Source organism: Taudactylus pleione, unplaced genomic scaffold (assembly GCF_031769625.1).
Source record: "Taudactylus pleione unplaced genomic scaffold, aTauple2 ptg000689l, whole genome shotgun sequence".
Lineage (NCBI taxonomy): Eukaryota > Metazoa > Chordata > Amphibia > Anura > Myobatrachidae > Taudactylus > Taudactylus pleione.
In genome coordinates, this window is record NW_028285091.1 from 1,309,980 (window position 1) to 1,454,158 (window position 144,179).

Here is a 144,179-nt window from a genome sequence, read left to right on the forward strand (position 1 = left end):
TCTCCCCAGATGATATATCAGAATCAGATAACTGGGTGGATTGGGAAGATAACACAGCACATTTAGTAGGCTTAGTAGGTAAAGGCTTCTCTTTTTGGAGCATTTGCTGAAAAACCGTAGAGGTATTAGCTAAGCTCTGTACTGAGGTAGACAGTACATCTACCCATGGGGGAGGCAAAGGATTTGCAGGGAGTACCTGCTGTGGCCATCCAACCAGGGGAGCTACCTGCTATGTGGTCCGAAAGTTTTGCCAGCACCTGTGAAAATTAATTAATACAAATACCGTCCTGAATGAGGTCCTCTGTGGCTAAGCCCACTGAGCAGGACTACAAGAGTAGGAGCACCAGTATCAGGCTGCTTGTTATTCTTTCCTCTGCCAGCCATAGTATGATAGAGTGCAGTGAACACCCTGCAGTATGTGTAATATGGCACAGTGTAGTGTGCAACCTCTCTATATAGTATGTGATTGTACCTCACATCTCCTATATAATTGTGAGGACTATGAACCCCTTATACCTTAGTATGTCTTAGTAGTAGAATAAAGGGAAAGGTATAAGCCGACAGTATAGAAAGTAGAGATTAGCTCTAGCATAAGTCACATACTGACACAGAAATACATTACATGTCTGCAATGGGCACTAAAATCAACTACACAGACCGCAGTGGCTGGTAGGATATAACGCTGTATGACCTGGCCTGTGGGAGAGGTCTACAGGGAGACTGAACCCAGCGATCCCGGAGACTTGCTTGCATAAAATGGCTGCCACACGTCTCTGAGGGGGCGGAGGGTGAGGGAGGAGCAGCCAAGCAACACCAGGACCGCAGTGGAATGGCGCCCTGGACTGGGGGAGGGGCTGTAGGGAGAGCGCCATCTCCCCTTGCTGACGTTAACCACTGCGTCCCCTGGCCTCTACATCTGCCCTGCGCCAGTGTATTATATGCCCCGGTGGTCTAGTGGGGTCATGGGCTGCACCAGTGCCCACATCAGCGCCTCTGGCCAGTCTCCAGAGACCGGAGGTAAGACTGCTCTAAAATGTGGGTCCCCGCGAACGGGGTTCTGCCTTACCTGTCCCCTGAATTCCGGACTGGGGGCCGGGGAGCCTGCTAGTTAGTCCATCTCGGAGCCCTGCCAGGAGTACCTAGCACAGTCTTGGTGTCACGGCGCCACGGAGGGGAGATGGGGCAGCAGCACAGAAACGTCCGGAGCTGCTCTTGCGTGTATAGTAAAAATAGAACATAAATTAAATCATAAAATTAAAGCTTGGTCTGCTTCATGCAGCCCCGTTATAATGGTGATCCAGCTCCTGCCGGACACCAACGAAACTGAAGTGCCCTCAGGCTGTGGGCAGAGTATAGGGGGAAGGACCGAAGCATCCTGGAATTGAAAAAGCTTTGCTGTTGGTGTCCGGTCCCCCATGTCCCACCTACACCCCAATGTCTCCCTGTGGAGCCCTATGGCCCCTGAAGAAGAAGCAGATTTACAATAAAGTAACATTTAGAAGTTTGTACAGCAAAATACGTAAAATCACACAGCATGCATTATACTTCCCAGCATTCTGCCGTCAGATAGTTTCTAGGAGCACTTGCATGCAAACCTTGACATAGAAGACCCATTTGCCCAACTTACATAAAGGTTTTATAGTTGGCTATTTTGTTTTTTTATGTGAACTTGTATTGAGCAATTTATCATCTTTCCCATAACATCAGAGCTACCTGCATTTGATGTTGGTTAAGCTGCGGAATTCTTTAACCCTTGAGGTGACAGAATTAAGTGACCTGGATGCTTCTAACTATATCATCTTCAAAACCAAGAACCAGTTTGTCCTGCCCACAGTCAAATAATTGTACCAAATTCTGAAACAGGTCAATCTCCAGACTACAAATGACCAACCTAACCTGAGCAAACTAGCTTCAAAAAAGGAAGGACAACCACTTTAGTACCCATGTATTAGTTTTGTAAATGCTTGCATATTTTCTAATCGTGGTGGCGTTCCACCAGGGACGGACTGGGGCTGCTAAGCAGAAAAAGGGCATGGCCTCGCCACAAAAAGGGCGGGCGAGCAGAGCGCCGGGGGACGGAGCTGCTCGGCTGGGGTTTCACGCCGGACTAGCCCATCTGGCCATTGGCCCTTCTGGCATTTGCCAGAATTAACAGATGGGCAGTCCAGCCCTGCACTCCACAAACATTCTGGGCTTGACATGTAGCCTCCAAAGAGAAAAATTTAGGACACTTTACAACCACGCCTCCACATATTTGCAAAAAGGTGAGAGAATTTCCTGCTCTCCCTGGTGCGCACACATTAGGAGTCTATGGGTAATTTCACGAGGTCTTAATGGGATTTTTTTTCCAGCCTAACTACGTAACGCTATATTGCAATACAGGTAAATAAGTATTTTGCATATGATATAAGGAAATTAAATGAGTGTGGTATATTAGGTCGACATGAGAATGACACGGTGGAAATGTTGACATGAGGCAGGTCAACATACTTAGCATGTTGACAGTGATCATATCAAAATTCATTATGTCTACACGGATGGCCCACCGATGACTTACCTGGTTCCAGCGGCAGTGGTGTCTTTTTCTGTATCCACCAGTTCTTGCTGTGATCTGGAGTGAACCTTAAATCACCACCATGCAACCTAAACCTGAGCGGTAACATTCAGAGAAAGTCCAAATGTCACATGGTGACATTTTGGATGTCGACATTCTGAGGATGTCGACCTAATGCCTGTCGATATGTTGAATCATGTTGACATTCTAGTGTCGACCTTATGATGGTAAATGTCACCCATGTGACTGCATACCTAATAAAATGATTACAAGCCGTCATTATCTCCGTATGCTCATTTACTAATGCAAACAAAGAGGAAACACCGAAACGAGGGGCAGATTGGTAAAGAACAGATTGTTTAAAACAAAACAACAAAATTAAGCTATGAAGATGGATGTAGAGCAGGGGCATTTACCATGCACCCCTCATGCTGCTGTGGAACTACACATCCCAGCATGCCTTGAAACAATTTTAGTGTGCCTTAATAGCAAAACTGTTGCAAGGCATGCTGGAATGTGTAGTTCCACAGCAGCTGGAGGGCCATATGGTGAATACCCCTGATGTAGTGCCTTCTAAAGGTGATGTATTAGGCGTCTGATATTCATTGTTCAAACCATGAAATACACAGATGTGCAGAATAGGCCCGATTCTCACTCGGACACAAGTCCAAATGCGGACGGATCCCACAGAGATATGCAATCTGTGCATGTGCCGTACTAAGCAGCTGCAGCCCGTGCTTGCAGCCGAACGGATATTGGAAGTGCGGGCGGATTGATAGGTCTGCTGACGGATCACTTTCTGTGAAATGGGTGTCTGGGCGGCAACCGCACCATCGAACCTACTCATTTCTCTCTCTCTCCTGTTCCAGATTACCCTCAAATATACCCATTCATATCTCTCTCCTCTGTTCCCAATTACCATCCTATCTACCCATTCCTCTCTCTCTCTCCTGCTCCCGATTACCCTCCATTATACCAATTCCTCTCTCTTCTGTGTTCCCAATTACCCTCTTATCTACGCATTGCTCTCTCTCTCCTGTTCCATATTACCCTCCAATATACCCATTCCTCTCTCTCCTGTTTCAGATCACCTTCCCATCTATCCATTCCTCTCTCCTGTTCCTGATTACCATCCTATCTACCCATTCCTCTCTCCTGTTCCCGATAACCCTCCGAACTACCCATTCCGCATTCTCTCCCGTTCCCGATTACCTTCCTATCTACCCATTCCTCTCTCTCATGTTCCTGATTACCCTCCCATCTACCCATTCCTCTCTCTCTCTTATGTTCCTGATTACCCTCCCATCTACCCATTCCTCTCTCTCTCTTATGTTCCCAATTACCCTCCTATCTACCCATTCCTCACTCTCTCCTGTTCCCAATTACCCTATCTACCCAATCTGCTCTCTTATGTTCCCAATTACCCTATCTACCCAATCTGCTCTCTTATGTTCCCAATTACCCTCCTATCTACCCATTCCTCTTCTTTACCGCTCCTCTCCCTGATCCATCTCTTTGTCACATGAATCTCTCCTCTCTGGCTATCCTCCCTTTGCTCACACTCGTCGCTCATTTCACCTCTCACCCTGTACTACTCGCTCACTCTATCTCCCTCATCAGCCACATGCTTACCAACATCTGTGCTCAGCACTATATACACGTTCTTATTTACACTATGATCTTACTATTCCAATTAGTTCCTTTCTTGACATCTTACTTAATCTGTTCTTACTCATCTTTTCAGCTTCTCCAACTTTAGCTTCCCCACATCAGTCATCCCATTATTTTTATTTTCTGCCTGCACCAATACACTTCTACCCCCATGTAAATGTATGTCTTTGTCCCCTACCTTCTGCACAACAGCCAAAATGCCCTTCTGCCACATGCAGTTGCCCCGCTTCCTACATAATTCCCCTGCTATGTCCCACTTGTACCTTCCCTCTATTTAGATACCTTCACAGTGTCCCATGCAGACTTCTTTCACTTGCCCATTTCCCTATCTGTTTCTGTCTCCCCAATATGTTCTGTCCCAGATCTACTTACTCCAGTTGCCCTCTTCCAAATTAAATTATCTCCCTGAACTTTGAACACATTTAATATTTCAAAAATGTTTTAATTCAATTTCCTATTTCCCACTTATTCTTTCCATACACGAGCACATGCCCCTTCCACCCTGTTCTCCTGCCTTGTCCGTCCCTACACGCTCTCCCTATCCCCAGTACTTGGCTGCAGTGATCTGGCTCGGATCACTACTGAATAGGAGGAGGAGGAGGAGAGCAGCTCCGGGCTCATCCACCGTGTTTGCCAACTGTTTCACTGTGCAGCCCAGGCCCCCTTGAACTTAGATGGTGCACGTCATCAGACTCAACCAGAGCCGGCAGGCTGCCTATCATACAAAAGTGGGGGCGGAACAACGACAAAAAAAAAAAAAAGTTGGCCCATTAGGAATCTTCCCGAATAGCCCTATGGCCAATCCACCCCTGGGCATAGACACGCTGGTACTTTATTACCCGCATGTCTGCAGGCTTCTAAGGCCAGACAGAAAAGTGGATACAGAATATCCAACCCAGAACCAATCCTAATATGTACAGGGCTGCAACAACTTTTTAGCTCATCAAAGCAGAATGTAAACAGCAGCTCTGATCACTGCAGCGTGCCGGTGTGAAGTGGGAAGGGTTTAGCCAAAACGTAATGCCATGAGGCTAATGTCAATTTACTCAGGATAGATTATTTGGTCCCACATACATCTATATGGAGCAACATTCCTAATCCACCTTGACCAACCCTCCAATCTTTTCGGAAACGATACATAGATACCAAAAACAAAGGACGTTCTTTATCAAACATAAAAACACTTTCAAACGTTCAAGAGCCTTTTTAAATAATTGTATATTCTAAATCTCCAATATACAAATAACCATCGTACACAGTAATTTTGAAACATACTTTCCCTCACTGGGCTAAATTATTTTAAATTCATGACTGTTAATATGTTTATAAAGCAATTGTTTAAGTCTAAAACATTTCCCACATTTAGGACATGAATGTGGATAGTCTTTTGCATGAGTCATTTGATGTTTTTTAAGCTTTGCGTTTTGGGTAAAGGATTTCCCACAAACAGGACACGAAAATGGCTTCACTCCCGTGTGGATCACCTGATGTTCCAAGACTGCCGACTTAAGGCTAAAACCTTTCCCACAAATAGGACATACGTATGGTTTCTCTTCTGTATGGACTACGAGATGTGTATTGAGATGAGTTTTCTGCTTAAAACGTTTCCCACAAACGGAGCAGGAAAACGGCTTCTCTCCTGTGTGATTCCTTTGATGTAGGGTGAGATACGCCTTGTGAATAAAGTTCTTCCCACAAATGGAGCATGAAAACGGCTTCTCCCCAGTGTGATTCCTCTGATGAATGACGAGCTGAAACTTCCTGGTAAAACATTTCCCGCAAACGGAGCAGGAAAACGGCTTCTCTCCCGTGTGGCTCCTCTGATGCGTTAAGAGACTAGGCTTCTTAGTAAAACACTTTCCGCATCCACAGCAACAATGCGGCTTCTCTGCTGAAGGGACCTGCAAATGTTTAGCAAAATCGGATGTATCCATAAAACGTTTCCCACACACAGAGCATGTTACGGATTCTTCGCCAGTTCCACGCTTAGAACACAAGATCGATTTCGTCTGTGTCTGATTTCTTGGGTAATTATTTTTGATGGTGTTTTCATCTTCTTCACTACATTCATTCTTAATATGACAGAGTCCATATTGTGTATGATACCTTGTTGTATCAAAGTCTGTGGTTGGAAGGTTTCCACCTTTGCATGAGATCCATTCATTCTTAATATGAGTAGACGTATACTGTGTAGGATATGTGGGTGTATACATGTCAGTGAGTGTGAGGTTCCCTCCATCACATGAGACTGATTCCTCCTTACTATGAGTAGATGTATACTGTGTATGACCTGTGGGTGTATATATGTCAGGGTGTGTGGGGGTTCCTCCATCACATGAGACTGATTCCTCCTTACTATGAGTAGATGTATACTGTGTATGACCTGTGGGTGTATACATGTCAGTGAGTGTGAGGTTCCCTCCATCACATGAGACTGATTCCTCCTTACTATGAGTAGATGTATACTGTGTATGACCTGTGGGTGTATATATGTCAGGGTGTGTGGGGGTTCCTCCATCACATGAGACTGATTCCTCCTTACTATGAGTAGGTGTATACTGTGTAGAATATGTGGGTGTATATATGTCAGTGTGTATGAGGTTTCCTCCATCACATGAGACTGATTCCTCCTTACCATGAGTAGATGAATACTGTATATGATCTGTGAAGGGAGAAATGGTGGTGAGGTTGCCTTCTTTAGAAGAATATGATTTCTCAATGAGATTTTCTAGACTTCTGACCATATTATATTCAGCTGCTGATGAGTACTTTGAACTCTGAATATTTATAATACTGTGATCTTCATCTATACAAGAAGAAATATGGGTGGAAAGTCCTCCAGCTGTACTTCCGGTTTCAGAAACATCTACTGGGAAGAAACAGTTTATAGTTAAAATGTAATAATGCAATATGTATTTAACCATTTTTTTTAATACCTGTTTTTAAGATTCCACTTATTTTGAAAATGCATTACCATAAGGAGATTTATGTTCTTACCTGGTTAAATCCTTTTATTCGAGATCCATAGACCATGGGTATAGGCTGGAGCAGGAGAAGTCCGGGCACCAACTATTTAATCTTCTTCTCACAGCAGCCCCAGCCTCTCCCCCCACTCTATACCCTGCCCCAGGCAAGCCAAGTAAGTTATCAAGCCCAAGGGAGGATCGAGAAAGAGGAGAAAACACCCAGAAAATGCTAGAAGGAAGACTGGAAGCAGAGTAAAAACCCTGCAAGCCCAGTGCGTCAGGGTGGGCGGCCAGTGTCCCCTATGGATCTCGAAGAAAAGGATTTAATCAGGTCAGAACATAAATCTCCTGTTCTTCCTCTTCACTCCATAGGGGATGTAGGCATAGACCATGGGACGTCCCAAAGCTATCCCCCATGGGAGGGGAGGCGCCGGAGCTGCCCTGAGGACCCTACAGGCAAAAGCCTCGTCTGCGGTAGTGAAGGTGTCAAATGAACAGAACTGGAGGAAAGAATGGGCGGAGGACCACAGGGCTGCACTACAAAGCTGCCCAGCTGAGGCACCTTTGGCGAGCCACCCAAGAAGTACTCACCAATCTGGTGAAATGAGCAGTCACCAAAGACGGGAGAGAGATCCGCCATAGCAGAAGCCTGACAGATAACAAAACTGAGCCAATTGGCCAAAGTCCGCGTTGTAGCTGGCCAGCCCCGTTTGTGGAATTTGCAGAGGACAAAAATATTTTTAAAAAATTAACCGGCTTCCAGGGATCCCAGGTCCTATCCTCAGAGATCCGGACGGCCCGCTTAAAGTTCGAAGAGACCTCTTCAGTAAAACAATCAGGTACCTGAAACACAGGGACCACAATGTCCTGGGTGATGTGAAACCGAGAGACTACCATAGGAAGGTAGCCTAAGCAAGTCCGAAGAACGGCCCGGTCCAAGTGAAAAATCAGCAGTGGGGTGAGACAGGACAACGCGCCCAAGTGAGACACCCACTGGGGCAACGCCATAGCCAGCAGGAAGACAGTCTACCACATAAGCCAGCGAATATCTACAGATTCCAAAGGCTCAAAGGGTGATGACTGAAGAGTATGAAGCACCTAAGACAAGGTCCCAGGAACCAAGGAACAAAACGCCATACATGGAGAACACCATGAAGGAAAATTTGCACATGATAAAGCCTTGCAGAGGAGGGATGACGGCCAAACAGCATAGTACAACCTGGAGAACCCCTTATCACTCAACAGGGATGTCTCAAGAGCCACCCCATTAAAGCAAGTCAGGCCAGATGGAAGCATGGGCTCTAAGACAGAAGATCTAGCCGGAGAGGAAGACGCAGCGGAGCGTCGATAGAAGATCTGGGCACCAAGCTCGCCGTAGCCAAGAGGGAGCAACCAGAATTACCGTGCCACCCTCCCACTGCAACTTGCGGAGGACTCATTGAATCCATGAGATCGAAAGGAATACATACAAATGATTAAAACTGCCGCCAGACCGCTAAGGCATCCACCGAAAGGGCGGAGGAATATGTGGTACGCGTGTGCTCCTAAGGGTGTGTGTGTGGGAGAAAGGGGAGGTGGAAAAAAACAGGGGGGGGGATTGGGGATAGGAAGGGAGTGGAAATGTGGGGCTGTTGGGGAAATGGAAGTGTGGGTATGTGGCTGTTGTATAGATAATGTTTGTGGGTGTACGTGGGTGAATACAAATGAGGCAGACAATAAGTGTAGGATCCAACCTTTTATTGGGTAAGGCACAATGCTTCCCTAGGTAGTTCCGTTATATGGTGTGGGGATTAGCAGATAAGTATTGTGATCCTCGGTTGGGGAGTGGGTGTACCCTTTCAGGGGGCTCCTTTCCGTGCGGTCCTTACTCCTGCACGTTCCCCTGCTGGACCTTTGGTCTACAGTCTTACTGAACTGGGATGTGGGGTGTGAATAAAGTCCAGTACTTAGTGCAGTAGCGGGGTCCCGCTCTGTCTCTGGGATCTTTGTACCTACCGGTAGGTGTGGATTGTCCTGTGGTTCTTTGCAGCTTTGGCTGTGACCCCAGGTGTTAGCCGGATGTTACGCGACACCTCCGCGAGCCCGCGGGGTGCCTGGCAGCCGTGCGCCCGTCGACGTTCTTTGGTGGTGTGTTGCGATGCGGAGGGCTGCGTGGTGGGGTTGATCCGCAGTCACGTGGAGTCAATAGGTGGTATGGGTACAGTGATGAGGCTGGTGGGAGGGACCCAGGGTCTGCCTTGCGGCGTGGTACTGGATCCTCTGCAGCCTTTCTTTGTGGTGTGGTAATGAGTACAATGGTCAGAGTTCTGGTGGTTGGTGGGGGGTGCTGATTCAACAACGCGTTTCGGCACTGGTGCCTTCTTCAAGGAGGTGTGTGACCGAAAGGGCTCCCGGATCCCTGACACGGTAGCAGTACTTCGATAGCTTGTGGTCGTGCCGAGATACCAAAAAAGGCGATGTCCGGCAACCCCCATCGAAGAACTAGGATCCGAAAAGCTTCTTGATGAAACACTCATTCGCCTGGGTGGACGCCCTGGTGGCCGAAGAAGTCTGCTTCCCAGTTCTGGACCCTGTGAGGAATCCCACAGGGGGCAGCTCTTGTCCTGTACTTTTCGAATGTGGTAACGAGAGCCCAGGATCTGTATGAAAAAGTGTATTGACACTCCGCGATAACTTAAGAGCTTGCAAATCCTGGCCTGTAGGTCCCAAAGCTTTTCCGGTGGGAGGAAGATCGACTGAACTGTACATCTCCTGCAACGGAGTCAAAGGAGGATTTCTTCCCATTGATGAGCCCTCCGTGGAGAGAACTATTGAGAGACTGATGTGTTACCGGAGAGGGTCCAGGGACCAGGCAAGGATCAGAAGGTCTTCTAGAGAAGGTAGAATCCTGATACCGCTTCGGCGTAAATGAGCTGCCATGACCTTTGCGAAAACCCAAGGGGCCGTGGAAAGACCAAATAGCAATGCCGGAAATTGGAAATGTCCCTCCCGGACCGCAAACCAGAGTAAACTCTCGTGACTGAGCCGGATAAGAACATGCATATAGGCATCCTGGAATCAAAGGAGGCCCCGAAATCCCCCGAATCCGAATTTGGGGACCCACAAGTATGAGGGTTTACAGGTTGAGGAATGGCCGGAAAGAACAGTCGGCTTCTGAACCAAGAAGTTGTTGGCATAAGAGCCCCTGCCTCTCTGAGACGGGGGAACTGGATCAAGTACTCTGGAGGCCAGAAGGGAGCGAATAAACTCCCTCAGTGTTTCGGCTTTGTCTGGACCCACCGGAAAGCCTGTGGAAAAAATTGGTTCGGAGGCTGCTCCTGAAAGGTAGGGCGCAGCCCAGGGAGACAACTGATCCTCAGGCGTCCGTCATGGTGACCATCCAGGTGTCAGAAACAGCAGAGGCCCACTTCACAACTGGTAGACCAGGGCTGTTTAGCTCAGGGCTTGGAACCCTTGGAAGAGTAACCCTGAGACCTTGAAAAGGTTGGCCTTTGGCCTTTCCTCTGGACGAAAGGAGCGAAAATGAGAAGTTTGCGACCTAAGGGCTGCCACAGAAGGGAGGAAGGCCATCTTGGACACAGTCATCGTGGCTACAATATTGACCAAATCAGGACACCAGAGAATGCCTCCTGAATACGGAAGAGCCTCTATGGCCTTCCTAAAGTCTGAGTCAACGTGCCAATAGCAGAGCCAGAGGGCTCGCCTAGCAGCTACTGAGGATGCCGACACCATGTAGGTTAGGACACCAGTATCTATTGTTTGCCCTCCTAGATAAGAGGCCGCCTTCTGATGTACTCCACTTACGTACTCCTATGGAGACCAGAGCTGAGGCCCTCCTGAAGAGCATCTCTGATGGCTTTAGCCACCTAAGCGGAAGCCAGGACTGGACGTGTGATAACACCTGCTGAATAGAAGTCCCTTTTGAGGAAAATTCTAATGTCCTGTCCGTTGGATCCTTAAAGGATGCCATATTTGGACAAGGAAGGGTAGTGTTTTTGACTAGGCAGACCATGTGAGCATCCACCTGAGGAGGAGATTCCCATTTTGCCTGGTCCGCAGCAGGTAGAGGATTGAAGGAGGCAATGCACTTAGAAACCTGGAAGCGCCTATTAGGGTGAGCCCACGCCTCCACTAGAAGGTCCACTAGCTGCGTAGAAGACGGGAATTCTCCCAAAACCATCTTCTGATGATTGAAGAACAGAGTGCTAGCCTTAGGGGTCTGCGCTGCATCTTTGATGCGGAGGACAGCTTTCACCGCCTTAAACAGGGGTGCTACATCTATAGGTTAACCTATGGGATAGAAGAAGGTCTCAGCATCTGAAATATTGGACATAATGTCCTAGTGAGCTGAGGTAACCCCAGAGTCCAAATCATAACGGGACAGGGGCGTAGAACTCTCTCAATTGGAGGGTCTGCGCCTAAAGTGCGGTCCCTGTCCAGCATCTGCTGGAAAGATGCAGACACCTGCGCTAAATACGAGAAGAACTGCATCCATGGCAAGTCTAAGGCAGTTTACTGTGAGGTACCCTGAGATGGTGTAACTGAGGGCCGCTGGGCCCCTGTAGAGATACTAGTAGGGGGAGCGGGCCCTTGGGTTACCAGTATGTTAGCCAACTGCAACATTACCTGTGATGGAGTGAGGGAGTAGAGTGTAGAGGAGAAGTGATTGGGAGAGGATATGTAATGATGGAGTGAGGGAGTAGAGTATGCAGTAGAGGAGAAATGATTGGAGGACAATATGGGGTTGGGTACAAGATCCAGACGGTCAGAATCCCGACAGATTTTTGTAAGTATTATAACCCTCCCCCTAACCGGCCCCTCCCACAGCCCAACCCTAACCCTCCCCTTCCTCCGCTAACCCTAACCCTCCCTCCCACAGCCTAACCCTAACCCTCCCTTTAAGGGCCTAACCCTAATCCTCCCCGTAACTCTAAGTCTCACCCTGACCCAAATACTTACCTCTGCAATCTGTCGGGATTCTGACTGTCGGGATGCTGACTACATCCCATGATATGTAATGATGGAGAAGAGTGTGTAGTAGAGAAGAAATGATTGGGGAATGATATGTAATGATGGAGTAGAGTGTGTAGTAGAGGAGAAATGATTGGGGAATGATATGTAATGATGGAGTAGAGTGGGTAGTAGAGGAGAAATGATTGGGGAATGATATGTAATGATGGAGTGAGGGAGTAGAGTGTGTAGTAGAGGAGAAATGATTGGGGGATGATATGTAATGATGGAGTGAGGGAGTAGAGTGTGCAGTAGAGGAGAAATGATTGGGGAATGATATATAATGATGGAGTAGAGGAGAAATGATTGGGGAATTATATGTAATGATGGAGTAGAGGAGAAATGATTGGGGAATGATATGTAATGATGGAGTAGAGTGTGCAGTAGAGGAGAAATGATTGGGGAATGATATATAATGATGGAGTAGAGGAGAAATGATTGGGGAATGATATGTAATGATGGAGTAGAGGAGAAATGATTGGGGAATGATATGTAATGATGGAGTAGTGTGTGCAGTAGAGGAGAAATGATTGGGGAATAATATGTAATGATGGAGTAGAGAAGAAATGATTGGGGAATGATATGTAATGATGGAGTAGAGTGGGTAGTAGAGGAGAAATGATTGGGGAATGATATGTAATGATGGAGTGAGGGAGTAGAGTGGGTAGTAGAGGAGAAATGATTGGGGAATAATATGTAATGATGGAGTAGAGAAGAAATGATTGGGGAATGATATGTAATGATGGAGTGAGGGAGTAGAGTGGGTAGTAGAGGAGAAATGATTGGGGAATGATATGTAATGATGGAGTGAGGGAGTAGAGTATGCAGTAGAGGAGAAATGATTGGGGAATGATATGTAATGATGGAGTAGAGTGTGCAGTAGAGGAGAAATGATTGGGGAATGATATGTAATGATGGAGTAGAGGAGAAATGATTGGGGAATGATATGTAATGATGGAGTAGAGAAGAAATGATTGGGGAATGATATGTAATGATGGAGTGTGTAGTAGAGGAGAAATTATTGGGGAATGATATGTAATGATGGAGTGAGGGAGTAGAGTGGATAGTAGAGGATAAATGATAGGGGAATGATATGTAATGATGGAGTGAGGGAGTAGAGTGGGTAGTAGAGGAGAAATGATTGGGGAATGATATGTAATGATGGAGTAGAGTGTGTAGTAGAGGAGAAATGATTGGGGAATGATATGTAATGATGGAGTAGAGTGTGTAGTAAAGGAGAAATGATTGGGGAATGATATGTAATGATGGAGTAGAGTGTGTAGTAGAGGAGAAATTATTGGGGAATGATATGTAATGATGGAGTAGAGTGTGTAGTAGAGGAGAAATGATTGGGGAATGATATGTAATGATGGAGTGAGGGAATAGAGTGTGTAGTAGAGGAGAAATGATTGGGGAATGATATGTAATGATGGAGTAGAGGAGAAATGATTGGGGAATAATATGTAATGATGGAGTAGAGAAGAAATGATTGGGGAATGATATGTAATGATGGAGTGAGGGAATAGAGTGTGTAGTAGAGTAGAAATGATTGGGGAATGATATGAAATGATGGAGTAGAGTGTTCAGTAGAGGAGAAATGATTGGGGAATGATATGTAATGATGGAGTAGAGGAGAAATGATTGGGGAATGATATGTAATGATGGAGTAGAGGAGAAATGATTGGGGAATGATATGTAATGATGGAGTGAGGGAGTAGAGTGGGTAGTAGAGGAGAAATGATTGGGGAATGATATGTAATGATGGAGTAGAGTGTGTAGTAAAGGAGAAATGATTGGGGAATGATATGTAATGATGGAGTGAGGGAGTAGAGTGTGTAGTAGAGGAGAAATGATTGGGGAATGATATGTAATGATGGAGTAGAGGACAAATTATTGGGGAATGATATGTAATGATGGAGTACAGTGTTCAGTAGAGGAGAAATGATTGGGAAATGATATGTAATGATGGAGTGAGGGAGTAGAGTGGGTAGTAGAGGAGAAATGATTGGGGAATGATATGTAATGATGGAGTAGAGTGTGTAGTAGAGGAGAAATGATTGGGGAATGATATGTAATGAGGGAGTGAGGGAATAGAGTGTGCAGTAGAAGAGAAATGATTGGGGAATGATATGTAATGATGGAGTAGAGGAGAAATGATTGGGGAATAATATGTAATGATGGAGTAGAGTGTGTAGTAAAGGAGAAATGATTGGGGAATGATATGTAATGATGGAGTAGAGTGTGTAGTAAAGGAGAAATGATTGGGGAATGATATGTAATGATGGAGTAGAGAAGAAATGATTGGGGAATGATATGTAATGATGGAGTGAGGGAGTAGAGTGGGTAGTAGAGGAGAAATGATTGGGGAATGATATGTAATGATGGAGTAGAGTGTGTAGTAAAGGAGAAATGATTGGGGAATGATATGTAATGATGGAGTGAGGGAGTAGAGTGTGTAGTAGAGGAGAAATGATTGGGGAATGATATGTAATGATGGAGTAGAGGACAAATTATTGGGGAATGATATGTAATGATGGAGTACAGTGTTCAGTAGAGGAGAAATGATTGGGAAATGATATGTAATGATGGAGTGAGGGAGTAGAGTGGGTAGTAGAGGAGAAATGATTGGGGAATGATATGTCATGATGGAGTAGAGGAGAAATTATTGGGGAATGATATGTAATGATGGAGTGAGGGAGTAGAGTGGGTAGTAGAGGAGAAATGATTGGGGAATGATATGTAATGATGGAGTAGAGGGGAAATTATTGTGGAATGATATGTAATGATGGAGTGAGGGAGTAGAGTGGGTAGTAGAGGAGAAATGATTGGGGAATGATATGTAATGATGGAGTAGAGGAGAAATGATTGGGGAATGATATGTAATGATGGAGTGAGGGAATAGAGTGTGTAGTAGAGGAGAAATGATTGGGGAATGATATGTAATGATGGAGTAGAGGAGAAATGACTGGGGAATGATATGTAATGATGGAGTGAGGGAATAGAGTGTGTAGTAGAGGAGAAATGATTGGGGAATGATATGTAATGATGGAGTAGAGTGTGTAGTAGAGTAGAAATGATTGGGGAATGATATGTAATGATGGAGCAGAGTGTGCAGTAGAGGAGAAATGATTGGGGAATGATATGTAATGATGGAGTAGAGTGTGCAGTAGAGGAGAAATGATTGGGGAATGATAAGTAATGATGGAGTAGAGTGTGTAGTAGAGGAGAAATGATTGGGTGATGATATGTAATGATGGAGTGAGGGAATAGAATGTGTAGTAAAGGAGAAATGATTGGGGAATGATATGTAATGATGGAGTAGAGTGTGTAGTAGAGGAAAAATGATTGGGGAATGATATGTAATGATGGAGTAGAGTGTGCAGTAGAGGAGAAATGATTGGGGAATGATATGTAATGATGGAGTAGAGGAGAAATGATTGGGGAATGATATGTAATGATGGAGTGAGAGAGTAGAGTGGGTAGTAGAGGAGAAATGATTGGGGAATGATATGTAATGATGGAGTAGAGGAGAAATGATTGGGGAATGATATGTAATGATGGAGTGAGGGAGTAGAGTGGGTAGTAGAGGAGAAATGATTGGGGAATGATATGTAATGATGGAGTAGAGGAGAAATGATTGGGGAATGATATGTAATGATGGAGTAGAGGAGAAATGATTGGGGAATGATATGTAATGATGGAGTGTGTAGTAGAGGAGAAATGATTGGGGAATGATATGTAATGATGTAGTGTGTAGTAGAGGAGAAATGATTGGGGAATGATATGTAATGATGGAGTGTGTAGTAGAGGAGAAATGATTGGGGAATGATATGTAATGATGGAGCAGAGTGTGCAGTAGAGGAGAAATGATTGGGGAATGATATGTAATGATGGAGTAGAGTGTGCAGTAGAGGAGAAATGATTGGGGAATGATATGTAATGATGGAGTAGAGGAGAAATGATTGGGGAATGATATGTAATGTTGGAGTGAGGGAGTAGAGTGGGTAGTAGAGGAGAAATGATTGGGGAATGATATGTAATGATGGAGTAGAGGAGAAATGATTGGGGAATGATATGTAATGTTGGAGTAGAGGAGAAATGATTGGGGAATGATATGTAATGATGGAGTAGAGGAGAAATGATTGGGGAATGATATGTAATGATGGAGTAGAGGAGAAATGATTGGGGAATGATATGTAATGATGGAGTGTGTAGTAGAGGAGAAATGATTGGGGAATGATATGTAATGATGGAGTAGAGGAGAAATGATTGGGGAATGATATGTAATGATGGAGTAGAGGAGAAATGATTGGGGAATGATATGTAATGATGGAGTGAGGGAGTAGAGAGGGTAGTAGAGGAGAAATGATTGGGGAATGATATGTAATGATGGAGTAGAGGGGGTAGTAGAGGAGAAATGATTGGGGAATGATATGTAATGATGGAGTAGAGTGGGTAGTAGAGGAGAAATGATTGGGGAATGATATGTAATGATGGAGTGAGGGAGTAGAGTGGGTAGTAGAGGAGAAATGATTGGGGAATGATATGTAATGATGGAGTAGAGGAGAAATGATTGGGGAATGATATGTAATGATGGAGTAGAGGAGAAATGATTGGGGAATGATATGTAATGATGGAGTAGAGGAGAAATGATTGGGGAATGATATGTAATGATGGAGTGTGTAGTAGAGGAGAAATGATTGGGGAATGATATGTAATGATGGAGTAGAGGAGAAATGATTGGGGAATGATATGTAATGATGGAGTAGAGGAGAAATGATTGGGGAATGATATGTAATGATGGAGTGTGTAGTAGAGGAGAAATGATTGGGGAATGATATGTAATGATGGAGTAGAGGAGAAATGATTGGGGAATGATATGTAATGATGGAGTAGAGGAGAAATGATTGGGGAATGATATGTAATGATGGAGTGTGTAGTAGAGGAGAAATGATTGGGGAATGATATGTAATGATGGAGTGTGTAGTAGAGGAGAAATGATTGGGGAATGATATGTAATGATGTAGTAGAGGAGAAATGATTGGTTAATGATATGTAATGATGGAGTGAGGGAGTAGAGTGGGTAGTAGAGGAGAAATGATTGGGGAATGATATGTAATGATGGAGTGATGGAGAAGAGTGTGTAGTAGAGAAGAAATGATTGGGGAATGATATGTAATGATGGAGTAGAGTGTGTAGTAGAGGAGAAATGATTGGGGAATGATATGTAATGATGGAGTAGAGGAGAAATGATTGGGGAATGATATGTAATGATGGAGTAGAGGAGAAATGATTGGGGAATGATATATAATGATGGAGTAGAGGAGAAATGATTGGGGAATGATATGTAATGATGGAGTGAGGGAGTAGAGAGGGTAGTAGAGGAGAAATGATTGGGGAATGATATGTAATGATGGAGTAGAGTGGGTAGTAGAGGAGAAATGATTGGGGAATGATATGTAATGATGGAGTAGAGTGGGTAGTAGAGGAGAAATGATTGGGGAATGATATGTAATGATGGAGTGAGGGAGTAGAGTGGGTAGTAGAGGAGAAATGATTGGGGAATGATATGTAATGATGGAGTGAGGGAATAGAGTGTGTAGTAAAGGAGAAATGATTGGGGAATGATATGTAATGATGGAGTGAGGGAGTAGAGAGGGTAGTAGAGGAGAAATGATTGGGGAATGATATGTAATGATGGAGTAGAGGGGGTAGTAGAGGAGAAATGATTGGGGAATGATATGTAATGATGGAGTAGAGTGGGTAGTAGAGGAGAAATGATTGGGGAATGATATGTAATGATGGAGTGAGGGAGTAGAGTGGGTAGTAGAGGAGAAATGATTGGGGAATGATATGTAATGATGGAGTAGAGTGGGTAGTAGAGGAGAAATGATTGGGGAATGATATGTAATGATGGAGTAGAGTGTGTAGTAGAGGAGAAATGATTGGGTGATGATATGTAATGATGGAGTGAGGGAATAGAATGTGTAGTAAAGGAGAAATGATTGGGGAATGATATGTAATGATGGAGTAGAGGAGAAATGATTGGGGAATGATATGTAATGATGGAGTGAGGGAGTAGAGTGGGTAGTAGAGGAGAAATGATTGGGGAATGATATGTAATGATGGAGAAGAGTGTGTAGTAGAGGAGACATGATTGGGGGATGATATGTAATGATGGAGTGAGGGAGTAGAGTGTGTAGTAGAGGAGAAATGATTGGGGAATGATATGTAATGATGGAGTGAAGGAATAGAGTGTGTAGTAGAGGAGAAATGATTGGTGAATGATATGTAATGATGGAGTGAGGGAATAGAGTGGGTAGTAGAGGAGAAATGATTGGGGAATGATATGTAATGATGGAGTAGAGGAGAAATGATTGGGGAATGATATGTAATGATGGAGTAGAGGAGAAATGATTGGGGAATGATATGTAATGATGGAGTGTGTAGTAGAGGAGAAATGATTGGGGAATGATATGTAATGATGGAGTAGAGGAGAAATGATTGGGGAATGATATGTAATGATGGAGTGAGGGAGTAGAGTGGGTAGTAGAGGAGAAATGATTGGGGAATGATATGTAATGATGGAGTAGAGTGTGTAGTAAAGGAGAAATGATTGGGGAATGATATGTAATGATGGAGTAGAGGAGAAATGATTGGGGAATGATATGTAATGATGGAGTAGAGGATAAATTATTGGGGAATGATATGTAATGATGGAGTGAGGGAGTAGAGTGGGTAGTAGAGGAGAAATGATTGGGGAATGATATGTAATGATGGAGTAGAGTGGGTAGTAGAGGAGAAATTATTGGGGAATGTTATGTAATGATGGAGAAGAGTGTGTAGTAGAGGAGAAATTATTGGGGAATGATATGTAATGATGGAGTGAGGGAGTAGAGTGTGTAGTAGAGGAGAAATGATTGGGGAATGATATGTAATGATGGAGTGAGGGAGTAGAGTGTGTAGTAGAGGAGAAATGATTGGGGAATGATATGTAATGATGGAGTGAGGGAGTAGAGTGGGTAGTAGAGGAGAAATGATTGGGGGTTGCTATGTAACGATTGAGCAAGACGTTAAAGTCTACAGTAAAGCAGAATCTCTATGGAAATTAGATGTAATGATAAGTAAGGAGAACGTTATGGGCATTCTTTTAAGCACCCAATACATATAGATTATTTTTGTTTGGAATAAACCCTTTTGAAAGGCGCTGTCTGTTGTGTCACTTCTATTACTACAGTATTACATAAGATGAGGCCCTACAGTATGTACCCCATAAACATTATAAAAGAACTATGGGATGGCAAAAGTTATGGGGTACTTATTGTTGCAAGAGCAGGGCGCCAAACGCAGTTGTACACTCACTCGGCATCCCCTCTTGCCAGTACTGTAATATTTTTATGTATTTGTCATATAGATTGTACTGTATTATTGATACAATTGCCTTAAATGTTTCCAAGTGGGATTCTCTAACATACCCCCAAAAGAGCTACCATCACCTGTGACTTCACGGGACTACAGAACTTTAACTGACAACATTGTAACAAAAGTGATGGTCAGCTCATGTACCATTCTATGCAGAAATGTCTACTAAGGGTTAGTCTATTTGCAATCTGGCAACTAAACATTAGGAACAAATAAATGAATGAAACCTAACATTATTAGTAGATTGAGAAATTTGCTATATAAATAAACATTAGACAATTAAACCTCATCTTACCTAATGATTTGAGGTGTTGGCTATTTTCAGTTATCACATCCTTGTACAGATCCTTGTGTCCTTCTACATACTCCCACTCCTCCATGGAGAGATAGACAGTGACATCCTGACACCTTATAGGAACCTGACACACACAATGATACAGTCATCACCCAGACACAGCCCCGGTGTTACTGTATAATGTCCCATTCCCAGCAGTCACCTCTCCAGTCATCACCCAGACACAGCCCCTGGTGTTACTGTATAATGTCCCATTCCCAGCAGTCACCTCTCCAGTCATCATCCAGACACATCCCCTTTTGTTACTGTATAATGTCCCATTCCCAGCAGTCACCTCTCCAGTCAGCAGCTGAATGATCTTGTTGGTGAGTTCCAGGATCTTCTGCTCATTGTCTCTCTCATGTATCAGTGAGTGAGGTGGAGGCACCGAGATGGGGCTCTGGGTCCTGCTCCATCCTCCTGACACACGGGGACGGCTAGTAGATGTCAGAGGCTCACCAGATGTCTTCTTCATAACTGTGTAGTCCTGTATTGAAAAAACAAAAACAAATATGAATGACTAAAAAGATCACATAGTGACGTTCTGCAATTGTTTGATGTGAATGGGGTAAAAGTGATGTCATTGTGACATTCCCTGAATCCCTCACTTCTCCAGTCAGCAGATAGATGATTTCCAGAGTAAAACTTAATATCCTCCCAGTCATGTGCTCTCTGCCATTACCCATCCTCAGCGAGTCATTGGGATCATCCATGCAGGACTACCTAACCAAGGCACAGCTTTCTCCTTCATGCGACGTCACGCTTGGTCCTAGAAAAAGACAATACATTAGCCAAGAACATAGCAGTAAAGACCAAGTTGCTCAATTCTGATTGGGAGGGTTAAAGTGAAGGATTATTAAGGTTTGAAAAACTTCAAAAGATACAGTCAAAAGATACAGTCCTAGCTTCAAGATTCAATACTGCTGCACACTACTAGGGGACAAACACTGTATAAACAGAAGTAGGCTGAAGGGATATAGAGAAGCAATGGGAAGGGATGGCACCAGAGTGTGACCCAAACATTCATCACTTAAGCTGCCCATCCACTAGGCGATTAAACCTAGCGATGGAGCGATAACGACGGTCGTTATCGCTCCATCGTTTGGTAATCACCCGCAAATCGGGCAGTAAAAGGTTAAAAAACGACCAGCAATGCGCGAGCCCGCTGGTCGTTTTTAACATCAATCATCGCCCGAACATGACGGTCAACCTGACGACTGCCGTCAGGTTGCCATGTTCGGGGATGATTGATCTGCATACAATGAACGTCTGGACGTTCAGTGTATGCAATTCACCCCGCGGGAGACAACGGCATCGTAATCGTGCTGTCGTCCCCCGCATCGTTATATGGATGGGCAGCATTAGAGTGTATCTGTTTTAATACAGTCTTATGTATTTTTGTATGTGCAGATTTTTAAATAATTAATAAAACAAGAGATATGGTAAGAACTTACCTTTGTTATCTCTGTTTCTACGAAGTCCATAGGGTCCACAGGGTTGACCTTGGGGTATAGGTTGGGAACCAAATCCGGGCACCACGCAGTTAAAGCTTTTAGCTCCCAGGATGCACTTGGGTCCACTCTCCCTATAACCCCACCCCCAGCCAGAGGCACCTCAGTTTGTAAGTAGCCAAAGGCCGGAGGAGGAGAAAAAAAGAGAGAAAACTGGAACACTCGATAACCATACTCACAGAAATGGGAGACGGAAAACCGGTGACCAGTCACACAGCCCATTTGAAGCCAGGTGCGTCAGGGCGGGCGCCCTGTGGACCCTATGGACTTCATAGAAACAGAGATAACAAAGGTAAGTTCTTACCATATCTCTTGTTTTCTACTTCAGGGTCCATAGGGGGTCCACAGGGTTGACCTTGGGGATGTCCCAAAGCAGTTCAACCAAGGGAGGGGACGCTCCTGTGCTGAGAGGAGAATCCACCGCCAAAAAGGAAGCATCCTGAGAGGCAAAGGAAAACAATGCCTAGAACCTTAAAAAGGTGTGGACAGAAGACCACGTGGCCACCTAGCAAGGCAAAGCAGCCAAGGCGCCACAGCGAGCCACCCACGAGGGTTACATGGCCCGAGAAAAAACAAGCAGCAACCACAGAAAGGCCTACCCATGGGTAGGCCCATGAAGAAGACATACGAGGCCGTCCAGCCAACATATGGCCATAGGCCGGCCATCCTTTCCTGTTAAAACCAGAAATCTCAGACCACCAATAAGGAGTCCGATTTCCGTCAGGAACTTGAATGGATCACATAAATCCACAGAGGCCGGACCACAGTCAATGAGGCCACACCAGCCGAGAGGACTGGGGACTGAATGGCCGCACCATAAGTTCCAGAATAATATGGAACCTGAAAATCACTAAGAAGAAACACAGGGTGAGAGCAACTCACACCCTGACAAGATGCCCTCCAGAAGAGGGAGCCACATGAGAACGTTCCCAATTCCGACACTCACCTGGTTGATATAAACTCCCTGATAGAAAGAGAGAAAGCCAAAGCAATAGACCATGTAATGGCTATCACAACCAGCGGTTCCATTAACTTTCCCCGGAGTTAACAAAGAACCACTCCTAACTCCCAAGGAGTCCCTAGGGAGGACAAATGGAGGCATAATCCAGAAAACACTCCAAAGGATGAACTGGATATCAGAGCAGAGCAATTCCATAACCTAATCATACTGACAGTGTAGAGATCTGCACTGTCAGGAAGGCCAGGCCGAGGGTGAAACCCAAGCCAGCCGGAAGGAATGCCAGAATATCTGGAAATCCTGGACACCAGAGGATTGTATCGATAGGTATAATACCATAAGAATGATGGCTGCCACAGTTTGCGGTAGGTCCCAGCAAAAGCTGATCCATGTGCTCCAATCATTCCAACGATGACAAAGCCATGGAAGCCGTAAGACCACTGTAGGGACGTAGTCAAAGACAAACGACCCAGGTCCAAGGCAAACCCCAGGACCCTGAGACAACAGGTCTGGGTAGTGAAGCATCAGGAATGGAGTATCGATGGAGAGACTCCGAAAAACCAAGTACCCCTGACATCTGGGGCAATCAGGAGCCACCAGCAGGAAAGCATCTCTGTCTCGATTGAAACACTTCCCTCGAGGAATAATGGAGACTGGAGAACACAGGTACGCAAATTGGAAGAACCCCTTCACCGACAAAGAGTCACTGAAGGTTGCTTCAGAATCCCCAGAGTTGGACTGTAACACCATAGTGTGATAGAGTCAGAAGGCCATGAGTGTCACCTCAGGAGGGCGCCCCCCCCTGCTCACCAGGAGATGAAACCTCTCTTGGGGAAGAGACTAGTCCCCGGGATGCACGTCGTAACGGCTGAGGACTCCCGCTTCCCAATGGAGAGCACCTGAAATGAACACTGTCGAGATGGTCGGGAGGAGACCCTCAGACAATGTCCGAATGTATGACATACCTGACATTGCCACCCAACGAACAGTATTGCTAAAAAGGAAGCTACTGTTCTGACCCTGTCGGACTGAACTTTTTCAGGTTCACCGGGAAACAAGGGCTATGCCAGAGTGAAGGCCCAAGACAGGCTAAAGTTCCAACAAGTTAATTGACAGGGTGGAATCGACAGACATCCAATTGCACTGAAATGGATGCGAACCAGACACTGTCCTTAGCAAAGAATACCCTGGACGAGATGGTCATAGTCACCCGAAAAGGGACAGACTTGCCTCCGGGGAGAGCAGCATCATTTGAACAGTGATCAGACAGAAAAAAACTTGTTCCATCTGGAGATAAGCCAATTATGGAAAGGCCTGGAATGGAACTAAGCCCATTCCACCCTTCCAAAGGCAGACACTGAATAGTGGACCATGCCTCCCAGAGTGCAAAGACATATGTCGACTGCGCAGACATCCATGTACTCCTAATGGAAGAGTGGAGATGCCGTCTTACGCCAGAAGAATTCTCAGATTCTGAGAATCCAGCAGGGCTCCTAGGTGAAGAATACCCAGAGAGGGATGCAGGGAGGACTTTTTCCCCATTGATTAAACTTCTGCACCCTGAAGAAGCCACAGTCAACCTGACCCGGCTGTAAAGTACCCCGGTGATCCTGCTAAGAGCAGGAGGCCATCCAGGTACAGGAGCATTGGGATATACTGAACAGAAGAACTGTCAGAAAATCCAAAACGCTGGTAAACCCCTGTGGGGCTGAGAACAGTCCCAACAGGCAGAGCCCAAAAACCGTAAGTGCTGTGATACAGCAAACCTCAGTCCATGCTGAGGCAAGGTCTCTGTAAGTGCCCGTAGGCACGCGTCCTGTATATCCAGTGAAACCAGGAAGTCCCCAGGTTCCAAACATAGTATGATGGAGCATAGGGATTGCCTCCTGAGCCCAAGTAGCTTTAGGAACTGGTTCAGGGAATTGAGACAGAGAATAGGCCAAAGAGGACCATTCAGCCACCGCACCAGAAAGAAAGCAGAACAACCAGTCCCTCGCTGAGAAAGTGGGGATGGCCCAATTAGCTCCGCTTACCCCAACAACTGTATAGCTTTCTGGATTCGTAAGGCCCTGTTCGGGTCCGAATAAGGGCCTGCGTACCATCACATGGAAATAGGCCGCCTGAGCAAAGAGAGGGCGTACCCTCCTACCCACGTAGCCGCGGCAACTAGACACTAGTACCGGGCGAACTGAGAAAATCGCCATCTCCCAGTGGTAGGCCTGTCTCGTCATGCTGACGATATATCCGTAGGTTCAGAAGCAGGATCGGCTGGCAGTCCAGGCCTGCTCGGTTGAAGAAACAGTCCTTTAGGCTGACCCAGAGGACAAAAAGACTTAATAGACTTAGTCTGAGGGCCTGTAGTGGGCATAGCTAAAGACGGGAAATTTGTACTGCCACTGTCAAGGTCAGGACCCAACAAGATCTACCCTATAGATGGTATCTGCACCTCTGCATTCCCAGAGCGCAGCCATAGGGTATTACGGAGGATACAGTCGCAGCCGGAACTCTGAAAGTTAGGAGACCAGTATCCAATATAGGCATGTCCATCTATGACAACTGCATATATTACATGAGCGACCAAATACATTTGATCCCCAGACGTGTTGGTGGGGAAAAAACATTACAAATGCATCAGCTCAGTATGCAATAGTATTAACCAACCATGCTATAGCCATGGTAGGATGGGTAACAACCCCTGAAAGCGAGTATACTGATTTCAGGCAGAGTTACCACCTACGGATCAGAAGAATCTGACCACGCAGGAATGGGATGCATAGTAACGTCTGTAATCTGACGAGTAACACGCCCATCCACCCCATGAGGGGCTCGTGATGACCCTCAGGGAATTTGGGACAGGAGGCCAAACACTGTTGTAATACCTCATAACTGACAACAGCCAGAGTCCCGCCATGCGATCCCCCCGCTAGTCAGCAACAGGGAACCAGAAGGCACGCAATACTGAGGGTGTATGATACAGGTGCAGGTCAACATTCACTCTAACCAGAATGGACCTGCCACCAGCCCAAAGCAGGGATAATAATACTTGAAATAGGCTTCCCCCCGTGTAAGAGGGAAAGAGCCCAAAACAGTATCCAGTTCACGCAGAGCCAACTGGGAAGTAACCACAGGGCGTCAACCACGCCAATTTGCGTTTCGTAGAAAACGACATCCACCCAGGGTGGCCGTGGGAATCCCTGCAAGGGGAATGACAGACTATGGTGGCACCAGGGGGATTTCATATACTGCGAAAACCCCCTGCAGGGAGCGATAGTCTGTGTCACAGGGGAAGAGTGCAAGAAACTGCGAGATACCCTGAGATGAAAAGGGCAGTATGGTGAAGTAACCCCAAGTGAGGTACAACAATGGGGCCCACCCGGCGATCCGCAATTGAGAGGATCCCGAGAAAACAAACCTCCCAAGGGGGTCGTGAAAGGGGCCGGCACCAGATGACGCCACACACAGAACCCTTTATGAAACAAATCCTCCGCACTAACACCTGCAGCACATGACTTGCAGGATAGCAAAAATGGGTGCAGTATAACGCTCTATCTCCTGGTCAAACATATCTGACCAATCTTGGCGGAAATATCAAGCAGTGCTATACTGGTCCTGACTGATGCTAAAATTAGCCGCAGGGACCCATTTTCAGCGTATGCAACACACAGTTCCAACGAAAATGTGGCAACGTGCAGCACGCAACAGTATGTGACAAACCTCACAAATATCAACGAGTATATAAATGTGAGGTCTCAGAACCACCCTAAGTACAGCTGTATTAGGGCAGATAAGGAAAAGGGATAGATATACACTGACAGGTGAGAGAATTAAATACAGACAGTCAGCACTAGCATAAGTCACATACCATGCAGATATATACATATATACATAAACATGTCATATAATATACTGCACTATTACACTGCATTCAACTTACCCAGATTCAGTGTCTGGGAAGGCTACAGCGCTGTGTACATTGACCTGATGGTGAGGTACGCAGGGGGACTGGACTCACTGCCATCTCCGGAGCTCTGCTGCTGCACCACAAGAAAATGGCCGCTGGAGACCTCAGAAGAAGCGTGGCCCGCGGAGGAAGCAGCTCAGCGACGCCAGACTATACATACTGAAAGGCGCGCTGAGCTGAGGGGAGGAGCCGCTGTAACAGGGAAAGCTTCCTCCCCTGGCCGGCTATTAACCTCCCGGGACGCCGGCTCCCAGCGCCGATCAGTAAGTCCCTGGTGGTCTAGTGGACACCCGGGGTATGGGGGGCCCGCCGCCACTGCCGGCGCCTCCGGTCTGTCCCCGGAGACCGGAGGCACAGGACTGCATATTAAATGCGCGGATAAGCGGTGATCCGCGACCTTACCTGCTCCCCGTAGATCCGGCAGCAGTCCTGGGCGCCCGCAGAGTCCGGCTAGTACTTAGAAAAAATAAAGCTTAGGGGCAGCTAATCAGCTCCCCACTGCACTAACGGTGACCCGACTCCGGCCGGGCACAACTTAAACTGAGGTGCCTCTGGCTGGGGGTGGGGTTATAGGGAGAGTGGACCCAAGTGCATCCTGGGAGCTAAAAGCTTTAACTGCGTGGTGCCCGGATTTGGTTCCCAACCTATACCCCAAGGTCAACCCTGTGGACCCCCTATGGACCCTGAAGTAGAAAAAGGGATTTTACATAATGAAGGGATGCATTTATTTATTTTTTTTAAAGAAAAGGCATATATGTTTTGTCCTATTGTAGCGCTGTAGTTTTCTCTATTAATTATTTCTCTAATTATTGTCCCTTTGCTCAGTCCATCAAATACAGAACCCACCTACCATGGTTGTCCCTGTCTTTCGCCCAACAACTGACAGCATAGGCTGGTATTCATGTGCCCTTAATGACAGTTAGCTAATACCTGCAGTAACATAGTATATAAGAGGTTAGGAGGCAGAAGTCCAAGCTTTCATTAATAAGAAGCAGAAAAGGATATAGACCAGGAGGTTGCCAAACTCGGTCCTCAAGGCACCCTAACAGTTCAGCTTTAAGGATATCCATGTTTGTTCATAGAAGGTATATTCAAAATGACTGAGGTACTAATTAAGTCACCTGTGCTTAAGTATGGATATCCTGAAAAAGTGGACTGTTAGGGTGCCTTGAGGACTGAGCTTGGGAACCACTGGACTATACACAATAAAATATATCTATATTACAGGTCTAGTAGGTGACATGGATGGTGATACTGGGTGACACAGTGTGTGGGATATAGTTACAGGTAATAATACAGTATATCTATAGGACAGGACTAGTAGGTGACACAGGGTGTGGGATATAGTTACAGGTAATAATACAGTATTTCTATAGGACAGGACTAGTAGGTGACATGGATGGTGACACAGGGTGTGGGATATAGTTACAGGTAATAATACAGTATATCTATAGGACAGGACTAGTAGGTGACATGGATGGTGACAGAGGGTGTGGGATATAGTTACAGGTAATAATACAATATATCTATAGGACAGGACTAGTAGGTGACATGGATGGTGACACAGGGTGTGGGATATAGTTACAGGTAATAATACACTATATATATATATATATATATATATATATATATATATATATATATATAGGACAGGACTAGTAGGTGACATGGATGGTGACACAGGGTGTGGGACATAGTTACAGGTAATAATACAATATATCTATAGGACAGGACTAGTAGGTGACATGGATGGTGACAGAGGGTGTGGGATATAGTTACAGGTAATAATACAGTATATCTATAGGACAGGACTAGTAAGTGACATGGATGGTGACACAGGGTGTAGGATATAGTTACAGGTAATAACACAGTATATATCTATAGGACAGGACTAGTAGGTGACATGGATGGTGACACAAGGTGTGGGATATAGTTACAGGTAATAATACAGTATATCTATAGGACAGGACTAGTAGGTGACATGGATGGTGACACAGGGTGTGGGATATAGTTATAGGTAATAATACAGTATATCTATAGGACAGGACTAGTAGGTGACATGGATGGTGACACAGGGTGTGGGATATAGTTACAGGTAATAATACAATATATCTATAGGACAGGACTAGTAGGTGACATGGATGGTGACACAGGGTGTGGGATATAGTTACAGGTAATAATACAGTATATCTATAGGACAGGACTAGTAGGTGACATGGATGGTGACACAGGGTGTGGGATATAGTTATAGGTAATAATACAGTATATCTATAGGACAGGACTAGTAGGTGACATGGATGGTGACACAGGGTGTGGGATATAGTTACAGGTAATAATACAATATATCTATAGGACAGGACTAGTAGGTGACAAGGATGGTGACACAGGGTGTGGGATAACAAGAGATATGGTAAGAACTTACCTTTGTTATCTCTGTTTCTACGAAGTCCATAGGGTCCACAGGGTTGACCTTGGGGTATAGCTGGATCTGGATCCATGGGCACCACGCAGTTAAAGCTTTGCTGCTCCCAGGATGCACTTGGGTCCGTCCTCCTCTATACCCCGCCCCCGGCCACAGGCACCTCAGTTGGTAAGCAGCTAAGGCCGGAGGAGGAGACTAAACAGAGAGAAGGAAGACTGGAACACACAAGAAACCATACTCACAGAAATGGGAGACGGAAAACCGGTGACCAGCCACACAGCCCATTTGAAGCCAGGTGCGTCAGGGCGGGCGCCCTGTGGACCCTATGGACTTCGTAGAAACAGAGATAACAAAGGTAAGTTCTTACCATATCTCTTGTTTTCTACTTCAGGGTCCATAGGGGGTCCACGGGGTTGACCTTGGGGATGTCCCAAAGCAGTTCAACTAAGGGCGGGGACGCTCCTGTGCTGAAAGGAGTACCTGGCGCACCAAAGGATGCATCCTGAGAGGCGAAGGTGTCAAACGCATAGAACCTCAAAAACGTTTGAATTGAAGACCAAGTGGCCGCCTTACACAGTTGAACAGCGGAGGCGCCATGTCTAGCAGCCCAAGAGGGACCCACAGAACGAGTAGAATGAGCCTTAACAGAGGCTGGCACAGGTAGACCCTCCTGTGTATAAGCCTCACAAATAACGGAACGAAGCCAACGGGCTAACGTTTGCTTGTTGGCAGGCCAACCCCTCTTGTGAAAACTGAAGAGGACAAACAAAGAATCCGACTTCCTAACCGAAGCAGTCCGATCCACATAGATTCTAAGTGCCCGGACTACATCTAAGGAAGCCTCACCAGCTGAAAGATCAGGTGACTGAAAAGCTGGCACAACAAGTTCCTGATTAATGTGGAACTTCGAGACCACTTTGGGCAAAAACTCAGGACGAATGCGGAGCACCGCTCTGTCCTGATGAAAAATCAGAAAAGGGGGGCGACAGGAAAGCGCCCCCAACTCTGACACCCTCCTGGCAGAAGCAATTGCTAGGAGAAAAACGTTCTTGAACGTCAGCCACTTGAGGTCCACCACCTCAAGAGGCTCAAAAGGATGACCCTGCAAGACCCGTAGCACCACCGCCAAGTCCCAAGGAGCCACAGGAGGCACGAAGGGAGGCTGTATCCTGAGAACACCCTGGAAAAAGGTGTGAACATCCGGTAGTGTAGCAATCCGTCGCTGAAACCACACGGACAAAGCAGACACATGAACCTTCAGAGAGGCCAGGCGTAAGCCGAGGTCCAAACCTGATTGAAGGAACTCCAAGATTCTGGAAACCCGGAACACCTGAGGATCATAGTTTCTGGATTCACACCACTGAAAGTAAGTGCGCCACACCCTGTGGTAAATCCGTGCGGAGGCAGGCTTGCATGCCCTAAGCATGGTACCAATGACTGAACTGGAGAAACCCCTAGACCTCAAGACGGCTGTCTCAAGAGCCACGCCGTCAAAGACAGCTGACCCAGATCCGGGTAAAGGCAGGGCCTTTGAGACAACAGGTCCCGACGCTGAGGAAGAAGGTACGGAGCGTCGATGGAGAGACACCTCAGATCGGAGTACCAAGGACGTCTGGGCCACGCCGGAGCAACCAGCACGTGCGTGCCGCCGTCCTGCTTGAATTTCTGCAGAACCCGAGGAAGTAAGGATATCGGAGGAAACAGATACGCCAGGTGAAACGTCCATTTCACCGACAGCGCGTCTACCAGACTGGCGCCTGCGTCTCTTGTCCTTGACCCGTAAACGGGCAACTTGTGATTGTGACGGGAGGCCATCAAGTCCAGCTCCGGCAGCCCCCACCTGTCCACGAGTAGCTGAAACACCTCTGGGTGAAGCGACCATTCCCCGGGATGCACGTCGTGACGGCTGAGGAAGTCCGCCTCCCAATTGAGGACTCCGGGAATGAAGACTGCCGAGATCGCTGGAATGTGACACTCCGCCCAAGCAAGGATGCGAGAAACCTCCGACATTGCTGCCCGACTTCGAGTTCCTCCTTGGTGGTTGATATACGCCACCGTGGTGGCGTTGTCGGACTGCACCTGAACCGCCCGTCCGTAAAGAGCGGGACCGGACGACTGCAGGGCCCGATAAACCGCCCGCAGTTCCTGAATGTTGATGGGAAGAAGAGCTTCTTCCGCAGACCAACGACCCTGAAGTGACAACGAGCCGGTCACTGCCCCCCAACCCCGAAGACTGGCATCCGTCGTGAGCAGGACCCAGTCCGGGATCCAAAAGGGGCGCCCCTCGACCAGATGAGCTGTCTGAAGCCACCAAGCCAAAGACTGCCGAACCTCCGGGGCCAACACCAGCAACTGAGAGCGGATCCGGTGAGGTAACCCGTTCCATTCCGATAGAATCAGCCCCTGCAGAGGCCGGGAATGGAACTGGGCAAATTCCACCATGTCGAATGTTGACACCATGGAGCCCAAAACCCCCATAGCCGAATGGACCGACAGGCGGCAACTGCTCAGGCAACTGTGTATCCTCAGCTGCAGGGAGGAGACCTTCTCCGGGGTTAGGAAGATCCTTTGCTGACGAGAATCCAGCAGGGCTCCCAAATGAACCATCCGCTGAGATGGAATCAGGGAGGACTTTTTCCAATTTATCAGCCACCCGTGCGCTTGCAGGCAAGCGACCGTCAAGTGGAGATGATGAAGCAGTACCTCCGGGGAACTCGCCAGCAACAGGAGGTCGTCCAGATACGGTAGTAGCCGTACATTCTGGTTCCGAAGATATGCGGCCATGACCGCCATAATCTTCGTGAACACCCTCGGTGCCGTGGAGAGACCAAAGGGTAGCGCCCGGAACTGGTAATGGTGTTGAAGGATAGCGAACCTCAGATACCGCTGGTGCGAAGGTGCTATCGGAACATGGAGGTAGGCGTCCTGGATATCCAGGGACACCATGTAATCCCCCGGTTCCATCGCCAGAATGATGGAACGTAATGTTTCCATCCTGAACTTGGGAACTCTGAGGAATTTGTTCAGAGACTTCAAGTTGAGAATAGGGCGATGAGAACCATTGGGTTTCCGCACCAGAAACAGAGAAGAATAGAACCCCGTCCCTCGTTGTAATTGAGGAACGGGAACAATGACCCCTGCTGTCAGCAAGGACTCTATAGCTTCCTGAATCTGTAAAGACTTGGTCGTATCCTGAGAAGGACTCCTGCAGAAAAACTGGTGGGGCGGTCTGTGCCGAAAAGACAGGGCGTACCCCTGGGAGACCACTTCTCGAACCCAGGCATCCGTGGTGGTATTGTGCCAGCACTGGGCAAATAGAAGAAGTCGGCCTCCCACTCTGGGGTCCCCCAGAGGAGGGCCCGTCCCATCAGGCAGAAGGTTTATCTTCCTGCTTGGAAGAAGGGCGCCTGGCACTCCAGGGCTGCTTCTTGGGCTTAGAAGCGGCCTTGGTTGTCGACTGCCTCGGGAAGGACTGACCTTTTGCCTTGCCCTGAACCCGAAAGGACAGAAAAGCAGAGCTCCGTACCTTGGTAGAAGCAGAAGCCGAAGGGAGGAAGGCTGATTTAGACTTAGCCAGAGTGTCCACAATTTTGTCCAAGTCTGGACCAAAAAGCAACTCCCCATTAAAAGGTAAGGCCTCCAGTCCCTTTTTAGAGTCAGCGTCAGCTATCCAAGACCTCAGCCACAAGGACCGACGCGCCGACACAGCTGCAGCCGACACCCGAGAGGTTAGCAGGCTTGCGTCTAACGATGCTTCCCCAATGTAGGAAGCCGCATCCCTCATTTGACCTATCAACGCTCTCTGGATCTCCGGAGCATCTTCCGGAAAGGTATCCTCCAAAGCATTGGCCCAGCTCTCGATGGCCTTAGCCACCCAAGAGATGGCCATGGACGGACGGGCCACCGCCCCCGAGAGAGAGTAGATAGACTTCAAACAAGTCTCCACCTTCCTGTCCGTGGGATCCTTCAGGGAGGAGATCGACGGCAAAGGCAGCGTAGCGCTTTTAATTAAGCGGGTAACGTGGGAATCCACCACTGGAGGAGTTTCCCACTTCCTGCAATGAGCCTCCGGAAACGGATAGTTCGAAGCCAACCGCTTCTGCGGTTGGAACCTCTTGCTGGGCAACTGCCAGGCCCCTGCCATATGATCCGTCAATTGATCGGACAGGGGAAAAACCGTCGAAGCTACCTTGGCCTTTTTAAAATTTGGGTATTTTGACCTGGGGGCGGGCACATCCTCCTCAATGTGAAGGATGGCCCGCACCGCCCTAACCAATGCCGGCACATTAATGGAAGACTTAGCCTCCACCTCCTGGGCCCCGGCATCCGAGTCAGAGTCTTCAAGGATCTCCCCGTCATCCGAAGACACGTCCGTGTCCGTGAACTGAGCCGCCAGTGAAGCCGGAACGGAACGCTTGGACGCCCGTGGGGGCAAATCACTGTGCAACATATGTTGAAAAGCCGATGACGAAGCCGCCAGACTCTGAACAGAGCTGGAGAGGACGTCCACCCAAGGCGGGGGTACTGCCTGAGGATACCCCTGAAAAGGTACCATCGACTGCTGCGGCACCGTGGGGGATTGCACGTATACCAGCAAACCCGCATAAGGACCCACAGTCTGAGACCCGGGAGGAGACTGCACCAGACGAGTCACACCCGGGGAACGGGGCATGGTAGGCTGGGGCAACGCCCTAGAAGGGGCCGCAGTCGGGACCGCAAGTCGGTCCGCGATTGACGCCAGCACTTGCGTAAACATTGCCCACGGAGGATCCTGCGCCACCGGGGGTTTAGAGGGTCCAGGTACCAACTGGCACCGCCCGCACAGACCGTCCTGAGACAAATCTGCCCCGTCAACCCCTGCTGAACAGCGTCGGCAGGACAATAACACAGGAGCCTCGGAGCGCTCATTCCCCTCATCAGACATGACACAAACTTTTTTGCAAAAAAAGTGTCTCACCGAAACAAGGTAAGGCGTATAACACCCACGCACTCCCAAGTATGCAACCCAAACAGCCCACAATATGGTACTGAGGAGCACACCGCAGTATGTGACGGACCTCACAAATACGTAGATTTATATAAGTGAGGTACACAGAAAGAACACCCCTCCCCCACTCACCTGCGGGCCGTAGGAGAAGGAAAGGGATAGGTAAAAAGCTGACAGTAAGTAGAAAATAAGCACAGACAGCAGCACTAGCAATAGTCACATACCATGCAGAGAAGTTATACTCACTGCACCTTCCGCTACAATCAACCTCCCAGATTCAGTGTCTGGGAGGGCTATAGCGCTGCGAACACTGTCCTTTGCAGGGGGAGAGGTACGCAGGGGGACTGGTCCACTGGAAGCCTGCCTGGGAGCTCTGCGATGCTGCCTGGGGAAGATGGCCGCCGGAGAGCTCTGAGGAGGAGTGGCCAGGAGATAACAGCCCAGCGACGCCAGCACACATGAGAGAAGGCGCGCTGGGCTGAGGGGAGGAGCGCTGAAGCAGGGAAGGCTGCCTCCCCTGCTAGTACTAAACCCCCGGGGAAGCCGGTTCCCCGCCGGTACTTACACCCCGGGGGCCAGCGGACACGCGGAGTATTCCTGAAGAGGGGGAGCCCGCCGCCGCTACTAGCGCCGCCGGTCTGTCCCCAGAGACCGGCGGCATGAAGACTGCATTTTCCCCGCGTGCAGCGCTGACAGCGCTGCACGCGGCTTACCTGGCCCCTTCAGTCCGGCAGCAGTCCTTGGGTGGTCCCGGAGCCACGCTAGTACTGACTCCGGGGTCCCGCTGCGATCCCCGGATCAGTACCGGCGTCGCAGCACCAGAGGGGCTGTTGGAGCGGCAGCATAGACGTCCAGATGGACAGTCTGATGCTGTCGCTCTGAAGACAGTAAAAATAAAATAATAAAATCTGAGGTGCCTGTGGCCGGGGGCGGGGTATAGAGGAGGACGGACCCAAGTGCATCCTGGGAGCAGCAAAGCTTTAACTGCGTGGTGCCCATGGATCCAGATCCAGCTATACCCCAAGGTCAACCCTGTGGACCCCCTATGGACCCTGAAGTAGAAATCGTTACAGGTAATAATACAATATATCTATAGGACAGGACTAGTAGGTGACATGGATGGTGACACAGGGTGTGTGATAAAGTTACAGGTAATATACAATTTATCTATAGGACAGGACTAGTAGGTGACATGGATGGTGACACAGGGTGTGGGATATAGTTAAAGGTAATAATACAATATATCTATAGGACAGGACTAGTAGGTGACATGGATGGTGACACAGGGTGTAGGATATAGTTACAGGTAATAATACAGTATATCTATAGGACAGGACTAGTAGGTGACATGGATGGTGACAGAGGGTGTGGGATATAGTTACAGGTAATAATACACTATATATATAGGACAGGACTAGTAGGTGACATGGATGGTGACACAGGGTGTGGGATATAGTTACAGGTAATAATACAGTATATCTATAGGACAGGACTAGTAGGTGACATGGAGGGTGACACAGGGTGTAGGATATAGTTACAGGTAATAATACAGTATATCTATAGGACAGGACTAGTAGGTGACATGGATGGTGACACAGGGTGTGGGATATAGTTACAGGTAATAATACAATATATCTATAGGACAGGACTAGTAGGTGACATGGATGGTGACACAGGGTGTAGGATATAGTTACAGGTAATAATACAGTATATCTATAGGACAGGACTAGTAGGTGACAAGGATGGTGACACAGGGTGTAGGATATAGTTACAGGTAATAATACAGTATATCTATAGGACAGGACAAGTAGGTGACATGGATGGTGACTCAGGGTGTGGGATATAGTTACAGGTAATAATACAGTATATCTATAGGACAGGACTAGTAGATGACATGGATGGTGACACTGGGTGTGGGATATAGTTACAAGTAATATACAATATATCTAAAGGACAGGACTAGTAGGTGACATGGATGGTGACACAGGGTATGGGATAAAGTTACAGGTAATAATACAGTATATCTATAGGACAGGACTAGTAGGTGACAAGGATGGTGACACAGGGTGTAGGATATAGTTACAGGTAATAATACAGTATATCTATAGGACAGGACTAGTAGGTGACATGGATGGTGACACAGGGTGTAGGATATAGTTACAGGTAATAATACAGTATATCTATAGGACAGGACAAGTAGGTGACATGGATGGTGACACAGGGTGTAGGATATAGTTACAGGTAATAATACAGTATATCTATAGGACAGGACAAGTAGGTGACATGGATGGTGACTCAGGGTGTGGGATATAGTTACAGGTAATATACAATATATCTAAAGGACAGGACTAGTAGGTGACATGGATGGTGACACAGGGTATGGGATAAAGTTACAGGTAATAATACAGTATATCTATAGGACAGGACTAGTAGGTGACATGGATGGTGACACAGGGTGTGGGATATAGTTACAGGTAATAATACACATATATATATATATATAGGACAGGACTAGTAGGTGACATGGATGGTGACACAGGGTGTAGGATATAGTTACAGGTAATAACACAGTATATATCTATAGGACAGGACTAGTAGGTGACATGGATGGTGACACAGGGTGTAGGATATAGTTACAGGTAATAATACAGTATATCTATAGGACAGGACTAGTAGGTGACATGGATGGTGACACAGGGTGTAGGATATAGTTACAGGTAATAATACAATATATCTATAGGACAGGACTAGTAGGTGACATGGATGGTGACACAGGGTGTGGGATATAGTTACAGGTAATAATACAGTATATCTATAGGACAGGACTAGTAGGTGACATGGATGGTGACACAGGGTGTAGGATATAGTTACAGGTAATAATACAGTATATCTATAGGACAGGACTAGTAGGTGACAAGGATGGTGACACAGGGTGTAGGATATAGTTACAGGTAATAATACAGTATATCTATAGGACAGGACTAGTAGGTGACATGGATGGTGACACAGGGTGTAGGATATAGTTACAGGTAATAATACAGTATATCTATAGGACAGGACTAGTAGGTGACATGGATGGTGACACAGGGTGTGGGATATAGTTACAGGTAATAATACAATATATCTATAGGACAGGACTAGTAGGTGACATGGATGGTGACACAGGGTGTAGGATATAGTTACAGGTAATAATACAGTATATCTATAGGACAGGACTAGTAGGTGACATGGATGGTGACACAGGGTGTGGGATATAGTTACAGGTAATAATACAATATATCTATAGGACAGGAAGGGGTGAGCTGCACCTCGAAACGTTGACCCATTAAATCCCTCCGTTGAGGTTATTCTTGTTATGAGACTCCGAGTGCCGCCTGTTTCTTGGGCTATTATTAATTGGGGGTACTGACCTCCTTGGAGGGCACCGAAGCAAGTTAGGGCTATATGCCCCATCACACAGAGTGCAGGAGTGCTGGGGCATTGTATTGGATATATATATATATATATATAATAAATGGCATAAAGCTTGGCACTCCTCCTCAGTCAGTGATTTTCGGGTGCCCTCCGCAAGTAACAAAAAACTATAATGTAGAAAGTGATAGCAGCGGCACTCCTTAGTAATAAATCAATAAACAGATGAAGTTCTAAACTTCTTTACTTCAACGTTTCAATCTTTTGGATTTTCGTCAGGAAGAAAATCCAAAAGATTGAAACGTTGAAGTAAAGAAGTTTAGAACTTCATCTGTTTATTGATTTATTACTAAGGAGTGCCGCTGCTATCACTTTCTACATTATATATATATATATATATATATATATATATATATATATATATATATAGTAAAATGATGACACTTTTCCAGCTTGCAACAGTATCTGCTTGTACCATGTAATACTATATGTTGGCTATTTTCTAAGTAATTGCATGACATTATTGCAGGCAATTGATGTGTCTAGTTAGTACCTGTTGTCATTCAAAGAAAGCGAATGGATGACTGGTTGTTACAGGTTTTTTAATATTTAACTATTACACTTCAGTAAATAACCTCTTCTATGTCCTAAAGGATAGGACTTCTTGCTGTCATTGAAATTAAGTGTAAATAAATGGTCACACCTCCCTAGGACACAAAAGTCTGCTCCACCTGTATTATGGGGGAAAAATGACAAAACACAGACATATAATAGATGCAATTACCGGTTACAGCTGTAGTGATGCTTTCTCCCTGCTCCCAGTCCCCACTAGAGCTGTCTGACCTGGAAGATGTATTCGTGAATAGAGAAGATTCCCTCCTCCTGCCTGTGTGTAACTTCCGCCAATCATATTACTCGCTGTCCGGGTTTTGCGTCTCAGGCCTCTTTAGTATGCTCTGTTCTCTTATACCTGCAGTGCCCTCTAGTGGTTACTGCAGGCATGCGCTGGCACTTCGGACGCTGAGAATGGAATGTGAGATCCCAGAATTTGCCTTTAGTAGTAAATAAGTCTTCCGCTGTTAGATGTCAGGAGCTGTGTCCTATGTTTTACTTTACCCATGCACATTTCACACAGAGCTATTATTGTTTACACGTGTGTGTGTATATATATATATATATATATATATATATATATATATATAGATATATACATATACATACACACACATATACTCCAAAAATATACTAGTAGGTTAATTGGCTCCCAACACAAATTAACCCTAGTGTGTGTATGTGTGTGAGCATGTGATAGGGAACATAGATTGTAAGCTCCACTGGGGCAGGGACTGATGTGAATGGGCAAATATTATCTGTAAAGCGCTGCGGAATATGTGTGCGCTATATAAATAACTGGTAGTAATAATAATACACAGTATGTATATACTTCCTGATTGTCTGCTGTGATGAGCTACTTCTGTATTTTGGTCTTGATAATGACCCTTCGAGGCCGATACGTCGACTGTCTTGTGTGATATTGGTGACCTAATAAATACAATATTTGGACTTTGTCTGGCGAGTGCCCTCATTTGGCTGATCTTGGCCATACCCTTGATATATAAATACATACACAGCAGGGCTGTAACTAGGCTGGAGCGACCTGTGCCATGGCACAGGGCACTGCAGGGGGCGCTGTTTGGTCCTGTCAATTTTTCCTGTTTATTATCATTCTCACTTCCTCTTCTTTTATCCCCAGCATCTCCTGGCCTCACCTATCTCTTCCCTGGCCCTTCCCCACGAGGCCATGGCCCTTTTTCAAGTGTACTAGCTTATGTCCCTATTTAAAAAATGGGGGGGGGGGGGTACCAATGCTCTTTCTGGCACAGGGCACCAAAAAGTCTAGTTAGAGCTCTGATACACAGTATGGTATGTAGTCAGGAAACCGGCTGTCAAAATGCCAACCACCGGCTTCCCGACTGTGGAATCCCGGCATGGGACTAATGATAGGCATCTAAATACCAACGCCTATCATCAGCCCCACGCCGAAATCCCGACGCCCGGCATACCGAACGTAGGTAAGCCGGGCGTCGGGATCTTTTAGCCGCACGGCTTAGGTTTAGGCACTAGGGGGTAGGATAGAGTTAGGCACCCCTAAGGGAGGGTTGTGAAGGGGGAGGGGAGGGTTAGAATACTTACCAGGCACCATCGGGATCTTCATCTGCCGGACTTCCGGCGTCGGTATTTCATAACGATCCCCATAGTATGTATATATATATATATTCCCAGATATTTATATAGAGCACATATATTCTGCAGTGCTTTACAGAGGATACTTGTCCATTCGCATCAGTCCCTGCCCCAGTGGAGCTTACATACATACACACTAGGGTTAATTATATCTATATATACATACATACACTCTGACGTGCCAAAAGTCATGGTATGTGGCATCACCGTAGTGATGTCTTGGAAATGCCTAGACCTGCGTCAGTTGTAAACTGACATCTCATTTGTCAGTTTGAACATTGGCTAGGCTGCTCACGCCACGGAGATGTGAATTATAGGAGTTCGATCAAGGGACATTCTATTTCCGATGTTGCAGGGTCATTCAACAATCCTCGATCTACGGTGTCACGTGTGTACCGGGAATACCTCTTGGAAGGCAGGATAATGCAGTGTCATCCATCCTAAATTGTCCACAATTGGTTCGAGGAGCATTCTGGAGAGTACAGATGAATGGTGTGGCCACTACGTTCACTCAACTTTAACCCAATCAAGCATTTATGGGATGTGGTGGAGAGGTCCATTCACACCCAAATGCACCTACAAATATCAGGGAGGTGTAGGAGGCTATCCAGATGGCATGGGTCAACATCTCTCCAATGGTCTTCCTTCTACTTGGTGAATCGATGCTACGCCCAGTTGCTGCGCTTTGCCGGGTTAGAGGGGGGGTCCTACATGATACTATGCACCTATCCTATGACTTTTGTGTTGTGTGTGTGTGTGTGCGCGCGCGCGCGCGTGTAGTATATATATATACGTATATTATTTATACTGCGTCTTTAGACACCCATATCTGCCTAACCATCCCCGATACCTCCCAGGAAAGCCCACTGAAATCCACGGCTCCTGCATCCAAATTTGTTCTGCGTCTCCCGGCGGTAACCATCGAGAAGCAGGTGTAGTACTTCCAACATTGGCCAACTGCCTGCATATCGGCATTGCGTGCAGTTAGTGTACAACTCTGAATGAGGCCCATAGGGCTCTATCCATGCAGAAGTGAGAAGCCCTGTTTCACTGATGATTTTTGCCTCTTCATCCTATTCAGAGAAGGGAGTCACCATGTAGTAATCTAAGATTTCTCCAGTGATGCTCCCAGTGGCGTAAGTTCATTCCAGATGCCCACCCACCCAGCAGCTGGTGGTCTGACATGGAGCTCTCCACTAGTGTATGGTGGCTTCTCAGGTGCCGGGAAGAGGTGCCATGTATTGGGCGGCCATGATGGTACACTCCGAGTACATAGTTACAGCCATAAGTGGGGTGAATATGTTGTGGACAATGGATGAGGTGCCCCTTCAGAGCTGGAGCCCACGGTCAGGTGCCTCCTTTGTCTCCCATAGTTTCTGCCCCTGGGTGCTCCTGCTTAGAGTGAAACTCTCTTCCCCATACACTAGTAAAGGGAGAGCGATTCAGAGAGCAACAGAGAGCTACGCCATCTCTGGCAGGAAAGTTTAATATATTCCTTCCTGTCCTCGCCACTCACGCCCTCACCTTTGTGCAGTCAGGCAGCCATTGCAGCAGGTACGCCATGACCTCAGATACTCATGGGGTTAATGCAGAGGTTCCCAAACATGACCCTCAAGGCTCCCCAACAGGTTTTAAAGATATCCATGGTGGAGAACAGATGTTTAAATTGACTGAGGTACTAATTAAGTCACCAGTGCTCAACCATGGATATCCTTAAAACCTGGACTGTTAGGGTGCCTTGAGGACCGGGTTTGGGAACCTCTGGGTTAATGCTTCAAGCAGTGTAGGTATCTGACTAGTCGCAGCTCTGGGGAGAAGACAGAGGTTCCACAGAGATGATATTACCACCAAAAGCCAACAGGAAGAGCTACCTTTGGTGATAATGGAGGTACGTGACACCTACCCATGTGCTGAGCTACAAGATGGAGAGATGGTTGCAGTCACATTTGGAGGACAAAAGCCAATGACTCAAGGGCAGATACCAGGAAGGAGCTTACATCAGAGAGGAAAGAGCCACCAGACACCACAGTCCTAATGATTGACTGCACTTTTGTGCCTGGTTCTTCATTTGGCACCAGACATTTCTACTTTGTGGGCTTGCCAAAAAAACAGGAGGACATAGGGATGAGTCCCTGACCCACTGGCAGAGGAGTGAACAATGGGCCAGATTCAGAGATGGACGCTATTCACACGCTATTCTTTGCTACAGCGGCTGTGTGAAATTAGGCATCTTTTGTACAGGAGACACCTATTGCCTTCTTCTCTCATCCGATGCTGTGTGCCATCGGATCAACTGCGGGAACATCGGACATCTGTGTAACCCTCAGGGACCTCAGACCGTCCGGTAAAATCACACTGCCAGAGCCAGTGAAGCCAGGTCCAAGGACGCAGCCACTGGCTTCAGCACACCCAAAAATGGCAGCAGCATGTCAATCATGCGGTGGCTTTTTGGTACTGCAAATGTCATTGCAGACTCAGATCCAGTGCGGCACCTGTGCAGATCTTAAAACATTGGATATGTGCGTTAACATCGAATTAACGAACATCTCTGAACCAGCCCCAATGTGTCTGAGGGATTGGGACACCACTCCAGGGCAATCAGTGTTTATAGACCCCTTTAAGGTAGGGTTGTTTAAAAGGCTCTGTGGCTTTTGTTACCTGAATTATGTAATCCTGAATACCTTGCAGTACTGGATATTATCAGGGAGCACATAAGACAGACCTGACTGAGGGCCCTATTCAGAGGGGACCGCGAATCCTGTGAAGGCAACTATGCCTTACGCAGCTGTTGTGCGAAAATATGCAAATTACACAGCCGTTGGGATTTGCATGGAAACGCCCCTAGAGTGTGTCAAATGAGCCGCTTGCATACTAAGATGCACCATTGTTCGCACCGTCGATGTTCTGTACAACACTTTGGTCGCTCAGAATATCAGTCAGAAGTAAGTCGCCGAGGCCTTAACCACTGCGTACAAAATCGCAGTTGCAGGCACAGACATGCCCCCGAATCAGACCCTGAATGGTAAAAGAGTAGGGATGTGCAGGCTCGGATTAGTTCAGATTTTCCCGCCAAAAATCTAGTCTCAGAAAGAGGCAAAACGTCATATTTCATGGACAAATATTATTCCTGGACAAAGATGTTTGTCCATGAAAGATGACGTTTTGCCTCTTTCTGAGACTAGATTTTTGACGGGAAGAAACAAAAATCAGAATTTGGCGGGAAAATCCGAACTAATCCGAGCCTCCACATCCCTACAAAAGAGCTAAACATAAGCTCACAGAACCCCAAGTATTGGCAGCACTACAGCTGCAGGGCCAGTCATGGAACACACTGTGTAATGAGCTCTGAGCAGTCGCTCTGGACTCCCCGGCACTGTTCTCCTTCCAGGTGGCAGCTGATGGTTGTACGTTTCAGGATGGGAATTACCAGTGGAGGATTTGGGACAGTATCAGAGTTATCCCATCTGGATATGCAATTATTTATGATCCCCTTCGTTACTGGCCAGTGGAGACAGAAGAGGGGCTACAGGAGTAAGTTCCAGATTAGACTTCATTGGATGGTGCCACAGGGCTCCCAGCAGTATCCTTGTTTATCCGCTGCTTGATGGCTGTAGCAATCACTCCAACCTTGGGACTAATTTCTCCCTTGGGATACTGGTGGGAGGACACGAGAAAGCTGGCTATCACCCACAAAGCCACAGGATGCAGGGCGATAAACTGTGGGCCAGAGCAGCAGCAAATGCCGCTTTTTGACTTATTTAAGGTGGATTATTTGGAGCGGCCAGAGACACTGGAGAACAGGGACTAAAAAGTGGGTAAGGTACGAGGAGAAAGGAGGGGTTAATCTTGCCCTGCCATTGCCGCACCTCATCCTGCACAGAAATTAGGGTAATTTTGAAGAATATTTTACCTCACAGGATTTTGAAGAATATTTTACTTCACAGGATTTTGAAAAATATTTTACCTCACAGGGAAAATGTATTTTCATTCATAACTCTTAATAAGTTTCTGAAACAATTCCCCCCCTCCCCCCACAACTACCCGCCCTAATCAACCAACAAATAAAGTCACACAAAATATTTTCTCATAACACACACATTTAATAAATATAATTTTGTCACACTTTTGTATGAATCATTTGATGTATTTTAAGCTTTGACTTTTGGATGAAGCATTTCCCACAGACAGGACATGAAAACAGCTTCACTCCCGTGCATACTTGCCTACTCTCCCGGGACTGTCGGGAGCCTCCCGAAAATCGGGTGCCGCTCCCGACATCCCGCAAGACTAGGCAAGTCCCCCGGAAAGCCCCGCTAACCCCCATGCCAGCTGCAAAATTGGGCGGTGCGGGGGTGTGATGGCGCGATTCGTGCTGAATCGCGTCATCGTAGCCCCGCCCCCTTCCTTATAATGCCAGTAATATTGGCATTATAAGGCGGGGGGCGGGGCCACTATGACGCGATCGCGTCGGCACCCCCCCACTCCGCCTATTTGACCCGCCTCCATCCTCCCTGCTGGACGGACCTGCCAGCCCCCTGCCGGATTCCCCTGCCGAAATATCGGCAAGTATGCTCCCGTGTGAACCACCTGATGCAAAAAGACAGCCGACTTAAAGCTGAAACATTTCGGGGCGGCGTGGCCACATCTTGGTGCGCTCTCCGGTCCCATCTATCCGGATTGAACATCCTGACGGCTCCCCCGGGATTCCTTCTCGATACCCATCTGGCTGAAGGTATAGTGGCTGTGGAGAGCAGCCTGTTTGCGGCTGCGAGGGCTGTGTTATCCGGCAATCGGAGTCCGAGTGCGGAGGGGCCTGGTCACGTGTCCCACCGGCGCCATCTTCCCCGTGAGTGCAGTGTCCCGGCGGCTGTCTCTGTCTTCTCAGAGGCGCTACATATATCGGAGGCTGCCGGAGGAGCAGCACTATATTCAAAGGTATCCCTGCAGTGGCTGCTAGTGTGTGTGGCTCCCCCTTGTCCTTCACAGTGGGCTTGGTGCTTCTGACATACAGCAGTGCTGTTCACACCCTCACAGCATTATAAAGGCGGAAATAGCCTACTCTTCATCATATCCCCTGTCAACTGCTGCTATCAATATATCTCTCGTCTGTGTTCTATACTTAAAAGGAGTGGCCGTCTATATCTTCTCCTATGCATCACTATTTTCTGCATTATACAGTAATATACGCCCAGACCCTCTCCTGTGAATATAATCTCATGATGGGGAAGAATTCTGCGGCTGTGGCGAAGTTGGAGAAATTCTCCAGGGTACCCCCTGCTCAGTCCACTTCTACTGCACGGGGTGATAACTCCCCACCTACATCCCCAGTCGACGGCCTCGGCTGAGCCATCAGACGCTGCGCTGCAACGCGTTCTCGAGGCGGTGACGGCCTGCGAGACTAGGCTGTCAGAAAAAATTGGAAAAGTGCAGTCGGATCTCTCAATCATTCACCATGACCTGCAGTGCGTGCGGGAGAGAGTTAGAGAGGTGGAAACTCGCACTTCTACCCTGGAAGATAAGATAACACCTTTAAGTGTCCGAGTTAATTCTATGGACTCACAGCTTCTTTCTATACAGAGGAAAATGTCTGACATGGAGAGTCGCCTAAGGCGAAACAATATCCGCTTCGTGGGGCTACCAGAGAAGGAGGAGGGTCCCAATCCGGAAAAGTTCCTGGAAAAATGTCTCTGACACATTTGGTTCTACTTCCTTCTCATCATATTTCACAGTTGGGAGAGCTCACAGGGTACCCTTTAGACCCCTGCCGCCTGGGGCGCCACCGCGTACTCTAATAGCAAAGTGCCTGCACTATCGTGACCGTGACTCTGTCCTCAGATTGGCCCGCATTAGTGGTCCTTTACAATGGAACGGGACTCGTGTCTCAGTGTTCCCGGCTTTTGCTATGGAAATACAAAAGGACAGGGCCCAATTTCTCCCAAATAAAAGACGTCTACGTGACCTCAATATTTCATACGCCTTGATATACCCATCTAAACTCCGTGTAGTGGCAGATGGTGAAACCAAATTCTTCATGACGCCGAGGGAGGCGGCGCTGTGGCTGGACCGCCGCAGGGAAGCGTTGGCTAATGACTGATTTCATGATAGCTTGTGTTAGATTAGTCCCTTGTCATTGCACGGCCAATGTCTATTCTATCTATGATATAGTATACACGGTTTGTGGTTCATTGCTCCATTTTATATGTATAGACGTAATATGTATATAGATAGGGGCCTACTGTTGTTGGCACCATATATTTACGGTCATATTTCCGCCATCCGGTATTTTATAATGTCCGGGTAATATAATTATTCTGACCGTTTATGTGCTCGGATTTACATTCTCTTAGTGGTGGAGAAATCTGTGTTACTCAGCTAGATAGGTATCGAATAATTTTATACTGCAATTTTCAAAGATGTATGTTTTTCCCGGGGGACGACTCCGTGCACGGAGGCCTCCATGTGCTTTGTTCTATTGCCATTATATATTTTGCTTCTTGTTTCTTACATTTCGTTAATATTAAGGTGATATTTTTTAATTGTATTGCCTAGATTAGTTTAATAGTGTGGGTTAGGGCGTTCTGGTACAAGGTATGCCTAAGTTGGGTCTGGTGTACAGGGTGGGGGGTGTTTTAGGGGTTAGGCCCATATTAGTTGGTGTGGGAGATTCTACTATGTTTTTGTGTGTAATGGTTTCCTTCTGCTATGTGTGGTACCATATAAATTTTCTCCGTATGCCGCCAAGGCTGTTTGAATATTTTAAGGAGCACGACAAATGACGGAATCGCAAAAGGTTAATATTCTCACTTGGAACATGAGGGGTTTAAATGACAAAGTCAAGAGATCACTGGTGTTTCGACAGGTGAAACAGTATGCTTCAGATGTAATTTGTTTGTTGGAAACTCACTTAGTTTGGGGGAAATTGTTGTCTTTAAAAAAAACGTGGATAGGCTGGACATATCATTCTACACATACTTCTTCATCCAGGTGCGTGTCCATATTAGTGCGTAAAACTGTCCAGTTTGCAATGGAACAGGTGCAATGTGATGCCTGGGGTAGATATGTGTTCCTAAAATGCAAAATTAACTCTATGGGCCAAATGTAATAGGCTGAGAGTTTAGAAAATGTGAGAGTTTAGTAGTAAACTCTCACATTGATTGAGTTTTATCTTCAAAATGGGAAAACATCTGAATGAGATTTTAAATCGTGAGAGTTTTTTAAGTCTAAAAAAACATGCGAGTTCGCTCTGTTACTTTGTTTTTGGACTCTATTACATTGGCAAAGTTTAAAAAGTGTCAGAAACTCTCACTTTTCTAAACTCTCACCCTATTACATTTGGCCCTATATCTTTATTATTGTTGGCAATATACATTCCTCCACCGTACTCGCATGAGGTTATTAAAAAGGTGGCTGAATTTATGGCCATATTCCCGGACACACCTGCTCTGTGCCTGGGGGATTTTAATAATATACTAGACCCATTGTTACATAGGCATAGCATGTCTGCTTGGAATTGGTATGAAATACCGCCGGCTGCATCAGAGTTCCCGGCAGCGGAAGCCCGACAGCGCTGGAAATCCCGATAGTGGATAGGTAAGTATTGTCTAACCTAACCCCCCTAACCCTCCTTAGGGGTGCCTAACCCTAACCTCCCCCCCAAGTGCCTAACCCTAACCACCCCCTTCCCCGCTGCCTAAACCTAAGTCCCCCGGGGGGGTGCCTAACCCTCCCAGGGGGGGGGTGCCTAAACCTAAGTCCCCCCCCGGTTGGCCTAAACCTAACCCTCCCCCCCGCGGCTGTCCGCTCGCGGCGCCCGGCATCACTACGATCGGGATGCCGGGCGCCGGTCTCCCGGCGTCGTGGAAATGCCAGGCGTCTACATCTAGACGCCCGGCATTTCACCCTCGCCGGGATATGACAGTCGGGAAGCTGGCTGCCGGTATTAAGGCAGTCAGCTTCCCGATTGCATACCGTCTGCTCCAGTCAGGGGCTGGCTGGCAACTTTTAGCCTGTGGGGCAAATGCATGCAGGCGGGTAGCGTGTAGCCAGGGTGCCCGAAGAACGTGCGTGCTACGGCGCCCCCCCCTCAAGTGTTCCAGGGAGGAGGCGGGTCCATATGGGATTAATGTAAAGTAAAAATAAAGATTAGGAACAGCCCCATCGTGGTGCCCATATGCAGTGCCCCCCTGTGCCCCAGGAGAGGACCCCCTCCCTTATGCAGGCCTCCAGTAGTGCCCCCAGTAGTGATCCCCCCTATGCAGTGCCCCTAGTTGTCCCCTCCCCTTGTAGTGCCCCTAGTAGTAGTCCCCCCTTGTAGTGCCCCAGTAGTCCCCCCAGTTGTAGTCCCCCCCTTGAAGTGCCCCGAGTTATAATCCACAGTAGTGGTCCCCCCTTGTAGTGCCCTCCCCCCTGTAGTGCCCCCAGTAGTGATCTCACCCTTGTAGTACCCCCAGTAGAGGTCTCCCTCTTGTAATGCCCCCAGTAGTAGTCCCTCCCTCTTGTAGTGCCCCCAGTCCAGTAGTGGTCCCCCCCCCTTGTATTGCCCCCATTAGTAGTAGTCCCCCCCTTGCAGTGCCTCCAGTAGTGGTGCCCCAAGTAGTGGTCTCCCCCTTGTAGTGCCAGCCTCCCCCCCAGTAGACACACGTAGTAAAAAAACCCAAAAAAACCACTTACCTGAATCCCCGCTCCCGCCATCGCCATCCGCTCCTCCGTCTGTCCTTCCCGGGCCGGGCCGCTCTGCATTCTGGGAGAGACGTCATATGACGTCATGACACCTCTCCCATTGCCCACTGCGGGAGCCGGAAGATGGAGCGGCTCCTGCAGTGGGCGCAGCAGCAGCGAATGAGAGTCTGACAGACTCTCATTGGCTGCTGATCCAAACAAACACAGCTGCCGGAGCCGTGTTTGTCACTTGTGTAGCGCTGACCGAACTCCGTCCGGTCAGCGCTACACACGCGGTGCAGTCTGTGTCACAGTGACACAGACTGCCCGCGGCACGCATGACGCTGCGGCCCGGGGGGCCCATGGCACCCTGCCCCCCGGCCCAGCCCGCCACTGGCTCCAGTGATACGGGGGAGGAGAGCCGGGTTTTCAAGTATGGTCCGGGGAATGGGCTTGGTAGACGCCTGGAGGATGAGGTATTCTAATGTGAAACAGTACTCGTGCTTCACATATACACATTCATCGTTCTCCAGGATAGATATGGCATTAGTTACAACAGGTTTACTGCCAAGGGTTCATAAGATTGTATATGAAACTAGGGGTATATCTGATCATTCCCCATTGACAGTCAGTTTGGATATGGAGGGTCTACGGGGTCAACAATTCTGGAAATTTAACCAGTTCTGGTTGTCACGCATGGGCACTGGAGCAGAGTTGGAGGCCGCTTGGAAAGAATTTTTCGTATTAAATAGTGGCACTTTATCCGTTGCTGTTCTATGGGATACATTTAAGTCATTTTTAAAGGTTTTTTTAATTCAGAGAGTTGCTAATTTAAAGTCTTTTTATAAAAAAACAGAATTGGATATGGAAGCTTCCTGCAAATTGTTAGAATTAGCTTATATATCTGATGAATCAGAAAGCATGGTGTGATGCCCAAAAATTATGGAAGGATTGTTTAATGGACAAGGCCCAATATAAAATTCTATTTAATTCGCATGTACATTATGCAACAGGAGATAGACCTGGTTCGTATTTGGCTAACCTGGCTCGAATAGAGCAGAAGTCATCTAATACCGTGGTTGAGCTAGTTGGTTCAGATTCCATTACATATGTGCGCACCCAAGAAATAGCGGAGGAGTTAGTAAGGTATTATCAACAATTATACAAATCTAGGTTGGTATATACTCAACCAGAATTGCGTGAATTCTTGTCTGCTATTCCACTGCCGACACTCTCCCCTGAGGCGAGGGATTTTTTAGACTCTCCCTTGACGCTAGAGGAAATTGAAGTAGCATTAAACTCGTTTCCCAATGGCAAAGCTCAAGGTTTAGATGGGATCCCCCTCAAGCTATACAAAAAACATAAGAAAATACTTGTACCCCAATTATTTGAGATCTTTAATCAAATGTATATAAATAATACATTACCTAAATCAATGTCCGAGGCATTAATAATTGTCTTACCTAAACCAGACAAAGGCCCTGATTCAGAGCCGGTCGCTATTTGCGCTCGCTCGTCCAGAAAATAGGGGTGGCTATTTAAATGAACCGTTCGCTGTTTGCGGTCTGTTCACGCCTCTAGGCGAACAAAACTTGCGGTCGTTTTTTGGGAAACTACGCCCCCTGGCCGCTCGCATCCGACGTCATGTCCGCTATTTATTAGATTAATCGAGTACATCGAACAGAGTATGAACTGCTCGCTATTCTTGTGGTTGGTTTTTGCTACCACAATTTTGCGAGCAGTTCTGGCTAAAAAAAACCCAGTGACGTGGTCAATGACGCTGCTGTTTTAAATATGCACACCCATAAAACGCCCGTTTTGACCTTTAAGCACGCCTGCGTTCTGATTTCCACTCCCCGTTTTCAAGCACCTTCCCCTGTTACCACCCACATACGCCTCATCCTGTCACTCAAATTAGCAGGCATTCGCTATTTTGCGAACACATGAATTTCGGCCGCACTGACTGGTTCGCGCATGCGTATAACGATCCATACGCATGCGCAGTTTGGCAAACATCGCTCGGAGCGAACGAACTGCTGCTTACGAATGGCTCTGAATGAGGGCCAAAGATCTTACCAAACCCGATTCATATAGACCTATATCACTCCTTCCAACAGATGTAAAAATCCTAGCAAAAGTTCTGGCCTCCAGGATTAATCAAGTCATAAGTCAATTGATTCATCCTGATCAGACGGGCTTCATGCCTGGTAAGTCTACGGCAGTCAATTTACGCCGTTTATTCACACATTTACAAATAAAATGGCAGATGCACAAACCTCTGTTATTGTCTCATTGGATGCCGCCAAGGTGTTCGATTCGGTCAAGTGGTTGTTTCTTTGGGAAACTATGGAACGCTTTGGTATTGGCCTGGGTTATATTAAGTGGGTAAAACTTTTAAATATGGACACTGTAGCGAGAGTGTCGGTAAACGGTTTTGTTTCTACGGCATTTTCACTGTATAGGGGAACAAGACATGGTTGCCCTCTGTCACCCATTTTATTTGCTATGGCTATTGAGCCTTTGGCTTGTATGATTAGAGGTCAGTCAAACATTTATGCACTATACGCGGACGACATACTACTCTTTATCTCGCGTTATGAGATCTCTATGCCCAAGGTCCTTGACATTATTGATTTATTTGGGAAATACTCAGGATTACTAAATAACTGGGACAAATCTTGTATCCTTCCTTTCAGGGGATCCTGCCCCAAAGACCCTATCATAGATCTTCCCCTGAAGTGGGTTAACACGTTTAAATACTTGGGAATTTGGATTTCTAATATACCGCAAAAGTATTTATCATTGAACGTGCAACCGCAGATTGAATACCTCAAGTCCCGTGTCCAGATATGAGGTAAATTGCCATTAACTTTAACGGGCAGAGTAAATTTAGTCAAAATGGTCCTCCAACCTAAAATCCTATACATTTTGAATCACTCTCCAGTATATATTCCTCAGAAATTTTTCAAACAGATTGATGGTCTATTGTCCTCACTACTGTGGGTCAGTAAGAGAGTTAGGATAAAATTAGACACTCTGACCAGACCTCGTGATTGTGGTGGTCTGGCGTTACTCCTTTTTAAATTATATTATTATGCTGCACAATTATCACATATATGGGAATGGATAAATGATAGAACTACTGAATCCCTACCTGCCCTTGTATTGGCTCAGTCCAAAACAGGATTAACGCCTTTACGTCTACTATTGAGTGATAATATACATATAGTTAATATCCCTTTAATTAGGCAGGCCATCACTATTTGGAGACTTGTTTCGCGTATAATGCAAGCAGAAGGTATAGATCCAGATACTCCGCTGGCTCATGCCAAGAGCCTCAAGGAACTCTGGGCCTGATTCAGACCCGCTCGCGACTGCTGAGCGCTCGCAGGCAGGTCGATGGTGCCCTAGTGCGCATGCGCACGACGGAGGGAGCTCCGTCGTGCGCATGCGCGAGACCCGAATAACGACGGGGTAGCCGTCGTTATGGGTCTCGCACCAAAGGGGGCGTGCTGTCGATGGTGAGTGACAGCACGCCCCCTTTGTTGGGCGTGCCGGGGGCGTGGCTTCCAGATGGAGGCGTTTCCATGGGAACGCCTACCATCTGGGTCCGGCCCCACTGACAACACTAGTGATGTCAGTGGGAGTGATTTTGGCTCTGATAGAGCCAAAATCACTCCAGGGCTTGCGGCAGCGAGACCCTACCACAGGGTCTCGTCGCAAGCCCGATGGTCGCGACTCGCGATGGTCTTGACCATCATCATGGACGCTCGCTATAGCTGTGGGTGGTAACCCACAGCTATGCGAGCGTCCAAAAGGACGCTCCAATAAGAGGTAGGAGGGCCCTGATTCAGAGCGAGCGCTCTGGTCAGAGCGTCCGGCTCTGAATCAGGCCCTCTATGCCATCCAGGCCGGAGAAGCTTGTGGTCAGTGGAAAGTAATGTCTCTGGGACAGATTTTTCAGGCGGCTGTCTTAAAATCCTTTCATCAATTACAGCTAGAGTTTGGTGTCCCTAACCATTTTTTCTTTCGTTATGTACAGCTCAGGCATGCTATTAGTGCCCAATTTTCTGAGGTTCCTCTGTCTATACAGGAATCTCCTATTAAAACTCTATTACCATCTGCCAGTTCTAGTCGCTTGATATCTGTGATTTATAACAACTTACTGAACAAGCATCATAAGTCTGACTTGGTATCCATAAAACAACAATGGGAAAACGACATTGAGGTATTGTCAGAAGATGATTGGAGTGTAGCCCTTGCCAGTCCTCGCCTTGCCACTATGTCTGTAAGGTACCAGCAAATACAATATTTTATATTACATAGAGTATATATGGCACCCGTCCGGTTATTGAGAATAGGGGGTAGGACGGACTCAAAATGTCCCAAATGCAACTCCTCCGATGGTAATTTCTGGCATCTGCTATGGTTATGTCCTATAGTGAATTCGTCTTGGCAGCGCGTGATCAGGGTTATTGTCTCTACAGGTGTACCTCAAGATATTCTTACCCCTGCGGCATGTGTTCTGGCTGTAATAGATGCCGACATTATTGACAAACCTGTTGTGCGATACACTAATAACCTTTGCACGCTTGCTAAAGTATGTATAGCAAGAGACTGGATGGCATCTTCTGGGCCAAACCTTGGATATCTCTGGTTGGAGCTGTTGCTGCACATGAAAAATATGTCTATACTGCTGGGGATATAATACTGAAATATTATAGAGTATGGGATAGATGGTTGGATTCTCCATATAGCCAGTCGGTGGGTGGTAACTTCTTGCCCATATAATGGATAGTTCCAAATTATAAAAATAGTTGTACAGTAAATTAATTGTAGAGCTGTATGTGTTGCCATTACTATGTGTATTTGAGATAGTAAAATGTATTTCCTAAAAGTTCCATATGCGTTGGAGATGAGTTGCACAGTGATATTTGTATAGACAGAAGAGAAACCACACATGTATTTAATTGTCATTTCTTTATTTGCATTGTTGTTTAAGTGTTTAATAGTATTATTGTAATGTTTACAATTGCTCTATTGTTGTAAATTTTTATGTACCAAAAGTAAAATACAATAAAAATGTATTGGATTTAAAAAAAAAAGCTGAAACATTTCCCGCAAACAGGGCATCAATGTGGTTTATCTTCTGTATGGACCACGCGGTGCGTATTGAGGTGCGTTTTTTGCTTAAAAAGTTTTCCGCAAACGCTGCAGGAAAATGGCTTCTCTCCCGAGTGATTCCTCTCATGTATATTGAGATGGGCCTTCTGCTTAAAATATTTCCCACAAAAAGAGCACGAAAACGGTTTTGCTCTGGTGTGAACCACCTGGTGTATCAAGACCCCTGACTTAAACCCGAAACATTTCCCACAAATAGGGCAACTGTACGGTTTTTCATCCGTGTGGACTGCCCGGTGTGTATGGACATGCGCTTTTTGCTTAAACTGTTTACCGCAAACAGAACAGGAAAATGGCTTCTCTCCCGTGTGATTCCTTTGATGTCGAGTGAGGTAGGCTTTCTGTTTAAATTGCTTCCCGCAAATGGAGCAGGAAAATGGCTTCTCACATGTGTGAATGCCCTGATGCGTCGTGAGATGCGCCTTCTGTTTAAAATACTTCCCGCAAACGGAGCAGGAAAATGGCTTCTCTCCCGTGTGTTTTCTATGATGTGTGACGAGCAGGATCTTCCTGGTAAAACATTTCCCGCATACGGAGCAGGAAAATGGCTTCTCCCCTGTGTGGTTCCTCTGATGCCTAAGGAGAGCTGGCTTCTTCTTATAACACTTTCCACATCCACAGCAACAATGTGGCTTCTCTCCGGCAGGAACCTGCAAATGTTTAGCCAAATCGGCACCGTCCATGAAATGTTTTCTGCACACAGCGCAGGTTACTGACTTTACGCCAGTCTCACGGTTAGACCACAAGATCGATATCTTCGGTGTATGATTTTCTGGGCATTGACTTTTTGGTAGAATTCCTTCTTCACTAGAATTGTCCTTAATATGATTAGAGGCAAATTGTGTAGGGTCCTGCAATGTACCAATGTCAGTGGCTGGGACATTTCTGCCTTCACAGGAGATGGATTCCTCCTCAACACCAGTAAATTTATATTGTGCATGATCGGAGGGTGTACATCTGTCGATGAGGTTTCCATCTCCACTTGTAGCTGGTTTCTCAAGAACATTCTCTAGACGGCTGACCATGTTTTGATCACCTGTTGAGGAGTGGTCATCAGTCACAATACAATTATCTTCAATTATACAGCAGTCTGGTGAAGGAACAGTGATGGGAGGTGTTGCTGCTGTACTGCTGGATACATTTCCTGCAGGGATAGACGCTGTGGTTAGATTTTATATTAAAAAGTATATACAGTATATATCTATAATCTATGGGCCTGATTCACGTCAATACCGAACAGCAAATATTTAAATACTGCAGGAGGCATCTATAGAAAGCAGATGCCTTTTGACAGGAATAGCGATCCGAGTGCCTGATTCAGAGCCGGACGCTCTGACCAGAGCGCTCGCTCTGAATCAGGACCCTCCTCCCTAAAAATGGAGCGGCCTCTTGGACGCTCGCATAGCTGTGGGTTACCACCCACAGCTATGCGAGCGTCCATGATGATGGTCGCGATAGTCAAGACCATCGCGACCATCGGGCTTGCGAAGAGACCCTGCGGTAGGGTCTCGGTGACCGCAAGCCCTGGAGTGATTTTGGCTCTATCAGAGCCAAAATCACTCCCACTGACATCACTAGTGATGTCAGTGGGGCCGGACTCAGACGGTAGGCGTTCCCATGGCAGCCACGCCCCCGGCACGCCCACCAAAGGGGGCGTGCTGTCACTCACCATCGACAGCACGCCCCCTTTGGTGCGAGACCCCGAGCTTCCTCCGTCGTGCGCATGCGCATTCGCCCACCATCAACCCGCTTGCGAGCGTCCTTCGGTCGTGAGCGGGTCTGCATCAGGCCCCGAGTGCAGCGTTTGTAGACAATGCCTTGGATCACCATCGAGGTCGCGGCTGCACCGGCCAGTCTGAACGCTGGCCAGGCACTCCCCCCAAATGCTGTAGCATGTCAATCATGCTGGGGCTTGGGGACCAGAGAATGATATCGCAGGACCCGTTCTGCACGTGCACAGTTTGCCGATAATACAAAAATTGCGTGAGACGCCACATTAGTGTCTGGTCCTTAATCAGGCCCTATGACTGTAAACATTCTCCAAAAATACATGCACGTAAAGCTTAATGGCGGGATATACTTGAACATACAAATAATGCCAGACAAATCTAATAACAACTCTCCATTAAACTCATGCAGAAGAAAATTCCAGCAGCAATCAATAAAATAATACCATCTAACCTTAATGGACATATATCATAGTAAGTAAGGAAAATGCAACACTTAGCAGTTTCCAGCCTATTTGGGGGGTATTCAATTAGGCTGCGAAAAGCCGATGACGTAATTTTCGCATGTTTCAATTATCCCCGTTCTCAATTTCAAAGACTTTTTGCCGGTTCGAAAAAAAAAAATGGGGATAAGTTTTCACCAGCGTTTAGCTGGCGAAAAAAAGTGCAGAATTGGGGTTTAGGGGTGCAGGCTTTTAAAAAATAGCCTGCACCCTTGGAAATGACCCTAAAAAAACATTCTGGGCCAAATGTAATAGGGTGAGAGTTTAGAAAATGTGAGAGTTTAGCAGTAAACTCTATTGTTGGTTGAGTTTTATCTTCAAAATGGGAAACCATCTGAATGAGATTTTAAATCCTGAGAGTTTTTCAAGTCTAAAAAAACATGCAAGTTCGCTCTGTTACTTTGTTTTTGGACTTTAATACATTGGCAAAGTTTAAAAAGTGTCAGAAACTCTCACTTTTCTAAACTCTCACCCTATTTCATTTGGCCCTCTGTGTTAAAAAAAAAATAATAAAAAAAATTGGGACACCCCTAAAAATTTTTTGACATTTTTTTGGGTAAAAAAAAAGTGGGAACACATCCTAAAGTACCTTAATAGATTCCAGAGGGGTTCGGAAGTATGTGGCAGGTGTCTTCTTCATTGAAGGGACTAGCGGCAGGTGCATTTTTGCAGAATTTTTAAAAATAACTTTAGGTAGGGACTTAAAAATATGCTTACCCCCTTTTTCATGTACCCCAAATTTGATAGGAATAGTTATTTTAACAAAAAAAAAATATATAAGTGCTATTCTTCACCCCTTCTTCATAGCCGCAAAAATGCACCTGCCGCCGCTATTACAAACCCAAACTTCCATCAGCAGGCGAAAATGGGGGCACCCATAGTGATCCCCCATGTCTGGACATCTTTAGGGGGTCCCATGAACATTTCCCAAAAAATTCCCGTTTTTTTCGAAGATGGTGCTAAAAGTGAATGTAAAAAAACAGGAATAATTTTTCGTTTGCCTTTAGCAAGCGAAAAAAAGTGCAGAATAGGGGTCTAGGAGTGCAGGCTTAAAATAATTAGTGTTTAAAAATAGGTTCAGGGGGATTCTGTAAGTATGCGGCAGGTGTTTTCTAGACTAGGCTATTAGCGGCGGGTGTTTTTTTGCAGATTTTTATAAAAATTACTTTAGGGACTTAAAAATATGCTAGTACCCATTTCATGTAATTTGATGGGACCACTTTTAAAATCGAAAAAAAAAAAGCTAAGTGCTCTTCTGCATCACTTCTTCAATGTCGGGAAAAAAACACCTGCCGCGGCTATTTAAATCCCCGACTTTGTTTAGCAGGCAAAAATGGAGGTACCCATAGTGATCCCCCAGGTCTGGACATCTTTGGGGGGGGGGTCTTACAATTATTTCCTGAAAATTCCCGTATTTTTATATTGAATACCGGGTATAGCGGGCATGCGCGCAATACTTTTCCGCCTGGAAAACAGGCGAAGGAGGCGAAAAGTCCAGCAGTCAAATTGAATATGGGCCTTAGAATCAAATCAATCGCTTTGATTATACTGTACATGTCTCTGAAGAACGTATTGTAGAGACTCATTGGGCTTTATTAGTGTGTTAGTATCAGCCACACTCCAACATTCTAAGTATCCAGTTTGAAACTGGGAAAGATTGTCAGCTTAACAGTGTTGGCAACCAATGCACGGATTAGAATATTAGTGAAATAACTTATATTATATATTGGTGCGGATTTCTCAAGATTGGGTGATGATATCTTCTACTGCCCCTCCACTGATCTTTCCGCCATAGTTTCCTTCACCTCCCTCCCCTCCATCCCATACTGTCAATCTTCACACTTTCAACCTTCCCCGGCCTTTACTTCTACCCCTTCCTACTATTTATTCTCCTTGGTCCTTCCAGACCCTGTGCTCTGTCCCATGTCCCCAGTATCCATATCTCCCATAGTCTCATCTCTCTTTCTCGCTCTCCTTTCCATCCTGCTCTTCGTCTTATGGGCTTAATTGCTTAATTATGAAATACAAATGGAAAGGGATTGAAATCCCGACAGCGGATGCCCGACGAATGAAGTTCCCGACTGTGGCAGGTAAGCACCCTAAGCCTCCCCTGCCCCACCCTAACCCTTTCTTAGTGGTGCCTAACCCTAACCTCCCCCCCTAGTGCCTAACTCTAACCCACCCCCGGGGGTGCCTACCCTAACCCCCTCTTACCGGTCCCTAAACCTAACCCTCCCTGCGGGTGCCTAGCCCTAATCCCCCCCCAAACCCCGCTAGACTCCCTAATCCTAACCTTCTCCCCTCGTGGCTAATGCTAAGGGCCCCCCCGGACTTACCTTCGTTCAGGCTGGCGTCCCCGGCGTTCCGGCACCGGGATTAACATAGGTGTCGGTATTTCGTCGCCTATGTTAAATCCCTTGCCGGGACTCCGCATGCGGCCGCCGGTCTCATAACTACATCCCTATACAAATGCAGCAGGAGATGTCTGTAGGAAATAAACAACTCCTGTCTGCATCAGCAATCCAATTGCAGGGTCTGTAGACATTGCATCGGAACACAATCGCGACACGCCCCTGTTTTGTATAACGGCCCTGGTCACCGCCCTACAAACACCACAGCATGTCCATCATGCAGTGGCTAAGGGGGGTCTGCCAGCGATCACGCAGGACCTATACTGCGCAGACCCACAACAATCAGATAGGTCATAAACCATGGGGTTACATACAAGTCACCACTCTTCCTCTCTTTTCCATTACGCATTTTCTGTCCTGTACTCAGTTTCACTCTCACCCTACATTCTCTAGTCCCCACCTGTGAGCTCATAAATCTCGGCCCCATTTACGTGGTTCTGCACCTTTCCTGCCCTCACTGATTCTATTTCATTACCCATTTATCCACTTGCCCTCATCCACTGCTTTGCTCTAACCCTTCTTGTGGCTGCCGATGACATCAAATCTAACCCCAAGCCCCACTCCATCCCCACCTACCTCTTGCTCTTCTCTCTACCGGAAAAATTACCATCCACATAGCACTTCTAACCCCTCCAATCACATTTTCATCCCTGCTCTTACTCATCTCTGGCTTCCTGTGAACTCTGACACGCTTGATCTGACTTCAACAAATTCACATGCATTCAACACCTGTCCCCATCTCATTCCATCAGTCTCTTAGCTCTAGTCTAAACCTATATCTCTCCCTCTGACTCTGCTTCCTTTGTGGTATTCTCCTTTGAAGGTCTCGTCTTCTCCCACACTCCTCATCCAGGTGACCGCCACGATGGTAGAATAGGCATCCTGCTCTCTCCTGGCACCTTCTCCAAGATTCATTACATACAGCTGTTCTCTCCACTTCATGTACACTTTATTGCTATATCCCGCACCCCCGTTTGGCAATTCCAATACTGTACCTAGACAAGTTTGCTGCTTGGCTTTCCTACTTTCTCTCCGCTCATCTACCCACTCTTATTCTCAGGAACATCAGTATTGCCATGGACATCCCTCTCAGCACTGCTGCCTTTAAACCTCTCACCTTCTTTTTTAGCTTCTACCAGAGGGAACCACCCATTGTGACAGCCAGTCCTTCTACCTATTCCTCTCTCACCTCTATGACATTTCTAGCTTTGCCTTTCCTTCTAGCTCTCACTACCTATTGTTCCCCAACCCTCAACCACAGCAGTGGTCACACAGCAACAGTTTAACAGCTTTGAACCTCTCCAGAACCCTTCCTGGCTTCCAAAACTCCCCAGTCCAGCACCAATGATGCCATCTCCCTCTGCAATGCCACACAATCTGAGGCCTACTTCTCACAACTTATGCTCCATGACCCACTGCTTTTAACACTGTTGATCACTATCACTCCTTGAAACTCTTTATCCGTTCTGCATTTGTGACACTGGCCTCTCCTGCTCTCCAGCCATTCCTTCAGTATCTCTACTTTTGACTCTTGCTTCCTGTCTTTTCCATCTGTATCAGTGTCCCTCAAGGATCGGTTCTTGGCCATCTGCTCTTCTCTCTCTACACTTCCACTCATGGCAAACACATTTATGCTATTTTGGAACCTTTATGACACCTCTCAAGACCTCTCGCCTTTGTTCTTAGTCTGTGTTGAACTGCCTCAGTGTCATCTCCATCTGGATGACCCACCGCCACCACAAACTTCCTATGCCCAAATCTGAGGTAATTATGTTTCCCTCTTCTAATGTCACTACCCCTCCCCACAGATCCCTCACTACTGACAATATCATACTCTCCCCTCTACAACCATTGCCTCCTCAAATCCAGTCCTTCGATCTTAATGACGCCCGCTCTTCAAGTTTGCCAAACTACACCTTTTTCTCATTCAGTAAGTAAACAAACCCAGGTCCACTTGCTCATTATCTCCCACCTAGACTACTGTAACCTTCTCGCATTGGCCTTCCCTTAACCTGCCTTTCCACTCTACCATCCTTCCTGAATGCGACAGCTAGACTGATTTTCCCTTCCCACCATGCCTCATAAGATACATCACTCTGTAAATGCCTTCACTGGCTTCCCATTTTTTTCAGAATTCAACTCAAACAGCTTACCCGCACTTTAAAAGCCATTACCTTCCCCTTCATACATATCTGACCTTGTCACAGGATACACTGCAGCTTGACAACTCTCCTATGCCTCTGATCTTTGATTTTGCTCCTATAAATTACTCTCGCTCCCATCTCCAAGACTTGTGCTGTATTCATCAACTATGGAACATGCATACCTCGCCTAAAATCCTTCAAACGCTCTCTCCAAACACACCTCTTCATGCTTGCTGACCTTACCTCATCCTATACCCTCATATCTCACTCCCTCTTCTTCCTCTAGATCACCCCTGCTCTCTCTCTCTAAAATGTAAGCCGTTACAAGCAGGGTACTCTCTACCCTATGTGTTAGAACTGCCTGTCTGTCTACCTCGTAGGACCTGGCCGGCCACTAGAGGTAAGTAAGTGGGGGGCAGGACAGAGAGCAGGGGGTTGGGGTGGGATGGAGCGGAACAGAGGGGAGCCCACACATGAGCAGTAGTCAGAGCAGGGGGAGGGGCAGAGCTTTGGAAAGAAGAGGGGTGAAGCCAGAAGCAGCGGAGGGCAGGTCCCTTTATTTAGTTTTTTTCAAATTCTTTATTTTGGATGGTCAATCATAACAAGAAAAACAGAAAAATAAACATCAAAACCGTGTCACCGGCAGCAAAATGATAAACAATACCAATATCAAACAGCTTTACACAATCAACAATAAAATTGAATCGGTTAAAGCAAAAAGAAAAAAAAAAAAAAAAAATAGATATCAGTCTATTAATGGTGACAACAGAAATAAATTGATAACCAAATGATCAATACAAATAAGTACTTATATATGAGACAACAGTCATAGGTCAGAAACCATTGGGGGGGAGGAAAGGGTTGGGGAAGGAAAGGGAAGGGGAAAATGACCACAAAAAATAAATGGAATAAAAACAAATTTCAGCTTAAACTAAAGAAGAAAATGTGCTTACCCTCCATGGGTCTCCATACACGTCACCTCCCAGAGAAAGACGGGGCTAGATGTCTATGCTCAACAGAAAGCCAGGGAGCCCATACTTGAGCAAACATATGTCCTCTATCATGGAGGTAATAAGTTATCTCTTCCATAGCAGCTATATGCCAAATCTGGCGTTTAAGCGCAGAAAGAGACGGTGGGGAGGTATTTTTCCAATTAAGAGCTATCAGAGATTTGGCCGCCGAAAGAACATGCATAAGTAGTTTCTTTGAGAAACTATGAAGATTTGGTGGTGAGCAGCATAACAAAAATACCCAGGGATCCTTTGTGACTGGGGATTCCAACAAAGAGTTCAAAAGGTCAGTAACCAAATCCCAGAAGGGGATAATATTTGGGCATGTCCACCAAATATGTAACATAGTGCCTCTATGGCCGCAACCTCGCCAACAGTCAGGTGATGAGGAGGGAAACATCTGATGGAGTCGTACAGGGGTATAATACCAACGGTAGTATATTTTGTATGAGGTTTCCTTAATTTTAGTGGAGATGGAGCATTTAGCAATATTAAGTCGGATTTCCTACCAAGTTTCTTCCTCTGGAGGAGGGCCTAAATCTGTCTCTCACGCAACCTCATGAGATCTTGGGGAAGGAAAAGTTATGTCAAGAAAAATAGAGTAAAGTTCTGAAATCAGGCCTTTGGTAAGGGGAGAATATTTACAAAGGCGTTCAAAGGGCGTAAGTTCTCTGAGTACCGATGCAGAAGGTAGAGAACGCAGAAAATGACTAATTTGAAAAAATTCAAAGGGACTTAATATTTGGGCTGGACATTGTGTTTGGAGTTCTGGTAGGGACAACCAGTGGCCCTGTGTGGAGAAATCTATAGGAAACTTAAAGCCCGCTTTGGACCATAAGTATGCTTTTTTAACAGAAGACCCAGGGGGAAACAAGGGATTGAACCAAATAGGAGTTAGGGGAGAAATGGAGGAGGTAAGATTCAATTTGAGTGAATGTCGGTCCCAGAGGGAGATATTAAATTTAAGGGCAGGAAGTTGTTTAATAGTGACAGGGCGCTGCAAGGGGGAAAGGCCCCAAATGGAGGTAAGGTCAGGAAGGGTAATATAGGCAGCTTCTAGGTCTAACCAGGAAGTGGATCCTGGGGGCGAAAAAGAGGTAATAATTTGCGAGAAATGGGAGGCTAGGTAATAGAGTTTAATATCTGGAAGGCCTCTGCCACCAGCATCTACCGGTCTCTTCAAAACGTTGGCCGATATTCGGGGGGGTCTGTGGTTCCAGATAAAATGGACCAGAGCTTTCTGAATATCTCGGAGAAGGGTGGCCGGTACAGCAACAGGGAGTGTTTGGAACAAATAAAGCCATTTGGGTATGATGTTCATTTTAACCGATATGATCCTGCCCAGCCAGGAAATAATAAGACGATTCAAGAGTTTAGATCAGCTTGCATTTTGGAAAAAAGAGGTGGAAAGTTCTCATGATAGAGAAGATCATAGCGAGAGGTGAGATAAATCCCCAAGTATCGAATCCGTTTGGGTTGCCATTTGAACTTAAAGGCAACCTGGAGAGTCTCAGTAATTGGAGGAGGCACGTGGAGCAGCATGGCCTCTGATTTAGAGTAATTAATTTTATAATTAGAGATAGCACTATAGGATCGCAGAACGGTGAAAAGGTTGGGAAGGGAAATCTGTGGTTGGGTTAAGGAAAGCAAGATATCGTCCGCAAAGAGAGAAATCTTGGAGTGAGTGCGTCCCACCTGCACACCCCATACATCTGGGTGAGATCTGATCTGGGAGGCAAGTGGTTCTATCACGAGAGCAAATATGAGAGGGGATAGGGGGCAGCCCTGCCGGGTACAATTAGTAATGGAGAACGAATTAGAAGGGACACCATTAATAAGAACTTTGACAGAAGGGGCTGAGTACAATGCTAATATTCCCGTGAGAAAGTCACCCATGAAGCCAAATGCCTCAAGGGCGGCCCTTGTGAAACCCCAGGAGATCCTATCAAATGCTTTTTCAGCATCAAGAGAGAGCATGATAGTAGGGGATCTCCTGGAGTTTGTTATATGAATAAGGTCAATGGCCCGTCTAGTGTTGTCCCTAGCTTGACGGCCTGGGACAAACCCAACCTGGTTATAGTGGATCAGGGAGGGAAGGAGGGCATTCAGTCGGTTTGCCAGAATCTTAGCATATATCTTTAGATCTAAATTAAGGAGGGAGATAGGTCTATAGCTGGCGCAATTAAGCGGATCTTTGCCCTCCTTAGGGATCACAATGATTCTGGCTTCCAACATTTCAGCGGGGAAATAGGTACCTCGAAATGCATAATTAAAGAGGATGTGCAGGTGGGGGGCAAGTAGATCCAAGAACTTCTAATAGTATGTTGCCGTGAACCCATCAGGGCCGGGGGATTTACCGGACTTTTGGGAACGTATGGCTTGTTCAATTTCATCGGACGAGATCTCAGCATTAAGATGTTCGAGAGCACTAGTGGACAGACGTGGTAATTGGGACTTGGCAAGAAAGTCGGAGATTAACTGGGAAGTAGGGATAATTGGCGGTGGATCTGAGGGGGCCGTGAGGTTGTAGAGATTAGAGTAATAAGACTGGAAGGCAGTTCGAATGCTTACTGGGTCATGAATCAGTTGGCCATGAGAATTGCGCATAGAGATAATATTTTTGTGGGTTCTGGCCGTGCGAAGACGAGCCGCAAGGATTTTATCTGCTTTGTCACCTTTTTCATAAAAAGTCTGACGAAGCCATCGAAGGCGCTTGGCCACCTATTCAGAAAGAAGGAGTTCAAGTTTAGATCTGATCTCCTGGAGGGCAACTAAGTTTGCAGGAGTGGGGGTGGATTTGTGCAGAGATTCCAAAGTGTGTAATTGAAGAGAGAGTTCATTGATTGTTTCTGGATTATGAAGTAGAGAATCATTAAAACGCCAGATCATGGGATGAGGATGGGGCAATAGACCAGAGATATCGATGGAAATGGGAGCATGGTCAGACCAAACGAGAGGGTGAACCTGAACTGACTGGAGATGCAAGGTGAATTCATGACTGAGCAGGATCATATCAATACGTGAGTATGATTTGTGTGGGTGGGAATAGAACGTATACTCGCGAGCAGAAGGTTCTTTGATTCTCCAGGAATCATAAAGAAGCTGAGATTGCATAAGGCTGTGGAGAGATCGTGAATGTCGAGAGTCTGAAGGGGGAGAAGATGCGGCCACAGGAGCAGAACGGTCTAGGGCATTATCCAGAACTGTGTTGAAATCCCCAGCAACAATAAGCTCACCTTGACGGAGCCTAGAAATAATAGAGTCTAATTTGGAAAAAAACGTATGTTGACCCTGGTTAGGGGCATAAACATTTACTAGAGTGCACAGTCTATGGTTAAGCTTACCCACGCTTTTTATTAGTATGGTCACAGGCGTGGTATGTATCAGAGTATGTCCTGGAACGGAGTTCTGGGTGGGAATTATGCAGAAAATGAGTTTCCTGCAGAAAAACTAAATCACCTTGATGTAGTTTAAGAGAAGCAAAAAGTTTTCCTCGCTTCTGGGGGCTATTGAGCCCCTTCACATTAAAAGATAAGACGCGGAGACCCATGGGTGGCAAACCAGAAGCAGAAAGCATAATAAGAGAGCATTAGAAACACAGGAGAGAATGGAAATGTAGTGTATAAGAGAGAGTAGTATGTGGTCAGTGGAAGAGAGGGATGGGGGCAAGGAAAAAACTGAAAGGGAAGGGAAGGGCAGGGTGAGTGGTCACTTGGCAAAATAGGCCAGGACTGATAGTATCCCTTCCCACTGTCAGCACTATGTGACAGTAAAGCACATAGGTCAGCGAAAGGGTTATAAACCCTAGGGAGGCGTGGCCGAACAACAGGGAAAGTCAACATAAATATTTGGGATGGGAAAAGGCCCCTCTTGAAAGGCCTGAGATAATAAAAAACATATTGAACATTAATGCAAAGTATGCGGAACAGATGTATGAAGAAGAAAGGGGAAGTAGAAAAATAAATGAAAAAAACATATAAGATAACAACCAAATGAGATAAAGATAAAAATAAATGAAAATAAATAAATATTAATTAACGGGCAGGTCCCTTTATTAGTGTAACATAAAAGAAAAAAGAAAGTTAGACTATAATGACATTTGCTACAACACATATGGCAGCGATAAAATCTCCTCTTACCCAGTGATGTGAGAGGCCGGTGATTCTCCATCAGGACGTCCTTGTACAGGTCCTGGTGTTCCTCTATATACTCCCACTCCTCCATGGAGAGATAGACAGTGACATCCTGACACCTTATAGGAACCTGACACACACAATGATACAGTCATCACCCAGACACAGCCCCTGGTGTTACTGTATAATGTCCCATTCCCAGGAGTCACCTCTCCAGTCATCACCCAGACACATCCCCTGGTGTTACTGTATAATGTCCCATTCCCAGGAGTCACCTCTCCAGTCATCACCCAGACACATCCCCTGGTGTTACTGTATAATGTCCCATTCCCAGCAGTCACCTCTCCAGTCATCACCCAGACACATCCCCTGGTGTTACTGTATAATGTCCTATTCCCAGCAGTCACCTCCCCAATCATGACCCAGACACAGCCCCTGGTGTTACTGTATAATGTCCCATTCCCAGCAGTCATCTCTCCAGTCATCACCCAGACACATCCCCTGGTGTTACTGTATAATGTCCTATTCCCAGCAGTCACCTCCCCAATCATGACCCAGACACAGCCCCTGGTGTTACTGTATAATGTCCCATTCCCAGCAGTCATCTCTCCAGTCATCACCCAGACACATCAACTGGTGTTACTGTATAACGTACAATTACAAGCAGTGATGTTTTATACATGCTAATCAACTTTAACTACGTGGGGAAAATCACAATAAACACTACAGATAATAGAGCGTATTCTGTCTATCTACTTGGGTCATTTTAAGTTAATTTGTTCATTCGTATTTCAGCCAGGGTGTGGGTTGAGCAAACTTAGGGCCCGGTAATGTAACATTACTCCCTAATATTTTGCCTGCTGGATATATTCTCAAGAACAGAAGAATAAGGAGTTCCATCAAGAATTGGTGGAACAGAGGGTGGGCTGTGCCTTCAGTACAATTGTAAGCAGTCTTCAAACTAAAAGTTGACTAACAGCACTTAACAATTTTCCATCACGGTATGTTTGATTTCTATTTATTTTCATGATCGCATTACTACTTAGAGCAATGTACTATTTCAGTCGCTCACCTCTCCAGTCAGCAGCTGAATGATCTTGTTGGTGAGTCCCAGGATCTTCTGGTCATTGTCTCTCTCATGTATTAGTGAGTGAGGTGGAGGCACCGTGATGGGACCCTGGGCCCTGCTCCATCCTCCTGACACATGGTGATGGCTGCTGGGTTTCACATGCTCAGCAAATGTCTTCTTTACTACTGTGTAATCCTGACAATCAAGAGATAAATATATACATTTTCTGCAAATTGATGTCCAATCACATCCCATATTAATGTTCTACAAAGGTTTTGTTAAAGTGACTGCTTCCTCTGTGACACTCCCAGACCCTCCTCACCTCTCCGGTCAGCAGGTAGATGATCTCCAGGGTGAGGTTTAGTATCCTCTCAGTCATGTGACTCCTGTCCTTCTCCATCCTCTGAAAGCCGTTCAGATGATCTGGTCAAGACAAAATAACCTAAGAACAGTCCAGGGACCTAATGGCTTGATCTAGAAACAAAACATACATTTGCAAAACATTTAGTAACATAAGAAGAGTGAAAGAAATTTTCTCAATAGTGATTTGAAGACTGAGGATACGACTCACAAAGTTCACTGTTTGAATGATGGAGAAATGTGAATACATTGTCAAATCTAAGGTAGTTAAATACATGATCTAGCTAGAATTAATTCAGAGATGGACGGATTTGCAGAGCCGCACACAATCGGCTGTGCCAATCCGTCCATCTCCGATGCAAATGCAATCACCACTGCAACCATCACGACCAATAGACGCGATGGTTGCTCGTTTGGTTGTCATCAAGCTTCCCGCAGCCTGAACGGTTGCTGGTCACATAAGAGGCCAGGAATTTGCATCTGACGACGCAGACCCTGGCCCCGTCCCTCCCGGGAGAAAGCCCACGTTTCCGGAAAAGTGACCAGGCACGCCCCTGCTCCACCGGCGCAAGTGCAGACCCCTATCAATCGGTGATGTACGGTCATCATCAGATTAATGTAGATCTCTGAAGCAACCCCAAGGTACGTGTTGAAATGAAAAACACTATTTAAGTATCTAAAGTAATATCAGCAGTGAATGGTTCTGTTCAATTTCGGAACCATCACGAGTAAATTATAAAAAAATTATTGAAATCGGGAGTTTATTTAGATTTTTATTTATTGTGACAAAACGCGTTGGTGTTTGTTTTCTGGAAGATGCAGCCGTGGTGACGTTGAGTGCCGTGTTCCAGCTGGCCGGAGATTCGGAAGTGTCTCCATGAGAGTGACTGATATTGGAGCCAGCGCGATCCGAGAGCGGGTGCCGTCCAGAGGCCCCGGGGAGGCTAATCGATTGCTGCTTTGATGTACGTTAGCATATGTGAAGAAGTAAAGGTGTTTTTTTATCATTATACTCACAAGGCGCGCCTTCAATCTTTTCTTTTGCATGTATTCAACTGTCTGACCTGTGGTGGGGTCTGGTGGAAGTGGCTGCATCAGCATCGAATATTGATTACTGGAAATCGGCTAAAGAACTGGTTGAAATTATTGCTGGGACTTGTTGCGCACCTTCTAAATTTGTATTTTCATATTCTATATAATAAATTCTATATATATTAAACTTATGAGGGGAGCTTGAAGCACTACTGAGGGGAGCTTGAAGCAGCGGACTATCTGTTCCAGACCCTCGGTATCTACAAGAAGGGAAAGGTAGGGAATATAATGGCATCCCTTGAACAGTCATTGTTGTGGTATTTAATACCAGACAATTTTTCCACGAAGGGGCTATAAACATTTTATACTGTTGTTCGTCTCTGTTTAGGTACCTTGGCTGTGGAGCATTCTTGTCTTTACTTAGTATAAATGTTTATTAGATTTAATTTAAGCATTTATTAGTTGTACACAATTTTACTGCCTTTTATCAAGCGCTTCCCCTCCTTTTTTTCATAATGTGTTATATAAAATCTTATTTAGATTTGAAAAGAAAGCAGCTATAAATCCATTTGGGAGCACTGGATATTGCCCTAACATCCGGAGAAGAAGCATCAGATCACTCTGTGGGAACATCAACCCTCACGTTACTTAGGATGGTTGGTGTTTTCATGCAGCAGAAGATAGTGCAGCTGCGTACAGTGACGTAGCCATTGACTTCAGCATGTCCAGAAAATGGGGCCGACGCGTCCACGATTTCTGGGTAGCAGTATAACGTCGCCCCAAAACAATTGCAGCCTGTCAATCAGCCTGCGGCGTCCAGGGACTGCACACAACTTTGAATCAACACCTTAGTTTGTTAGGCACAGGATGGGAAAAGGACAATTAGGCCGGGTGTCAGTACTTAGGTATAACGGCTCCCATCTCTTTTCCAGGCTCCACCAACCAGTTCCCTTAAGCTTCACCCACCTCCAGGGATCTTCAGTCCTTCCACCACAAGACCTTATTTACTCAAGTCCAGAACCCTACACACCACAAGTTCCTCTTATGGATTAGGTATTCCCAGATACTGGGTGACACATGGTGTAGGATAAAGTTACATGTAATAATACAATATATCTATAGGACAGGACTAGAAGGTGAGATGGATGGTGATACTGGGTGACACATAGTATCAGATATAGGGCCTGATCCAGAGCCGGACGCTCTGACCAGAGCGCTCGCTCTGAATCAGGGCCCTCCTCCATGAAAATGGAGCGGCCTCCAGGCTGCTCGCATAGCCGTGGGTGATCACCCACAGCATATGCGAGCGGCCAAAAAGATGGTCGCGATGGTCTTGACCATCGCGACCATCGGACTTGCGACGGAGATCCTGCGGTAGGGTCTCCCTGCCACAAGCCCTGGAGTGATTTTGGCTCTATCAGAGCCAAAATCACTCCCACTGACATCACTAGTGATGTCAGTGGGGCCGGCTTCAGACGGTAGGCGTTCCCATGGGAACGCCTCCCTCTGGCCACCACGCCCCCGGCACGCCCACCAAAGGGGGCGTGCTGTCAATCAACATCGACAGCACGACCCCTTTGGTGCGAGGCCTGAAGCAATGGAAAACCCGTCGCTCCCCGGGTCTCGCGCATGCGCACGACGGAGCTCCCTCCGTCGTGCGCATGCGCAGTGTGGAACATCGACCCGCTTGCGAGCGTACTGAATGACCCCCATAGTTACAGCTAATAATACAATATATCTATAGGACAGGACTAGTAGGTGACATGGATGGTGATACTGGGTGACACTGGGTGTGGGATATAGTTACAGGTAATAATACAATACATCTATAGGACAGGACTAGTAGATGACATGGATGGTGACACAGGGTGTGGGATATAGTTACAGGTAATAATACAATATATCTATAGGACAGGACTAGTAGGTGACATGGATGGTGACACAGGGTGTGGGATATAGTTACAGGTAATAATAGAATATATCTGTAGGACAGGACTAGTAGGTGACATGGATGGTGACACAGGGTGTGGGATATAGTTACAGGTAATAATACAATATATCTATAGCACAGGACTAGTAGGTGACATGGATGGTGACACAGGGTGGGGGATATAGTTACAGGTAATAACACAATATATCTATAGGACAGGACTAGTAGGTGACATGGATGGTGACAAAGGGTGTGGGATAAAGTTACAGGTAATAATACAGTATATCTATAGGACAGGACTAGTAGGTGACATGGATGGTGACACATGGTGTGGGATAAAGTTACAGGTAATAATACAGTATATCTATAGGACAGGACTAGTAGGTGACATGGATGGTGACACAGGGTGTGGGATATAGTTACAGGTAATAATACAGTATATATATAGGACAGGACTAGTAGGTGACATGGATGGTGACACATGGTGTGGGATAAAGTTACAGGTAATAATACAGTTTATCTATAGGACAGGACTAGTAGGTGACATAGATGGTGACACAGGGTGTAGGATATAGTTACAGGTAATATACAATATATCTATAGGACAGGACTAGTAGGTGACATGGATGGTGATACTGGGTGTGGGATATAGTTACAGGTAATATACAATATATCTATAGGACAGGACTAGTAGGTGACATGGATGGTGACAGGGTGTGGGATATAGTTACAGGTAATAATACAGTATATAAATAGGACAGGACTAGTAGGTGACATGAATGGTGACACAGGGTGTGGGATATAGTTACAGGTAATAATACAATATATCTATAGTACAGGACTAGTAGGTGACATGGATGGTGACAGGGTGTGGGATATAGTTACAGGTAATATACAATATATCTATAGGACAGGACTAGTAGGTGACATGGATGGTGACAGGGTGTGGGATATAGTTACAGGTAATAATACAATACATCTATAGGACAGGACTAGTAGGTGACATAGATGGTGACACAGGGTGTGGGATAAAGTTACAGGTAATAATACAATATATCTATAGGACAGGGCTAGTAGGTGACATAGATGGTGACACAGGGTGTAGGATATAGTTACAGGTAATATACAATATATCTATAGGACAGGACTAGTAGGTGACATGGATGGTGATACTGGGTGTGGGATATAGTTACAGGTAATATACAATATATCTATAGGACAGGACTAGTAGGTGACATGGATGGTGACAGGGTGTGGGATATAGTTACAGGTAATAATACAGTATATAAATAGGACAGGACTAGTAGGTGACATGAATGGTGACACAGGGTGTGGGATATAGTTACAGGTAATAATACAATATATCTATAGTACAGGACTAGTAGGTGACATGGATGGTGACAGGGTGTGGGATATAGTTACAGGTAATATACAATATATCTATAGGACAGGACTAGTAGGTGACATGGATGGTGACAGGGTGTGGGATATAGTTACAGGTAATAATACAGTATATCTATAGGACAGGACTAGTAAGTGACATAGATGGTGACACAGGGTGTGGGATATAGTTACAGGTAATATACAATATATCTATAGGACAGGACTAGTAGGTGACATGGATGGTGACACAGGGTGTGGGATATAGTTACAGGTAATAATACAATATATCTATAGGACAGGACTAGTAGGTGACATGGATGGTGACACAGGGTGTGGGATATAGTTACAGGTAATAATAGAATATATCTGTAGGACAGGACTAGTAGGTGACATGGATGGTGACACAGGGTGTGGGATATAGTTACAGGTAATAATACAATATATCTATAGGACAGGACTAGTAGGTGACATGGATGGTGATACTGGGTGACACTGGGTGTGGGATATAGTTACAGGTAATAATACAATACATCTATAGGACAGGACTAGTAGATGACATGGATGGTGACACAGGGTGTGGGATATAGTTACAGGTAATAATACAATATATCTATAGGACAGGACTAGTAGGTGACATGGATGGTGACACAGGGTGTGGGATATAGTTACAGGTAATAATACAGTATATCTATAGGACAGGACTAGTAAGTGACATAGATGGTGACACAGGGTGTGGGATATAGTTACAGGTAATATACAATATATCTATAGGACAGGACTAGTAGGTGACATGGATGGTGACACAGGGTGTGGGATATAGTTACAGGTAATATACAATATATCTATAGGACAGGACTAGTAGGTGACATGGATGGTGATACTGGGTGACACTGGGTGTGGGATATAGTTACAGGTAATAATACAATATATCTATAGGACAGGACTAGTAGGTGACATGGATGGTGACACAGGGTGTGGGATATAGTTACAGGTAATAATAGAATATATCTGTAGGACAGGACTAGTAGGTGACATGGATGGTGACACAGGGTGTGGGATATAGTTACAGGTAATAATACAATATATCTATAGCACAGGACTAGTAGGTGACATGGATGGTGATACTGGGTGACACAGGGTGTGGGATAAAGTTACAGGTAATAATACAATATATCTATAGCACAGGACTAGTAGGTGACATAGATGGTGACACAGGGTGTAGGTTATAGTTACAGGTAATAATACAATATATCTATAGGACAGGACTAGTAGGTGACATGGATGGTGACACAGGGTGGGGGATATAGTTACAGGTAATAATACAATATATCTATAGGACAGGACTAGTAGGTGACATGGATGGTGACACAGGGTGTGGGATAAAGTTACAGGTAATAATACAGTATATCTATAGGACAGGACTAGCAGGTGACATGGATGGTGACACAGGGTGTGGGATATAGTTACAGGTAATAATACAGTATATATATAGGACAGGACTAGTAGGTGACATGGATGGTGACACAGGGTGTGGGATATAGTTACAGGTAATAATACAATATATCTATAGGACAGGACTAGTAGGTGACATAGATGGTGACACAGGGTGTAGGATAAAGTTACATGTAATAATACAATATATCTATAGGACAGGACTAGTAGGTGACATGGATGGTGATACTGGGTGTGGGATAAAGTTACAGGTAATAATACAATACATCTATAGGACAGGACTAGTAGGTGACATAGATGGTGACACAGGGTGTGGGATAAAGTTACAGGTAATAATACAATATATCTATAGGACAGGGCTAGTAGGTGACATAGATGGTGACACAGGGTGTAGGATATAGTTACAGGTAATATACAATATATCTATAGGACAGGACTAGTAGGTGACATGGATGGTGATACTGGGTGTGGGATATAGTTACAGGTAATATACAATATATCTATAGGACAGGACTAGTAGGTGACATGGATGGTGACAGGGTGTGGGATATAGTTACAGGTAATAATACAGTATATAAATAGGACAGGACTAGTAGGTGACATGAATGGTGACACAGGGTGTGGGATATAGTTACAGGTAATAATACAATATATCTATAGTACAGGACTAGTAGGTGACATGGATGGTGACAGGGTGTGGGATATAGTTACAGGTAATATACAATATATCTATAGGACAGGACTAGTAGGTGACATGGATGGTGACAGGGTGTGGGATATAGTTACAGGTAATAATACAGTATATCTATAGGACAGGACTAGTAAGTGACATAGATGGTGACACAGGGTGTGGGATATAGTTACAGGTAATATACAATATATCTATAGGACAGGACTAGTAGGTGACATGGATGGTGACACAGGGTGTGGGATATAGTTACAGGTAATATACAATATATCTATAGGACAGGACTAGTAGGTGACATGGATGGTGACACAGGGTGTAGGATATAGTTACAGGTAATAATACAGTATATCTAGAGGACAGGACTAGTAGGTGACAGATGGTGACACAGGGTGTAGGATATAGTTACAGGTAATAATACAGTATATCTAGAGGACAGGACTAGTAGGTGACATGGATGGTGACACAGGGTGTAGGATATAGTTACAGGTAATAATACAGTATATCTAGAGGACAGGACTAGTAGGTGACATGGATGGTGACACAGGGTGTGGGATATAGTTACAGGTAATATACAATATATCTATAGGACAGGGCTAGTAGGTGACACAGGGTGTGGGATAAAGTTACAGGTAATAATACAGTATATCTATAGGACAGGACTAGTAGGTGACATGGATGGTGACAGGGTGTGCGATATAGATACAGGTAATAATAGAATATATCTGTAGGACAGGACTAGTAGGTGACATGGATGGTGACACAGGGTGTGGGATATAGTTACAGGTAATATACAATATATCTATAGGACAGGACTAGTAGGTGACATGGATGGTGATACTGGGTGACACAGGGTGTGGGATATAGTTACAGGTAATAATACAATATATCTATAGGACAGGACTAGTAGGTGACATGGATGGTGACAGGGTGTGGGATATAGTTACAGGTAATATACAATATATCTATAGGACAGGACTAGTAGGTGACATGGATGGTGACACAGGGTGTGGGATATAGTTACAGGTAATATACAATATATCTATAGGACAGGACTTGTAGGTGACATGGATGGTGACACAGGGTGTGGGATATAGTTACAGGTAATACAGTATATCGATAGGACAGGACTAGTAGGTGACATGGATGGTGACACAGGGTGTGGGATATAGTTACAGGTAATAATACAGTATATATATATAGGACAGGACTAGTAGGTGACATGGATGGTGACACAGGGTGTAGGATATAGTTACAGGTAATAATACAGTATATCTAGAGGACAGGACTAGTAGGTGACATAGATGGTGACACAGGGTGTAGGATATAGTTACAGGTAATAATACAGTATATCTAGAGGACAGGACTAGTAGGTGACATGGATGGTGATACTGGGTGACACATAGTATGGGATATAGTTACAGGTAATAATACAATATATCTATAGGACAGGACTAGTAGGTGACATAGATGGTGACACAGGGTGTAGGATATAGTTACAGGTAATAATACAGTATATCTAGAGGACAGGGCTAGTAGGTGACACAGGGTGTGGGATATAGTTACAGGTAATAATACAGTATATCGATAGGACAGGACTAGTAGGTGACATGGATGGTGACACAGGGTGTGGGATATAGTTACAGGTAATATACAATATATCTATAGGACAGGACTTGTAGGTGACATGGATGGTGACACAGGGTGTGGGATATAGTTATAGGTAATATACAATATATCTATAGGACAGGACTAGTAGGTGACATGGATGGTGACAGGGTGTGGGATATAGTTACAGGTAATAATACAGTATATCTATAGGACAGGACTAGTAGGTGACAGGGATGGTGACACAGGGTGTGGGATATAGTTACAGGTAATAATACAGTATATATATAGGACAGGACTAGTAGGTGACATGGATGGTGACACAGGGTGTAGGATATAGTTACAGGTAATAATACAGTATATCTAGAGGACAGGGCTAGTAGGTGACATGGATGGTGACAGGGTGTGGGATATAGTTACAGGTAATAATACAGTATATCTATAGGACAGGACTAGTAAGTGACATAGATGGTGACACAGGGTGTGGGATATAGTTACAGGTAATATACAATATATCTATAGGACAGGACTAGTAGGTGACATGGATGGTGACACAGGGTGTGGGATATAGTTACAGGTAATAATACAATATATCTATAGGACAGGACTAGTAGGTGACATGGATGGTGACACAGGGTGTGGGATATAGTTACAGGTAATAATAGAATATATCTGTAGGACAGGACTAGTAGGTGACATGGATGGTGACACAGGGTGTGGGATATAGTTACAGGTAATAATACAATATATCTATAGGACAGGACTAGTAGGTGACATGGATGGTGATACTGGGTGACACTGGGTGTGGGATATAGTTACAGGTAATAATACAATACATCTATAGGACAGGACTAGTAGATGACATGGATGGTGACACAGGGTGTGGGATATAGTTACAGGTAATAATACAATATATCTATAGGACAGGACTAGTAGGTGACATGGATGGTGACACAGGGTGTGGGATATAGTTACAGGTAATAATACAGTATATCTATAGGACAGGACTAGTAAGTGACATAGATGGTGACACAGGGTGTGGGATATAGTTACAGGTAATATACAATATATCTATAGGACAGGACTAGTAGGTGACATGGATGGTGACACAGGGTGTGGGATATAGTTACAGGTAATATACAATATATCTATAGGACAGGACTAGTAGGTGACATGGATGGTGATACTGGGTGACACTGGGTGTGGGATATAGTTACAGGTAATAATACAATATATCTATAGGACAGGACTAGTAGGTGACATGGATGGTGACACAGGGTGTGGGATATAGTTACAGGTAATAATAGAATATATCTGTAGGACAGGACTAGTAGGTGACATGGATGGTGACACAGGGTGTGGGATATAGTTACAGGTAATAATACAATATATCTATAGCACAGGACTAGTAGGTGACATGGATGGTGATACTGGGTGACACAGGGTGTGGGATAAAGTTACAGGTAATAATACAATATATCTATAGCACAGGACTAGTAGGTGACATAGATGGTGACACAGGGTGTAGGTTATAGTTACAGGTAATAATACAATATATCTATAGGACAGGACTAGTAGGTGACATGGATGGTGACACAGGGTGGGGGATATAGTTACAGGTAATAATACAATATATCTATAGGACAGGACTAGTAGGTGACATGGATGGTGACACAGGGTGTGGGATAAAGTTACAGGTAATAATACAGTATATCTATAGGACAGGACTAGTAGGTGACATGGATGGTGACACATGGTGTGGGATAAAGTTACAGGTAATAATACAGTATATCTATAGGACAGGACTAGTAGGTGACATGGATGGTGACACAGGGTGTGGGATATAGTTACAGGTAATAATACAGTATATATATAGGACAGGACTAGTAGGTGACATGGATGGTGACACAGGGTGTGGGATAAAGTTACATGTAATAATACAATATATCTATAGGACAGGACTAGTAGGTGACATGGATGGTGACACAGGGTGTGGGATATATTTACAGGTAATAATACAGTATATATATAGGACAGGACTAGTAGGTGACATGGATGGTGACACAGGGTGTGGGATAAAGTTACATGTAATAATACAATATATCTATAGGACAGGACTAGTAGGTGACATGGATGGTGACACAGGGTGTGGGATAAAGTTACAGGTAATAATACAATATATCTATAGGACAGGACTAGTAGGTGACATGGATGGTGACACATGGTGTGGGATAAAGTTACAGGTAATAATACAGTATATCTATAGGACAGGACTAGTAGGTGACATGGATGGTGACACAGGGTGTGGGATATAGTTACAGGTAATAATACAATATATCTATAGGACAGGACTAGTAGGTGACATGGATGGTGACACAGGGTGTGGGATATAGTTACAGGTAATAATACAGTATATATATAGGACAGGACTAGTAGGTGACATGGATGGTGACACAGGGTGTGGGATATAGTTACAGGTAATAATACAATATATCTATAGGACAGGACTAGTAGGTGACATAGATGGTGACACAGGGTGTAGGATAAAGTTACATGTAATAATACAATATATCTATAGGACAGGACTAGTAGGTGACATGGATGGTGATACTGGGTGTGGGATAAAGTTACAGGTAATAATACAATACATCTATAGGACAGGACTAGTAGGTGACATAGATGGTGACACAGGGTGTGGGATAAAGTTACAGGTAATAATACAATATATCTATAGGACAGGGCTAGTAGGTGACATAGATGGTGACACAGGGTGTAGGATATAGTTACAGGTAATATACAATATATCTATAGGACAGGACTAGTAGGTGACATGGATGGTGATACTGGGTGTGGGATATAGTTACAGGTAATATACAATATATCTATAGGACAGGACTAGTAGGTGACATGGATGGTGACAGGGTGTGGGATATAGTTACAGGTAATAATACAGTATATAAATAGGACAGGACTAGTAGGTGACATGAATGGTGACACAGGGTGTGGGATATAGTTACAGGTAATAATACAATATATCTATAGTACAGGACTAGTAGGTGACATGGATGGTGACAGGGTGTGGGATATAGTTACAGGTAATATACAATATATCTATAGGACAGGACTAGTAGGTGACATGGATGGTGACAGGGTGTGGGATATAGTTACAGGTAATAATACAGTATATCTATAGGACAGGACTAGTAAGTGACATAGATGGTGACACAGGGTGTGGGATATAGTTACAGGTAATATACAATATATCTATAGGACAGGACTAGTAGGTGACATGGATGGTGACACAGGGTGTGGGATATAGTTACAGGTAATATACAATATATCTATAGGACAGGACTAGTAGGTGACATGGATGGTGACACAGGGTGTAGGATATAGTTACAGGTAATAATACAGTATATCTAGAGGACAGGACTAGTAGGTGACAGATGGTGACACAGGGTGTAGGATATAGTTACAGGTAATAATACAGTATATCTAGAGGACAGGACTAGTAGGTGACATGGATGGTGACACAGGGTGTAGGATATAGTTACAGGTAATAATACAGTATATCTAGAGGACAGGACTAGTAGGTGACATGGATGGTGACACAGGGTGTGGGATATAGTTACAGGTAATATACAATATATCTATAGGACAGGGCTAGTAGGTGACACAGGGTGTGGGATAAAGTTACAGGTAATAATACAGTATATCTATAGGACAGGACTAGTAGGTGACATGGATGGTGACAGGGTGTGCGATATAGATACAGGTAATAATAGAATATATCTGTAGGACAGGACTAGTAGGTGACATGGATGGTGACACAGGGTGTGGGATATAGTTACAGGTAATATACAATATATCTATAGGACAGGACTAGTAGGTGACATGGATGGTGATACTGGGTGACACAGGGTGTGGGATATAGTTACAGGTAATAATACAATATATCTATAGGACAGGACTAGTAGGTGACATGGATGGTGACAGGGTGTGGGATATAGTTACAGGTAATATACAATATATCTATAGGACAGGACTAGTAGGTGACATGGATGGTGACACAGGGTGTGGGATATAGTTACAGGTAATATACAATATATCTATAGGACAGGACTTGTAGGTGACATGGATGGTGATACTGGGTGACACAGGGTGTGGGATAAAGTTACAGGTAATATACAATATATCTATAGGACAGGACTAGTAGGTGACATGGATGGTGACACAGGGTGTGGGATATAGTTACAGGTAATATACAATATATCTATAGGACAGGACTTGTAGGTGACATGGATGGTGACACAGGGTGTGGGATATAGTTACAGGTAATACAGTATATCGATAGGACAGGACTAGTAGGTGACATGGATGGTGACACAGGGTGTGGGATATAGTTACAGGTAATAATACAGTATATATATATAGGACAGGACTAGTAGGTGACATGGATGGTGACACAGGGTGTAGGATATAGTTACAGGTAATAATACAGTATATCTAGAGGACAGGACTAGTAGGTGACATAGATGGTGACACAGGGTGTAGGATATAGTTACAGGTAATAATACAGTATATCTAGAGGACAGGACTAGTAGGTGACATGGATGGTGATACTGGGTGACACATAGTATGGGATATAGTTACAGGTAATAATACAATATATCTATAGGACAGGACTAGTAGGTGACATAGATGGTGACACAGGGTGTAGGATATAGTTACAGGTAATAATACAGTATATCTAGAGGACAGGGCTAGTAGGTGACACAGGGTGTGGGATATAGTTACAGGTAATAATACAGTATATCGATAGGACAGGACTAGTAGGTGACATGGATGGTGACACAGGGTGTGGGATATAGTTACAGGTAATATACAATATATCTATAGGACAGGACTTGTAGGTGACATGGATGGTGACACAGGGTGTGGGATATAGTTATAGGTAATATACAATATATCTATAGGACAGGACTAGTAGGTGACATGGATGGTGACAGGGTGTGGGATATAGTTACAGGTAATAATACAGTATATCTATAGGACAGGACTAGTAGGTGACAGGGATGGTGACACAGGGTGTGGGATATAGTTACAGGTAATAATACAGTATATATATAGGACAGGACTAGTAGGTGACATGGATGGTGACACAGGGTGTAGGATATAGTTACAGGTAATAATACAGTATATCTAGAGGACAGGGCTAGTAGGTGACATGGATGGTGACACAGGGTGTGGGATATAGTTACAGTTAATAATACAGTATATCGATAGGACAGGACTAGTAGGTGACATGGATGGTGACACAGGGTGTGGGATATAGTTACAGGTAATATACAATATATCTATAGGACAGGACTTGTAGGTGACATGGATGGTGACACAGGGTGTGGGATATAGTTATAGGTAATATACAATATATCTATAGGACAGGACTAGTAGGTGACATGGATGGTGTAACAGGGTGGGGGATATAGTTACAGGTAATATACAATATATCTATAGGACAGGACTAGTAGGTGACATGGATGGTGTAACAGGGTGTGGGATATAGTTACAGGTAATATACAGTATATCTAGAGGACAGGACTAGTAGGTGACATTGATGGTGACAGGGTGTGGGATATAGTTACAGGTAATATACAATATATCTATAGGACAGGACTAGTAGGTGACATGGATGGTGACACAGGGTGTAGGATATAGTTACAGGTAATAATACAGTATATCTAGAGGACAGGACTAGTAGGTGACATAGATGGTGACACAGGGTGTAGGATATAGAGACAGGTAATAATACAGTATATCTAGAGGACAGGACTAGTAGGTGACATGGATGGTGACACAGGGTGTAGGATATAGTTACAGGTAATAATACAGTAAATCTAGAGGACAGGACTAGTAGGTGACATGGATGGTGACACAGGGTGTGGGATATAGTTACAGGTAATATACAATATATCTATAGGACAGGGCTAGTAGGTGACACAGGGTGTGGGATAAAGTTACAGGTAATAATACAGTATATCTATAGGACAGGACTAGTAGGTGACATGGATGGTGACAGGGTGTGCGATATAGATACAGGTAATAATAGAATATATCTGTAGGACAGGACTAGTAGGTGACATGGATGGTGACACAGGGTGTGGGATATAGTTACAGGTAATATACAATATATCTATAGGACAGGACTAGTAGGTGACATGGATGGTGATACTGGGTGACACAGGGTGTGGGATATAGTTACAGGTAATAATACAATATATCTATAGGACAGGACTAGTAGGTGACATGGATGGTGACAGGGTGTGGGATATAGTTACAGGTAATATACAATATATCTATAGGACAGGACTAGTAGGTGACATGGATGGTGACACAGGGTGTGGGATATAGTTACAGGTAATATACAATATATCTATAGGACAGGACTAGTAGGTGACATGGATGGTGACACAGGGTGTGGGATATAGTTACAGATAATACAGTATATCGATAGGACAGGACTAGTAGGTGACATGGATGGTGACACAGGGTGTGGGATATAGTTACAGGTAATAAATAATACAGTATATCTATAGGACAGGACTAGTAGGTGACATGGATGGTGACACAGGGTTTGGGATATAGTTACAGGTAATAATACAGTATATATATAGGACAGGACTAGTAGGTGACATGGATGGTGACACAGGGTGTGGGATATAGTTACAGGTAATAATACAATATATCTATAGGACAGGACTAGTAGGTGACATAGATGGTGACACAGGGTGTAGGATATAGTTACAGGTAATAATACAGTATATCTAGAGGACAGGACTAGTAGGTGACAGGGATGGTGACACAGGGTGTGGGATATAGTTACAGGTAATAATACAGTATATATATATAGGACAGGACTAGTAGGTGACATGGATGGTGACACAGGGTGTAGGATATAGTTACAGGTAATAATACAGTATATCTAGAGGACAGGACTAGTAGGTGACATAGATGGTGACACAGGGTGTAGGATATAGTTACAGGTAATAATACAGTATATCTAGAGGACAGGGCTAGTAGGTGACACAGGGTGTGGGATATAGTTACAGGTAATAATACAGTATATCGATAGGACAGGACTAGTAGGTGACATGGATGGTGACACAGGGTGTGGGATATAGTTACAGGTAATATACAATATATCTATAGGACAGGACTTGTAGGTGACATGGATGGTGACACAGGGTGTGGGATATAGTTATAGGTAATATACAATATATCTATAGGACAGGACTAGTAGGTGACATAGATGGTGACACAGGGTGTGGGATAAAGTTACAGGTAATAATACAATATATCTATAGGACAGGGCTAGTAGGTGACATAGATGGTGACACAGGGTGTAGGATATAGTTACAGGTAATATACAATATATCTATAGGACAGGACTAGTAGGTGACATGGATGGTGATACTGGGTGTGGGATATAGTTACAGGTAATATACAATATATCTATAGGACAGGACTAGTAGGTGACATGGATGGTGACAGGGTGTGGGATATAGTTACAGGTAATAATACAGTATATAAATAGGACAGGACTAGTAGGTGACATGAATGGTGACACAGGGTGTGGGATATAGTTACAGGTAATAATACAATATATCTATAGTACAGGACTAGTAGGTGACATGGATGGTGACAGGGTGTGGGATATAGTTACAGGTAATATACAATATATCTATAGGACAGGACTAGTAGGTGACATGGATGGTGACAGGGTGTGGGATATAGTTACAGGTAATAATACAGTATATCTATAGGACAGGACTAGTAAGTGACATAGATGGTGACACAGGGTGTGGGATATAGTTACAGGTAATATACAATATATCTATAGGACAGGACTAGTAGGTGACATGGATGGTGACACAGGGTGTGGGATATAGTTACAGGTAATATACAATATATCTATAGGACAGGACTAGTAGGTGACATGGATGGTGACACAGGGTGTAGGATATAGTTACAGGTAATAATACAGTATATCTAGAGGACAGGACTAGTAGGTGACAGATGGTGACACAGGGTGTAGGATATAGTTACAGGTAATAATACAGTATATCTAGAGGACAGGACTAGTAGGTGACATGGATGGTGACACAGGGTGTAGGATATAGTTACAGGTAATAATACAGTATATCTAGAGGACAGGACTAGTAGGTGACATGGATGGTGACACAGGGTGTGGGATATAGTTACAGGTAATATACAATATATCTATAGGACAGGGCTAGTAGGTGACACAGGGTGTGGGATAAAGTTACAGGTAATAATACAGTATATCTATAGGACAGGACTAGTAGGTGACATGGATGGTGACAGGGTGTGCGATATAGATACAGGTAATAATAGAATATATCTGTAGGACAGGACTAGTAGGTGACATGGATGGTGACACAGGGTGTGGGATATAGTTACAGGTAATATACAATATATCTATAGGACAGGACTAGTAGGTGACATGGATGGTGATACTGGGTGACACAGGGTGTGGGATATAGTTACAGGTAATAATACAATATATCTATAGGACAGGACTAGTAGGTGACATGGATGGTGACAGGGTGTGGGATATAGTTACAGGTAATATACAATATATCTATAGGACAGGACTAGTAGGTGACATGGATGGTGACACAGGGTGTGGGATATAGTTACAGGTAATATACAATATATCTATAGGACAGGACTTGTAGGTGACATGGATGGTGACACAGGGTGTGGGATATAGTTACAGGTAATACAGTATATCGATAGGACAGGACTAGTAGGTGACATGGATGGTGACACAGGGTGTGGGATATAGTTACAGGTAATAATACAGTATATATATATAGGACAGGACTAGTAGGTGACATGGATGGTGACACAGGGTGTAGGATATAGTTACAGGTAATAATACAGTATATCTAGAGGACAGGACTAGTAGGTGACATAGATGGTGACACAGGGTGTAGGATATAGTTACAGGTAATAATACAGTATATCTAGAGGACAGGACTAGTAGGTGACATGGATGGTGATACTGGGTGACACATAGTATGGGATATAGTTACAGGTAATAATACAATATATCTATAGGACAGGACTAGTAGGTGACATAGATGGTGACACAGGGTGTAGGATATAGTTACAGGTAATAATACAGTATATCTAGAGGACAGGGCTAGTAGGTGACACAGGGTGTGGGATATAGTTACAGGTAATAATACAGTATATCGATAGGACAGGACTAGTAGGTGACATGGATGGTGACACAGGGTGTGGGATATAGTTACAGGTAATATACAATATATCTATAGGACAGGACTTGTAGGTGACATGGATGGTGACACAGGGTGTGGGATATAGTTATAGGTAATATACAATATATCTATAGGACAGGACTAGTAGGTGACATGGATGGTGACAGGGTGTGGGATATAGTTACAGGTAATAATACAGTATATCTATAGGACAGGACTAGTAGGTGACAGGGATGGTGACACAGGGTGTGGGATATAGTTACAGGTAATAATACAGTATATATATAGGACAGGACTAGTAGGTGACATGGATGGTGACACAGGGTGTAGGATATAGTTACAGGTAATAATACAGTATATCTAGAGGACAGGGCTAGTAGGTGACATGGATGGTGACACAGGGTGTGGGATATAGTTACAGTTAATAATACAGTATATCGATAGGACAGGACTAGTAGGTGACATGGATGGTGACACAGGGTGTGGGATATAGTTACAGGTAATATACAATATATCTATAGGACAGGACTAGTAGGTGACATGGATGGTGTAACAGGGTGGGGGATATAGTTACAGGTAATATACAATATATCTATAGGACAGGACTAGTAGGTGACATGGATGGTGTAACAGGGTGTGGGATATAGTTACAGGTAATATACAGTATATCTAGAGGACAGGACTAGTAGGTGACATTGATGGTGACAGGGTGTGGGATATAGTTACAGGTAATATACAATATATCTATAGGACAGGACTAGTAGGTGACATGGATGGTGACACAGGGTGTAGGATATAGTTACAGGTAATAATACAGTATATCTAGAGGACAGGACTAGTAGGTGACATAGATGGTGACACAGGGTGTAGGATATAGAGACAGGTAATAATACAGTATATCTAGAGGACAGGACTAGTAGGTGACATGGATGGTGACACAGGGTGTAGGATATAGTTACAGGTAATAATACAGTAAATCTAGAGGACAGGACTAGTAGGTGACATGGATGGTGACACAGGGTGTGGGATATAGTTACAGGTAATATACAATATATCTATAGGACAGGGCTAGTAGGTGACACAGGGTGTGGGATAAAGTTACAGGTAATAATACAGTATATCTATAGGACAGGACTAGTAGGTGACATGGATGGTGACAGGGTGTGCGATATAGATACAGGTAATAATAGAATATATCTGTAGGACAGGACTAGTAGGTGACATGGATGGTGACACAGGGTGTGGGATATAGTTACAGGTAATATACAATATATCTATAGGACAGGACTAGTAGGTGACATGGATGGTGACACAGGGTGTGGGATATAGTTACAGGTAATATACAATATATCTATAGGACAGGACTAGTAGGTGACATGGATGGTGACACAGGGTGTGGGATATAGTTACAGATAATACAGTATATCGATAGGACAGGACTAGTAGGTGACATGGATGGTGACACAGGGTGTGGGATATAGTTACAGGTAATAAATAATACAGTATATCTATAGGACAGGACTAGTAGGTGACATGGATGGTGACACAGGGTTTGGGATATAGTTACAGGTAATAATACAGTATATATATAGGACAGGACTAGTAGGTGACATGGATGGTGACACAGGGTGTGGGATATAGTTACAGGTAATAATACAATATATCTATAGGACAGGACTAGTAGGTGACATAGATGGTGACACAGGGTGTAGGATATAGTTACAGGTAATAATACAGTATATCTAGAGGACAGGACTAGTAGGTGACAGGGATGGTGACACAGGGTGTGGGATATAGTTACAGGTAATAATACAGTATATATATATAGGACAGGACTAGTAGGTGACATGGATGGTGACACAGGGTGTAGGATATAGTTACAGGTAATAATACAGTATATCTAGAGGACAGGACTAGTAGGTGACATAGATGGTGACACAGGGTGTAGGATATAGTTACAGGTAATAATACAGTATATCTAGAGGACAGGGCTAGTAGGTGACACAGGGTGTGGGATATAGTTACAGGTAATAATACAGTATATCGATAGGACAGGACTAGTAGGTGACATGGATGGTGACACAGGGTGTGGGATATAGTTACAGGTAATATACAATATATCTATAGGACAGGACTTGTAGGTGACATGGATGGTGACACAGGGTGTGGGATATAGTTATAGGTAATATACAATATATCTATAGGACAGGACTAGTAGGTGACAGGGATGGTGACACAGGGTGTGGGATATAGTTACAGGTAATAATACAGTATATATATAGGACAGGACTAGTAGGTGACATGGATGGTGACACAGGGTGTAGGCTATAGTTACAGGTAATAATACAGTATATCTAGAGGACAGGACTAGTAGGTGACATAGATGGTGACACAGGGTGTAGGATATAGTTACAGGTAATAATACAGTATATCTAGAGGACAGGACTAGTAGGTGACATGGATGGTGATACTGGGTGACACATAGTATGGGATATAGTTACAGGTAATAATACAATATATCTAGAGGACAGGGCTAGTAGGTGACATGGATGGTGACACAGGGTGTGGGATATAGTTACAGGTAATAATACAGTATATCGATAGGACAGGACTAGTAGGTGACATGGATGGTGACACAGGGTGTGGGATATAGTTACAGGTAATATACAATATATCTATAGGACAGGACTTGTAGGTGACATGGATGGTGACACAGGGTGTGGGATATAGTTATAGGTAATATACAATATATCTATAGGACAGGACTAGTAGGTGACAGGGTGTGGGATATAGTTATAGGTAATAATACAGTATATCTATAGGACAGGACTAGTAGGTGACATGGATGGTGATACTGGGTGTGAGATATAGTTACAGGTAATATACAATATATCTATAGGACAGGACTAGTAGGTGACATGGATGGTGTAACAGGGTGGGGGATATAGTTACAGGTAATATACAATATATCTATAGGACAGGACTAGTAGGTGACATGGATGGTGTAACAGGGTGGGGGATATAGTTACAGGTAATAATACAGTATATCTATAGGACAGGACTAGTAGGTGACATGGATGGTGACACAGGGTGTGGGATATAGTTACAGGTAATAATACAGTATATCTATAGGACAGGACTAGTAGGTGACATGGATGGTGATACTGGGTGTAGGATATAGTTACAGGTAATAATACAGTATATCTATAGGACAGGACTAGTAGGTGACATGGATGGTGACACAGGGTGTGGGATATAGTTACAGGTAATAATACAGTATATCTATAGGACAGGACTAGTAGGTGACATGGATGGTGACACAGGGTATGGGATATAGTTACAGGTAATAATACAGTATATCTATAGGACAGGACTAGTAGGTGACATGGATGGTGACACAGGGTGTGGGATATAGTTATAGGTAATATACAATATATCTATAGGACAGGACTAGTAGGTGACATGGATGGTGACACAGGGTGTAGGATATAGTTACAGGTAATAATAAAATATATCTATAGGACAGGAGTTGTAGGTGACATGGATGGTGACACATGGTGTGGGATATAGTTACAAGTAATAATACAGTATATCTATAGGACAGGACTAGTAGGTGACATGGATGGTGACACAGGGTGTGGGATATAGTTACAGGTAATAATACAGTATATCTATAGGACAGGACTAGTAGGTGACATGGATGGTGACACATGGTGTGGGATATAGTTACAGGTAATAATACAGTATATCTATAGGACAGGACTAGTAGGTGACATGGATGGTGACACAGGGTGTGGGATATAGTTACAGGTAATAATACAGTATATCTATAGGACAGGACTAGTAGGTGACATGGATGGTGACACATGGTGTGGGATATAGTTACAGGTAATAATACAGTATATCTATAGGACAGGACTAGTAGGTGACATGGATGGTGACACAGGGTGTGGGATATAGTTACAGGTAATATACAATATATCTATAGGACAGGACTAGTAGGTGACATGGATGGTGACACAGGGTGTGGGATATAGTTACAGGTAATAATACAATATATCTATAGGATAGGACTAGTAGGTGACATGGATGGTGACAGGGTGTGGGATATAGTTACAGGTAATATACAATATATCTATAGGACAGGACTAGTAGGTGACATGGATGGTGATACTGGGTGACACAGGGTGTGGGATATAGTTACAGGTAATAATACAATATATCTATAGGACAGGACTAGTAGGTGACATGGATGGTGACAGGGTGTGGGATATAGTTACAGGTAAGATACAATACATCTATAGGACAGGACTATTAGGTGACATGGATGGTGACACAGGGTGTGGGATATAGTTACAGGTAATCTACAATATATCTATAAGACAGGACTAGTAGGTGACATGGAGGGTGACAGGGTGTGGGATATAGTTACAGGTAATAATACAGTATATCTATAGGACAGGACTAGTAGGTGACATGGATGGTGACACAGGGTGTGGGATATAGTTACAGGTAATAATACAATATATCTGTAGGACAGGACTAGTAGGTGACATGGATGGTGATACTGGGTTTGGGATATAGTTACAAGTAATATACAATATATCTATAGGACAGGACTAGTAGGTGACATGGATGGTGTAACAGGGTGGGGGATATAGTTACAGGTAATAATACAGTATATCTATAGGACAGGACTAGTAGGTGACATGGATGGTGACACAGGGTGTGGGATATAGTTACAGGTAATATACAATATATCTATAGGACAGGACTTGTAGGTGACATGGATGGTGACACATGATGTGGGATATAGTTATAGGTAATAATACAGTATATCTATAGGACAGGACTAGTAGGTGACATGGATGGTGACACAGGGTGTGGGATATAGTTACAGGTAATAATACAATATATCTATAGGACAGGACTAGTAGGTGACATGGATGGTGATACTGGGTGTAGGATATAGTTACAGGTAATAATACAGTATATCTATAGGACAGGACTAGTAGGTGACATGGATGGTGACACAGGGTGTGGGATATAGTTACAGGTAATAATACAGTATATCTATAGGATAGGACTAGTAGGTGACATGGATGGTGACACAGGGTGTGGGATATAGTTACAGGTAATAATACAGTATATCTATAGGACAGGACTAGTAGGTGACATGGATGGTGACACAGGGTGTGGGATATAGTAATAGGTAATATACAATATATCTATAGGACAGGACTAGTAGGTGACATGGATGGTGACACAGGGTGTAGGATATAGTTACAGGTAATAATACAATATATCTATAGGACAGGACTTGTAGGTGACATGGATGGTGACACATGGTGTGGGATATAGTTACAGGTAATAATACAGTATATCTATAGGACAGGACTAGTAGGTGACATGGATGGTGACACAGGGTGTGGGATATAGTTACAGGTAATAATACAGTATATCTATAGGACAGGACTAGTAGGTGACATGGATGGTGACACAGGGTGTGGGATATAGTTACAGGTAATAATACAGTATATCTATAGGACAGGACTAGTAGGTGACATGGATGGTGACACAGGGTGTGGGATATAGTTATAGGTAATATACAATATATCTATAGGACAGGACTAGTAGGTGACATGGATGGTGACACAGGGTGTAGGATATAGTTACAGGTAATAATACAATATATCTATAGGACAGGACTTGTAGGTGACATGGATGGTGACACATGGTGTGGGATATAGTTACAGGTAATAATACAGTATATCTATAGGACAGGACTAGTAGGTGACATGGATGGTGACACAGGGTGTGGGATATAGTTACAGGTAATAATACAGTATATCTATAGGACAGGACTAGTAGGTGACATGGATGGTGACACAGGGTGTGGGATAGTTACAGGTAATAATACAGTATATCTATAGGACAGGACTAGTAGGTGACATGGATGGTGACACAGGGTGTGGGATATAGTTACAGGTAATAATACAGTATATCTATAGGACAGGACTAGTAGGTGACATGGATGGTGACACAGGGTGTGGGATATAGTTACAGGTAATAATACAGTATATCTATAGGACAGGACTAGTAGGTGACATGGATGGTGACACAGGGTGTGGGATATAGTTATAGGTAATATACAATATATCTATAGGACAGGACTAGTAGGTGACATGGATGGTGACACAGGGTGTAGGATATAGTTACAGGTAATAATACAATATATCTATAGGACAGGACTTGTAGGTGACATGGATGGTGACACATGGTGTGGGATATAGTTACAGGTAATAATACAGTATATCTATAGGACAGGACTTGTAGGTGACATGGATGGTGACACATGGTGTGGGATATAGTTACAGGTAATAATACAGTATATCTATAGGACAGGACTAGTAGGTGACATGGATGGTGACACAGGGTGTGGGATATAGTTACAGGTAATAATACAGTATATCTATAGGACAGGACTAGTAGGTGACATGGATGGTGACACAGGGTGTGGGATAGTTACAGGTAATAATACAGTATATCTATAGGACAGGACTAGTAGGTGATATTACCGGATCATTTGTCTCTGTCACAGCTGTTACAGTACAGTACTGCCTCCTGCTCTCTATACAGATGACAGACCCGGAAGCTGTGTAACACGCCTGGATTTGCGTTTCAAAGCTCTATCATTCAGCGATATCTAGCCGAGCTTCGTTACTGTGCTATTTATCCATCTATGCCAGCAGTGCCCTCTAGTGGTTATTGCATGCAGTCGATGGAATATTGATAAGCGTTGTGTGAAGTGCAGAAATTAACCTTTTTGCTATTTATATGTATTTATTTTTTATTCCATTACATATTAGGGATTTATATCAGGACATATTAGACTTTCTTTTGACACCATAGTTCATATATATGTGATTAGCTTCTTTTAACCAATTAAATATATCTTTGATGTTATTCTGTGACTTTAGTAGAGGTTTGGTGTATATATTGCCTAGGTGTATGTAAAATTGTGTACCTGCTTTTTAAAAAAAAAAAAATATATATAATAAACAGCAGAATTACAGTGTAACAAAAGGGACTGGTTCTTTTTGTTACACTGTAATGCAAAACAAAAAAGGCTAAACACAAAAAAGGCTCACGATCATCTTAAGGCTCCCCTCTAAAGAGGCCACTTAAGGGACAATGGTCTTTAGAACCCACTTTCGTTACAGGAGTAGGGGGGTGCCTTTACCTTCGGATGCACCAAAAGGTTTCACCCAGGGCCAAAGGTCTTCTGTCCCACACCTACCTGGAGTGCAGCTGTCAGAGGTTCAGGCTCCACCACTCCTTAGTAAAGATATTTACTAACAAGTGATATTCTAAATAAATCTCTTTCTTATTTGTCATGTGGATGAGCCCCTGATCCCTGACTCTGACGTCCTTTCCCCTCAAGTTCAAAATCAATTACCCACTTTGGTGCTCCAGGTTCGATCCAAGGTTGCCTACCAACTTGTCTCCGGTCATCATGATTCTGCTCTAGCGAGTTTAAAAATCCTTTTCCCATCTCCTGCATTCCTGATGAAGACCTGTGATATTTTGTGCAAATGTGTTTTTGTTTTTTTGTGTATACTCCTGGGTGATATGTGGCAGATTTTTTCATCTCATTTTTCCCCTGCAGGGGGCTGAGGCCTGGCCAGATTACATATTTGGAATGTATAGATTTGTCATATTGTTTTATATGCCATTTTATTTGTCTTATACATTGTTGTAATTTCATATATTATGTTTTCCTTATTTTATTTATTTATTTTCTTTTTGCCCATACTGTACATGTCTGATTAGGAGGAACTGTAAAAGAAAAAAAAATGTTTTAGCTCATTATCAGGCCTTACGTGTACTCTACATATCCTGCCTTTCCTTTTTTATGTTATTACATATTCTTTGCACTATAAATATATTTGTGAAATTTCAATAATTCTCTGTGGGAGGAGCTCCAGTTTTGTATAATGCAGGAGAGCTGGGCCTAGCTTGGGGTTATTACGTTTATTGCCCTGGTCACTTATGTGGTCTTTAAAATGCTTTGGGGTCTATGTACTAAGCAGTGATAAGTGACAGAGTGAAAAGTGATAAGTCTGTGATAAGGTGCCAGCCAATCAGCTCCCAACTGTCATCTCACAGGCTGTGTTTGAAAAATTACAGTTGGGAGCTGATTGGCTGGCACCTTATCACTGACTTATCACTTTTCACTCTGTCACTTATCACTGCTTAGTACATAGACCCCTTTATTTGGGTTGGGGGGGTTTAGATAGTGTTTAGTGTAGTTTAGGGGGTTAGGGAGGGTATTTTCTACTTGGGGATCCAAGTATGCCTGGGTTGGAGGTTAGGCCATACAGGGTGGGGGGTTATGGGGTGGTTTGATTTATTTTTTTTTTCATTTATTTTAGGTACATATTTTATGATTTTTATATTAAGTTTGGTAATGTCGGGGTATCTGTATTATTTGTTATTATATTTGCACACTGTACTTGTTTTATCTCCGGATCTATAGGCCTGAATGGCGCCTTCAGGTCATTTTTGCTTTATATTTTGTGTTGAGAAGTATTCAATATATCCTGTTATGTATGCACCATATTCTATTCATATGTACTCTGATATTTCACATCTGCCTCAATTCAATTATTCTGTATTCTTTTTTATTTTACTTTTGTTGATGGGTGTAAGTTTAAAAAATGTCAATAAAAAAAATACTCAATTTAAAAAACAAGTGATATTCTTGTTATAACTTGTTAGTAAATTTAAATGGTGCTCCATCCAATCAGCTTTGAACTGTCATTTTTCAAACACGTGACAGGAGCCGAATGGTTGGAGCACCATTTAAGATTAGTAACGCGTAATAATAAGAATATCACTTGTTATTAAATATGCCCAAGTTTCCCAAACTTCACCATTATAGTTCAGGTTTTAAGGATATCCAGGCTTGAGCACAGGTGGCTTAATTAGTACCTCAGTCAATTTAATTTAACCATCTGGACTCAAGCATGGAAATCCTTAAAACCTGGACTGCAATGGCGGTGTTTGGGAAACTCTGCCTTAGCATATCTTGGGCATCTGAAGTTTCCTCCACCCCTGTCAGAGAACTAAGGCAGCCTGCCCATTATTAGAGGAGACACTGACCCCCTCCCAGAACAGGAAAACACTTCATCTCAGCCAGCAGAGGTTATTAAAAAAAAATGCCAAAGCCAAATCCAATCCAATGGTAACAGTTCAGGTACATTGATACTGTGGGCCTCATTCAGAGTCGGTCGAAGCGGCCGCACGGGAAAAGGGGTCGGATATGCAAATGATTCCCTCGCAAGTTGCGTCCCTAAGTTCGGATCGGCAGCTGGCCGACCAAGGGGAGGAAGCGTCCGGAAAACAAAAAAATACGCCCCCTTCTCGTACGCATTACACGTCATCTCCGGGCATATAAGGATTAATCGAGACCATCGAGAACCATCGGAAGTGGTCGTAGAGCTTAAGGTTGACCATACCCTCTCTTAAGCTCTACGATCATGTCAGTGTACAAACCACCCATGTCACGTGTGCCATGACACTACTTTGTTAATTATGCACTCCCATAAACCGTATGCACTCCCATAAAATGCCGTTTGCATAATCAGGCACGCCTGCGTTCGGATCTCCACTCCCCCGTTTTCAAGCACATTCCCCTGATACCACCCACAAACGCCTCAATCTGTCACTCAAACTACCGACCTGGCTGTGTTCAAGGAGAGAGAAATTTCTGATCGTAGCGGCTAGTTTGCACACGCGCATTGCGACCTTTTCGCATGCGCAGTATAGCGAACATCTGTGGCGTACGACCGTGCGGCCGCTTCGACCGACTCTGAATGAGGTCCTGTGTGTGGTCCCATTTATAAAGAATGGCTGCATGATCAAACTGACAATATTTAGCACTAAACACCAGCAATATTAAGCAGGTAATTAGGGCCACCATCAGGTGGGGTGGAAGACGTACTTAAGTACAGATCCTGGACTGACAGTGGGATTATCCTGGCTGCACTCCTGAGTCTGGCCAACCTCTCATGTCTACATGTGTAAGCAGTTTCCTAAAAGCTTTTTTTTCTCACTTCAAAGGGTGATTGCAGCAATTACAATGCTATCGACCTTGGTAAACACTGCCGGATACAAGACTGCCTCTGCACGGAGAGGCCCGAATAACAAGAATAATGGCACGTGCCAAAGTAATACCTGAAAATTATTATAACAATAGTCTATTATTTTGAATAAAGGGGGGTTGGATTTGAGGTGAGGGTGAATGGAGATGGTGGTGGTTATGATAGGGTGCTGCTTGTTTAATTTGCAGTGGGCCCCACAATTTCTGATGGCAGCCTTGCTGGTAGTGATATAATATTGGTGCGAAATTACATTCTAGAACTCTGGGTGTGAACGATTCAAGCTTATTGAATATGTACTACACAACCAATACTCAACATTATTGGATACTTATGAATGTACAATGTATTATGAGAGTACTTAATACACAATCTTTTCAAGAACTCATTATCTCCTGAAAGGATACAGCTCTAAATTACATTAATGCTCAGGTGTTATGTAATACAATTTAATACCCTCTAAATGCTGTCAAAGTATACTTATGTTTGTGTGTGGTATGAAGAGGATATTTGGCACAAACCACGTGTCTAAACATGACTAAACTCACCCAGTTACATGTCACACTTAAGCTGCATACACAAACAACGATTTTTTTGAACGATTATCGTTAAATGATATCGTTTAATGACAATTGTTTGAAAAAATCGTTCACTTTCTGAGTCAAACGATGAACGATCATCGTTCATGCGCGTTCACGTTTGTAGTTCAGTCAGACTTGTCAACTCAACGATTTTCATTAAGGGAATACGCAAAAATCATTTGTAGTTCAAAAAAAATCGTTCATTACACTTTCAAAAATCTGACAGATAATCTGACAGAAAATCGTTCATTAAATCGTTGGTAACAAAATCGTTGTGTGCTTTACTTTGAAACTAAATCTTACCACCACTGACCTTTAATTCAAGAGTTAATACTTTTAGAACATCATCAGTTATTTCCTGATTGTATCAAATATCCATCACAAAGAATAACTTAGGAGTTTTATCAAACCTTCTAAAGAGGATAAAAGTAGGTGTTGCCCATAGCAACCAATCAGATTCTAGCTATCATTTTATATAAATGAGAGCTAGAATCTGATTGGAAGCTATTGGCAACACATCTACTTGTACTCTTTGGAAAGTTTTAGATTCTCTCCCCACCCTTAATCTGAATAACTGAAAACTAAATACACTTCCTATAGAATTATTAAAAAAATAAAACAAGATCTCTGACACAGTAACTCTTTAAGAACACAAAGACAGAACATTACTAAAGGTTTTGCTTAAACATAGTGCTTGGGAAATGTGCAGAGATATTGTCTGAGATCACCCCAGCCAGCAGCATTTTATGTGATATTGAAAAAGGATGCATCATTCCTTAGTTAGAATTCAGGTGGAAGATATCACTGCAACAACTTTCATACCAAAATATCTCCTGTAGCTTTTTTTGTGTGTTAAAGACTGTAAAAATTATCCAATGCTACAGTTCCATGATAAGTTACAGATTATTGTATATTTCTTACTTTTTGTTATATATTGCGTAAAGCACATTTTTAGATAATTGTGTGATTAGAGCTTCCATCTGAAGCTAAGCATTACCATACATAATGATCTATGTATTGAATGAAGCTATAACATTCGGAATGTGAGGAAAAGAGATTCAGGGCCTGATTTTGACCCGCTCGCAAGCGGGTCGATGGTGGGGCACTGCGCACGCAAGCCGCGGACCGAGTGAGAAATTCTATCGCTCCGGATCTCGCAACAAATGGGGCGGCTGTCGATGTTGATCGACAGCTTACCCCGTTTTGTAGGCGGGGAGGGGGTGGCTGGCCAAATAAAAGGCGTTCCTGAAGGAACGCCTGCCGTTTGAGGGCGGCCCTACTGATATCACTCGTGATGTCAGTAGTGAGCTTCCTGCTTTATTAGAGCAGGAAGCTCACTGGGGCTTGCGGGAACGACACACTACCACAAGGGTCTCGTCACAAGCCCGATGGTCGCGATCATCGCGACCATCACCTGGCTGCTTGCAAAAGCTGTGGGTGGTCACCCACAGCTTAGCGAGCGGCCAGGAGGCCGTTTAAAAAAAAAAAAAAAGTGGCCGCCCTGATTCAGAGCGAGCGCTAGCTTTTTGCGAGCGGCTCTGAATCAGGGCCTTAGCTTTTGCAAAGCCATGAAAGAAACCTCATGCTCAAAAAAAGACCTTCTACACCAGCCTAGTCAGACCTAGTTCTAATTTGTGGCATTCGATCTCCTGAGTGTTTTCAACCCACAAATTTGGGCTAAATATATCAAACATCCAGATAAAACTGCCATGTAAATTTTGTGGCCAGTTGCATAACTGTCCCCAGCAAGATATAGAACATTATACTATAAAGACTTATGATATATGTTTATTAAGCATACATTTAGTCAAAAACGCTTGCCACATTAACTCTCTGCTTTGTGAGTTAACTGATGGTTTATAAGACTTCCTTTGTGATAAAAACATTTCCCACATTCAGAGCAAGAATGTGACTTCTCCCCAGTGTGAATCACCTGGTGGGCAATGAGATTTGACCTGTTGATAAAGCATTTCCCACATTCAAAACAACAATATGGCTTCTCTCCTGTGTGAACCCTCTGATGTGTCGTTAGATAAGCCTTCTGGCTAAAATATTTCCCACAAACAGAGCAAGAAAATGGCTTCTCTCCGGTGTGAATGATCTGGTGCTTACTGAGATTTGACTTAAACTTAAAACATTTTCCACAGACAGAACAACAAAATGGCTTCTCTCCTGTGTGGCTCCTCTGATGCTCTATGAGATTCGATATGTTGTTAAAACATTTGCTGCAAGCAAAGCATGAAAAAGGCTTCTCTTTCGTGTGAATCAACTGATGTATGGTGAGATGTGCCTTCTGGTTGAAACACTTTCCACAAATGGAACAACAAAATGGCTTCTCTCCTGTGTGGATCCTCTGATGTGTTAGGAGTGATGACTTTTTCTTGTAACTTTTTCCACAGTCACAGCAAGAATAGGGGTTTTCTCCTACAGGAATTCTCAGATGATTGAGCAGCTCTGAGTTATCATTAAAATATTTTCCACATACTACGCAGGAAAATGACTTTTGACCTGGAGAGTAGTCCCCATTACTGGAGCAAAGAATAGATTTGTCCTGTTTGTGAATATCCTGGTGTTTAGTAAAATCAGAATTATTTGCAAAAAGTATTTGAGACTCAGAACAATTATACATCTTGTCTGGACTCTGCGTGGTTTGAGGATACACAGAAATTGAAATATTATGCAGGGCTGTTGCTTGAGTGTCTGCGAGATTTCTTGCCAGACATGAGACCGATTCCTCCTTACTATGAGTAGATTTATACTGTGTATGATCTGTGGGTGTATACATGTCAGTATGTGTGAGGGTTCCTCCATCACATGAGACTGATTCCTCCTTACTATGAGTAGATGTATACTGTGTAGGATATGTGGGTGTATATATGTCAGTGTGTGTGAGGGTTCCTCCATCACATGAGACCGATTCCTCCTTACTATGAGTAGATGTATACTGTGTATGATCTGTGGGTGTATACATGTCAGTATGTGTGAGGGTTCCTCCATCACATGAGACCGATTCCTCCTTACTATGAGTAGATGTATACTGTGTATGATCTGTGGGTGTATACATGTCAGTATGTGTGAGGGTTCCTCCATCACATGAGACTGATTCCTCCTTACTATGAGTAGATGTATACTGTGTATGATATGTGGGTGTATACATGTCAGTGTGTGTGAGGTTTCCTCCATCGCATGAGACTGATTCCTCCTTACTATGAGTAGATGTATACTGTGTGTGATCTGTGGACGTATACATGTCAGTGCGTGTGAGATTTCGTTCACCACATGAAGCGGGTTTATCAAAAATGTTTGCCAGACAGTTGATCGTGCCTTGTGCGTCATTTGATGAGTATTTTGCACTCTGGAAATTGTCAGGCATTCTGCGATCTTCATTTGTAAAATCTGGTAAAGAAACAGGTGTCAGATAAATCTACGAGATGAATTACAGTTAAAATGTAATTAAACAAAATACTTATCGTAGTATTTATTGAATCTTTTAGGCTTGCAAAACATTTTTAGTCTTCATTACTATTTTTTATTATCTAGTCCCAAGTCAGGGGGATGGACAGCAGTAGATTTAGGTACCAGATCTCCAGAAATGTTCTAACTAATTTGGAAGAAGTCCTGCCATATGGAAGTCACAGGAAGCCAAGCACTGTAGTGGAGCTCATTGAGCTCTGGCTGGAAAGGTTTCAAGGCTCTATCCCTGGGATCTGGATCCAATTCTACAGCTGAACACCAGTAATTGTGCACAGCTTGTCTGGCTATATAGTTGGACAATGTTGGGAGGTATAGTATAGGGATTATTGTGTATCAAGTATGGTATCTCTATAGCAATCAGTGTATAGGGCTGGGGCATTCAACCGGTGACCCTTCAGCTGCTGTGGAACTACACATCCCAGCATGCCCTACCAAAGTTTTAGCATGCCCTGATCAAGGTGACAGTGATGCTTCCCCCATGCTACCCTCCTGTCTGTAAGAGCCACCAATTCCAATGGTTGAGCGTTTCTTTCCCCAGCAGCTCATACACTGGGGGATCAAGGAGTCATTAAAACATGGTGCCTGGGTAGAATGAGGCAGCCCTGCACTGGTAGGGCTGACTGGAAGCTACAGCTTCTGTTGAATGGTCTAGATTGAATGCTGAGCATCATCATCTCCTCTGACTCTGGATACCCAGTTTCGGAGACAAACCTACTGTAGATATCTCAGTGAGGACCATCAACCTTGGCCAAGAATACCCTGATCATGAGACAAATTTACCATAGATTTTAGCTTGAGGGTGTACACACCGAAAGCTGGGTGACAATCTATTCTTAAAACTGCAGAGATCCTTGTTGTAATCAAAAAGCCACACTGTATTGTATATATAAAACACTTGCCTAGGTGTAAAAATACTGGACAACTTGGACATAGAGCTCTTCTGTACAGCAACCGAAGACCTGGCCAGTACCGGTCTATTATAATTCTATACAAAGCTCCACTATGCAATCTCCTTCCTTTGTTTCACCCTACTGCCCTTCCTACCCACAATAAAAGAGCAGTTTCTTTTTTACCAATAATTACAATATTCTCTGACTAGTTTATATTACCATACAACAGGTCGGGTCAAAAAAAGTCCCAGTGAGCTAAAGGAGACATATATAATATGTCACTTCTACACTTCTATTACAGAGCTTGTTTATTACCTGCCACAAGTGTGTTCTCTGCACTTCAACATTCTTTCTTGAGTACTTTACAGCAACATCATCTTACCCGGGAATGTGAGAGGCCTCTGATTCTCCAGCATGACGTCCTTGTACAGATCCTTGTGTCTTTCTACATACTCCCACTCCTCCATGGAGAGATAGACAGTGACATCCTGACACCTTATAGGAACCTGACACACACAATGATACAGTCATCACCCAGACACATCCCCTGGTGTTACTGTATAATGTCCCATTCCCAGCAGTCACCTCTCCAGTCATCACCCAGACACATCCCCTGGTGTTACTGTATAATGTCCCATTCCCAGCAGTCACCTCTCCAGTCATCACCCAGACACATCCCCTGGTGTTACTGTAGTATAATGTCCCATTCCCAGCAGTCACCTCTCCAGTCATCACCCAGACACATCCCCTGGTGTTACTGTATAATGTCCCATTCCCAGCAGTCACCTCTCCAGTCATCACCAGACACATCCCCTGGTGTTACTGTATAATGTCCCATTCCCAGCAGTCACCTCTCCAGTCATCACCCAGACACATCCCCTGGTGTTACTGTATAATGTCCCATTCCCAGCAGTCACCTCTCCAATCATCACCCAGACACATCCACTGGTGTTACTGTGTAATGTCCCATTCCCAGCAGTCACCTCTCCAGTCATCACCCAGACACATCCCCTGGTGTTACTGTATAATGTCCCACTCCCAGCAGTCACCACACAGACACATCCCCTGGTGTTACTGTATAATGTCCCATTCCCAGCAATCACCTCTCCAGTCAGCAGCTGAATGATCTTGTTGGTGAGTTCCAGGATCTTCTGCTCATTGTCTCTATGTATCAGTGAGTGAGGTGGAGGCTCTGTGATGGGACCCCTACTCAATCCTCTTGGCACATGGGGATGGCTGAAGGCTGTGAAATACTCACCAGATGTATTTTTCACTAGTGTACAATCCTGATTATAAAAATAGATAAATATACTTTACTGTACAGAAAAGTTTATTTACATACCGTATTAATATTCTGCAATCATTTTAATGAGATCAAAGTAAATACATCCCATAATGTGCAAAGATAGGAGTAATATTAGTGTGAAGCCCTCACCTCCCCGGTCAGCAGGTAGATGATCTCCAGGGTGAGATGTAATATCCTCTCAGTCATGTGACTCTTGTCCTTCTCCATCCTCAATAAGTCAGTCAGGGCTTCCTCTTAGTGTGACCTCCCATCTCAATAAAGGATAAGAGATTTCATTAGATACTGTGGGGGCACTGTCCACAAATATCGGGGAACCGCTGGAGGAAAATGTCTCATGTACAAGTGAAGATTGGAGATACTTCAATTATAAATGATAGATCCTCACCAATGCTGCGATGTGCTTGCAGTAAACTCCTGAGATGAATAGGGTTTAAAAACTGATGCGTTTTGCTGCTTACAGTAGCGAAACGCGTCAGTAGTTCACCCCTATTCATCTCAGGAACCCCCCTCTTTTATATGTGGAACAGCTTGAACCAGCACTGGACTCACTTATAGCAGCACTTATTGGCACTACCAAGACAAACTCTCTGGAACAAGTGGATGAGGCTTTACTACAGGCACATCGCAGCATTGGTGAGGATCTATCATTTATAATTGAAGTATCTCCAGTCTTCACTTGTGCATGGCACACTTTCCTCCAGCGGTTCCCCGATATTTGTGGACAATGCCCCCACGACATAAGGAGGTCCAGATATAATACTTTTCTGCATCCATTAAGTCTGGTGTTATGACTTGGAACAAGCATTGGTGACTTTTTCAACATATACAATATACCACTGCTTTTCCTCCTGAGGGTTCTGTAAGTTTACAGCTGATATCTACTTTTATTGTATCAATTGTGCATGTATGTATGTACAACATTAATATTTTTATTAAATCAGTTTTGAATCAATTTCACCATGTTTGCATCCAAATTGGTACATCTATTTATATAATACTTGTAACTTTAGCGCTGCTACTTTGTGCATATTTCTCCCTATGCTAATTATGCACACCCATAAAACTCCATTTTGATGCCCAGACACACCTGCGTTTGCAGCTCCACTCCCCCGTTCACAAGCACCTTCCCGTTACCACCCATAAAATGGCGCTGTCACTCAAAGTAGTGCTCAGTCTTTGTGCTAAGAGTGCATGATTCCCAATCGCAATGACTGGTTCGCGCACTGCAATGCGTATGCATGCGCAGACAGGCGACAATCGCCCATAGCATGCGTCCGCGGCTTTGCGTCCAGGTCTGAATCGGGCCCTGAGTCTTCTGCCTCCCCAGCTGATATATAAGAATCAGATAACTGGGTGGACTGGGAGGATAACAGAGCATGTTTAGTAGGTAAAGGCTTTTCTTTTTGAAGCATTTGCTGAAAAACCGTATAGGTATCAGCAAAACTCTGTACTGAGGTAGACAGTACGTCTACCCATAGGGGAGGCAAAGGATTTGCAGGGAGCACCTGCTGTGGCCATCCCACAGGGGGAGCTACCATGGGGACTGCTAAGTGGTCCGCAAGTTTTGCCAGCATCTGTGAAAAGACAGCCCAGGGTGTGTCCTGAGGGAGAGACACCAGGGCTGAGGGGCCTGGGGCTGTGTAACAATTAATACAAAGACCATCCTGAATGATGTCCTCTGGGGCTAAGCCCACTGAGCAGGACTTACAAGACACCAAAGTTGGAGCAGCAGCATCAGGCTGCTTGTTATTCTTTCCTCTGCCAGACATAGCCACTAGAATAATAAAATACACTGAATGATACAATGCAGTGAACACCCTGCAGTATGTATAATATGGCAGTGTGTAGTGAGCAACCGCGCTACATAGTATGCGATAGCCCTCACAATTATATAGGAGATGTGAGGTACAATGAACCCTCTATACCTTAGTATGTCAGGGTATATTAGAATAAAGGGAAAGGTATAAGCTGACAGTATAGAGAGTAGAGATTAGTACTAGCACAAGTCACATACAAACGCAGAAAAACATTACATGTCTGCAATGGGCACTAATATCAACTACACGGACCGCAGTGGCTGGTAGGATATAGCGCTGTATGACCTGGCCCATGGGAGAGGTCTACAGGGAGACTGGACCCAGCGTTCCTGGAGACTTGCTTGCGGGAGGAGCAACCCAGGGAACACCAGGACCGCAGTGGAATGGCGCCCTGGACTGGGGGAGGGGCTGCAGGGAGAGCATCTTCTCCCCTTGCTGACGTTAACGACCGGGTCTCCTGGCCTCTACATATGTCCTGCGCCAGTGTATTATATACTCCAATGGTCTAGTGAAGTCGTGGGCGCACCAGTGTCCACATCAGTACCTCCGGTCAGTCTCATGAGACCGGAGGTAAGACTTCTCTAAAATGCGGGTCCCAGTGAACGGGGTTCCGCCTTACTTGGCCTCTGAATTCCGGGCTGCAGTCTGGGGTCCGGGGAGCCTGCTAGTTAGTCCCCCTCGGAGCCCCACTGGGTGTGCCTAGCACAGGCTTGGTGTCATGATGCCGTGGAGGGGTGACGGGGCAGCAGCCAGACGTCCAGAGTACAGTCTGGTGCTGCTCGCCCGTTATAGTAAAAATAGAAAATAAATGAAATCATAAAATAAAAGCTTGGGCTGCTTAATGCAGCCCCCTGTTATAATGGTGATCCAGCTTCCATTGATTCCCTCCTTGGCTCTGGCAGTGCCGGATTAACAACAGGGCAGCCGGGGTCCACCACATATAGCTACATCAAAAAATTGCCACCATATTATAGTGCCATTTTTAATGGTAGGGACCCCCACAAGTTAGTTGCCCCAGGCTCCCAGAAACCGGATTCCGATCCCTGCACTGTGGTATTTTCATAGCGGAGAACATCAGTGCACACTACACCTTGATTAATCGATTTGCAGACCCTCCAACATGACCCATTCCATTAGGTACAAAACGCTCTGCTCCTGGACTTCCCACCTAATGTATGATTGCAGCCACCTGTGGTGAAACACCTGTCTCATCAATTACCTAGTTCAACACAGGTGTCTGCAATCATACATTAGGTGGGAAGTCCAGGAGCAGAGCATTTTGTACCTAATGGAACGGGTCATGTTGGAGGGTAGGCGATTGATTGGGTAGGCCAATGGCAGGTCAGCACTAACAAGCTGTACATCAGGTGCTGAGTGTGCATAAATGAATGTTGAATGAAGGTAGGGCCAAACACAACATACCCATCTCATTAAACATAGTCCTACCAAGAGCGGAAAGCTCTAATTGCAGACCCTCCAACATGACCCGTTCCATTACGTACAAAATACTCTGCTCCTGGACTTCCCTCTTAATTTAAGATTGCAGCCACCTGTGCTGAAACACCTGTCTCATCAATTACCTAGTTCAACACAGGTGAGTGCAATCATACATTAGGTGGGAAGTCCAGGAACAGAGCATTTTGTACCTGATAGAAGGGGTCATGTTGGAGGAGGGTAGGTAATTGCTTATCACTAATTAAATCGTCAGTATTATGGGGTGTAAATAGCAAGACACAGATATTTAACACAATATAAGCAAAGTAATTACCGGATTTATCCCATTTACAGCTGCAGTAATGTCTCTTAGTCCTCTCTGCCTATTATTACTGATTTCTGACCCGGACGTTGACATCTTAAACACAAACAGCTTCCCATCTGTGCGTTCCAAAGCCTTACTGATTGAGCCTCATAGAACACAGTCTGGAAGTCAGGTGGAACGCATATCCAGGAAGTCAGGTGGACCGCACAACCAGGAAGTCAGGTGGACCGCACAACCAGGAAGTCAGGTGGAACGCACAGCAATCCAATCATCACCGTCTGTCGGGTTTAGAGGACAGGAAGCAGAACTCAGATTAACCCGGATGACACTTGTCTTGTGCATCATATTTGTTTTAATTTCCGGCCGGGACCCTGTAACATCAAAGAAGGTAGACTGAGCCTGGTTCGGTATGATTTGTAATACATTATTCGGTATTGAACTCCAATGATATAAAATTGGGATCTGTCAAGATGGTGTGCCCGCTTCGCATCATAGGAAAGTTATGTGAATGAATCTATGTAGGTAGGTAGGTGGGTGTGGTGGTTGACGTCTCAGTCACATCCATAATTTACATGTAGCTAATTACTTTTATCAGTAACACGCATATGAGAGGTGGCAGTGTTCATATATCTCACACATTGGAGCTGGGTACTTTGCTGTGGATCACATATATTAGTCACATATATAATACACATTGCAGCCAGTTATTTACCATACACTATTCACTTTGTAACTGATTATTTTCACGCCAGACACACATTATACACATTGTAGCTGGTTATTTTCCACTTCATTACATATAACACTCACTGGAACTGGTTATTTTCCTATCAGCTATGTATTATCATTTTATACACATTGGGGTGGTTATTAGTCATCTCACTCTAATATTATTGACATATAATTCATAGTGGAGATAGTTATTTACCTTTTTTTTTCTATACGTAGGCTTACCATACTATCCCTTTAAACCGGGACTCTTATGAATTACACAGGTTCTGTGGCTGGCTGACTTCAAGCCTGGATTTCACCTGGTTTTAATCAGCCACAGAACCTGTGTAATCCAGGAATGTCCCAGTTTAAAGGGGTAGTATGGTAAGCCTGGAATCGGTATGAAATACCGCCGGCCGGTTCGATTCCCAGCTGTGGCAGCGGAAGCCCGAAAGCGCTGGAAATCCCGATCATCCCTAAGGTAAGCACAAACTAACCTAACCATCCTTAGGGGTGCCTAACCCTAATCCCACCCTTCTCCACTGCCTATCCCTAAATCCCCCCCCCCGGGGGGGTGCCTAACCCTAAGCCCCCCCCCGGGGGGGTGCCTAACCCTAAGTCCCCCCCCCGGGGGGTGCCTAACCCTAACCCTACCGGAGGGGGTGACTAACCCTAAGTCCCCCGCCCCGGGTGCCCTAAACCTACCCCCCCCCCCTCCGTGGCTGTCCGCTCGCGGCAACCGGCATCCCTTCGATCGGGATGCTGGGCGCCTGTCTCCAGCCGGTTTCCCGATTGTATACTGGTAAGCCTACCTATACGGGATACATTCAGTAATATGTCATATGACGAGTGACATTGTCTAATTATAAATACTGGATTTTATTTATTCAGAAAAAGTGCAATATGTCCTTATAAAATACAGTGATGAAAGTACCTGGTAAAATGCAGGGTTTACATCAAATCTTTTACAGAACTGCTGCTCACTGTATGTATTCTGTTTTGAGACGATCAATGGGTTATGGCTGATGGCAAGGCAATGGTGCCACAATACGGACGGCAGTAGCATGTTTGTAAGCTCAGAACATCGGCCTGATGGTGTAGGTATGTGCATGCACAGCACTCAGCCAACAATGGTTTAGAACCATCACTAATACCATCACTAATACTGGTTTTCCACCTAAGTCCCGGACCTGACCCAAGGTTTGGAACACAGTTCCAAAACGGTTGAGATCCGGGCTATTCCCAGATCGGTGCTGTTCACACTGCTCACAGGTGTAGTGGGACACTTCTCCTGGTGCTTGGAGATGACATCATCTCCAAGCACCGAGAAACCCAGAAGTTCCCATGCTGTAAAAGGAACCCAAGTCGAATGACCCGGGTTACCCGTTTACACTGCAGGGTTTCACGGGTCGTACCCATGTTAAACCCTGCAAGCTACCCTGGGTTGGATTACTGGGTCACTCGACCCAGGACTGCAACACTGGGCCCTTTCACACCCAGCAGCAACCCGAGTTAACCCTGCAATAACCCGGGCTTTAGCTGTGGTGTAAAAGGGGTATGATTTTTTATCAGGCACTATATTACACATTATATACATAGGAGCTGGTTATGTGTCGGTCGGGCATGTATAATACACATTGTAGGCATGGGAGCTGGTTATGTTTTTTATCAGACACTATATTACACATTGTATACATAGGAGCTGGTTATGTGTCGGTCGGGCATGTATATTACACATTGTAGGCATGGGAGCTGGTTATGTTTTTTATCAGGCACTATATTACACATTATATACATAGGAGCTGGTTATGTGTCGGTCGGGCATGTATAATACACATTGTAGGCATGGGAGCTGGTTATGTTTTTTATCAGACACTATATTACACATTATATACATAGGAGCTGGTTATGTGTCGGTCGGGCACGTATATTACACATTGTAGGCATGGGAGCTGGTTATGTTTTTTATCAGGCACTATATTACACATTATATACATAGGAGCTGGTTATGTTTCGGTCTTGCACGTATAATACACATTGTAGGCATGGGAGCTGGTTATGTTTTTTATCAGACACTATATTACACATTGTATACATAGGAGCTGGTTATGTGTCGGTCGGGCATGTATAATACACATTGTAGGCATGGGAGCTGGTTATGTTTTTTATCAGACACTATATTACACATTGTATACATAGGAACTGGTTATGTGTCGGTCGGGCATGTATAATACACATTGTAGGCATGGGAGCTGGTTGTTTTTTATCAGACACTATATTACACATTACATACATAGGAGCTGGTTATGTGTCGGTCGGGCATGTATAATACACATTGTAGGCATGGGAGCTGGTTATGTTTTTTATCAGACACTATATTACACATTATATACATAGGAGCTGGTTATGTGTCGGTCGGGCACGTATATTACACATTGTAGGCATGGGAGCTGGTTATGTTTTTTATCAGGCACTATATTACACATTATATACATAGGAGCTGGTTATGTTTCGGTCTTGCACGTATAATACACATTGTAGGCATGGGAGCTGGTTATGTTTTTTATCAGGCACTATATTACACATTGTATACATAGGAGCTGGTTATGTGTCGGTCGGGCATGTATAATACACATTGTAGGCATGGGAGCTGGTTATGTTTTTTATCAGACACTATATTACACATTGTATACATAGGAACTGGTTATGTGTCGGTCGGGCATGTATAATACACATTGTAGGCATGGGAGCTGGTTGTTTTTTATCAGACACTATATTACACATTACATACATAGGAGCTGGTTATGTGTCGGTCGGGCATGTATAATACACATTGTAGGCATGGGAGCTGGTTGTTTTTTATCAGACACTATGGGCCATATTCAATTCCAGGTGGAATGTCCCGTACTTTTTGCATGCCGCACTTTTTGCCTACTTCACATGTTTTAACCGCGATAAATTTTCGTGTGCGCCCCCGCTATTCACCGTATTCAATTCCAAAGGACGCGACAACTCGAACATGCGAAAAGTGCTGTCAGTTTTGGGGAAATCAGCCTGACACCCCCCAAAAGATGCACTAACATTGGTGATCACTATAGATGTCCCCGATTAGCCCCCCTGGAGCTATTTGGGGTACTTAAGTGCTTTCAATTGCCTCTATATAGTGTCTTGCACAAGTGGTGAAGAATAACATTTAGTAGATTTTTGTTTTGAGAAAACAACTAGTCCCATCAAATTTGGGCTTATTTCACTAGTTTTTAAGTTTGTACCCCAACTTTTAACTTTTTTACCCCCTTTTACAAAGTCATTTTTTCAGGTGTTCCTCATTTTTTTCGCACATTTTTTTGACGCAGTTAACCTTTGGGGACTTGTCCCAAGGGTGCAGGGTGGTTTCCCCACCTTTGCACCCCAAAACCGCAATTCTGCACTTTTTTTGTATTCATAGGCAAATCTATTTCGCCTATTACAATGCATTGCGTTTTCGCGCCGGCGAAAACGTTTTGGAATTGAATACGGAGGAACCTGTCACACTGCTCTGCTCCTGTACTTCCCTGATAATGTATGATTGCAGCCACCTGTGTTGAACTAGGTAATTGATGAGACAGGTGTTTCACCACAGGTGACCGCACTCATAAATTAGGTGGGAAGTCCAGGAGCAGAACATTTTGTACCTGGTGGAAGGGGGTTATGTTATACCCCTTTTACACCACAGCTAAAACCTGGGTTATTGCAGGGTTAACCCGGGTAGCTCCTTGGTGTAAAAAGGGAGAGGGACGGATTCCCGGGTCGAGTAACTTGCAGGGTACAACACGGGAATGACCCATGAAACCCTGCAGTGTAAACGGCGCAATCCGGGTCACGATGACCAGGAGCACGCTGTATGCCTGCCGATTTCAGTGGCGCTTCTTGATGACGTAATCTTCAAGCGTCCACTTTCACGCTGGAAGAGCCGGGTCATTGCAGACCCGGCTCCGGTGTGAACGGCGCCGACTTGGGAATTTCCTGGGTCGGCGCAGGCTAAATTCCGGGCCTGATCCGGTTTGGAACCCTTTTCCAATCTCCGGGTCAGGCCGGGAATTTAGGTATAAAAACGGTATTAGAGAGTCTGATAATATACATGGGAGCTGATTATGTTTCTGTCAAACATACATAATGCACATTGAATTTGGTTTTATTCCTGTCAGCCTCATATCTGGTTATTTTCCAGTCATTCACATACAATCTGGGACTGGTTTTATTATCAGATAATACACATACATATTGGTAATGTTCATGTTGGTCACATAAAGCTTGAAGGATATATGTAATGGGCTGCGGACTGCAGGCATCGGCGAGTCCTGTGTGAGACTGCCTGATGTTTTAAAGTGGCAGTCATTCAAAGGGCGAAATCAACCTGCTTTTGCCTATTAAATGACAGCTACTTTAAATCAACTGGACTCGCCGATGCCTGCTGTCCGAAGTTTATTACATACACCCCTGAGCAGGGGCAGAACTTTTGGAGACAATGGAGGCGCCTGCCGCCAGCACTGAAGGAGCACCTCCACCATCGCCCACAATATATTTACCCCACTTAGGGCTGTAAATATGTACCCGGAGTGTATCGTCACAGCCGCTCAATACATGGCACCTCTTCCCGGCACCTGAGAAGATACCATAACCATATACTGGTGGAGGGCTCTATGTCAGACCATCAGCTGCTGTTTCCATCTATCTATATATAGCCTGTCCCTGCTTATTGGTATCACTGCTCCTCAGCAGCTTCTTATGCCAGTGAGACACGTCCGGTGCCCCCTCACCCACAACTCCCCGTCCCACTCCTCCCTGGCAGCAGCTCTAACCATGGACCCGTGCAATAGTCCCGAGCATGTGAAGCAATGGGCAGTAGACTGGGCATTTTGTGATTTGTAGTCCCACCACAGGGGCAGTCTTACAGTATCTTAACTCAAACTCAGTCCTCAAAACCCCCACATCAGGTGGTTTTCTTCTCCATCAGGGATATCAGTAGGGCTCCTTACCCACATCAGGTGGTTTTCTTCTCCATCAGGGGTATCAGGAGGGCTCCTTACCCACATCAGGTGATTTTCTTCTCCATCAGGAGGGCTCCCTACCCACATCAGATGGTTTTCTTCTCCATCAGGGGTATCAGGAGGGCTCCCTACCCACATCAGGTGGTTTTCTTCTCCATCAGGAGGGCTCCCTACCCACATCAGGTGGTTTTCTTCTCCATCAGGAGGGCTCCCTACCCACATCAGGTGGTTTTCTTCTCCATCAGGAGGGCTCCCTACCCACATCAGGTTGTTTTTGCCTCCACCAGGAGGACTCTCAAGGTGGGTACACACCTGAAAGATATTTCTGCAGATCGAGTGATCTGCAGATGGATCTTTAGATGATGGTCGTTCATACATACTGAACGACCGTCATCTTATGCGGGAGCCGTGGGTCCCGGTAGCTGATCGCCCGTACATACTTGCTGATGGACAGATATATCTCTAGACATATATGTCCATCGGCTCTGCAGCACAGCCAATGCATTATGTCTGTGAACGACATCGTTCCACAGACATATCGTCGGTACACACTGGCCGATGTGCAGCATATATATTGGCCGATCAATTGATCGGCCAATATATCGGCCAGGGTGTACCCAGCTTAAGCCTCATGCTAATTGCACTATACAGGTCACTATCTTACCTGTGCCTAATGCATAGCTGTATATACTCCTAATTAACCCCAGGGCTGTAGTTGAGGTCACTCTACATACATACATACATTACATTCCACAGTGCAGTCCCCATCTTTATAATAGACAATGCTACAATATTATCCCTTATCTTGTGTCTCTGGTATACGATGGGAGAGCTGTATAGCTTTGCATGGGGATGTGTTCCGCATGTGACGTTCATATTACCCATGGGGATGCATTCGACATCCCGACGCTCATATTACTGGCGCCAAAATCCCGACGTCGCTCAGAATCCCAGCGCCGGCATCCCAATCGCCGGGATACTGAAGGTAAGCAGCGGGGTTGGGCAGAGGGTTAGGGGTTAGGCAGTAGGTGGAAGATTAGGGTTAGGCACTAAGGGGGCAGGGTTAGGTTTAGGGTGCGGGGAAGGGGAGGTTAGGTTCAGGCACTAGAGGGGGAGGGTTGGGGTAGGCACCAAAGAGGGGGGGGGGGGTCAGGGTATGGAGAGGGGGAGGGTTAGCATACCGATACTCCTGATACTTTTTGCAATCTGTAGACCATAGGAACAGCAGCTAACGCCACCTTGAGATCGTGTCGGCTACCGGGGCCAGTCTCCGAAATGCAGACACATTTAGATGATTCCCTAAACCGAAAACGGGTGTTTTGGGGGGGATATCCTGCAAATTTACTTTAGTAAATAGGCCTAATAGAAATATAGGCCTGTATTCAATTTGAAGCGAAAAGTCCGTTGCCGTACTTTTCGCCGTCATCGGAGGTTTTGCAGGCGAAAACTTATCGCGCGCGTATCCCCGTATTCAATTCCAAATCGGCAAAAACGGGACCCGGCGAGAATGAAATGAGCGAAAAGTGCTGTAATTTTTGGGGAAATCAGCCCTGATACCCCCCAAAAGATGCTCTGACATGGGGGTTCACTATGGGTACCCCCTAATAGCCCTGCTGTAGGTATTTGGGGTCTTTGAATGGTCTCAGTGGGCGCTATTTAGCATCTTTGGGACAGGGGTAGTTCCATCAAATTTGGGGTACATGAAAATGGGTGCTAGCATATTTTGAAGTTGGTAAAGTCAAGCACCTGCAATCAAAACTACACCACCCCCATACTTCCAGACCCCCTCCCCAAAGGCTATTGCGCTAGTTTTTGATTTTGTACCACCACTTGGATTTTTTTTTTGCACACTTTTTCAAAGTGCTTTTTTGGGGTGTCTTGTGTGTATTTTTTTTTTTAGCATTTTTTGACGCAATTAGCGTCAAGGGGGGGTGTAAAAAAAGGTTTATGGGGGTTGCCGCAATTTTGCACACCAAAACCCCAATTCTGCACTTTTTTTTCCTCTGGGTATTCATAGACGAAACTTTTCCGTTGTTTACAAGGTGCAAACTTTTCTCACCGGCGAAAAGTCGGAATAATTGAATACGGGGCGAAGTGGAATCGGCGAAAATGACGTCATCAGCTAATAAGTTTAGCCGAAAATGGGTCATCGCAGCCTAATTGAATTCGGCCCTTAGTCACATATTCGGGGGGGACAACTTGCCTCCAGGCATTTCAGATGAACTTACGCTACTGCCCCTGAGACTAGTTTAATTTCACAAAGTCACATATAATACCATGTGATAATATCACTGTCGGTCACATGTAATAGACACTATGTACATTGAAATAGGTTTTGTTCCTGTCAGACAAAACATACAGTTGTTTTTATTTCTATTAGTTAAGTGTAGTGCAACTTATTCCCATTGCAGCTAGTTTTATGCTTGACGTTCAGATATAATACACATTGTAGCTGATTGTAATTCCTATCCGACACGTATAGTACATATTGTGCATTAATATATAAAAGCTTGTATCTCCTCTCCTGTCCAGGAGTTTCTTATCTGCCTGATAGAGGTATACTGTGAGGAACGTGAAAGTTGGTGCCTGTCAGAAAGGTTATGTGAAGAGGAGACCCGTCAGTGTGAACGCATCCTATGTAGACCATCCGACTGGCTTCTCAAAAATGGACAAGAACCGGAGTCACGTGACTGAGGCTATATTAAATCTGACCCTGAGGATAATCTACCAGCTGACTGGAAAGGTGAGCGATTCTGGGAATGCCACACTGACAGGTGCTCTCAAAGTTACAATTCTGTATAGTTGTATTCATTTGTGATTCTTGAATAAATAGGATTACGTTGCTGAGCAAGAGTGTAGTGTGTGTGCAACAACCAGGAGCAGCCGCACCCGTGTGTCAGGAGGAGGGAGCAGGAGCCAGACCCAGAGCCCCATCACGGAGACCCCACCTCACTCACTGGTATCTGAGAGAGACAATGACCAGAATATCCTGGAACTCACCAACAAGATCATTCAGCTGCTGACTGGAGAGGTGACTGCTGGGAATGGGACATTATACCGTAACACCAGGGGCTGTGTCTGGGTGACGACTGGAGAGGTGACTTCTGGGAATGGGACATTATACAGTAACACCAGGGGCTGTGTCTGGGTGACGACTGGAGAGGTGACTTCTGGGAATGGGACATTATACAGTAACACCAGGGGATGTGTCTGGGTGATGACTGCAGAGGTGACTGCTGGGAATGGGACATTATACAGTAACACCAGGGGATGTGTCTGGGTGATGACTGGAGAGGTGACTGCTGGGAATGGGACACTATACAGTAACACCAGGGGCTGTGTCTGGGTGATGACTGGAGAGGTGACTGCTGGGAATGGGACATTATACAGTAACACCAGGGGCTGTCTGGGTGATGACTGGAGAGGTGACTGCTGGGAATGGGACATTATACAGTAACACCAGGGGATGTGTATGGGTGATGACTGGAGAGGTGACTGCTGGGAATGGGACATTATACAGTAACACCAGGGGATGTGTCTGGGTGATGACTGGAGAGGTGACTGCTGGGAATGGGACATTATACAGTAACATCAGGGGATGTGTCTGGGTGATGACTGGAGAGGTGACTGCTGGGAATGGGACATTATACAGTAACATCAGGGGATGTGTCTGGGTGATGACTGGAGAGGTGACTGCTGGGAATGGGACATTATACAGTAACACCAGGGGCTGTGTCTGGGTGATGACTGGAGAGGTGACTGCTGGGAATGGGACATTATACAGTAACACCAGGGGCTGTGTCTGGGTGATGACTGTATCATTGTGTGTGTCAGGTTCCTATAAGGTGTCAGGATGTCACTGTCTATCTCTCCATGGAGGAGTGGGAGTATTTAGAAGGACACAGGGATCTGTACAAGGACGTCATGCTGGAGAATCACCGGCCCCTCACATCACTGGGTAAGAAGTTCACTTAAGAAACATTATAATTATACATGGGTATATATATCACATTAGTCTATGTAAAATTCTGTATCCGGACTATAAATCTACATGAAAAAGGTTGACAATGTCTAGATAGACACCAAATGTTAGACAGACAGTAGTTCTACAGGGACAAAATGTCAACGTACTAAAGGTCGACTGGTACAAAGGGTCAACATGAAAATGGTTGACACTTTTTTTTTTTAGGGTTAGGCACTTACCCCGACGGTTATAGTTAGGCACCAGGAGGGAGGGTTAGGCACTTACCCCCGACGGTTATAGTTAGGCACTTTCCGGAGGATTAGGGTTAGGCACTAGAAGAGACGGTTAGGGTCAGGCACCAGGAGGGAGGGTTAGGGTTAGGCACCAAGTTTAGGGTTAGGCACGTAGGGGAGGATTAGGGTTAGGCACTAGAAGAGACGGTTAGGGTTAGGCACCAGGAGGTAGGGTTAGGCACGTAGGGGAGGATTAGGGTTAGAAAACAAACAAAAAAAAGTCTCTAGACATTGTCGACCCTTTTCATGTAGATCTGTTATACCACACCCGTAAAATTGAAATTATTTACTAAGATAATGCTTTTTGTTTTGAACAGATTTGCATCAAGTCGATGACCTACGTAGAGGGTTTGGAACCAATGATTCTTCATCGGGGTGCACATTAGATGATCAAAGTGCCATTGCAATGTCGCCAACATCCGACGCAAACACAACCAGAAATAAGAACGAGCACTCTGTCACATGTGACGACGAAAATCTCACCGGTACTGACATTAATACACCCAAGGATAATACACAATATCCATTTACCGATATTAAGGAGGAACCAGTCTTATGTGATGGAGGAACCCTCACAGACACTGACCTTTACAAACCCACAGGTCATACACAGTATACATCTGCTCGTATAAAGGAGGAATCGGTCTCGTACAATGGCAAAAATATATATAGACCAACAAATCATAGACAAAATACATCTGCACCTATTAAGGAGGAATCCGTGTTATGTAAAAAAGTAGATGGCGTAGACTTAGACATTCATAAACCCACAGATAACACGCAATATACAGCTGTTCCTATTCATGACGAATTAATGCAACTCGAAGAAGGAATTGTCACAGACACTGACCGTTATACACCCACAGATGGTAAACCGACACAATACACCATTACTGGGGAACCATATAGCTGGACTGTTAATATAAAGGCAAAATGTAAGGATGTGTTGGGAAAGCCTAAAAGTGATTTTAACCGACCTAATAAGCCAGTTTATCCGTGCCCCAATCCACCGCAGAACACAGACAGGACATTCGCCTGCTCAGAGTGTGAGAAACATTTCACCAGTGAGTCAGGACTTATTAAACATCAGAGTCTACATACCCAGCCTGAATCCAGGTTTGCTCGGTCAAACCTGGCCACACACCACGAAAAGCCACGTCCAGCAAAATCGTTTCCATGCGACAACAGCCGGATCCCGCCTAACCATAAATCTGCGCAGGCCGGAGAGAAGCCATTTAAATGCCAGCATTGCGGAGAACGTTTTATCAGTAAATTAGAACTTGTTACACACCAGATAGTTCACATCAAGAGGCCGTACTCCTGCTCCCAATGTAGGAGATGTTTCTTCAGCCGCTCAGGCCTGGCTACGCATCAGAAGACGCACACGGTGCAGAAACTGTTCCAGTGTCCCGTATGCAGGAAAAGTTTTATTTCAAAGGCTTACCTTGTATTGCATGAGGAAACGCATACAGACAGTAAGGCAAGTGCGGGCTCGGGAAACGGAGAGTATGCTGGCGATGACCCAAAGGCTGGCAAAGCTCAGAGCGGTAACGCCGAAGAGAAGTCTTTTACTTGCCCCGATTGCGGGGAATGTTTCTATAGCAGCGAGCGCTATCTGCAGCATCAGAGCAGACACCTCAGGCACAGTCCCTTCATTTGTTCGGACTGTGGGAAGTGCTTTAGAAGAAAAGCGGGCCTTTCCAAACACCAGAGGGTCATCCACCAAGGAGGCGCCATTTTCTCTTGTTTTGGGTGTGGGAAAGGCTTCGCTTGTAAGTCGGAGCTCGTCAGACATTTGACGGTCCACACTGGAGAGAAACCATTTTCTTGTACTGATTGCGGGAAATGTTTCTCGTTTAAGTCGGCCCTGGTTAGGCACCAAAGGATCCACAATGGAGATAGGCCGCATTCATGCTCCGAATGCGGCAAAGGGTTTTCATGCACCTCGGACCTCCGTAGACACCAGTCCGTTCACCAGCGAACCTTCAGCTGTAACTTATAGCTTGCTCCCTGTAAGGCAATTTTCCACAGAAAATGAACAAAATTTGTGGTCTTAGAGGTATGCGGTCAGCTTGTCGACAGCGACTATGTCGGCAAGACAAGGCCAGTGCCGGGATCCAGATACGAGTGTAATACTTTTGTTTAAACTTACTTTGAGCATTTTGACCATGCGGCTATTGTAACACTACACCCGTGCCGGGAACCTGGCAGCGTCTTGGTCATGTCGACAGAGTCACTGTGGACACAGTGAATGTCGATACAATGTACCCAACGCTAGTTATATGAAGTTTATGCAAAAGGAAAAGGTGTTACAAGATAAGTTATATCTAAAAATAAATAAGTTTATAATTAAATACCTATTTTTTTCACGATAACAGTCTCTAGCAAATAGACTGGGTTATGCCGACCGGGCTGGGTATATTTTGACAACACTGATGGAATGTCGGCATGATTAGAATGTATACAAAATGTTCCTCATGGTCCAGCTGTTACATACCTTGTTTGGTGGCTCCAGCGGTGTCTGGCGGTCAGCTGACGGGGAGTCCTGGATAATCCTTGTTGGAGGAGCCCAGCGGGGGGGCCAGGGTCCAACGCCGCCCCCCCCCCCCCTCCCTCTTATATGTCAGCAGCCCAGCACATGCTCCTCTTCTCTGCCTGTAAGAGGGGGAGTGATCACACTGATCGCCCCCTCCCTTGGATTTGCATCGGGCTGAGGGGCTCACAGTGCCCACCTCCCCGGCACGCAGCACGACAAGGTATTTTCTCCTAAAGGGGCGTGGCCATGCCTCCCATGATTAGGACCAATCAATCAGCTCCTATCACTTTACAGGTTGTTTTTGAATAATGGCAGTTAGCAGCTGATTGGTTGATACTTTCTGGCCACTTACCTCTCTAAGGCTTAGTACATAGACCCCATGAGGCGATAATAAACAGATATCCCTGTTATATGGGGAAAATCCCCTGATACATATAACAATATTAGGGATATTATCCCAAATCGGTTATTCCATGACAATGTCACTAATTATTAAAATGTGTCAACAGGTACATATCAAATGAACACAACAGGTGTTCAAAACCGCATATCAAATAAATATTGTATATGGCATATAGATGGAGTAAATGTGCAAAAGTGCATAGATCTAATACATGTGTGCAAAAGTCGCAGACACTTTATACCAGATAAACATGAGATTGATGTGCAGATTACTCCTTGGTGTAAGAGGAAACGGTTGGATCCCCGGGTGGTGTGACCCGACAATCCAACCCAGGTAACTTGCAGGGTTTAACATGGGAATGACCCGTGAAACCTTGCAGTGTAAACTGCACGATCCGGGCCACGATGACCTGGAGCGCGCCTCATGCCTGCCGATTGGCCGGCTTCAGTGGCGCTTGGAGATGACATCCTCTCCAAGCGTCCACTTACACACGTCGGAAGAGCCAGGCCACTGCAGACCCTGGCTCCGGTGTGACGGTGTCGGCTCAGGATTCCGGGTCTGAGTCGGTTTGGAACCCTGGGGGTCATTCAGACCCGCTCGCGAGTGCAGGATGCTCGCAAGCGGGTCAATGTTCCCCCACTGCGCATGCGCGCGACGGAGGGAACTCCGTCGTGCGCATGCGCGAGACCCGGGTCTCGCACCAAAGGGGGCGTGCTGTCGATGTTGATTGACAGCATGCCCCCTTTGGTGGGCATGCTGTCAGACGGAGGCATTCCCATGGGAACGCCTACCGTCTGAAGCCGGCCCCACTGACATCACTAGTGATGTCAGTGGGAGTGATTTTGGCTCTGATGGAGCCAAAATCACTCCAGGGCTTGCGGCAGCGAGACCCTACAGCAGGGTCTCCGTTGCAAGCCCAATCATCATCATGGACGCTTGCATATGCTGTGGGTGGTCACCCACAGCTATGCGAGCGGTCAGGAGGCCGCTCCATTTTCATGGAGGAGGGCCCTGATTCAGAGCGAGCGCTCTGGTCAGAGCGTTCGGCTCTGAATCAGGCCCCCTGTTCCAACCTCCGGGTCAGACCTGGAATTTAGGTATAAAAGCGGTATAGGTAGGAAAAAATACTTGTGATGTCACTCAGTGTAGCAAAATGAGGTTGTTGTAGAGGAGGGTCAGTCCTGTGCACTGGATTGACCCTGATGTGTCCCAAGACATGCAAGTTTCACCAGAAGTAGCTTTTTCAATTGGTCACTCACATTGGGAAATATCGACCAGCCTACAACTGTTCTCTCTGGCTGGCTAAGTAAATCAACTAATGAAATCACGGTTATATGTATATTTGAATATGCGATTTTGCACATTATTTTTTGGATATATATATATATATATAATTATACATATATATATATCAAGTAATCTGCACATCAAACTTGTGTTTATCATGTATCAAGTTTTTGCAACTTTTGCACTTTTGTATTATATCTATGCAATTTTGCACACTTTATACATCTATACGACATGTACTTGACTATGCAAATTTGCACAATATTTATTTGATACATAAGGCGATTTTTCACACCTTTTGTGTTCATTTGATATGTACCTGTTGACTCACATTTAATAATTTGTGACGTTATCGTGCAATAACTGATTTGGGATAATGCACTAATATTGTTATATTGTATCAGGGGATGTCCCCTATATAACAGTGATGTCTGTTTACTGCCACCTAATATCTATTTATTTCGTTATCTATATTGGGCATAATGCGCCCTTACTATCTTCATTAACCTCATGTTCTAAAGTTCTATGTCTTTATATAATATTTTAATGAATTTCTAAATAAAAGTTATGTTTAAACTACATACAATATTAGGATCTAGTGCTCCCAACACAGAGAGAGAGAGAGAGTACTTTTCATTGTGTCAACATGATTGCCGACATGGTGACTGCATCTTGTGCCTACCATTAGATCAGGTCATCATCAACTTCTTTCAACCAGCATTTGATGACGGTAGAGACCTCTAGGATGTCATCCACTACAATTATTATGACCTCTAGGAGTGAGAGATAAACCACTATACAGAAATATGCCACACTGTATAAGCTAACTCAGGGTTACTCATTAGAATAAAATGGACCTATACAGCATTTGGCTACTGTGGTGCTGAAAATAAAGTTGTGAATATTTGAATTTTGGTTTTTCATTGACGTGTGAATATTTTTGTTTAGTATACTTTTGGTATTAATAAAGTATATTCTGGTGTGTAATGTATAGTTTTTGTTGTCAGAGTATAGAACATTTTTGGGAAAGAAAGTGCAATTAGTCACGTTGGAAATTCGGCCACTATTACGTTGAATCAGGCATTAATAAAAATGAATATTAGGGGTAGGGATGTGCAGGCTCGGATAGGTTCGAGTTTGCACGTTGAGTTCGGATTTTTCCCTCCAAAAAAACGGAACTCAGAAAGAGGCTATGATGATGTTCGTCCATGTAAGATGACGTTTAGCCTCTTTCTGAGTTCCGTTTTTTTGGAGGGAAAAATCCGAACTCAACGTGCAAACTCGAACCTATCCGAGCCTGCACATCCCTAATTAGGGGTTAAAGTAAACACTAAACACTAGAAATAGCGAAGAATAAAAGAGAGGAGCGATGCGTCACCCCTCAAATCAACAACAGGATTGTACAGTTGCTAGCAGTATGTGAGTAATAATATATAACAGTGGTCAATATGACCCAGGACATATCCACAACAGACTATTTAAAGTACTTCAAATATATGATTCAACAATTCACCTAATTCTAATGGTGCGTACACACACAACAATGTAAGTAATGAACAATTTTCGTTCAGTTTTTCCCTTGAAAAAGTGAACGAAAATCCTTTTACAAAGTAGTTGGTTTTACTATACATAATTAACGATTTTCTGTGTGTTGATGGAAAAATGTTGCAACTTCAATTGAAAATCATTCAGTTGGCCAGTCTGACTGAACTACAATCGACAAACGTGAACGCGCATGAACGATAATCGCTCGTTTTACACTGAACGATTTTTTGAACGATTATGACGTTATAGTTAAATCGTTCAAAAAATTGTTGTGTGTGTACGCACCTTAAAGGTGCAAAATGTTTTAGTGTAAACCGATGAACGATTATCAAAAGTAAAACCAACTACTTTGTAAAACTATTTTTGTTAACTTTTTCAAGATTTCCTGTGTGTTGAAGGAAAAATGTTGCAACTTCTATTGAAAATCGTTCAGTTGGCCAGTCTGACTGAACTATAATCGACAAACGTGAATTTGCATGAACGATAATCGTTTATTGTTTTACATTGAACGATTTTTTGAACGACAACGATGTCGTTATAGTTAAATCGTTCAAAAAAAACCTATAGAAAAAGTACACACAGTGGGCCTGATTCAAAGATTTTCGCAAAGCCAATATTTACGCAGACGGAGCAATTGTTTGCAATTGTGCACAAATGCGAAAGCCAAACTGCGCATGTGAAGCGATTGCACGGCGAATACGCTCGTACAGAGGAACCACTCACAGAGTGAGTGACAGGTAGTCATCATTTGAGGGTGGTAACGGGGTGGTTAGAAAAATGCAGGCGTGTCGGACCGTTTAAACGCCGTTTCATGGGCATGTATAAATTAGTGATTGCGTTCTCCAGCGCAGCATGAGAGCTCCCTGCGTGGCAGGAGAGGCGCAGTGTTTGCGGCAGGTCAGACTTGACTTAGAGGCTTTGTGACTGCCCGATGTGAGTCAATGGTACCGATGTTTACGCTATTGCACATCGTTGGACGGATGTGAGAAGCCAGCGGTGGGCGTCACTGTGCTTTGGAAGGCATTACCATATTTAATCAACTGTGATCCGTGAGAGAATGCAGCTGCGATTGCATTAGCGTAAATATCGGAATCTTGTCCGACGACGTACAACAGCATCAGCATTGGTAACATTGATGCAGATCGGCCAGCCATGCAGTACATGCGGCAAGTCTGACTTTCCTCAAACACTGCGGCTCTCATGACACGCCTCGAGCTCTCATGCTGCAAAGAAGATAGCAAAAGCTAATTTATGCACGCCCATGAAACGGCGTTTACACAGTCAGACACCTGCGTTTGCCTAGCTACCCCCCTGTCACAACTTGATTAGAGATTGGACCTGGGGTGGAATCGGATGGTGTCCGTAGGATCGCCTTTTGGTATTGGAATGCAGCCGGTCTCAGAGGGTTATAATTCATGAATGGTAAAGGATGAAATGAAGCAGACTTTATAGTAGGGAGTACTATGGTGCACATGGAGCAAGAATACAGCTGTAGAGACACCAGCGGAACACAATGAACCGGGGACTCAGGGAGACACGCTCTAGCAACCAGGAGTTGGAGAGGTACGAGGCAGGATATGGAACAAAACATAGCGGTGGATAACTACCTGGAACTGCAAACAATAGCACTGACATGAATAGGAGCACAGAGAACTAGCACACAGCATACGCTGTGTAACACGTTGCACTGGCAACTAAAGGACTTCCAGACAGCCCTTTAGTACCAAAAGAACTCCCAGGACATGCTGTGACTGGATTGGCCCAACCAGTCACCTGACCCAAATCCAAGATGGCGCCACCCAGCTGTTTACAGCGTGGAAGCGCTGCCAGTCTCACTCTCATCTGTCTCCAGAATGCTCTCCTCACCCTCCGGAAACCCCAATGTGCCCAGTGCTGACCTCCGGGATCCTGGGCCCCCGGCCAGAGCGCCCGGACTGGTAAGGACTGTGATCTCCTCAGCCTGTCAGCCCTGGTCGTGACACCCACGTTACCTCCCCCAAAACGCTAAGTACCCGTCGCTCACTTTGTGAATGGATCCTCTGTTGGGGCATAATCGCAAAACAATCGCTGTGCATGCACAATACAGCTTTCACGCATGCGCAATGGCAAACAATCGCGTAATCGGCGTACATCTCGGAATCGGGCCCTAAATTCACCGAAATGGTGATGACCCTATGCAACATATTTAAAGATGATTTGCAGGATATTCCCGGGAAAAAAGAAACGTTTTCTGGGAGTACCAGCTCATATTAAGAATTCCCTAAATGTACCAAGGCGTGATTGCATAAGATATCTCCGATATATATATTCCGACCGCAAAAGTAGTCCCCATTGGTTTCTATGGGGGCCTCTGAGCTGTTTGATTTACCAAGTTCCATCTAAAGACTTCTCTTAGGCCGTATGGCAGGTGCACCTCCTCTATCTGAACATGTCGTTCTACATCAGCGCTGCTGTGTCTTTAGATGCAGACGCTATCAGCGTGGCCAGTCACCCCCCTGTTACCTCACAGGAACACCTACTGATATCCACAGCTCTAGCATCCAAATTCATTCTGTGTGTCCCTGCGGTAACCATCGGGACGCCTGTGCTGTACTTCCAACATCGCCCATCTGTGAACATACCAGCATTGCGTGCAGTTTTTCACCTCTGAATCGGACCCTAAACCCCCAGATGTAACCCCCAACCGCCTATTTTCGTTTGCAGCCACATAGAATCTCATATAATAAACAGTCATACAATACATACTTACAGTAGGCTTTATATTGTTGGAAGCCGTACTTGGCTATTCTCGCAGAACATCCAGGAGACTCCTAAATCTTGGGGAGTCTCCTGGATTACTCCCACTTGCTAGGGAAATATCATACCTCCCAACATGACCCTCTCCAGGAGGGACACAATGCTCTGGTCCTGGACTACCCTGGTAAGAGGTTGGGCTGCAGCGCAGTTCAAAAGTTAAATAGGGGAGTCACACCAACTGTCATTTCACACGCTGCCAAACATCACTGGCTGGGACTCACTGGCAGTTGGTGTGACTCCCCTATTTGAATTTTGGACTGTGCTGCTGCCCAACCTCTGGAGCCGCCACCAACCATAAATTACCAGGGAAGTCCAGGACCAGAGCATTGTGTCCCTCCTGGAGCGGGTCATGTTGGGAGGTATGGAAATAGGAGTGATTGGGGGATGATGGCGTGATTGGGAAATGCACCATGAGGGCAGGGCCATAATGTCAATATACCTCCCGCCCTTTACAGTGGCCACTTGCATTCCCCGTCCAGAAGACTCCTGGGAGGGGGGGGGGGACAGACAGGGTGAAAAGTGATAAGGTACCAGCCAATCAGCTCCTAACTGCCATTTTTCAAACACAGCCTGTGAGATGACAGTTGGGAGCTGATTGGCTGGCACCTTATCACTTTTCACCCTGTCTCCTAACACTGCTTAGTAAATAGACCCCCAAATATTGTATAGCTGTAGCCTGTTTATTAGAATACAGTCCTTATGAATAGATCATTATTTGTAACTAAGAAGGGGAAAACACCAAATGGATGTACTTAATTAAACTTGTTTTATATTTAATTACACTTTATATAGAAAAACTGACTTTCCCATTTATACCCCTTTTACACCGGAGCTAAAACCCGGGTTTTTGAAGGGTTAACCCGGGCAGCTCCCTGGTGTAAAAGGGCAGAGGGTTGGATCGCCGGGTCGAGTGTCCCGGCAATCCAACCCAGGTAACTAGCAGGGTTTAACACGGGCGTAGCCCGTGAAACCCTGCTATGGGAACAGCGCACTCCAGGTCACGATGACCTGGAGTGCGCTGCTAGCCGGCCGATTGGTCCTGCTTCAGTGGCGCTTGGAGATGACGTCATCTCCAAGCGTCCACTTTCACTCCGCAAAAGCCGGGTCTATACAGACCCGACTGCGGTGTGAGCGGCGCTGACTCGGGAATATCCCGAGTTGGCGCCGGCAAAATTCCGGGTCTGATTCGGATAGGAACTCTGTTCCAACTCCGGGTCAGACCCGGAATTTAGGTGGAAAAGGGGTATTAGGGGCCGCTACAGTATATTAAGGTATGCAGGTCAATCTCCTGAATACAACTGTATTGCTGCAATATTTAGGTACCAGGGCAATTTAGCAACAGGGTACTGCTGCAGATATCAGAGAAAATAATGAACTAATATAATTTATTATGCCATGATATGAAATTTGCAATTGTTGAAACATAGGCCCCTTATTAACACTGCCAAGACATGTTCTTTTGCCAAGCACCAATAACTATAATAAAAATGTCTGTCTGTTTCTTGCTTGCATACAAATATAAAACTAGGTGGCAGCACCTTCCACTGGAAAACTTGAGAATTAAAGATAACCTCTTTGCGTCAATAAGATTTCCTGTTATAATGTGCCATTCTCGCTCACAATCACCATTTATCATCATGAAGTTCATTTCTAGTGTATCGAGACTCGTTGTAGGTTAATCGTTTCTAGCAGTGCATCTTGGGTTTGGCAGTCCATCTTTAGTCGTGCTGAAATCAATGTAAATCAATATGCTTTGGACTTAACTCTTCCGAAGTGCAATGGAACGCAAAACCAAGAAGTGCAGTGAAACGCAAAATCAGGAAGTGCAATGGAACGCAGAACAAGGAAGTGCAATGAAACGCATAAGCAGAAGTATAGCGGACCCGAAAACCCGGAAGTGACTTTCCATTCCTGACTTTAATTAGACCTCAGGTCTTTTCTTTTATTCCAGTTCCGGTCTTTTGTAGCCAAAAACTGAAGAGGATCTATCAACTTCCCTATCAGAAGGGAGTTAAGGTGGGAACTGATTTTTCCATTGGCTAGTTCATGATACGAAGATGAAAGCTGGTTTTGTGCATTTCTCTTAATAACTTCTTATTTCCGGGTCTTTTGTATAGTTTGTGTTTGTAAGTGAATGGTTGAAATGATGAGTCGACTTGTACTTTAGCGGAGCTGGATAGTACACTGCTTAATGCATATAATAATAATTATAATAATCATGGAGTAATACCTATTGCTAGAAACATTGTATAGTTTTATGGTGGAGATTAGTTTTATTTCATGCCGATATCGGGATAGCACAGAACTGGTTTTATGTCGTCACATGATATATACATTGGAGCTGTTTATATACCTGTCAGCCACTTATCATACACGTTATAAACTTTGCAGCTGGCTATATTTCTATCAGTGCCATATAAAACACATTCTATACCAGGGGTCTTCAACATTGGCCCTCCAGCTGCTGTGGAACTACACATCCCAGCATGCTAAAACTATGGCAGTGCATGCTGGGATGTGTAGTTCCACAGCAGCTGGAGGGCCTAGGTTGAAGACCCCTGTTCTATACATTTCATCTGGTTATATTCCTGACAGACACATGCAATACACACTGGAGCTGGTTACATTCCAGGCAGTCACTTGTTATATTTCTATCATTCACTTATAATAAACATTATATAAAATGAATGCTGGTTGTATTCCTGTCAGTTACATGCAATATACGTTGTAAACATCGGGGAACACATAAGGCGCGATTCAGTTGTTTTTATAAGGCACGTTAATGAAGGGCGCCCAATGTTGCAATTCAATTGTTTTTGGGTGCTTGTTAATTATTGTGCTTGTCGAACCCAATTAGACCTGGTTTAGCTACGGAAAACGACTAAACACATCTAAAGTCCTGGTTAGTGTGCTCAAACCATGGACTTTACGCACCTTTCAGCTCTGCTCTGCGCCGGCGGCTGGTCACGCCTGAAAGGAGCAATAATTGAATCGCTCCCTTGGGCGCCCAGCACTGACAGCCACCAGCGCCAAAAATTGACTCGCCCCATAGTGTTGGATGTAATAGCAATTTGCATTTCCACCCGCAATAGGATTGTTTCTCTAATGCTCATGCACACCGAAATTTCTTCCACGTCCGTCCCTATACTGACAGGGGTGCATTTCGTGCTTAGGTCTCCTTGTGCTTATAGAGGAGAAACCGATATTGGAGTGGGTGTGGGCTAAAGTGTAATAAGTGGGTATTCGCACAAATATACACCTGTCAGGAATCGGATCACTTGCAGGCGCTCTACCTTTGGTGAAAAATCTGTTGATAACAGTGGAGGGCCACATGTGATTCACTGAGTGCGTCTAAATCCTTTCTACTACTGATATTATTACTTTTGGTAGTGTGCCTGCTGCAATCTGTTTACATTAGTACAGTGGTTCTCAAACTCGGTCCTCAGGACCCCACACAGGTCACATTTTCCAGGTCACCTGGCAGGTGCACAGGTGTAGTCATTACTTAAGCTGCAAACACACGTAACGATTTTTTGAACGATTTAACGATAACGACGTTATCGTTCAATCGTTGAAAAAAAATTGTTCAATTTCTGCGTTATAATGATGACCGATTATCGTTCATGCGCGTTCCCATTTGTAGTTCATTCTGACTGACCAACTGAACGATTTTCATTAAGGGAAGTTACAAAAATCGTTTGTAGTTCAAAAAATCGTTCATTACACTTTAAAAAATCTGACAGAAAATCATTCATAAAATCGTTGGTAACAAAATCATTGTGTGTGTGTGTATGCAGCTTAATTTACACATTTTAAAAGATCCACAGGTGGAGTTAATTATTTCACTTAATTCTGTGAGGAAACCTGGAAAACATGCATTGTTTGGGGTCCTGAGGACCGAGTTTGAGAACCTGTGTATTAGTACATTGATAACTGCAATTAGTCCATAGCACAAAGGTTCCCAAGCTCAGTCCTCAAGACACCCCAACAGTCCAGGTTTTAAGGATATTCATGCTTGACCACAGGTGACTTCATTACCGCCTGTACTCAATCAGGGATATCTCTAAAACCCAAACTGTTGGGGTGCCTTGAGGATCGCATTTGGGAATCTCTGCCGTATCACATAAGCAGATGCCCATTTCTTCTTTTAAAAGGGAAGTAAACAGACATATGTATTTATTTGAACTTCATTAAAATTTTGTATTTCCATCTGGTTTTAATTTATTTTTACAAGGTAAATGCAACTTTTATTTAATAGTAATACTGTCTATACATGGACTATATTGTGTATAAATTGTGCACTGTAATTTTAGCTTACTACAAGTGTCAACAGACATATTGCTTAAACCAGGCACATATACTCCTGTTCTCTCCTGGAGTGAGCCAGGTGTGTGTTCTACTGGTCTCTCCTGGAGTGAGCCAGGCGCGTGTACTACTGGTCTCTCCTGGAGTGAGCCAAGGCGCGTGTACTACTGGTCTCTCCTGGAGTGAGCCAGGTGCTTGTACTACTGGTCTCTCCTGGAGTGAGCCAGGCGCGTGTACTGCTGGTCTCTCCTGGAGTGAGCCAGACACGTGTACTACTGGTCTCTCCTGGAGTGAGCCAGGCGCGTGTACTACTGGTCTCTCCTGGAGTGAGCCAGGCGCGTGTACTACTGGTCTCTCCTGGAGTGAGCCAGGCGCGTGTACTGCTGGTCTCTCCTGGAGTGAGCCAGACACGTGTACTACTGGTCTCTCCTGGAGTGAGCCAGGCGCGTGTACTACTGGTCTCTCCTGGAGTGAGCCAGGCGCGTGTACTACTGGTCTCTCCTGGAGTGAGCCAGGCGCGTGTACTGCTGGTCTCTCCTGGAGTGAGCCAGGCGCGTGTACTGCTGGTCTCTTCTGGAGTGAGCCAGGCGCGTGTACTGCTGGTCTCTCCTGGAGTGAGCCAGGCGCGTGTACTGCTGGTCTCTCCTGGAGTGAGCCAGGCGCGTGTACTGCTGGTCTCTCCTGGAGTGAGCCAGGCACGTGTACTACTGTTCTCTCCTAGAGTTAACCAGGAGCGTGTACTACGGTTCTCTCCTGGAGTTAACCAGGAGCGTGTACTACTGTTCTCTCCTGGAGTGAGCCAGGAGCGTGTACTACTGTTCTCTCCTGGAGTGAGCCAGGCGCGTGTACTGCTGGTCTCTCCTGGAGTGAGCCAGGCGCGTGTACTGCTGGTCTCTCCTGGAGTGAGCCAGGCGCGTGTACTGCTGGTCTCTCCTGGAGTGAGCCAGGCGCGTGTACTGCTGGTCTCTCCTGGAGTGAGCCAGGCACGTGTACTGCTGGTCTCTCCTGGAGTGAGCCAGGCACGTGTACTACTGTTCTCTCCTGGAGTTAACCAGGAGCGTGTACTACTGTTCTCTCCTGGAGTTAACCAGGAGCGTGTACTACTGTTCTCTCCTGGAGTTAACCAGGAGCGTGTACTACTGTTCTCTCCTAGAGTTAACCAGGAGCATGTACTACTGTTCTCTCCTGGAGTGAGCCAGGCACATGTACTACTGTTCTCTCCTGGAGTGAACCATGTGCATTCTCCTGGGGGTAAATTTACTAGGAATCGTGTTTGGTTGAGATCGCAATCTCGGGTGTGTTTAGGCATTTTTTTTTCAACTCGCAAATTTACTAAAGACAAACTTGGGTGAGTTTGGGAGAGATTTCTCTATATACACTGAAAAACTCGTGTGAGATTGCAAACACGATTAAATACACCATTGGCCAAACTCGAAAGTACTTTCACTGAAAAGTATACAACTCGGGAATTTACCAAGAATCGTGATTACAATCACGGGTGTAATTGTAGCAGACTCGGACCTAAATAGACCACCTCCTGAGGTGCGTGTTTTGCTGAAAAATAAACAGATCAGTGTGATCTGTGTATTTTTCTGCGTCTACAGATAGTTTGAAGTGTTAATTTTTTTTTTTTTTTTTTTTTTCAATTATGTAAGGTGTCCCCCCAAAAAGTATTGCACAGCCAGTCCTGGTTCCTAGAAATACGGGGGTAAAAAACGAGTAGACTTCCCCCCATATTTTAAGAACCAGGACAATTGCGTAGGAGTCCCCCTAATTTTAAAACCAGCACTGGGCACACTCTGTGTTATCACAGATACCTATACTACGCGGAATGACAGAAGACGCTCTACATGTTGCGGCCGCTGATTCGCTGTGACCCACGTGCTGTAGAGTGACACGGAACGGGACAGTCATTTTTTTGTTTTGCCAAGACCCATTGGATGCTACATGGAGAAGAGGACCAAATCTACACCAGGAGGTAGGTGAGTATAGGTTTTGTTTTGTTATTACAGGTAACCCTTTGGAATACTACTTGGACAAGGGGACCGAACAGCTAGCAGTAGGTAAGTATGTGTGAGTGTAGTAGGTGTGTGCAATAAAATTGTACAATCTACGGTGTGTGTGTCTTGTGTTTTTTTTACAGTGGCAGTATGGGTGCCAGCTGCCTGCTGGCACTTGTAGTTCCACAAGTGCCAAAGGTCAGGCACGCTGGCACCTATAGGTCCACTGTAAAAAAAAACCAATAATTGAATGCTATTTTCAACACTATTATCCCTGCACCTAAAGCCCAGGGGTGCTGGGAAGAGCCACGGGCGTCAGCATAAGCCTGGGGTGCTCAGGAGAGGGGGGACCCCTTTATTGGGGGGGGGGTCCCCATCTCTGAGATCCGCGGCTTAGGGTGATAAAGCTTTGGCCGGGGAGACCTGGTGAAAGGGTTCCCTGGCTGTGGCATTACACCCCGGCCGGATTTGAGCCCAGTGCTTGTTTTAAAAATAGGGGGTCCCCTAAGCAAATTCCCCCCCCCCATTTTTAAAACCAGAACTGGCTAATCAGCCCAATGCTGGTTCTAAAATATAGTAGAACCCTGCTTGTTCCCCATCCCCCCCCCCCCATATTTTTAGGTACCAGGACTGGCTGGAGTGAGCCAGGCGCATGTACTACTGTTCGCTCCTGGAGTGAGCCAGGCGCATGTACTACTGTTCTCTCTTGGAATTAGTCTTATTTTGAGGGGAGGGGCATATTTTACGCTTGCGATTTTGGTGAATTCCATCCAACTGTACATGAGCCCCATTGCACTTGGATATTTTCCTGTTAGTCACATATAATACACATTATACACAGCACAACTGGTTTTAGCCCTGTCACACTGCGGAGATTGTTATATTACTGTCAGTCACATATAATACACATTATACACATCAGCACTGGTTTTAGCCCTGTCACACTGCAGAGATTGTTATATTACTGTCAGTCGCAGATAATACACATTATACACATCAGAACTGGTTTTAGCCCTGTCACACTGCAGAGATTGTTATATTACTGTCAGTCACATATAATACACATTATACACATCAGCACTGGTTTTAGCCCTGTCACACTGCAGAGATTGTTATATTACTGTCAGTCGCAGATAATACACATTATACACATCAGAACTGGTTTTAGCCCTGTCACACTGCAGAGATTGTTATATTACTGTCAGTCACATATAATACACATTATACACATCAGCACTGGTTTTAGCCCTGTCACACTGCAGAGATTGTTATATTACTGTCAGTCACATATAATACACATTATACACATCAGAACTGGTTTTAGCCCTGTCACACTGCGGAGATTGTTATATTACTGTCAGTCACATATAATACACATTATACACATCAGCACTGGTTTTAGCCCTGTCACACTGCAGAGATTGTTATATTACTGTCAGTCACATATAATACACATTATACACATCAGCACTGGTTTTAGCCCTGTCACACTGCAGAGATTGTTATATTACTGTCAGTCACATATAATACACATTATACACATCAGAACTGGTTTTAGCCCTGTCACACTGCAGAGATTGTTATATTACTGTCAGTCACATATAATACACATTATACACATCAGCACTGGTTTTAGCCCTGTCACACTGCAGAGATTGTTATATTACTGTCAGTCACATATAATACACATTATACACATCAGAACTGGTTTTAGCCCTGTCACACTGCAGAGATTGTTATATTACTGTCAGTCACATATAATACACATTATACACAGCAGAACTGGTTTTAGCCCTGTCACACTGCGGAGATTGTTATATTACTGTCAGTCACATATAATACACATTATACACATCAGCACTGGTTTTAGCCCTGTCACACTGCAGAGATTGTTATATTACTGTCAGTCACATATAATACACATTATACACAGCAGCACTGGTTTTAGCCCTGTCACACTGCTGAGATTGTTATATTACTGTCAGTCGCAGATAATACACATTATACACATCAGCACTGGTTTTAGCCCTGTCACACTGCAGAGATTGTTATATTACTGTCAGTCACATATAATACACATTATACACAGCAGCACTGGTTTTAGCCCTGTCACACTGCTGAGATTGTTATATTACTGTCAGTCGCAGATAATACACATTATACACATCAGCACTGGTTTTAGCCCTGTCACACTGCAGAGATTGTTATATTACTGTCAGTCGCAGATAATACACATTATACACATCAGAACTGGTTTTAGCCCTATCACACTGCGGAGATTGTTATATTACTGTCAGTCACAGATAATACACATTATACACATCAGCACTGGTTTTAGCCCTGTCACACTGCGGAGATTGTTATATTACTGTCAGTCACATATAATACACATTATACACATCAGCACTGGTTTTAGCCCTGTCACACTGCAGAGATTGTTATATTACTGTCAGTCACATATAATACACATTATACACAGCAGAACTGGTTTTAGCCCTGTCACACTGCGGAGATTGTTATATTACTGTCAGTCACATATAATACACATTATACACATCAGCACTGGTTTTAGCCCTGTCACACTGCAGAGATTGTTATATTACTGTCAGTCACATATAATACACATTATACACAGCAGAACTGGTTTTAGCCCTGTCACACTGCGGAGATTGTTATATTACTGTCAGTCACAGATAATACACATTATACACATCAGAATTGGTTTTAGCCCTGTCACACTGCGGAGATTGTTATATTACTGTCAGTCACATATAATACACATTATACACATCAGCACTGGTTTTAGCCCTGTCACACTGCGGAGATTGTTATATTACTGTTAGTCACATATAATACACATCAGCAATGGTTTTAGCCCTGTCACACTGCGGAGATTGTTATATTACTGTCAGTCACAGATAATACACATTATACACAGCAGAACTGGTTTTAGCCCTATCACACTGCGGAGATTGTTATATTACTGTCGGTCGCATATAATACACATTGGGCCTGATTCAGAGCCGGATGCTATTTGCGCTCGCTCGTTCAGAAAAAAGGGGTGGCTATTCAAATGAACCATTCGCTCTTTGCGGTCTGTTCACGCCTCTAGGTCTGAACAAGCGAACAAAACATGCGGTCGTTTTTTGGAAAACTACGCCCCCTGGCCGCTCGCATCCTACATCATGTCCGCTATTTATTAGATTAATCGAGTACATCGACCAGCGTATGAACTGCTCGCTATTCTTGTGGTTGGTTTTTCCTACCGCAATCATGCGAGCAGTTCTGACTATAAAATAACCCAGTGACGTGGTCAATGACGCTGCTGTATTAATTATGCACACCCTTAAAACGCCCGTTTTGACCTTTAAGCACGCCTGCGTTCTGATCTCCACTCCCCGTTTTCAAGCACCTTCCCCCGTTACCACCCACATACGCCTCCTCCTGTCACTCAAATTAGCAGGCACTCGCTATTTAGCGAACAAACGGTTTTCGGCCGCACTGACTGGTTCGCGCATGCGTATTACGATCCGTACGCATGCGCAGTTGGGTAAACATCGCTCGGAACGAACGAGCGGCCGCTTACGAGCGGCTCTGAATCAGGCCCATTATTCATATCAGCACTGGTTTTAGCCCTGTCACACTGCGGAGATTGTTATATTACTGTCGGTCACATATAATACACATTGGAGCTGGTTATATTGCTGACAATTACCTATCATATACATTGTACACTATTGGAGCTTTTATTTAGGTTTTATTCCATTGACATATGGGACAATGCACTGTACATTATGCAGCCACTACTGTGACAATATATGGCTATAATCACCCGCTGTTATGACCTTTTCACAATCAATTTCAAAATTGTGGAAGCTCTGATGTCTGTTCATTATAGAAAGCACTGAGTGCCAGGGTGTGACTTAAAGACACTGAGCTAATATTAAACTCTTATGTTGCGCCAGCAGGTTGGCTTACCTGGAGGCAGCTGTATGTACCAGCCTGATACACCTGGTACCAGTTTTGGATACAATACCACCTAGGCAAGTATCTTAAGCAACCGTACGTTTAAATTTTGGATTACAACACTTAAAATAAATACCATGTGGTTCAAACCGCACAGTACTAGCACCCACAACCATGTCACAGGGAGAGTTTACAGTCACTAGTCCGCTTGCGAGCGGGTCTGAATCAGGCCCATAGTTCTCAAATGTGAATAGTCATGATTGTGTAGTACTAGAGCTGCGGTTTCACTAAACTGATAACAGTAAAAGGATAAGTGCTCCGCACTAATAGGGGAATTCAAAAACTCAGTTTTTTGCGTTAATATCGCACTTATGACGTCATTATCGCAGGTTTTAGTTTTACACTGTATTCAATTTCAAAGACTTTTCGCAGGTTCGAAAAGTCTTTGAAAAAAAACGGGGATAACTTTTCACCACTGAATAGGTGGCGAAAAAAAGTGCAGTATTGGAGTTTAGGGGTGCCTGCACCCTTCAGAATGACCCCTTGAAACGATCTGTTAAAAAAAAAAAAAAAAATCGGGACACCCCAAAAAAAGCACTTTGAATTTGGGGGCCAAAAAAAAAAAAGTTGGGGGACAAAGTTAAAAAATAGCGAACTTGACTCTGGGGGGGTCCCCAAGTATGCCCCAGGTGTTTTTTTCATTGCAGCTGCTTGCGGCAGGTGGGTTTTTCACGATTTTTTCAAGTCACTTTAGCAACTTTAAAATATGCTGACCCCCATTTTCAAGTACCCCAAATTTGCTGGGCATAGTTATTTTTCCCCCCCAAAAATTCTAAATGCTCTTCTGCATCATTTTCTTCAAAGTCGTATTTATGCACTTGCCGCGGCTATTAGAAACCCCGACTTCCTTCAGTAGTTAAAAATGGGGGTACCCATAGTGATCCCCCATGTCTACACATCTTTAGGGGGGTCCCTAGAATATTTCCCGAAAATTCCCGTTTTTGTTGAACCTGTAAACAAAATTGCAAAAATTTACAAAAAAAATGACATAAGGTCCCCCCCCAAAAGCCAAACCAGCCCCTGGCTTGCCAGCCAGTGGTGGTTTCTAAAAATACGGGGAACAAAATGTGTAGGGTTCCACCGTATTTTAGAAACCAACAGCAGGCTGCAGGGACTAGTGCTGGTTTTAAATATTAGACCAGCACCAGACCCAACCGACCGGGGTGTAATGCCACAGCCCGGAGACCCAATCACCGGGGCTCCAGGTCCAAAGCATTACACCCCAAGTCGGTCAGTGCAAGCCGGTGATCTCGGGGGAGTCGGGGACCCCACAAAAAAGGGTCCCCCCTCTCCCGAGCACCACAGGCTTATGCTGAAGCCTGGGGCTCTTCCCCATACCCCTTGCTTGGTGGGTATGGGGGTGATAGGGGGGCCAAATAATGTAAGACTATTGTACTTTACAGTGGAACTACAAGTGCCAGCAGACATGCGGCACCTGTAACTTCACTGTAAAATAAATAGTTAAAAAAGGACAGAACACACACACCGTGTCCAGTATAAGTTTATTAAACACACCTACCCATTCACACATACTTACCTATATCAGATGTTCGGTCCCCTTGTCAAGTAGAAATCCATGGTACCTGGACCTGCAAGAAAGATTTCATACTCGCCTACATCCAGCGCTGGTCTCCGCAGTAATCCATGGGTGTTTTAAAACAAAAAAACGAGTTACCCGATCCAAAAAAACGACTTACACAATCCACGGAACACAGCTATCTGTATATGTGTTGCCACACATACAGATAGCTCCCGAATGCCAGCTATCGGCACTTCACAGGGCATTGCAGTCCAGAGAGCCAATCAGCGGCAGCGCTGACTGTAGAGCGACTGCTGATTGGCTCCAGCAACTGACAGTTCCCATGTGGGCGAGTCACACCATGTGGGAACTGTCAGTAGCCGGAGCCAATCAGCGGGCGCTCTACAGTCAGCGCTGCCGCTGATTGGCTCACCGGACTGCAATGGACCGTGAAGTGCCGGCAGCGGCCATTCGGGAGCTATCTGTATGTGTGACAACACATATACAGATAGCTGTGTTCCGTGGATTGTGTAAGTCGTTTTTTTGTTTTTAAACTGCCTTGGATTACTGCGGAGACCAGCGCTGGATATAGGTGAGTATGAAATCTTTCTTTGCAGGGCCACTCATCATGGATTTCTACTGGAGAAGAGGACAGAACATCTGGTATAGGTAAGTATGTGTGAACGGGTAGGTGTGTGTAATAAACTTATACTGGTCAAGGTGTGTGTGTTTTTTGTCTTTTTTTAACTATTTATTTTACAGTGAAATTACAGGTGCCGCATGTCTGCTGGCACTTGTAGTTCCACAAGTGCAAAATGGCAGGCATTCTGGCACTTGTAGTTCCACTGTAAATTACAATAGTGTTACATTATTTGTCCCCCCTATTACCCCCATACCCACCGCTCCAGGGGTATGGGGATGAGCCCCAGGCTTCAGCGTAAGCCTGTGGTGCTCGGGAAAGGGGAGACCCTTTTTTGGGGGTCCCCAACTCACCCGAGATCACCGGTTTGCGCTGACCGACTTGGGGTGTAACGCGGCTGGCAAGCCTGGGGCTGGTTTGGCTATTGGGGGGGGGGAACCTTTATGTTATTTTTTTTCAAAATTTTTACAAATTTTTTTTACAGGTTAACAAAAACGGGAATATTCTAGGGACCCCCTAATGATGTCTAGACATGGGGGATCACTATGGGTACCCCCATTTTTAACTACTGAAGGAAGTCGGGGTTTCTAATAGCCGTGGCAGGAAAAAACACCTGGCAAAGCTATTTAAAAAGTTGACTTTCTTTTGCAGGCAAAAACGGGGTTACCATAGTGATCCCCCATGTCTGGACATCTTTAGGGGTCCCAGGCATATTTCCCGAAAATTCCCGTTTTTTTCCTTAAATAGGGTCAAGGGTCATTTTTTAAAATAACAGGGATAATTTTTCAAATCACTATAGCAAGTGAAAAAAAATGCAGAATAGGGGTTTAGGGGTGTAGGCTTATAAAAAAATAGCCTGTAGTTTTGGGAATGTCCCCTTAAAAGGAAATGTAAAAAAAAAAAAAAGTCCCCAAAAAAATCGGGACACCATTTAAAAAAAATAAAAAAAATTTGGGTTACAAAAAAAAAAAAAAAAATAGGTAAAAAAATTGCCAAAATAACGAAATTATTTTATGGTGGGGTCCCCAAGTATGGGGCAGGTGTTTTATTCATTGCACAAAGTAGCGGCAGGTGCATTTTTGCTGAATTTTTTAAAATTACCTTTAGGGACATAAAAACATGCTAGTACCCATTTTCATGTACCCCAAATTAGATGGGACCACTTAAAAAAAATCGAAAAAAAAAACCTAAGTGCTCTTCTGCATCAATTCTTCAATGTCGGGAAAAAAACACCTGCGCGGCTATTTAAAAACCCCGACTTTCTTCTGCAGGCAAAAACAGGGGGTACCCATAGTGATCCCCGAGGTCTGGACATCTTTAGGGGGCTCCTACAATTATTTCCCGAAAATTCCAGTTTTTTTTTGCCGATCCAAGTATCGCTGGGTCCCGTTTTCGACGATTTAAAATTGAATACGGGGATAAGCGGGAGCGCGCGCGATACTTTTTCGCTGGCAAAACCACCGATGTGCGGTGAAAACCTCGCTGGCGAGGTTAACGTTTCATATTGAATACCCCTCTAAGTATGTTATAGCTGCTCCTTTAGATTAGAGAATAGTAAATAAGTGTATATGGAGCGCTTGTGATAGTGTGGTCAATGCTGAAAACACATAGAAATACTTAAAAAGTAGTAGAGCTGTGTTTTATTAATAAAAACTAGTATGATGTTTATAGTTTACAGCAGTAACCATTATAGAAAATGGCTCAATGACATTCCTGGGGGACAATTTAGAAGGATTAAAAGAAATTGTACCAGCCAAAAAACCTTTTGAAGAACAAAGTCGAAATCTCAAACCGAAATTCTTAAATAAAGGTTACAAAGAACACCTACTGGAAGAACAATTAAAGAAAACAACAGTAACCAACGAACAGACATGATCAAATACACAGAAACGCGAAATACAAATGATCTCCAACTAGTCTTCTTCACACAATTCAACTCTAACCATAACTTCATAGAAACCACACTGAGGAAACATTGGCACACACTCAAGTTGGATGAAGCCCTCAAATCCATTATTCCAGAAAGGCCAAAAATCATCTGCAAACGTGCAAAAAAATCTAAAGCAAGAACTGAGATCTATACTTTACCTTACAAGAACATCTTGAAAACAACACAAAAGAGACAAAAGGCTTTCATAAATGCCTGAAATGTGTGGGGTGTAGAACTACAGAACAATGAACCACCAAACCAACTCTGGAATTCAATTCTAATCAAACAAAAAAAGCCTACACAATAAAACAACAAATCACCTGCGACACAGAAGGAGTGATCTACCTTCTTGAGTGTCCGTGTGGCCTACAATATGTAGACCAGACAAAAAGAAAAATTAAAATCCGCTTGGCAGAACATAACAACATAAAAAGGGTCTCAATGCACATAGGACCTCATTCAGAGCCGCTCGCAAAATGCGAGCGCTCGCTCTGAATGAGGGCAGCCACTTCTAAGTTCAGAGCCGGCCTCCTGGACGCTCTCTAGGCTGTGGGTGACCACCCACAGCTTTAGCGAGCGGCCAGGTTGATGGTCGCGGTGGTCAAGACCAACGGGCTTGCGACGAGACCCTTGTCTAGCGCAAGCCCCAGTGAGCTTTCGGCTCTATTTGTGCCGGAAGCTCACCACTGACATCACGAGTGATATCAGTGGGGCCGCCCCCAAACGGCAGGCGTTCCGTCGGGAACGCCTCCGTTTGTGTAGCCACCCCCCCACCCCACCTACAAAACGGGCCGAGATGTCGATCACCATCGACAGCTGCCCCTTTTGTAGTGAGCCTCTCTTGCTCCGAGGCTTGCGCACGCGCAGTGCGGCCGCTGCGCGTGCAGTCTACTTAATGGAAATAGCTGGACACAACTGAAATAGATAACTGTGGCCTTCTTAATGCTGTGTTTAAATGTACTTATAGAGTACATACTGTATATGATATTTCCCTTCTAATCTCTGTCTATAGGTGAGAGTCCAAAGTTATTTTCTTACTGACTCGCAGAGGATGGATAAGGACCACACGAGTAAAAAGATTCTAAAGCTCACCCTGGAGATCATCTACCTGCTGACCGGAGAGGTGAGCTATTACTAACACAGGGACCTGACTGGGGATGTGAGGGAGTCTGGGAGTGTCACAGTGACATCACTATTATCTCTATTACTAACACAGGGACATGACTGGGGAGGTGAGGGAGTCTGGGAGTGTCACAGTGACATCACTCTTATCTCTATTACTAACACAGGAACATGACTGGGGAGGTGAGGGATTCTGGGAGTGTCAGTGACATCACTCTTATCTATATTACTAACACAGGAACATGACTGGGGAGGTGAGGGAGTGTCACAGTGACATCACTCTTATCTCTATTACTAACACAGGAACATGACTGGGGAGGTGAGGGATTCTGAGAGTGTCAGTGACATCACTCTTATCTATATTACTAACACAGGGACCTGACTGGGGAGGTGTGGGAGTCTGGGAGTGTCACAGTGACATCACTCTTATCTCTATTACTAACACAGGGACCTGACTGGGGAGGTGAGGGAGTCTGGTAGTGTCACAGTGACATCACTCTTATCTCTATTACTAACACAGGGACCTGGCTGGGGAGGTGAGGGGATCTGGGAGTGTCACAGTGACATTACTATTATCTCTATTACTAACACAGGGACCTGACTGGGGAAGTGAGGGAGTCTGAGAGTGTCACTGTGTCATCACTCTTATCTCTATTACTAACACAGGAACCTGACTGGGGAGGTGAGTGGACTCTGGGAGTGTCCGTGACATCACTGTTATCTCTGGGGGTGATTCAGCTAAGGACGGAATTGCAAAGATGCACACAAGCAGCTTTGCAATTCTGTCCTTACTAATATGCAAATGCAGCAGGAGGTGTATGACACCCCCTGCTGCATTTGCGATCCAAGCACTGCGACCGAGGTGGACAGTGTTGGCCAGCTAAGTAAGCCTCAGCTTACGCAGGCTGGCCAGCTTGTGAGACCAGGAAACTGCGTCCGTGGACGCAGTCCCTGGCCTTGCCACTCCAGTCTTCGGGAATGCTGGCTGCCCCCACCCCTGCACCGCTCCTTAAATGCCTCTGCCTGTCAATGAGGCAGAGGCATAGCAGGGGCTGCGTGCGATCACGCAGGACCTGTTCTGCACATTCACAGGTCCTGGGCACGCGCAGATTCCAGATAATAGCAAATCTGCGTTCCCCTCTATTACTAACACAGGGACCTGACTGGGGAGGTGAGGGAGTCTGGGAGTGTCACAGTGACATCACTCTTATCTCTATTACTAACACAGGGGCCGGACTGGGGAGGTGAGTGGACTCTGGGAGTGTCAGTGACATTACTGTTATCTCTGGGGGTGATTCAGCTAAGGACGGAATTGCAAAGATGCACACAAGCAGCTTTGCAATTCCGTCCTTACTAATATGCAAATGCAGCAGGAGGTGTATGACACCCCCTGCTGCATTTGCGATCCAAGCACTGCGACCGAGGTGGACAGTGTTGGCCAGCTAAGTAAGCCTCAGCTTACGCAGGCTGGCCAGCTTGTGAGACCAGGAAACTGCGTCCGTGGACGCAGTCCCTGGCCTTGCCACTCCAGTCTTCGGGAATGCTGGCTGCCCCCGCCCCTGCACCGCTCCTTAAATGCCTCTGCCTGTCAATGAGGCAGAGGCATAGCAGGGTCTGCGTGCGATCACGCAGGACCTGTTCTGCACATTCACAGGTCCTGGGCACGCGCAGATTCCAGATAATAGCAAATATGCGTTCCACTCTATTACTAACACAGGGAACTGACTGGGGAGGTGAGGGAGTCTGGGAGTGTCACAGTGACATCACTCTTATCTCTATTACTAACACAGGGACCTGACTGGGGAGGTGAGGGAGTCTGGGAGTGTCACAGTGACATCACTATTATCTCTATTACTAACACAGGGACATGACTGGGGAGGTGAGGGGAGTGTCACAGTGACATCACTCTTATCTCTATTACTAACACAGGGACATGACTGGGGTGGTGAGGGAGTCTGGGAGTGTCACAGTGACATCACTATTATCTCTATTACTGACACAGGGACCTGATTGGGGAGGTGAGGGAGTCTGGCAGTGTCACAGTGACATCACTATTATCTATTTTACTAACACAGGGACCTCACTGGGGAGCTGAGGGAGTCTGGGAGTGTCACAGTGACATCACTATTATCTCTATTACTAACACAGGGACATGACTGGGGAGGTGAGGGAGTCTGGGAGTGTCACAGTGACATCACTATTATCTCTATTACTAATATAGAGTCCTGACTGGGGAGGTGTGGGAGTCGGGGAGTGTCACCAGGGTGGCTCGGCAGGAGGGAAGCTGCTGTCATCTCAGCAGGCCTGGCCCAAACGCTGATCACAATCTACCGGTAGCTCGCAGAGCTCCCACTGGTAGATCGCGATCCACTTTCCTTCAGAAAGTGGATCGCTGGCCTCTGAAGCTATCAGAGGCTAAAGAAGCCTCTGATCGCTTTAGCGTTCCCAGTGATGCAGTGCGCGGGGACGCCCACCCTTGGCCCCGCGCAATGCATCACTGGGAACTTGTGAGCATCCTGGGGGGGGGAGGGGGGCACTACATAGGAGGCAGTACTGCTGGTAATTTGGCTTAAGGGTGCCTTGAAAAAAAATGAAGGAGACTCTAAGGGTGCCTTCATCTGAAAAGGTTTGGGAACCACTGTTCTATCTATTTATTTATCTCAGGTGCTGTAATGGAGGGTTGAGGTGTTCTGAAAATGTTTCAGTGATGACAATATTACTCCCTTTTTTTTTTTTTTTTTTGTACACAGGGGCTTAACTGTAAGGGTAAGGTATTCTGGCAATGTCACAGTGACACCACTATAATCATATTTACTAATAAGGATCAGTTGTAAAGTATTTCATTTTTTTTTTTTTTTTCAAGAATCCATCAATGTCGATGCTGAGTGACAGCACGTCCCCTTTGGTGGGCGGGCCAGGGGCGTGGCTGCCCAGACGGAGGCGTTCCCATGGGGCCCATCTGGGGCCGGCCCCACTGACATCACAAGTGATGTCAGTGGGAGTAATTTCGGCTGTGTTAGAGCCGAAAGCACTCTGGGGCTTGCGGCAACGAGACCCTACCACAAGGGTCTTGTCGCAAGCCCGATGGTCGCGATGGTCTTGACCATCGCGACCATCTTCCTGGCCGCTCGCTATAGCTGTGGGTGGTCATCCACAGCTATGCGAGCGGCCTGGAGGCCGCTCTAAAAAAACAGAAGGCCGGCCCTGATTCCGAGCGAGCGTCCGGCTCTGATTCAGGCCCAGAGTTGTTAGTGCCGTTTCTGAGATAACAGACAGACGAGGAGTCCCATAGTATGATGCAGTAGGAGACATATAATGTACTGGGTAATGCAGTGCCGTAGGTAGGAGATGTACAGTACCATACTAATCACTGTAAATAGGGAGAGCGCTGTATTTTCACAGTATCCTTTCTGTTAATTGGCAGGAAGGGACAACTCCACCGTATCGGTCAGTGCCACAGGCTAGAAAGCACTGCACCTTAATATAAATCGGTCACAGCGGTGAAAAGTATAGATCCACATAACCACATAGGGGAGATGTATACTGCCATATTATCACTGGGTAGAGGTATAGTTCCACATGATTGCAGGGCAGCACTGCGCCCTGTGCTAGCCCCATCCCCTGAACATGTGATGTCAGGTCGATGGGGCAGTGCCACCAGAAACGGGGAGTACAGCACTGAGTTTCAGACGGCCGTATAGGTTGCAGGGTGCGTGCCCATAGTGTCCAAAGACCACACTGGGCAGCTCGGCAACAGTGATACTGGCTGTACGGCACGCTGCAAGCCTTGGAGAAGCGACAGTGTCAGCCCCAGGGTTGGAAAGAACAGTATGACAGTAAGGGGGCAATTCAATCAGGTGCTGGTGATATAGTGCGTATATAAGCCGCATTTATGGTAGCCGTTATATCGCTTGTTTTAATACGCACCCCTCTAGGGCTATGAACTAAATGCAATATAGGGCCGCATTCGGGGGGAATGGCAGCGGAATTTAGGGTGCGTTCCAATGTTTTAGCAGCGGTGCGATTGCTCCCAATTGAATTGACCCCTATGATTGGGTGTCACAGGTGGACAGTTGCACAGGATCAGTCACTGTACCAAACAGGAGACGTACAGTCTAACAGGATCAGTCTGTCTCCTAGGCAGAAGAGTCCCGTACTCAAGGTGTTATTTAAATGTAAAAGCCATCGTAGCAATTCTCTTGTATCCCAAATAACACACCATTATCTTACACATTTTAAAAATATCTGTTTTATTACAAACTTCCCTGAACAGTGATGTTTTGTGTTTGATTTGTTCTTCTCTAAATATATAGGATTATATGGTAATAAACAGGGAGTCGGGTGAGCGTGTGACCCCCAGACGCAGCCGTACCCAGGTGTCCGGGGGATGGGGCATCATGGTGCCTCCACCTCACAATGAACTTAAGATCCTTGGACTCACCAACAAGATCATCCACCTGCTGACTGGAGAGGTGACTGCTGGGAATGGGACATTATACAGTAACACCAGGGGATGTGTCTGGGTGATGACTGGAGAGGTGACTGCTGGGAATGGGACATTATACAGTAACACCAGGGGATGTGTCTGGGTGATGACTGGAGAGGTGACTGCTGGGAATGGGACATTTTACAGTAACAGCAGGGGCTGTGTCTGGGTGATGACTGGAGAGGTGACTGCTGGGAATGGGACATTATACAGTAACACCAGGGGATGTGTCTGGGTGATGACTGTAAAGGTGACTGCTGGGCGTGGGACATTATACCGTAACACCAGGGATTGTGTCTGGGTGATGACTGGAGAGGTGACTGCTGGGAATGGGACATTATACAGTAACACCAGGGCATGTGTCTGGGTGATGACTGGAGAGGTGACTGCTGGGAATGGGACATTTTACAGTAACAGCAGGGGCTGTGTCTGGGTGATGACTGGAGAGGTGACTGCTGGGAATGGGACATTATACAGTAACACCAGGGGATGTGTCTGGGTGATGACTGGAGAGGTGACTGCTGGGAATGGGACATTATACCGTAACACCAGGGATTGTGTCTGGGTGATGACTGGAGAGGTGACTGCTGGGAATGGGACATTATACAGTAACACCAGGGGATGTGTCTGGGTGATGACTGGAGAGGTGACTGCTGGGAATGGGACATTTTACAGTAACAGCAGGGGCTGTGTCTGGGTGATGACTGGAGAGGTGACTGCTGGGAATGGGACATTATACAGTAACACCAGGGGATGTGTCTGGGTGATGACTGGAGAGGTGACTGCAGGGAATGGGACATTATATCGTAACACCAGGGGATGTGTCTGGGTGATGACTGTAAAGGTGACTGCTGGGCGTGGGACATTATACCGTAACACCAGGGATTGTGTCTGGGTGATGACTGGAGAGGTGACTGCTGGGAATGGGACATTATACAGTAACACCAGGGCATGTGTCTGTGTGATGACTGGAGAGGTGACTGCTGGGAATGGGACATTATACAGTAACTCCAGGGGATGTGTCTGGGTGATGACTGGAGAGGTGACTGCTGGGAATGGGACATTTTACAGTAACAGCAGGGGCTGTGTCTGGGTGATGACTGGAGAGGTGACTGCTGGGAATGGGACATTATACAGTAACACCAGGGGATGTGTCTGGGTGATGACTGGAGAGGTGACTGCTGGGAATGGGACATTATACCGTAACACCAGGGGATGTGTCTGGGTGATGACTGTAAAGGTGACTGCTGGGCGTGGGACATTATACCGTAACACCAGGGATTGTGTCTGGGTGATGACTGGAGAGGTGACTGCTGGGAATGGGACATTATACAGTAACACCAGGGCATGTGTCTGGGTGATGACTGGAGAGGTGACTGCTGGGAATGGGACATTTTACAGTAACAGCAGGGGCTGTGTCTGGGTGATGACTGGAGAGGTGACTGCTGGGAATGGGACATTATACAGTAACACCAGGGGATGTGTCTGGGTGATGACTGGAGAGGTGACTGCTGGGAATGGGACATTATACCGTAACACCAGGGATTGTGTCTG

General features: G+C 45.0%; 4 protein-coding genes across 10 annotated transcripts in view; 2 read left to right on the forward strand and 2 right to left on the reverse strand.

The window, feature by feature from the left end:
• Positions 1-5,423: 5,423 nt before the first annotated feature.
• LOC148477805 (uncharacterized) lies at positions 5,424-38,108 on the reverse strand. 2 transcript variants are annotated; one of them, XM_088456178.1, is made up of 5 exons: positions 37,992-38,108; positions 20,566-20,726; positions 20,253-20,444; positions 19,919-20,042; positions 5,424-7,091 (listed from the first exon to the last, which is right to left on the reverse strand). In XM_088456178.1, the coding sequence occupies exons 2-5, from the start codon at positions 20,668-20,670 to the stop codon at positions 5,515-5,517; spliced, it is 1,998 nt and encodes a 665-aa protein (XP_088312304.1). In that variant the 5' UTR covers positions 20,671-20,726; positions 37,992-38,108; the 3' UTR covers positions 5,424-5,514. The 2 variants fall into 2 exon arrangements, with proteins under 2 accessions (XP_088312304.1, XP_088312303.1); XM_088456177.1 differs by having other exon boundaries at positions 5,424-7,094.
• Positions 38,109-53,018: 14,910 nt separating this feature from the next.
• On the reverse strand, positions 53,019-104,173 carry LOC148477806 (uncharacterized). Its single transcript, XM_088456148.1, is given in 9 exon segments — positions 53,019-54,434; positions 65,225-65,348; positions 66,291-66,482; positions 66,610-66,710; positions 96,620-98,185; positions 99,536-99,659; positions 100,257-100,439; positions 100,589-100,710; positions 104,045-104,173. Coding segments are annotated over 8 exon segments (3,600 nt in total). The 5' UTR covers positions 100,667-100,710; positions 104,045-104,173; the 3' UTR covers positions 53,019-53,202.
• A 187-nt stretch (positions 104,174-104,360) lies between these two features.
• Positions 104,361-117,593, forward strand: LOC148477807 (uncharacterized). 3 transcript variants are annotated; one of them, XM_088456171.1, is made up of 5 exons: positions 104,361-104,423; positions 112,306-112,516; positions 112,607-112,804; positions 113,608-113,731; positions 114,348-117,593. In XM_088456171.1, exons 2-5 carry the CDS (start codon positions 112,439-112,441, stop codon positions 116,030-116,032), a joined length of 2,085 nt encoding a protein of 694 aa, XP_088312297.1. In that variant the 5' UTR covers positions 104,361-104,423; positions 112,306-112,438; the 3' UTR covers positions 116,033-117,593. The 3 variants fall into 3 exon arrangements, with proteins under 3 accessions (XP_088312297.1, XP_088312296.1, XP_088312295.1); XM_088456170.1 differs by having other exon boundaries at positions 104,362-104,442; XM_088456169.1 differs by lacking the exon at positions 104,361-104,423 and adding an exon at positions 104,450-104,557.
• A 6,966-nt stretch (positions 117,594-124,559) lies between these two features.
• LOC148477808 (uncharacterized) overlaps positions 124,560-144,179 on the forward strand; it is a 33,243-nt gene continuing 13,623 nt past the window's right edge. For 2 of the 4 annotated variants that reach the window (XM_088456205.1, XM_088456207.1), the window contains exons 1-4: positions 124,560-124,613; positions 132,871-132,945; positions 138,030-138,140; positions 142,453-142,611. In XM_088456205.1, the coding sequence (XP_088312331.1) occupies positions 138,069-138,140; positions 142,453-142,611 (231 nt within the window). In that variant the 5' untranslated portion in view covers positions 124,560-124,613; positions 132,871-132,945; positions 138,030-138,068. Of the gene's footprint in view, positions 124,614-132,870; positions 132,946-137,928; positions 138,141-142,452; positions 142,612-144,179 lie in introns of those variants that run through there. The other 2 variants (XM_088456206.1, XM_088456209.1) reach the window with 2 other exon arrangements.

Excerpts from the sequence above, each read along its gene's own strand:
- LOC148477805 (XM_088456177.1), bottom strand. The coding sequence starts at position 20,670 with ATGGATGATCCCAATGACTCGCTGAGGATGGGTAATGGCAGAGAGCAC. Across the intron at positions 20,445-20,565 it reads TCTATCTGCTGACTGGAGAA|GACTACACAGTTATGAAGAA; the intron begins GTGAGGGATTCA and ends TTTTCAATACAG. Across the intron at positions 7,095-19,918 it reads CCAACACCTCAAATCATTAG|TAGATGTTTCTGAAACCGGA; the intron begins GTAAGATGAGGT and ends GTTTCTTCCCAG.
- LOC148477807 (XM_088456171.1), top strand. The coding sequence starts at position 112,439 with ATGGACAAGAACCGGAGTCACGTGACTGAGGCTATATTAAATCTGACC. Across the intron at positions 112,805-113,607 it reads TTCAGCTGCTGACTGGAGAG|GTTCCTATAAGGTGTCAGGA; the intron begins GTGACTGCTGGG and ends TGTGTGTGTCAG. Across the intron at positions 113,732-114,347 it reads CCGGCCCCTCACATCACTGG|ATTTGCATCAAGTCGATGAC; the intron begins GTAAGAAGTTCA and ends TGTTTTGAACAG.